Below are 144179 nucleotides of genomic sequence, written 5' to 3'. Positions count from 1 at the left end.
TAAGTGTATGAGCAAGCCTATCGCGATAGACTCAACATCTAGTCATTTTTACAAGTTTTTTGATGTTAGTTGACCACAATGGTGTTAGTAGGCTCTTCTAGAAACACACATTAAGTTTTAACCAATTTGGAAAAGTGTACTCCCTGTTTGCAGCACTTAGGTGTTTATGGAGTCAGAGTAGACCACTTAGGTGATGGTTGCTGTTCTTTTTGGTCATTGTATTACTCAGGATGACTTTCCTTTCCTTTTGACCTTCCGTCAAAGCAGTCGGTTGTTCTTTTGGTGCTTACATCACCAAGAACGACCATTTGGATGTCTTTCTGGCCTGTTGCTGGCGTTTACCCTCGTGGAAGAGATTTTTCTTGAGTGGCCACATTCCAACTCGTAGTTGACCTCTTTTGGATGTACCCTGTCAAATTTGGTGTCATTTGGTCACTTGGTCGGCCCATTAGAGTATCGTGACTCTTTGCGCAGTTTTCGTCAGATAGGGACTTTAGGCTCAATTTTGACTGAATTTTTCATGGTCTAACCATTCAGTTGGTTTGTCGAGGTTATTGGCTTGCTGCCTATGAGTTTTGGCTCATTTCCGATCACTTTGGGTCAGCTGCCCTTCTGCAGGCCCTGTGAAATTAGGGTTTTCTGGGAGGCTTTCTTCGTGCTTTCCGAGGTCATAGGCTTGATCCCTAAGCTGTAGGCATTGTGCCTTTCAATTTTGGTTCCATTTGGTGGCCTCTAGGTCTTCCTAACAACCGGTCTACAGTATGTGTGCACAGGTTGTGATGGTGGTGCTGGCCAGATTTTGCGACTAACTGAAGTAAACAACACTTAGAGTCAGTGTTGACGAGCATACCTCTCATATCTGATGTCGATCTAGTGACCATGCGCGATGGATGAGCTCCTGGAAGTCTCAAATGCTGTAGGGAGCTCTCTCTCTCTCACAATGGAAAATGACTCAAATGAGAGAATTCTAGCCTAGCCCCCCTATATGTAATCGAGACTCCGACACAAAATTTTTCCATCTTTTACCTGTGGCCATAACTTTTTGCGAGACGCGGTTTAGGCTCACAAATTTCCTGATTTGGACCTCGTTTGCTCCAGTTCTACAATTTTTGCAGATTTCTCCTTTTGGAGGTCCCATCATGACGGTGGTCATTTTTGCCCTGTCAAATTCGCACTCCATATTTTTTCTGTGTCTTCTTTACCTTGATCTGATCAGGTGTCTCTTCTGTTGTGTTTTTATCTGGATTATGGATTTTTTTCTAAATTTTTTGCTAGAAAATGGCTAAAATAAAGCAAATAAATCCCAACATAACCCCAAAATAGCAATTCTAACCTATAAAAATATCAATGAATAGAAAAACACTTTGTAGCTCACTTTTCTATCGTCTATGTACATTCTCGCTCTCAATCGTCAATCTTGGCCTATTTTCTGTTGTTTTTCGACGGTTTTTGGCCAATTTTGACTTGCTTTACAGTATATACACATCCCTAGGGGCTCATATATGATCATTTGGTCCCCAATTCTGATTAATTATGAAGGAATATTCTTTTCCCAAAAAGTACACAATAAAACGCAAAAATGGTTGAAAAATCAATAACAAACATTGCCCTCTAATATATGACGTGAGTTCGCATTTGGAATGCCTCCCTCCCTCCTGGTTGGAGTCCTCCCGTACGACAGGGTATCGTCAAGGGTATGTGCTATGCATGGGCATTAACTAGTGCTAATGCAGGCCTTGTAAAGTAGCTCTATATGCATGCACAGTCAATGCATTTAGAAAAAATTTATGCGGTGTAAGAGAAAGATATAAGCGATTCGCTTATTGGCATTCGTCGTTGAGGTTGCCTGTGGTAGCTTGAGTTGGCTGGCAGATTTTCTTGGCGATAAGAAGTTGTAATTCTGCCGCTCTTTGTTTGATGGTCTTCCAAGGTGTATGAACTTTTGGTTGTGCCTCCGCTGAAGTCAATATGGTTGTATTCTTTGTTGCATGTTCGGTTTGAACTATCTTTCGTTTCCATATCTTTGTGATGACTTTGGTTGTATAGATCCTCGTGGATGCTGCGTGTTTCCGCGTGATGGCTGTATGATCTAGCTTGTCATTGACAGTTGTAGACAACTGTTCGTTGGTCTTCTTCGGCATCCATACCTGTGTTGTTGGCTCGTTCTAAATTGGTAATTTTGGACGCCATACCAATATAGTCCGTTGCGGATTCGGCTTGTTAATAATTGTTCTTTGAAGCTTTGCTGGCTTTGGGTGTTTTGTCTTTTCTTCTGTCAACTCTTTTACAGGAATTAAGCTGTCTTTCTTGAGCCAAACTTGATATTTTCTCCCTTGATGAAATTGTGCCTCGGCTAGATCTGTACATCGTACCCAAACTTGCCTGGTTCCCTGCATGATTGTTGGTTTTTGATAATACATTTCTTGCCATCCAAACTTTAATTGTTGTTGATTAATGCGTTGCAGATGTTTTGACTCTTGTCTCCACATTGACATATATCTATCATCTGAAAAGTTTTGATTTCTGAACAGTGCTTCATTAGTATCCAAATCAATGAATACCCTGTTAGCTTTCATCCACGACACTGCTAAGATACACGGCGTTGCTGATTTAATTGGTGGCAGCACATGGAACTTATGAGTGTACTTGTGCCCCTGCACTGTGATTGGTAACATAATAGACCACAACGTGGTCACCTCATCACCTGATGCTACTTTCAACGAGTGTGTATCTGGTAATTTCATCATTGGTCCAAGTTTCTGAAAGAGCTCAATGCTGATGACACTCAACTTTGCCCCAGTGTCAAGCAATGCATAGATTTCGACTTGTTTTGTGCCTGCATATGCTTTTATGTAAGGACTACACCACATACTTTCTAAATTGTCAATGGTGCTCTCGTCGTGATCCATCAAGTCTGTGATTGTCTTTGCTAATTCTTCACTTTGTATATCTGCATCGATTGTTTGGAATGTTGAAAGAAGATATTCTTCAGTCATCATTGGTGTGACCATGTTTATTGTCCTTAGAAACTGCTTTCGCTTAGCAGTGCGTTCCTTGGCTTCTTGTTGTGCTTGGTCCTGAATTCGTTGTTGTTCTTGTCTATAGGCTTTGTTGTAATGCAATTGAAACAACATTCCAGGAGTTAGAGGTAGATGATACTTTTTCAAACGACACCCACTAATCCAATTCGGCATTTCTTTTCCATCTAGTGTCAACAGTTTTACTGCTCCGCTAGACGAGATTTCTTGGATCAAATAAGGCCCCATCCCTCTTTTCTTTAGCTTCTTGGCATGCTATTTAAGGGTGTATACCAAGACATAGTCACCCGTTTTAAAGTCCTTGTTTTTTACATGTTTGTCAAAAAACTCTTTCTGTTGTTTTTCTCTTGCATAAATAGCTGCTACTGCATTGAGTCGTAACTCATCTAATTTTTCTAGGTCATCTAACCTTTCTGAAAGCTCATGGCCCGTCCAGTCCAACCGTTTAGCTACCCTTAGCATTGGAATCAAAAATTCAATAGGCAGTATGGCATTTAACCCATACACCATATTAAACGGCGTAGGATTGAGTGTTGTTTTATATGCAACTCGATAAGCCCACAATGCTGAATATAGCATTTGATCCCAGTCCGTCCTTGTTTCACTAACCAGTTTCGTAAGAACTGTACACAGGATTTTGTTGGTCGCTTCCGCTTTGCCATTGGCTTGTGGATGGTAGGGTGCAGATTTGCGATGAATTACCATAAACTCAATCAAGAGATGTTTGATAACTTCATTTACAAAGTGTGTCCCTCTATCACTCACCAGTTCAATTGGAAGGCCATATCGTGTAAACACATATTCATATAAGAATTGTGCCGTGGTTCTAGCATCTGCTTTCGTTGTGTCTTTTGCTTCCACCCATTTGGTCATATAATCAGTGGGTACTATGATGTATTGTGCTTCTGAACGATAAGCTGGTGGAGTAATAGGACCAACAAAGTCCAATCCCCATTTAGCGAATGCTCGAGCACTCATCATTGGTCTTAAAGGCATGTCGTCTCTTTTAACTGGCACCTTAGTGCGTTGACATTCATCACACCTTTTCACGAATTCTGCTGCATCTTGAATCATGGTCGGCCACCATATGCCTGCAACCATAATGATTTTTACGGTTCTCTCCGCTGAAAAATGACCTCCTGCTATGCCTGCATGAGCTTGCTCCAATAATGGAAAGTAGTCATTTTCATGAGGAACTAACCTCAACTAGTCATCGGTTCCTCTTTTATACAATTGGTCATTAATGATGGTGTAACTATTTGCTTCGATTTGTAAAGCCTTTTGTCTGGCTTTAGACCAATCTCCTGATAACTCCTTATTAGTCACATATTCCACAATAGCATGACTCCATGCGGGTGTTATTGTCACTTGGTATAATGTGGCATAATCCACAATGGTATTGGATGTGCAAAAGTTTCATTTCTTGATGTAATTAGCTACATCGCCTACCATTCCAGGCCAATACACTCCAAGTCTTCTTAATCATTCATAGGTCATTTGATTTCCTTGATGGAATCCCCCTGTCTGTGTATGGGCCTCCTCTAGATACGCGTCGTACTCCTCTGGGCCTATACACAACCTTAGAATCCCATCGTTTCCATGATGATACATTCTTTCCGCAAGCATTGTGTAATTTTGTGCTTGTCTAACATCTTCCACCGTGTGTCTGTCAACAACGGAATAATCTGTTCTGACCATTTCGGTATAATCTCTATATTAAACAGGTATGCGTCTGGGAGATCATCATCTACACCAGTAGCGTTTTTGCCATGTAGTAATCGAGAAAGTTGGTCTGCTCTTTGATGAGTTTTTCCTTTCTTTACTACTACCGTACTCCAGCAACACAATGAAACATCTTACAATTCGTCCCGTGTTACAAGGTTTGTTTACTAAGTACAAGAGTGCCTGATGATCCACAAAAAATGTGAATTTGTTTGCAAGCAAATAATGATGAAATTTCTTTACCGCATATATCATACCCAATCCTTCTCTTTTAGTGGTGGTATAATTCTTCTCTGCAATGTTGAGTTGTCTACTACTGATGGGAAAATCTGTATTACCCTCCCCTGGTTGTGCTAATATACAGCCTATTGCAAATGCCGAAGCATCTACATGTACATGGAAAATCTTTGACCAATCTGGTGCTTTTAGAATTGGTGCAAATACCAGTGCCTCTTTTAATTTCTGGAATGAATCCTCACATTCATCGGTCCATATGAAAATCGTGATCAGACTATACAAGGATTTTTCTATTACAGCATACATGTAGATAAAACGTCGGTAGTATCCACAATGTCCATAAATGATTGTACCTCTCGTACAGTGTTTAGTCTTGGCAATTCTATGATCACCTTTACCTTGTCTTCATCAGTGGTAATTCCATTAGCCGATACTATGTGGCCTAGGATCTTACCTTGCCGTACCATGAATACACATTTTTCTGGGTTGAGGCAAATCCTATACGTTCTGCATTTTTCAAATACCTTTCTAAGATGATCTATATGGTCTTCTCTCAATAGAGAATAGACACACAAGTCATCCATGTAAATATCCAAGAATATTCGCAAGTATTCTTTAAAAGCATGTGTCATTAATCTTTGCAATGTGGCTGAATCATTGGTCAAACCAAATGGCATTACCCTAAACGCATATATGCCCCATTCTGTTGCAAACTCTCTTTTGTACTGATCTTCTAGTTTGACCCCCAATTGGTTATAACCAGAGAATCCGTCCATAAAGCTATAGGCCTGCTTGCCTGCTACTCATTCCAGGACGTGTTCCGTGATAAGTAGAGGATAATTGTCCCTTATTGTTACTGCATTTACCTTCTTGAGATTCACACATACTCGTAATTTCCCGTTTTTCTTAGGTACCACCACGATCGACGACACCCAGTCTGTGTACTCTATCTCATAAATAAATTCAGCCTCCATAAGTTTGTCTATCTCTTCCTTGATCCTTTTGGTGAATGTCTCACTGTACGTGTATGGGCGTTGTTTGCTTGGCTTTGCATCCGACTTCAGAGGGATTGAATGTTCACAAATGTTAGGATCCACCCCCTTCAGATCTTTGTATGACCAGGCAAATACATCACGAAATTCTATAAGCATTTTGATCAGTAAGTCCTCTTCTTCCTGGCTTAGATCAGTAGCAATGTAAGCAGGTCGAGGACTTTCTCCCGGCTCTGCTAGGTCTATTTTCTTGGCGTTCTCTGGCCCATCATAGGACTCATTGGATCTAGGCTCTCTCATCGGTTGCTGGACCACCAATTTTCTTTCCTGAATGGTGTACTTACAATAGTGAGGAGGTACATCTATCATTTTACTCCCATCACTAGCGTTCGATCCATCTCTACTTTCCATTTCAGTTGTCCATATATTTTTCAGCTTTTGTTTCAATTCATTGTATTTCTTTTTCCGCTCAACTTTCGTTATAATTGGATCTCCAAAGACATCCAATATTTCTGTTGCAACTCCTTTTTTTGCCTTGCTGGTTTTCTTAAGTTTCAACAGTCTTGCCTTAAAACCTAGGTCTTCAGCAACCTTAAGAAATCTTCCTGACACTTTATCCTTAGCACAATCAACAGCATGAATGTTCATAACGAAATGTGTTTTACTCCTGAACTCAGGCATAGGTCTAAGCCTAGTTGCTAGACTGTTATGGTGTCGCCTACTCTTGTATCTTTTTTGGCATCTCGCACTTTGGTTCGGGAAGTTGTAAAAGACGTCATTCTCTTGATCCTGATGGTTGTCTTCCTCCGTATTTTCCGACTTCTCGTCATGCGTATTATCTTCGTTTTCACATTGATCAGAAGAATCATAAAATTCTTCTCCGTCTTGCTCGATGTCTTTAGTGGGGATGTCCACATAGCCCACTATCTTAATCTCAAGTTTCGTTTCCGTTTGATTGATCCTTGTATTTTCGGTGTCTCTTTCGTTCTTGTCTTCCTCCACAATTTTTCTCAACATGTAGTATGGTACGATATCATAGCCATTCTCGTCACAAAATTTTGTGGGAGTGACTTCATTGACGCACACATCCAAAGTAGCCAACATTTGATACCATTCTAGGGGTTCGAGATTCTCTTCAAGAAAGGGCTCTCGTATATAGGCATCGTCTTCCAACACCCTCTCTAGTGTCCTTTCATTGTGGTCGAATTCACTACATTGAGATGCTCCACACATCCATATCTCCTTTTTCTTACAGAACCACGCCGGGACTTCTGATCCACTAATGGTGGCTGAGTCGAATTCTTCCACAGGTGTTCTCGCGACATCATGGTAGCTATGATTCCTCATATTTACACGTGTAGTGGTTTCAGCATGTCTTAAATACAAATAATCATACCCCCAGCCCTGCACCATCTTGAGTTGCCTCATGAACGGCCTACCAAGGATAATATCATAATTGTTTTTCTTGCCGAAATCTACTATGGCAAATGTTTGTTTGTACTCTATGCCACATGAAGATACCACGATTGCCTCAAGTAATCCTATAGTTCTTTCTACATGTCCATGCGCTAGTTGCAATTTCATTCTAGTTGTTCGTATTGCTGGTTTTCCCCATTTTTCCCATAGTAATCTGGTAGCAATAGCAATCCCAACTCCACTATCAAGTATGGCCTTAGTCTCTATGCCGTTATACTCGACTGGTAGAGTAGTGTTGACGTCTTCACCCTCACAATACTCTCCGACCTTGTTGAGAGGCACTGGTCTAGTGTTGACTCTCTTCGGTTCTGTGTCATAAGCTCAGTTTCGAAGAACTTAAGAGGCGTCCTTATACCAAATTTTTCAAGCCATTTCCCACTTTCGTTCGCTCACGTCTAGCTTTCATTTTTTCTCTTAGTTCTTTCCAAGGATTATCACGACTGAGGCTAGACTTGTTAGTCTTGATTTCCTCTTGATTTTCAAAATTACTCTTGGGCTGATTGTCATTTTTCCTTGTTTGGGCTCTCGTCAAGACCTTAACAGAAATCGTAGTTTCGTTTTCTGACCCTCCACTGGAAGGAAGTGCTCCCAGCATATTCAAAGTAGTCTTTGCTCGTTTGCTTAGGTTCTTAGGGAAATCAGGAATCAAGTGAGTAATTCCACACTCGGTGCAATATGCGTTGACCCTAATGATTTCATCATGAGGATAGTCCCTCAGCCAATGGTCTCCACCACACTTGTAGCATGGTCCCTTAGGCTGTTGAGGTGCTCCTTGAGCTCCTCTTTGTTGGTGTGCATGCCTCTACCCGCTCATGCCTCCGTTGGCTATGAACAACAATGTTCGTTCATCCAAGCTATATCTTCCTTCTCCCGCTGCCTGTGCAGCAGTTGGTGGTCCTATATTTCCTATCATGCTCCATGGTTCTGGTGTGGAGGGTTCTTCTGGTGGATAATAGACAGGATTTGCAGCATATCCATTGGGATCTTCGTAGTATGCATGCATAGGCACCAAAGCCTTCTCTTCTGATTCGGTTACTGTTGGTGTGTATCTTATGCCGATTGGTCGTAATCCTGGTAGGGGTGGTTGTTGTCCCAACACTGGTTGTGGTCTTTCTACACCTACAGGTCCTGGTAGGTTGCCTGCTTGATACCTAAGCATCGGTGGAACTTGAGGAGATGCCACCTGAGATTGGGGAGCGTAAGGTCTCTCTCTCACATATCCCTTATTATAATAACATTCCTCCGTCCGATGGTTTGTCCATTTTTGTTCAATAGCACACCACTTGGGTTGTTTAGCCTCGGATTTGGCGTACAAGTTAACCTTTTTTAGCACTTCCTCTACAAGCTGCTCCTGGTTTATAGCTACTTCACCTTTCGGTGCTGTCTTAGAAGACTTGCTTCCGCTCTATTGTGAAGATGAATCGATAAAGAGCCTCCTTAGTTAACTCATTTAACGTCGTGCTCCTCTTTATATGCAAGTCCTTCTGGAGGTCTGCATTCCTCAGCCCTTGGATAAATATAAGCATAAGTCTGGATTGAGTTGGCAGTTCTTCCACAGGACAGAACTTAACATATCTTTTTAGTCTTAGGGCTGCCTTTCGCACAGATTCTCCATCTTTCTATTTGAATTTATGGATTTGTGAGACTGTATTATGAGCTATTCCCCTTTCTGAGAATTCCTCGATAAACTCGTCAAACACTTCCTCCATAGACTCAAAGTCTCTTTGCTCCACAGAGTCAAACCAAGTAGCAGCATCATCCTCTAGGGTTAGTCCAAACCCTGCAAATTGGGTAGGGAAGTCTAACACCTCTTCAACTCTAATTACACACACAAAGGCTGCTACATGATCTCTTGGATCCCTGTTTCCCGTGTATTTCTTGTTTACCCATTTTTGCACTTGAGAAGGTCTAATTCTACGATGGTCTACAAATCTCATCATTGGATCTCCACGTCCTAGTCGATATACCTCCTCTGGTCTTCTGTAGTGGCCAGGTTCCTCTCCCAATGGTGCTCCTAAGCCATAATTTCTAACAGTTCTTGCAAGAGATGGTTCATCTCTCCGAACTCGTTCTAAGGGTGGTCTTCCAGGCTTTATTGACCCTTGAGTCTTTGGCTTACTCTCTCCTTGATACTGTGAATAGAGTGGTGGTTCTTGTAAATCCCTTAGCCCTCGTGCGGCTTGATAACCATATCATTTTCAGTCTTGTTCTAATGTAGCACTCTGTCGAAGCCATGCCTGCAATGATGGTTGGGTAGCTGGTTGGTCCTGGTAGTTGAACGTCGGTTGTCGGGTAGAATGTGAGGTCGCCTCATACTCTTCTGAAAAGGGATTTTTCAACTTGATAGGGGTGTAGGTGGCTCTTGGCACTTCGTCGGGGGCATATGTTGATGCTCCTGGAACTGTTGCCTTTTCTACCTCCTCTAGGAGAATACGTTGGTATTCCCGCCCATACCTATCAACAAAAACTATATCCTTCCCTATAGCAGTTTCATAAGAGAATAAGTAAAGAACCTTGTCTTTGATTAATTCGTTTAAGTAAGGTTCCTTGCTGTGAAAGTAAGCGACTATTCCCTCACTCTCATGCTTTTAGATTCCCACGTTCTCATTATAAGTTGAAACCCTGGTTGTTTTCTTATCATACATAAAAATTGCTCCAGGTGGTGGCGGTTCTTGAGCTTCTGAAACCATTTTCCCTTTCTCCATGTTATCTCCATATCTGTTGTAATCTTCAGGGTTACTAACTATCAGATAGGGGTTCCCCTTTTTGTCCTGGAATCTATCTCCATCATCATAGACTCGAATTAACTCCAATATTTGAGGCGGCCTTTCTTCAATACAAATGCACTTGCGTCCTCGATAGTCAGAATAGACTAGGGCTCCCCTCGAGTTTGTCCCTTCTAAGAAGATCACAGTGAACTTGGAATCATTCAAAGGATTTAGGGAGGTGCTTCCTCCTGGCATTGGTCCATCATAGGTGAAACCTCTTGGCTGTTGACTACCCATCATGAAGAAGGATTTGTTTGATGAAGTGTCAGTATCACTACCTTCCTCAATAATCGGTGCTAGTGGATTTAGCCTTGCCTGAGTTACACTCTCCTCAGTGGACGTGGTGCTTACTTGACTTTTGACACTTTTAGCTCCTGACTTAAAAAAGGCTCCTGACCTTAAATACATAAGACTCAAAGCTGTATTGCAAACTTAAAGCTTACCTGGACTCCTTCTTCCTGTGCAGCTCTGATCTCCTTCTGGGATCTACACAAGTATGGTTAGTCTGTTCACAAGGGTTTTCCTTGAACCAAGAAAAATCTTTCAATTATGTACAACAACCACTTTTTTCTTTTATGACAACTGGTCAGCCTTCTTGTGGTCCAATTTCAAATGTGAAATGATGCCTTGGATCTATGTGAAGAGTATGTCCTAGCAGTATAGTCACAATTTGCAAAAATTGTCTGAATCACCCCTTTCTGAATCTATCGCGATAGACTGACAGATTACTTAGCATAAGTCAATTTTAAATTGTGACTTTACCTTTGAGTTCCCCTTACTCTCTAGAGTCTATCCCTCAAGTTTTATCAAGTTTGGACACTTGGTTTGGGTTTTGGGCCAATTTTAGTGTTTTTGTCAGAGCCTGATTCTCTAACTGGGCCTTCGATTCACTTTCAATGATCTAAACACCTTGAAATTTGGTGTGTATGCTATTTAGGCTCTGTTTACGCTCTCCCTAGGAGGAATTTGAAAAATAAGGTCCTTAGCCCATACTTCTCGAGTCTATCGCGATAGACTCAGCAAGTTCTCCAGTGTTGGCCTTTTTCACAAGTTATCTCCACAGCTGGTTCCCCCACTTCCTGTATAGTGCATTGACAAGTTTGTGCACTATTTTTGGACATTTGGTCCAAGCCTTCTTGCCCCTGTCTCTGAATTCAGACTCTAAAACACTAGTTTTGAAGTTTTGTGGTCAAGATGGTGTTCAAATTCACTCAATTTTTGTGAGCACCCTTGTATTGATGTGGTTAACCTGTGGTATGAAGGGTTTTTTCTAGTTGTTGGTCTATCTCAAAATTCACAAGTCTATCGCGATAGACTCATCAAAGAGCAATTGGGATGTGATTTTTTTTTACTGTTTTTGGACAGTTGTGTTCCATGTGCCCATATAAGTCTATCCCTTGAGTTTCACTGAATTTGGACTTATTTTGACCCTGGACTCAAGCACTTGACAAATTTCACTTTTCTATGGCAATTCACAACTCAAATGCACTTAAAGTGTTGCAAATTTGTTGACACTTCATCTTAAGCTTGTGAATATCAGTTGTACCACATGACACAATCAGCTTACCCCAGGCTAGTGGTTATATCTCTTCTTGGCCTCTCTAGGTTCACTTAGTGTTTTCTTATAACAATCACTTGTTTCTTTTTGTTGGTTTTGGTTGCAATTTTAACATTTTCTCAAGCGTTGGATCATAAATTCAAATGTCTACTCTTTTGATCCCCTTAAAGAGTATATGGTGTGGGTTTTTCTTTCAAGGCAAGCAAACAGCCTTATTGTTTCTTCTTTTTGTTTGTTTTTCGTTTTAACAGCGTTTTTCTACACTATTTCTACACAACCATAACAAGCACTCAAAACCATAAAACCATAGCTCCACATTATCCTACCTAGCTAAATCTAACTAGTCATAGACCCTTGGCAAGACACAGGCTTCCTGGCTATCCACCAGACCTCAGGATACCCTATCCTGGATCTTGTTCTAAAAGTTTAAGCTCTCTCTAGTCGAAACTAAAGAAACCTAACCATCACACGAGTGACGTAGATCTCCCTACTTAAGGTCTTGTGTCCCCGGCAATGGCGCCAATGTTTTAGGGCAAACTACTCCCCTGTTCATGCTCACAAGCACGACACAGACAACATACTTATCATCCGATGACACGACTAACCCGTAGGTGCACAAAGGCAATCTCGTTAGCTTGTTAGGCTGAGACCAACTTACACATACGCACTTCTATGATGCATCAATCAATAACCCTTGTTGACTGCAACCCACTATATCCCTAAACGCTCATAACACTGTTTACACATCAAATGAACTCAGAATCGCTTCAAACTTGCTAGGCACCATCCTCTTACTAGGATATACTTACCTATAAGTCTAATCTCACCAGATTTTAACCCTAGTTATCTCGAATACAATCGCGATAGACTAATAGGTCATAATCTAAAAGTGTGCAAAACCTAATTCTATGAGTATCTATGCATAGCTAATCTCTCCCTCATTCCATAAAGTACTTGATTGTTGAAAACAGACACTGTTTGTGCTACTTACAAGCAAAACAAGCTCGTGGAAGGATAGCTTGCGAACAGCTCAAAGATGCGAATGCATGGCATGGGCGCGTAGCTCTCAGAGAGGCTACCACAATGGTGCGGTCACTTTGTGAATCCGGTGAGGGAGATGCGCGTAGCGAAAAGGATAAGATCACACTCTCTCTCCCTCCATCTCAGACTCGTACGACACAGGATTAATCATTCGAATGTTATTTAAAAAATGGTTCTAAGGTGGCCTTTATACTTTAGTCACCTTAGCTCAAAATGTACATGGGGTTTTAATTGAGTTCTACTCATCATAATTACAAAGTGGAAACGCATCTGGGTCTCGGCTGACTAATTAATGTTTACATAACCCAGACAAGTGGATCAAAATGATAAGACGTCTTCGACATAAAAATGGGATTTTGATAGGCTTTACAAAGTGGGCTCGTTACAAAAGTTGGACAAGTTGGGCTCCAACAACCATTTAGACTAAGAATTGGGAAATAGGTGCATCAAAGATTCACCACTTGGCCATTATAGTGAAGGCTTGAGATGTGGATCCATTGTTGGTGTGTCCTAGATCCACCACCTTGCAATCTCAAATAAAGTGTGTGAAATAGGTAGACCTTAGATTCCCTAGTGGGCCATTCTAAACAACTCTTAAAGGGTAAGTGCATCCAAGATCCAACAGTTGGCCATCAATCCAAGTTTTTGAAGGTGGGTGCAATGGTTGGTGTCTGGTAAATCCTCCAATTTACAACTTTCAACAAAGTGTGTAAGAGAGGTAGATTCTTAACCATTCTACCCAATTCTTAAAGGTGGGTGTATCCAAGATCCACCACTTGGACATTCTAAGGATATTTTTCAAGGTGGTCGCAACGGTTGGTTTCTTCTACATTTACCAAGCTTTCCATTTTAAACAAAGTGTGTGCAATATGGAGACCTTAGATCACCCGCCTGGAAATTCTAACCAAGCCTTGAAGGTGGCTAAAATTTAGATCCACCACATGGCCATTCTAACCTAATCTTGCAAGGTGGATGCAATGGTTGGTCTCTTCTACGTCCACCGTCTATCAATTTTAAATAGTGTTTGTAGGAAAGATAGATCTTAGATCTACCACTTGGCTATTCTAACCATGTCTTAAAGTAGGTGCATTCAACACTTGGCCATCATAAGAGTTGTAATTTTACAGAAATTTTTTGGGATGAGTATATCCTAGCTCCACCACTTGGCCATTCAGACTAAGATCTGAAAAGTTTGTGCATCAAAGATTCACCACTTTGCCATTCTAACCAAGGCTTGAAATGTGGATCCAATTGTTTGTGTCTCCTAGATCCACCACCTTACAATTTCAAATAAATTTCATGAAAAAGGTAGACCTTAAATTTCCTAGTGGTCCATTCTAAAAGTCCTGTAGAGTGAGTGCATCCAAGATCCAACACTTGGCCATTCTAGCAAGTTTTGGAAGGTGGGTGCAATGGTTGGTGTCTGCTAAATCCTATAATTACAACTTTTAACAAAGTGTGTGAGAAAGATAGACCTTAGATCCACCACTTATCCATTATAGCCAATTGTTGAAGGTGGGTGCATCCAAGATACACCACTCAGCCATTCTAACCGGATCTTGTAAGGTGGATGCAAAGGTTGGCTTCTCCTATATCCACCAACTTCTTATTTTAAACAAAGTTTGTGAAATATACAGACCTTAGATCCACCATGTGGCCATTCTAAACAAGGCTTGAAGGTGGGTGCAATTTAGATCCACCACTTGACCATTCTAACCAACTTTTGCAAGGTGGATGCAATGGTTGGTTTCTCCTATGTCCACCATCTATCAATTTTCAATAGTATTATAGGAAAGATACACCATAGATCCACCACTTGGCCATTCTAACCAAGTATTGGTAGGTGGGTGTAGACCGTAGATCCACCACATGGCCATTCTAACCATCATGTCTTAAAGTTAGGTGCATTCAACACTTGGCCATCATAACACTTGTAATTTTACACAATGTTTCTGGGATGAGTAGATCCTAGATCCACCACTTGACCATTTAAACTAAGAATTGGGAAGAAGGTGCATCAAAGATCCAACACTCGGCCATTATAACGCAGCCTTGAAATGTGGATCCAATTGTTGGTGTCTCCTAGATCCACCACCTTGCAATCTCAAATAAAGTGTGTGAAATAGGTAGACCTTAAATTCCCTAGTGGGCCATTCTAACCAACTCCTAAATGGTAAGTGCGTCCAAGATCCAACAATTGACCATTCAAGCCAAGTCTTGGAAGGTGGGTGCAATGGTTGGTGTCTTTTAAATCCTCCAATTTACAAATTTCCACAAAGTGTGTAGGAAATGTAGACCTTAGATCCTTAGCCGTTCTAGCCAATTCTTGAAGGTGGTTGCATCCAAGATCCACCACTTGGCCATTCTAACCAGATTTTTCAAGGTGTATGCAATGGTTGGTTTCTCCTACATCCACAAACTTCCTATTTTAAAAGGTTGGCCATTCTAACCAAGTATTGGTAGGTGGGTGTAGAACGTAGATCCACCACTTGACCATTCTTACCATGTCTTAAATTCAACACTTGGCTATCGTAACACTTGTAATTTTACACAATGTTTGTGGAATGAATAGATCCTAGATCCACCACTTGGCCATTATAACGAAGGCTTGAAATGTGGATCCAATTATTGGTGTCTCCTAGATCCACCACCTTGCAATCTCAAATAAAGTGTGTGAAATAGGTAGACCTTAGATTCCCTAGTTGGCCATTTAAAATAAGAAGTTGGTGGATGTAGGAGACACCAACCATTGCATCCACCTTGAAAATTTTGTTAGAATGGCCAAGTGGTGGATCTTGGATACACTCACCTTGAAAAATAGGAAGTTGGTGGATATAGGAGAAACCAAACATTGCATCCAAATTGAAAAATCTGGTAAGAATGACCAATTTGTGGATCTTGGATGCACCCACCTTCACGAATTGGACAAAATGGCTAAGGATCTAAAGCTAGTTTTCTTACACACTTTGTTGAAAGTTATAAATTGAGGATTTTGAACACACCCATAGTCAAAGCTCGGCTTTTTCGACTAGAAGCGAGTAAACTATATTCGGCTTAAGATATTTAAACCCAGTAGGTATTTTCATCTGCTATCCCAGCCTGAGTTTAAGTTTTAGTACTCCACTAGTGTAAAAAACCATTCTACACTGTGAGAGTATAATAAGTTTTGGGTAAACTTTCCTATTCCCAATTAGGCTTAGGAGTCAATAAACTGGCTTTATTCTAAATGGTTGGTCATCTATAAAACCCAAGTCCCGAGTATCATTTCCAGAGTAAGTGGTCTTCAACTATTTTGTTTAAGTTAAATGTAAAGCCTGGTCAGACAGCCTACATCACCACAAGGTAAAATTAAATAGCAACAATTCCCATAGTCACAGCCTGGTCTATAGACTCGTAGCTAGTAAGTTGTATTAGGCCTCGAGTATATATACACAGTAAGTATTTCCACCTGCTATCCCAGCACTATATTAAGCTTCAGCACTCCCAATAGTGTGAAAAAAGGGAGCCCTATCTACAATGTGAGAGTAAACTCAATTTCAGGCACACTTTCCTATTTCCAATTTGGTTTAGGAGTTTTTTTTTTTAAATGGTTTTATTAAAGATGGTTGGTCAAATATAAAACCCGAGTACATAGTATCATTTCCAGAGTTTAGCATTCTTCAACTATTTTTCATCCTTGGTGTATTATGGCCTACAGTCATGACCAGGTTTTTTTCATAGCAACTGCACATCTCTTTATGTCAAATGAATCTGTACGTCGAGCAACATTACTCCGTTATGAACTTCATCTATTCTCGCAGTTAGGAACCTCTGTTTCCCAAACAAAGTGGTGGACATATCAGGACCGAGTGACACTTTGGGGTCGTGAACATTTCAAGAACAATATCCAATTGGCAATGGTTACTGAAGCAGTGGGTCTAGGGCCAAAGTATTATTATATAGAGCATTCAATAAAGCCTGGTTTTTCAGATCGGCTATATCTGCTAGCCCAGTTTCTACCTCCTCAGAAGATTTTCTTATACCATAGTTATGGTCATCAGCTACGAGGATATTTTAACAGTACTCACCACACTCGGGAGTATGGGGTAGCCTTGGTGACTCGTATCGTACCTTTGGCTTAGAGTCCAAACACTTGCTTCTACTGTGATAGCTGTTTGTGTGATCATGTAATGGGCGGCATAATAGAGATGTAGATGTAAGGCTCCTGAAATAATCATTAGCTAAGTTTTTTTGTCCTGTGACAGCTTTTGTGTGTGTGTGTGTGTGTGTGTGTGTGTGTGTGTGTGTGTGTGTGTGTGTGTGTGTGTGTGTGTGTGTGTGTGTGTGTGTGTGTGTGTGTGTGTGTGTGTGTGTGCGCCCACCCTTTCCCAGGCACCTTATCCTATGAGGTAGTAGACCCCATAGAGTAGGGGCCTACCACCTCATGAAGTGTTTGTATTAGTTTGCAACAAGCTATGTTGTGGTTAGATTCATTCTGATTTAAGTAGACTTATCAGATTTTGTAAGTCAAACTTAAGGTAGGTCCATTTGTGTTTTTCTAGGGAGTTGCAGATGCATGCAACACGGTCTTTTTTTGTAAACCCATTCTTAATGAACTTGGTAATCAAAGTTTTGATCTCTTGATATGTGCTAAAACAGTCGGAAGAGGCATAGATTATAAGAAAAAGCATTCCTAGACAAGTGTGTAGAGAATTTTTGTACCGTCTATTGCTTTTTTTCTTCGTAAATTCAGAGGACACAAGCTTAAGCTTTTCTCTTTTCCAAAAAAAACGAGTATAAAAGTTTCCCAAAAATGGGGAAGTTAAAGTAAACTTAATATTCAGGAAGTGTGTTCTAGAAATGATCCATTTATCCTGCCATAGCACTCTCTCCGAGAATGTAGGTTCAATACTTAAGCAAGGTGGATATATATCTTTAAGAGTAATCTCAAACATGGGGTTGTTGAGGCTACATAGGTCATCCATAAATCTAAATGAATGTGCAAAGTGTGTGAGTAACGAATTACTTGCTGGGTTATTTAATATTTTTAGGAGCCATTGATATTCGAAGTAACAGAGATATAGATTACACATAATCGGAGAGCATGCAAAACCCATTGGGATCCCTAGAGTTTGTTTGTAGCAGATATTACCTAATTGGATACAACTGTTATTCAGTAGCCAACAGATATACTTATATAGATCTTCCTCTTTAAAGATGAAAGGTGCAGATTTATTCGATTTTTTTACCCATCCTTTATTCCCTTTTTGTGAGATGCATGTGTACCCAAGCTCCTTTCTGTGGGCAAAGGCAATCTTTATAAGACACGATAAGGTATAAACAAGCCCAAATGGTCCGTCTAAAGGGATATTTTCATAGCATTGAGTTATGTCTGCCGTGAAGATAGAGTAAATGCTTTCTGGGAGGTTGATAAACACCTCAGCTGCGTTTTTTATGACCCAAAAAGGGCAATAATCTATATTTTTGAATCTCTTTATATCTCTGTGTTTGATGGCACAGATATCTTCGATTTCTAGTAGAACAAAATTTAAGCAGTGGGTGATATCATTCGTAACACAAGAGAACAGGCTTTTGGAAGCGTCAGAAATCCATCTAAATTTATGCTTATGATTCTTATATGTTGGGAAGAGTACAGGAATTTTCAGAGAGTCGGGACTATAACCGAGTCTTGATAATTCATTGTTCACTATTGTAGCTACGCAAAGCGGAGAGTACTCAAGTTTAAGAAAGTCATTACTATTAAGTCTTGAATTGGCAGCCTCAAATGCCAATTTTTACATATAAAGGATCCCGTATTTGAGGCTTTATCTAGGCCAATAATGAGCCATTTCTTTTTAGTATCACAAATAGAGGTCTCTTTTTTTGGCATAAGCCAGGTAGTATCAGTGCTTAGCCATACTTGTGGCACAAGATTGATCTTTTTCCAAAAAATTCTTTTGAGTGTTGAAGTAAGTTGGAAGTGAACTTCCTCCTCCAATTGGAGTTTTAAGGCCAAGTCGGCCATGCATTCAAGTAGTGCCAATAAGGCACTTTGAGGATTTAGTGGAAAAGGAGGAATATGATTCAAGCCTTTACTCAAGAGACTCCTTACTTGAGGATCCGAAATGATTTCTAAGTTAGATGTACAAACATGTAAACCAAAGTCAGTGAAGTTTTTACAAAATTTTTGAAATAGATGACAAGAGCAGATAGGTATCTCATTATTATGGAGAAACTCATTGGAATAAAAAAGATTCTTAATAGGCGGGGAGTATTTCCAACCAATCATCACATCTTTTAGTAATAAATTCGATCCAAAAATGTGTCCAAAACATTCTGCAAAGATAGCTTGGGGAGTAAAGAAATCCAAAATCTTGCTTGTAAACAAGCAATGTGAGATAATCTTTTTACACACTTCTTCCTTTGGAGGTAGGTAACGTCTTCTGCAAGCAATCCTTCGATCCTGCATATTACATATCCAAAAGGTTTCTGATTGGTAGGTTTCTTCCCCTACCTCTCACATAACTTCTACCTCTCCCTCTTCCAAACACAGATTCACTCGAGGAGGGAGTTAAGAAAGAGGTGTAAGACACCACCGGAGAGACAAGAGTATTAGGAAGTTTGGAAACTTGAGATTCATCCTCTTCAATATTTGGTTTTATTTGGACAACTATACTTTTGATACCTTCAAAGCCGCCATAAGTGGTTAGCAGAGTCCCACACCCATCAGATCCAAGCTCTTCAAGTGTGTCACGCATAATTGATCTATATTGAATAAAGGCAATTTGAGCTAAGACCAGATCCTTCGCTTGTCCACCAAGCCAAGAGCAAAAGAGGGAAAGGTGAAATTCTTCTGCTTTATCAGGAAAGATACTAGGCAGATTGTTGAGGGCATACCAAATAGCATGGTCAAACCAAATTATGCTTGACTCGCAAGAAGCTTTGGGGTCTAAGAATCTGCAAGCACACTTAAGGTAAGGCCTGAACACATTCCACACTGTCTCGGTGTAGTAATCAGCATTGCTTTTACTAAAGGTCATCACTCCTTTAGTTCTTGCATATAAACCTGTATTCGAACTACATTTTTTATCATCAAGGAAACTCATATTGAAAGGAGCTTTAATCAGATCCCCTTTGTCCAAGAGCTGGATCCCTTTCAGAACTTTAAGTTTGCATTCCTCAATAGTAGCAGGGGCCAACTTGGCAAGGAAGACCCAGGTTTCCATGGATATGGGTACAAGAAATCCTTTATTCGGAAACATCCACAGTCTGTGCTCTACTCCCAAGGATTCTACCTCAACTTGTCCTGACTGTAAAAAAGGAAAGGCCCTAGAGACTTTCGGTACCATGTCCAAAATCAAAGCTTCACTGAGTGAACAAAGGTCTTTCTGAAATTCCTTTACTACTTCTAAAGCAGCTGCATCTCTACAGAAGAGGCTATTTGGTGGAGGGACAATAGGCGTAGAGGAAGCTGTAACAAAGATCAGACTCAGCCCGCAAAATTTTCTAAGAATATTGGACAGTTCAGAACCTTTGGAAGAGAAAGATGTTAAGTCCTGAATGTGTGCTTTGGAAAGTCCAGCCAGATTTGAAGTAAATTCCATCAAAAGGTTGATACCATCAGATTTATTTTTAACAAGGAGAGCTAGTACTTTAACCCATAGGTCAAATGAGATCAGTTGGACAAGAGATAGACTAGACTCCTTCGAAGCATCATAAATCTATCTTGTATACATTTTAGTACAAGAAGAGAGGCAAGGGAAAGGAGTTCCACAGGCAGAGATAGTCCTTGGGAAAGGGAAACAATCTGCAAAATTATCATTAGTTAGAATTCCATAGTCTTGGAAGAGGAGTATAGACCTGAAGATCTAACACAAAGAGTTACATCTTTTTGAATTTTACAGCCTATGAAGATAAGGCATAGTCCTAAGTGAGATACAAGCGAAGGTCTCTTCTATTTCTCTATCTAGTCGTAATTTCTCTGAAATCAGAGCTCTTTTTTCTGGGTCAGAGCAGACTTTTATTTTTGCAGTGAGCTTTCCCACGACCTGGTTAACAGAAGTAATAGATCATGTAAATGATAGTATTTAAAGTAAAGTGAGAAACATGAATATCAAGTGGAATGGTAGTGCTAGCAACCTTTCACCAGTCAGGTTAAAAAAAACCACAAAGACTGTGTGATAGCACCCCAGCCTATTAGAGTATAAACATTATACTATAATAGGCGAAAGTTTCTAGAGTCATTGTCTGAGAGAGAAAAACTATCAAGTCAATCTCTCTTTTGCGTTTATTGTCTGTGTAGCAATTCTAAATCTATATATATTTATATACGCAAACGAACACTAACTATTCACAGACCAACAATTCTAGAAAAGTACAGTGGATTTGTACAATAATTTATTTGCAAGTGAAAATAAATTTTGTACAAGGTAATGAAGATAACAGAATATAGCTCAAGAATCCTTAAACCCAAAGTCTGGGAAATTTTTGCATCACAATAAGAGATCCACCATTTGTTAAGAACTGGACGTTTTAATCAAGGAAGGTAGCCCTCACCTGCACCCATAGCCACAAGAAAACAGTTCGTTAGCACGTGACTATACGCAGGTGATGCTAGGCATCCCAAATGTTCTCCATGTCACCATAAAAAAAACATAGTTCTTAACTTGTAATTTGTTCTTTTAGATCAAAAGGTTTTTTTTTTTTAAATGAAGATCCTTGGCTCTTTTGCCAATCTGATACCGAAGGTACTCAACCCCATAGAGCAGCCATAAATTCTGATTTGATTGTTTTTTTTCATGAAAAGCATTTTTTTACCAATCTTAATATTTAAAGGAGTTAAGGAGAAAATCAAATTTTTACCAGAACTTCATCCCTAACTAGATAAGAGTGACATATATTCCATTGATTTATGTATAAGCAGTCTCAAGCCAGACCTGAACTTACCACTACCTTGTATATCAACAACATTTGTAATAGAACCTATTATTTGGAACTAGTTTTATAATCAAGCCGGGATATCCCCCAAAAAAATCAGTATTTACCACTTATTACCTACCTGAGATACCCCTTTCATAGAAAAATTCATAACCATTATTCCCAAATATCCTGACTATTATGTTATGTCAATCATACTGCTACCACATGTAAGCTAACAAATGTATACTACAATACATTGGACGACTCAGTCTCACAGAGAGCCCACACAGACTCAGTCCAAGAAATATAAAAAAGTCTCCAGCCGGGCTCAGATAAAGGGAACTATATGACATACTCATCTACCACATTCCAGTATTATGATGCATTCATTCCTATCAAATATCTGAAACTAGGGCAAGCACCCCGAAGTATTCAGTAAATTCATAGTATCCTTTTAGTTAAATCAGTAAATTAAATCGTCTATTCTAAAAAATTCAGAGTAACCAGCCAGGATCTGCTTAAGGACACTATATGATTTACCCTATAGTATCGAGATCCTTGAAAACCAATCCACTAGCAAGATGGTAGGTAAGGACAAGTGCCTATATACTTAAATGAGAATAAGAAGCCAACAGAAGATGGTAAGCAAACTAAATTGAGTAGCCAAGGTTCTACTTAACCTTGGCCATCAAAAATATGTCAACACATTGAATTAGTGATAGGTTTATCGGAAACTACCACTACTCTTCCTAGCATATGATGAAAAAAAACCAGTAAATAAGAAACCTGCTTTTATTCAACCTCAGTCCTGTATGTGCTATCACTTTATTTCTCAGTATATACAAAATAATCTTTTAGCCGATTCAGTACAATAGGCAATCGGTAAAAAAGATCAATCTTACTTGTAGGTGATGTATTATGGTAAAAATGGTCGAGTCAATTTGCAAAAACATTATTTACTCCTACAATCGGGTATGCGAAGCCTCACATAACCTACTGTAATATCAGAAGCCTGGCCAACATTTCCAAAACCTCTATTTAATGACCTCATAATAATCTTAAGTAGATTTAATAAAATAGGCCCCATAACTAGTAACCGATTTAGTCCCGGGTCAGTCCTTTTACCCAAAATACCTCAGCAAAGTCACAAAACTATCCAACAAATCATATACATCTCATTTTTTTGTGAGGGACAGGTTATTTTCAGATCTGCAGTACCCCTTTCATAAGTACATTCCCAATTGAGTAACAATATTACCAGAGTCAATCGTATATACACACCATGTCCTTTAAATACCCCACCATACTCTTTTTCATGCAGCCATAAGATAATAAATCATTCAAACCAGGCAATCTACCTTTTTTCAAAAAAGTGTAAAAGGCAAATTTTACTCAAAACAACCAGTTTTACAGCCCCTTTTTTTCAGAAACCAGATTTATTACTTTCATCAAACATTACTTGGTAGTTCCTCATTTTTTATGAGCTTTTCACATAACCAGGAAGAGCCAGGTTCCTGAGCCAGACTACCTATACTTTATACAGCAATATACATCATTAGTCGAAGCAAACCCCAATTCCAATCTGTCCCGAAGTCACCATACATTGCCACATACTTTTCTCCTCATAAACCTTTAAGAACAGTCTCCGGATCAAGTTAATAATAGAGAAAACATTCTATTAACTGGGTTTTTTTCCCAGTCTTTGAGTGCACGAAAAGATTTCCTTTTTATATATTCAAGAATAGAAAAAAAATAGAATTCTGTTAACTTGTAGATTAGGAGACCATGACGCTTCCACAATGGCTTTCTCCGATTTTTTCGGCATGTTGAGCCACAGCAACCAGTAGATAAATACACACAGTTTTGAAATAACACACGCAGAGGTGATAACAGAGCACGCAACTATGTGAGTATGATTACTTACCTTAGGAGCCTTATTTATACAGTTGATGCTCCTCTGCAGAAGACGCGACCTTTGAGTTGGACAGGTTAAGCCCACAACCGAGGATGTCAACACAGGCACATACCATGGGATCCCTCACAGCCCAAGATCCGCAGGATTACAGGCAAGATTCCACCATATCTGCATCTTATGCTCAAGGGAAAAAGGTGGGGAAGACAGACATAGTAGACCCACACCCCAAAACCTAAGTGGTGGCGTGCAGTAGAGGCAAGAAGGACTCCATACCACGCTTACAGAGTAAAGATTAGTACTATGACCAGAAAATGTAAAGCCCAGTCGGACAGTCCACCTAACCACATGGTAACTTAAGATAGCATTAATTCCCATAGTCAAAGCCCGTCTTTTTGGACTAGAAGCGAGTAAACTGTATTCGGCTTCCGATATTCAAACTCAGTAGGTATTTTCATCTGCTATCCCAACCCGACTTTAAGTTTTAGTACTCCACTAGTGTAAAAAACCATTCTACACTGTGAGAGTATAATAAATTTTGGGTAAACTTTCCTATTCCCAATTAGGCTTAGGAGTCAATAAACTGGTTTTATTCTAAATGGTTGGTCATATATAAAACCCAAGTCCCGAGTATCATTTCCAAAGTAAGTGGTCTTCAACTATTTTGTTTAAGTTAAATGTAAAGCCCGGTCAGACAGTCTACATCACCACAAGGTAAAATTAAATAGCAACAATTCCCATAGTCACAGCCTGGTCTATAGACTCGTAGCTAGTAAGCTGTATCAGGCCTTGGGTATATATACACAGTAGGTATTTCCACCTGCTATCCCAGCACTATATTAAGCTTCAGCACTCCCAATAGTGTGAAAAAAAGGGAGCCCTATCTACAATGTGAGAGTAAAATCAATTTCAGGCACACTTTCCTATTTCCAATTTGGTTCATGAGTTTTTTTTTTAAATGATTTTATTAAAGATGGTTGGTCAAATATAAAACCCGAGTACATAGTATCATTTCCAGAGTTTAGCATTCTTCAACTATTTTGCATCCTTGGTGTATTATGGCCTACAGTGATGACCAGGTTTTTTTCATAGCAACTGCACATCTCTTTATGTCAAATGAATCTATACATTGAGCAACATTACTCCGTTATGAACTTCATCTATTCCCGCAGTTAGGAACCTTTGTTTCCCAAACAAAGTGTTGGACATATCAAGACCGAGTGACATGAGTGACACTTTGGGGTCGTGAACATTTCAAGAACAATATCCGATTGGCGATGGCTACTGAAGCAGTGGGTCTAGGGCCAAAGTATTATTATATCGAGCATTAAATAAAGCCTGGTTTTTCAGATCGGCTATATCTGCTAGCCCAGTTTCTACCTCCTCAGAAGATTTTCTTATACCGTAGTTATGGTCATCAGCTACGAGGATATCTTAACAGTACTCACCGCACTCGGGATTATGGGGTAGCCTTGGCGACTCGTATCGTACCTTTGGTTGAGCGTCCAAACACTTTCTTCTACTATGATAGCTGTTTGTGTGATCATGTAATGGGCGGCATAATAGAGATGTAGATGTAAGGCTCCTTAAATAATCATCAGCTAAGCTTTTTTGTCCCGTGATAGCTTTTGTGTGTGTGTGTGTGTGTGTGAGTGAGAGAGAGAGAGAGAGAGAGAGAGAGAGAGAGGAAAAAACAAATTCTCAAATCTTGCTACAAGGTTATGTCCATTTTTGCCTACAATGTGGGGTTGTAGAAACTATTTTGCCATGGAATTTGCTAAAAATTAAGTGTTGTGTAACTTCTTCACCTTTTTGTATGGGTCTAGGCTGCATGGGAATCCCAAAAGGATTAAACAAAATTAACACCCACTAGCTACAAAAACTATATCTTGTAGGTGTTATTTGCCCACCAGTTTTAGGAAAGAAGGCTCGATTTTTCTCCCAACTTTTGAGATAAATTTAGTGAATGTATGGGTAAGTCTTTTTGTAAAAGAAACTTCTGTATGCCCTTGTTTTCTTAACCAAGCCATTTCGGTGTGCTTGATGGCTAGCAAGACTAAGGCTTTTTTTATATAAAAATAATAATAATCAAAAAATTTATATCTATAGTTAAAGGAACATGTTTATATATTTATATACACACACACACATATATATATACATATACATACATATATGTATACATATACATACATATATGTATATATATATATATATATATATATATCCTCTAAGCAAACTAGGACACCCTTGGAGCAATTGGTTGTCTTTATTGACATTTTTAGAGGTTAGAAGTCAAGGAAAATAATCAAGATCATGCGAAGAATAATCATTCTTCCCAGTAAAAAGAGCCAAACTTTCTTGATGTTGAGTTTGGCTTCCAATATTTATGTTGAGCATGCGATTAGTTTTGTTTGGCTTTGACAAAAGTACCCCTAGTAAATATGCATACCATTAAACTTTTATTCATGATTTCTTGACAAAGAACTGCTCCCCATGCTTCAAGAGATGTGTCTATATAAAAAATGAGTTGTTTGTTGTCAGGCAACTTGAGAGGGGATAGTTAATTGCAAATCATCTTTATCAGGTCTACAATTTTAGTATGAGAACCATTCCATTTTTTTGGACTAGTTTTTTGTAGAAGTTGTTGGAGTTTCTTTGTTAGATAGCCAAGGAATGTTCCAATATATCCAATTGAGACATCCTAGAAATTTTTGAATCTTTTTGACATTCTTGAGTTAATTAGGGATTTTTCAATTTTTGCTCACATTTTCCTACAATGTTATACACCCATTGCAAATCTTTATCCCCAAGAAATCAAATTCTTCTTGTGTGAAGCTACACTTGGCATAGGACAAGACTAATTATGTTTTTCTTAGAAACTTAAGGAATTCTTTCAAATGTTTGATATGTAATTCCATACTTTTGGAGTATATCAAGATGTCAGCTAGATATACTAAGAAAAATCTTTGATAGGGTCAAAGATCATTTCTACCCTTAGTTTACTTTCTGATGGAGCGTTCATTTAATCCATGGGCATAAATATCCATTCAAACATACCTTCAGGTACCATAAAGGTTGTCTTTTACAAGTCTTTTGGATGTATTTTAAATCGCAAGAATCCACTTTGCAAGTCATACTTTGAGAATACCTTGGCACCTTTGATCCTTTTAATTAGATCTTCTTGTAGAGGGATTGGAAATTTCTTTGCCACTAAGATTTTTTTAAGAGGTTTGATGTGTATGAATAGCCTCTTTTCTACTCACTGTGATTGTTAATGTAGAAAGCCCTACAAGCTCAAGTGGAATTGAAAGGTTCGATGATTCCCTTTTGCAGTAGCTCGTGGATTTCTTTCCTACAAAGCTCTGTATTTGGGTGAGAAGCTTGAGTAGAATTATCTAGGGATGGTTGGACGATTGGTCATATATTTCTCTTCATCCTAAAGTGCAAGTCTATTCAAGCACCAAGATAATATCTTCATGTTCCATTTTATTGATGTTGTAGAAGCTGATGTCACTAACACTCTTTATACCTTGCACAATTGAGGAAGTGGCGGTGCTTTGGTAGAGCTGGTTGATGCTTTTTCCATTGGCTCATCTTTCTTTATGTGCTATGGAACATAAGGTTCTTCAACTATTTTTTCCATTGGCTCATCTTTCTCTATGTGTAATGGAACATAAGGTTCTTCACATTGATCATTTTCATCATAATCAATGGAATTTTTGTGACAACGGACAATTGTATATAAAACTCTCTCCACCTCAAATTGAGAGGGAGGCAATCTGTTTTGAAACTTGGTCATAAGCCACTTCTCCACTTCCCAAGCTCCCCACCATGGTTCTTTGTCAGAAGAGCAAGATAATAGGTCGTCAAATTTCATAACATTGAAAGCAAATGTTTCTCAAAGTGACCAATTTTGGAATGTACAAAGGGCTTAATGAATGAGAAGTGCAGTAAATGTGCAAAGAATGATTAAGAAAGAACAAAATAATAATCATCAAAGAGGGAAGGGCTTCAATCAAATTTTGAATTTTCTTTTGCAAGATCATTAGTCGTTTGAGAAGACTCAAAAGCTAACTTGTGAAATTCAAGCAATTACCTTTCAAGAAAATGCAATCTCACAGTTTGGTAATAAATTTGAAGCACTTCAGGTTTAGGTTTTGTTTGATCAAGCATTGTAACATAAGGAGAAGAGTAGGTCAAGATGGTTGAGAATAAACCAATTGGCTTGATCAAACCACATGATGCAGGATACAAGAGGCTTTAGGGTCAAGAAATCTACAAGCACATTTTACATAAGGCCATAAAACATTCTAGATGGATTCAGTGTAGAAGTCCGGGTTACTTTTAGCAAATTCCATGTTTCCTTTAGTACGGATGTAGAGGTTAGTATTGGAAGGGCATTTGGAATGATCAATGAGATTGAGGTTGAATGGTGCTTTGATGAGCTCCCCTTTGTCAAGAAATTCTCCACCTTTTAAGATCTTGAGTCTAGAGTCTTCCATAGTAGAGGTAGGGAGGTTGGCAAGGTAAACCCATGTTTTGCTCAAAATGGGTGCTAAGAACGCCTTATTGGGCAGAACCCAAAGCTGCTGGTCAACCCCAAAAGATTCAATTTCAATATGTCTAACAGGTAAGATAGGAAAACCTTTAGAGATTTTTGGCACCATTTCCAAGAGGTTAGAGTCATTGAGGGAACAAAGATCACTCTGAAATTCCTTTACTGCTTCAAGAACTGCACTATCCCTACAAAAGATACCACTAATTTGAGGGATAGTTGGGGTAGCCGGTGTACAGACAAAAGATGGATTGAGGCCACATAGCTTCCTTAGAAAGTTAGACAGATCAGCACCTGAGGAAGATAATAGGGCAAGCTCTTGTTGGTATTGTGAAAAAAGTATGGGAAGTTGGGTTATGTATGGGGAATCAAATTAACCCTTTCCTTGGAGTCCTTGTCCAGGGTAGCCAAAATTTTAACCCAATCCTTAAAATATAGCATATGTAAGATAGACAATTTCTTTTCAGAGGTAAGAGTCGAGTCATATATTAGTTGAGAGGCATCCAAGCTATTAATACATTTGAGGACAAGAGATGTGGCTACTGAGAGGGGCTCATAGGGCTATTCCAATCCTTGTGAGAGAGCAAGAGTTTGCAATATTTCTAAAAAAGTGTACTGACGTTATTTTTTCTTACCGTAGTAAGTAATACAATCTTTGGCTTTCCTAGAAAGGAAGGGTCTAGTTCTAACTGCCAAAGCATTCTTTGGTTTATGGTCTTTAAGGTACAACTTAATATGTTTGAGAATCTTTGCATGATTCTTAGGGCTATGTTTAATACTCATGCGTGTTGTCTTTCTAAAGGGTATGTGGTCCTGAAAAGAAACAGTTTAGACATGAAAAAAATTAGTTGTTGTAGTTTGGGCCTGCAATCCTTATATCAACAAAGTCAAAGACTATAATAGCCATGAGCAGGAGACCCAAAAAAAATTCTATGAAGGACCACCTAACACCAGTCAACCAGTCAAGGGATTACAGACTGTGGGTCCATCCTAGAGCTAAATTTCGGAAATAGTTTCCAAAGCCAGCATCCGGATTTTTCAAAAAATAAAAACCTTATGTATAGGATGTGTGTGTAGCTGTTTAATCATAAATAATAAGACATAATTTAACTTCTACATTCAAAAAACAACCGGCTTTAGAAAAACAAAAAGATAAGTACAAAAACAACTCAGTCTTACAATTATTTTGTACAATGTGTGTAAGAATGGTCCCATTCCAGTAAACAGAAAGTAGATGAACTTCCCGAATAGTAAGTGAGTGTGTAATCCAATGTAGGACAGCTTGCCAAAGTGAAAAAAACCTTCCAAGATAAGATAGAGTCCTTACCTACATCCATCCAAACAAGACAACAATTCAGTTAGCTTGGATGTGTTTTACAGGTATCAATGGACTATACCAGTTGTTATTTATGTCCATCTTACAAACTTTTTTTTTAACTTTACAAGCTTAGTCCATAGTATTTTTTTTAAGTATTTTCTCCCATTTTCTTTAAAAGAATCCCAAAGTTTCTAGTAAAAGAGTATCATTTTGATTAGAAGGCCATCACCCCTTCTAATCCAAGTGTCTGAATCACCCCCCTTTTTAATTTTTTCAATAGTTTCATCAATTATTTATGAAAGCTACACTAAATGAAAAAGTTTCATTTACGGTCTTATATAAAGTATCAAGCTCATGTAAACTTGCTTTTAGGTTAGATACCCATCATTGTGAATGGACTCCAAATCATCACTCAATTTGTACATCATTTACCATATACTTCTCTTAAGCAATCCAAGTAACAAGAAGCGTTGCTAAAAGCTAGACCTTACTCCGAACCATGAAGTCTTTTAAGGAAAAAGATATATCATGTTTAAAGCGCTAGTATTATAACAATATCCAAAGCTATAACAGGAGCAACATCTACCCAAGTGAATGCAAAAACTATAATGTATATCCTAACCTTCCTAAAGTAAAGACCAAGAACTGCCATAGTGCGCAACTGGGTACGACACCTAATGACCTGTGTGTGTGTTTTTTTTTGAAACAGTGCGCAGTAAAAATATCATCACCAATGTATGTAACCACTCAATCACAGTTAGTGCGCTGGAAACACCTCCAACCCATGTAAGTACCCATAGTTATCCAGTATTCAAGGCCAGTCAAGGCATCTTATTGTTGGTGCTATAAAACTTCTGAAAAAAAGCAACAGTATCAAGTAAACCCCGCAACATTTTGATGCTCAGTGAGCCACCAAGGTAGGCTCGGTTACTGCCAACAGAATATTGCCAAGCTCAGTAAAGCCGTAGAAAAATCCCTTTCAAAAGCCAATGTAAACATAGGGCAGCCCCTCTCTTTTCTGCTCCCTTTTCCACATTTACCATCAACAAACAACCATGGTTTAACCAGTCATAGAGCCATAAACCAAGTAATAAGACACCAGTTAGCTAGCCAGCCTACAAACAAATTAGTGTGCATGTATGTTTGTACCAATAACCAAGATAAAAATCCATATTCAAACAAGTGGTCCAACTTCCAAATAGTAGTTAATAGGAAGGTTTATGATAGAAAAGCCATGTTTTAACCACAACAGTAGACAGTATGCTGTATCAAAAAGACCATCCAATACGGCATCCTCAACAAAAAAAATGCAACACAGATCAGAACCCCAATATTGGGATTAAATCATTGCGGAAAATATGACCCATTGTTACTTACTGTAATGCAAAAAAATATCCCCACAATGTACCATGCCTTCTGATGCAGCATAAACATATTGCCATATAGTAGGTGTGAAAAATAGATGCCGGCCTATGTTATTTGAGTTGAGAGCTCCATGCTTTGATGCAGTAGAGATACAGTCACACACTCACTTTCCTTTAAAAAATAGAGCACAAACAAAGCTAAGTGAGGGGAAGAGATGCACCCTCACCTTTAAATAGAGTAAGGAGGGCGGTCGCCATGTTGCGTGCAAATTTCCATGAGTGGGGAGATCCACAGCAGGGATGGTAAGGCCGCCTGCAAGGTGTAATGAAGAGGCAACCCAAATGCATTCACGGTCGGGTAAGCCCGAGGTAGTAACATGATGCATTATCTAAGTTATTACAAGGGCCATGCCCCATGGTGGAGACATTAGGCGGTAAATTTCAATAGAATCCCAAGAGTTTAAGTAATCTCGGGATTGTTAAAAAAAGGGCGGTTTTTAAAGTGTGTGTGTGTGTGTGTGTGTGTGTGTGTGTGTGTGTGTGTGTGTGTGTGTGTGTGTGTGTGTGTGATACTCATCACGGGCAGAAAAAAACCCTACCCCAATAGGTCCCTTTAGATGGGCTAAGTCCCATGTGTGGACTTTTTTGAAGTGAGGCAATTAAATTAAGCTAGGAGTTCTAAAGTACGAATGTGTGTGTGTGTGTGTGTGTGTGTGTGTGTGTGTGTGTGTGTGTGTGTGTGTGTGTGTGTGTGTGTGTAGCTATTTTAACTTATATATATATTCTTTGTACATGGCATATGAGAATAAAACCTCATTCTAGTATACAATGATAATGATCCAATAAAGAATTACTTCCCAAGTGGTAAGAGCAGATATACTATCTAAATGACAATAGCTTTAAGCCAAAAAAAAAAAAATCCAAGAAAGGATAGATTCCTAACCTGCATTCATCCAAACAAGACAACAGACTTGTTAGCCTTGGATGTGTATTATAGGTGTCAATGAACTATATCATTTATTATCCATGTCCAACTTATAACCCTTTTTGACTTAAAACCACTCTCAAAAAATGTTCATGTCTTTTAGTTCATTTCAAAAAAAAATTGTCAATAATTGTATGTTCTTTATAGCCCAATGTTTTAAAAGACCTTTAAATAAATATTTAACATATATATCATTTTGATCAAAAGGCCATTACCCCTTTTGATCCAAGTGTCTTATTTTAATCCATAGGTTAGTTTTTTTTTTCTAATTGTTACGCCAATTTGTTTAGGCCCAAATTCCCAAGTGTCATAAAGCATAAAGTACCCTAATTATCAGCTTGAAATATGTACCAATACTAGAACATCTTTGCCAATTTTGTCAGGCTCTTATTTCACTAGCTTAACTAATTATCATGAAGCCATAAAGTGTTTCTTAATACCAACTCTAGATACCTTCCAAAAAAAACCTCTCGGCTTTTATCAAGCCCACTTATTAATCTCATATTCATTTTCCAATGTCATGCTACCAGGGTTTGTATGAAAAAAAAAACCCCACCAAAAGAGCCAAAGTTAAGAAGATTAGTAAGGAGAAAAAACCCATATATGTTACCAGTATTGTCAACTTCATGCAATATAACTTACTATGCGGGATCCTTTGTAAGTGTAGCCCAAGTTAATAAGATTAGTAAGGAGAAAAAACCCATATATGTTACCAATATTGTTAACTTTATGCAATATAACTTACTGTGTGGGATCATTTGTAAGTGTACAAACCCAAACGTGGCACGAGGGAGGAAAACCCCCTTTACACTATGTAGTAGTATGCAAAAATTTCCTTGTATCTAATACAGAGTCTCAACAGCCCCGACCCCAGGCCAAAGAAACGACAATATCAAGTATAAGGTTCCCCATTTTTCATTGTCCGAGTAGTGCCACATTAAAGCACCAGTATATTGGTTGTGCACTGGTTACCATATCATCTAAAATGAGTTACAGGTGTTGTTCAAGCTGGAAAAAAAACAACCCCAACCTTTTGCTCAAAAGAAACCAATCCCCTTCACACTACACAGTAGTATGCAAAAATTACCATGTATGTAACACAAAGTCTTAACAACCCCAACTCTAGGCTAGAAAAATGATAGTATCAAGTATAAGTTCCCCATTTTTCATTGTCTGAGTATTGCCACATTAAATCACCACTATACTGGTTGTGCATTGGTTACCATACCATCTAAAAAGAGTTACAAGTGTTGTTCAAGCTTCAAAAACCCCAACCTTTTGCTCAAAAGAAACCAAGCCCCTTCACACTACGTAGTACTATGCAAAATTTTCCATGTATTCGATAAAGTGACGAATAGCCCCGACACTAGGCCAGTTGAATGACAGTATCTAGTTTAAGATTCCCCATTTCCTTTTCTGAATATTACCACAGCAAGCACCATTTATATGGTTTATCAAAAATACCTTTATCAAAAAATGATTTACACGCGCTGTACAAGCTAAAAAAAGCAAAAACTAATTCCTCTACCATGGCCGAAGAAACAAACAGTGCTCAGTATGATCATCAATGTATTTCGAGTCATCTTTAATTGCCTAGTTATGCAGTCACAGAAAAAATCAAAGGAAAAAGAACCATGTAACCGCTAGTTGTAACTACTCATTTTAGCCCAAAAAAAAACAACCATTAACATATCTCATCAAGGTATCAAGGTGAGTACAACCCTGAGATGGTAGCTCAACAACTTTTTTAGCTGCTTTGTATCAAAAAATATCCATCACACCTCTCCTTGAAAAACACACAGAGCAAAATAAACCCATAGACTAAGTGAGGGGCCAGAGCACCCTCACCTTATATAGAACCTCCGGGAAAGTTCAAGGTGAAGACGCCCACAATCAAGTACTCAATAGCTATTGCTTCCCAAGCCGCCTCTATGGCTACTCCTACTTACATACGAGGAGTTGAGAGGGAGAGACACCCTGTGTAGGGGGTATCATACTCATTGCAGTGTAGTTAAGTGAGACAGATAGAGCCAACGGGCGTGAGGTTTAAGGTAATCAAAGTAGATACCTCAAAAAATCCCCCAAGGGGTGAGTTCCCATTTGGTGTTTTGGAGGAATAAGGTTAACCCCCCATTTTTCACCTAATTCCTTTTACAAAAAGTATTACCACAATGGATTTTGTGTACAAAAATACATGCTTTTTTTTGTTTTTCTATATATATAACTAAACTACTATATAGGTAAACATGTGTGTGTGTGTGTGTGTGTGTGTGTGTGTGTGTGTGTGTGTGTGTACCCGCCCTGTCCCAGGCACCATACACAATGGGTTGATAGTAGGCCCATTGTGAATGGGCCTACTTCCTAATCAAAGAAATGAGGTTAGGTTGGTTGAAATGTAAACCAGGCCAGTCGTTATGAGAAAGGGATTTTGTGATTTTGCTATTTATGTCCTTTCTTTTGAAACCATTAAGGAAAAATTTATGAATAAGAATTCTAATATCTTCCCAAGCAAAGAAGCAGTTGGAAGAGTAGACTATAAGGTATAAGAGGCTTGTACACGTACCAAGAGAAGCTGTATATGGACGATTACTGTTCTTTTTTAACAATAAGTGGGATATCTAACAGGCCTCATTTCCAAGAGAACCTTTGGTCATAGACTCCTACACAAGGGCTATGTAGTTTAACAGAAAAGTTAAGGAATTGGATAGTAGTGGCAAAAAAGTCAAATGGTGAAGTAAAACCATGTTTAAAGGTTGGTTCAATCTTTAAGCAGTTGGGATAAACAAGATTAATCTCATCCGAGAAAAATCTATTGGTGAGACTCAATAAGTCATCCATGTATCTTTAAGTATGATTAAAAGTTGGAAGTTTATGATAGTTACTTTTGTCACTCATGGTTTTCAGAAACCATTTGTATTCAAAGAAGGCTAAGTAGGGGGTACCCAATTGGAGAAAATCAAAAATTTCTCTCATTAGTTTTAGATGTAAAAGGAAACCTTTGCACTAGAAGGAAAAGGGAAGGCATGTGGTGGGGAGTGGGTGGAGCCAAACGGTGCACAAGGCAGGCACGTTGCTCAGGTGATACAGGTCTCTCGACAACAAATGAACACAAAACTACTGAGCATAGTAAGTAGAGGAAAGCTATGATGGTGACGATGGTAGAAATGTTGAGTGCAGGAAGTAGAGGATTAAAGATAAGGACAACAAGACAGTTGGCGTAGAGTTTCCCAGGCCCATCACACACACACAACCACACACACACAAAGATAGAGAGAGAGAGAGAGAGAGAGAGAGGCGGAAGGGGGGGGGGGGGGGGGGGGGGGGGGGGGGGGGGGTTGTTAGTATTTTATGCAAGTGTAAAGGGCACCTCAACTGGCAGCATGGGCGTTTGTCTAGATGGCTTATCCCAGCACTGAAATGTCATCGTGATTTCATAATGGAGAGGGTTCAACTCTTGAATTGCCATTTTATGAGAGTAAGAGAAAGGGGAAGATAGAAATTTGAGGTAAGAGAAATGCGAGGGAATCTAGACAATGAATGAATATAATATAGTATGAGCTAGTAGTAAGACATTCTACATTACAAGTGAGCAGGAAAATCTCATAGGAATTCCCTGGCTTTGATTAAAACACTGTCCTCCGAGGAGAATGGTACAATTATCAAGTACCCAAGATATGTTACCGAATAGTCTAATATCATCGAAGTGAAGGAGATGAGGGGATTGTGTCTTTTTAATCCATCTAGGTTGTCTGGAAAGTGAAATGTAAGAGTAACCATTCTCCCTAGCATTTTTGAAGGCTAGTTAATCATTTGAGATAGAACATCTTTCGATCCTAAATCCCCTTCTTAGGGTATATTCTTATAGCATTGGGTAATATCAGTTGTGAAGAGATGAATATCGGTTGTAATATCAGTTGTGAAGAGATGAAAGATTTGTTTTGGTAGGTTAAGAGTAACCTCAGTGGAATTTTTAACTAACCAAAAAGGGTTGTAGTGAATTTGTAGAAAGTTAGAGTAGATTTTCTATAAGGCACATATATTTTCAAATTTAGCAGAATCAAATTAAGAAAAAGGGTAATATCTTTAGTAATATTAGAAAAAATACTATTTGAGGCATCTGATATCCATCTAAACTTATGTTTGTGTACCTTATAGGTGGGAAATAGTACAGAAAGTTAAGTAATATCTTTAGTAATATTAGAAAAAATACTATTCGAGGCATCTGATATCCATCTAAACTTATGTTTGTGTACCTTATAGGTGGGAAATAGTACATGAAGTTTGGTAATTTGATCAAAATAACCTATACTTTCAAGATGTTTTGAAATATCACGTGACTTTATAAGGGGAAGCTTTAAGTGGTGTGAATTCCTTCCCAAAAATCCTAGAGTGTGTTGCATTCCAGGCCAAGTTTTTGCATATAAGAGTGGGACAATTGGAGATTTTATCTAGTCCAACAATAAACCAGTTATGTATAAGTTTTTGAAAATCCTCAGCTAGTTGTGGTGTGATCCAAGAGCTGTTAGAAGAAAGCCATTGAAAAGGTATATGTGTGAACTAGTTATGTAAAAGTTTTTTGAAATTCTCAGCTAGTTAGTGTGTGATCCAAGAGCTGTTAGTGGAAAGCCATTGAAAAGGTATATGTGAGATCTTTTGAAAGAAGATTTTTTCAACCAGTTTTATTAAGTCCAATAGAACTGTCTTCTCTAGTTGGAGAGTACTGACAATGTCAATTAAACAGCTACGTAAAGCTGTTAGAGCAAGATATGGGTATTTTGGAAAAGTGGGTTTGTGATTAAGTCCTTTAGCAAGGATTTTTCTAATTGTGGTATTTTCAATGAGATCAAGATAACAAGTGTAGACATGTAATCCATAAGTGTCAAAATATTTATAGTATTAGATATATTTAGCACAATCACAAATAGGCATAGTGCTGTGTTTTAAGAAATCATTACTGTAGACCACATTCTTAATAGGTTGTTGATACTTCCAACCAACAAGAACATTATCAAGTAACTCATAATTTCCAAATAATAAGTCAAAACATTCACAAAAAAGTGTTTTAGGGTGTACCCAATCCAGAAGTACATTTTGAAAAAGAAAATGTTCATAGATAAACTTTTTGTCAGACGTCTTTTTTGTGAGGGATAGCCTTTCACAAGGACCAACAGCAACCTGCACAATCATAAGTGATCATAAGTCAAGAACGTGCCTGATGGGGGTATTCCTTCCTCTTCCCCTAGTAAAGCTACGAGATTTTCCTCTAGTAAAATGAGAGGAAGAACTGGGAGTCAGGAATGAAGTGAAAGAATTGGGAGTGGTAAGAGAGTTGGCTCTTTTCAGTGAGGGGGAAGCATCATTATCAATACAAGCTTTAAGAATATTGATGATAATCTTAACACCCTTGTAATTTGCATAGGTAGTAAGATAGGTCCCAGGTTCATCAGCTTTCAATTCCTTGAGGATACCAAGCATAAGCCCACAAAAAATGTTGAAAGCAATTTGAGCAACAACCAATTGTTTGGCCTGTGGCCACCAAGCCGAGAGCAGATGAGAGACAAATGAAAGTCCATCGATTTTTCAGAAAAGAGCTGGTCCAAATGGTTGAGGATAATGAGATAGCATGGTCAAACCACATAATGCTGGATTCACATGGGGCTTTAGGATCTAGAAATTTACAAGCACATTTAATATAATGTCAAAAGACATTCCAAATGGATTCTGTGTAGAAATCAAGATTACTTTTAGCAAACTCCATGTTCCCTTTCATCTGTATGTATAGACCTGTAGTAGATGAGCACTTGGATTGGTCTATCAAGTTGAGGTTGAAGGGGGCTTTTATGAGTTCTCCTTTGTCTAAGAACTAGCCGCCTTTCAAAATTTTGAGTCTATAGTCCTCAATAGTCGCAGCTAGAAGGTTAGCCAGATAAACCCAAGTCTCACTAAGAATAGGTGTCAAAAAAGCTTTGTTAGGACTTTGTTAGGAAGAACCCAAAGCTGATGATCCACACCAAAGAATTCAATTTCAATCTGTCTGGCAGGGAGGAAAGGAAAAACCTTGGATACCTTGGGAACCATTTCTAAAAGGTTAGAGTCACTTAGGGAACAAAGATTATTTTGAAATTCCTTGACAGCCTCAAGAGTTGCGTTATCTCTGCAAAATATTCCACCGGTTTGAGGAATATAAGGGGCAGCAGGGGCACTAATAAAAGATGGATTGAGCCCACATTGTTTTTTTGAAAAGTTAGATGGATCAGCTCCAGAAGACGAAAATAAGGCAACCTCCTACTAATATTGTAAAGAAAGAATAAGAAATTGAGCTATTTACTGAGAAATCATATACCTTGTCCAAGGTAGCTAGAATTTTGACCCAATCATTAAAGGATAGCATGTGTAAGATAGACAATTTTCTGTCTGAAGATAGAGCGAGTCATATATTAATTGAGAAGCATCCAGACTGCCAATACATCTGAGGACATGAGAGGTAGCCACAGAAAGGGGTTCAAAAGATAGTTCCAAGACTTGCAAGAGAGCAAGGGTCTGTAACAGACAAAATTAGTTAGTAAGTCATGGATTACTTGTGGTAGTACGTAATACAATGTTTTGCCCGTCTAGCCAAAAAAGGTCTAGTTCTAACAGGTAGGGAATTTTTAGGAGTCTGGTCCTTTAGGTAAAATCTAATTTGTTCTAAAATCCTCATATTTTTCTTCGGGTCATGGTTTACCCTCATGCGAGCTGTCAACTTAAAGTGTTTGTGATCATGAAAGAAAATATATATATGATTAGTCCAGTAGTTTGAGCTTGATATTCTTAAATCGGTAAGGTCAGAGACCATGAAAGCCATGAGCAAGAAACCATAATCTTAGCCTATGTAGGACCACCTAACACCATCCAACCAATCAAGGAATTAACGGTAGTGGGTCCAAGCATAGAACCAAGATTCAAGATACTCTATAAAGCCAACGTCCCGGTTTTTTTTCAAAAAAATGAAAAAAAACTTATGTATAGGACGTGTGTGTAGATGTTTCAACTTATATAATAAGACATAATTGAGCCTTTACATTCAAAAGACAGTTGGCTTCAGAGAAAAGGTAAAAATTAGTACAAAAATAACTCAATCTTAGAATTATCTTTGTACATGGCATATGAGAATGAAGCCTCATTCTAGTATACAATGATAGTGATTCAATAAAGGATTACTTCCCAAGTGGTAAGAGTAGGTATACTATCTGACTCACAATAGCTTTAAGCCAAAACAAAATCCAAGAAAGGATAGAGTCCTTACCTACATTCATCCAAACAAGACAACAGATTTGTTAGCTTTGGATGTGTATTACAGGTGTCAACGGACTATATCAGTTATTATCTGTGTCCAACTTACAACCCTTTTTAACTTAAAACCACTATCAAAATGTTCATGTCTTTTCGTTCTTTTCAAAAAAAAAAAAGTCAGTAATTGTATGTTTTTTTTTTAATAGCTTAATGTTTAACAAGACCTTTAACTAGATATTTAACATATATATCATTTTGATCAAAAGGCCATTACCCCTTTTGATCCAAGTGTCTTATTTTAACCCATAGGTTAGTTTTTTTTTGAAACTGTTACGCCTATTTGTTTAGGCCCGAATTCCCAAGTATCAGAAATCATAAAGTAACCTAACTATCAACTTGAGATCTGTACCAATACCAGAACATCTTTGCCAATTTTGTCGGGCTCCAATTTCACTAGATTAACTAATTATCATGAAGCCATAAAGTGTTTCTTAATACCAACTCTAGATACCTTCCAAAAAAAACCTCTCCAATTTTGTCTAGCCGACTTAACAATCTCATATTTATTTATGACTGTCATCCTACTAGGGTTTGTATGAAAAAAAAAAACCCACTAAAAGAGCCCATGTTAAGAAGATTAGTAAGGAGAAAAAACCCATATATGTTACCAGTATTGTCAACTTCATGCGATATAACTTACTATGCGGGATCCTTTGTAAGTGTAGCCCAAGTCAAGAAGATTAGTAAGGAGAAAAACCCCATATATGTTGCCAGTACTATCAACTTTATGCGATATAACTTACTACGCACGATCCTTTGTAAGTGTAACAAACCCAAACGTGGCCTGAGGGAGGAAAAACCCCTTTACACTACATAGTAGTATGCAAAAATTTCCTTGTATCTGATACAGAGTCTCAACAGCCCCGACTCCAGGCCAAAAAAACGACAGTATCAAGTATCAGGTCCCCCATTTTTCATTATCCGAGTATTGCCACATTAAAGCACAATTATACTAGTTGTGCATTGGTTACCATATCATCTAAAATCAGTTACAGGTGTTGTTCAAGCTAAAAAAAAACAACCCCAACCTTTTGCTCAAAAGAAACCAAGCCCCTTCACACTACACAGTAGTATGCAAAAATTACCATGTATCTGATACAAAGTCTTAACAGCCCGACTCTAGGCCAGAAAAATGACAATATCAAGTATAAGTTCCCCATTTTTCATTGTCTGAGTATTGCCACATTAAATCACCACTATATTGGTTGTGCATTGGTTACCATACCATCTAAAAAGAGTTACAAGTGTTGTTCAAGCTGAAAAACCCCAACCTTTTGCTCAAAAGAAACCAAGCCCCTTCACACTGCGCAGTAGTATGCAAAAATTTCCATGTATTCGATAAAGTGATGAATAGCCCCAACACTAGGCCAGTCGAACGACAGTATCTCGTATAAGATTCCCCATTTTCTTTTCCAAATATTGCCACAGAAAGCACCATTTATATGGTTTATCAAAAATACCTTTAACAAAAAATGATTTATAGGCGCTGTACAAGCTAAAAAAGGCAGAAACTAATTCCCCTACAATGGACAAAAAACCAAATAGTGCTCAGTATGATCATCAATGTATTTAAAATAATATTTAATTGCCTAGTTATGTAGTCGCAAAAAAAAAAATCAAAGGAAAAAAACCAGGTACCATTAGTTGGTAACTGCTCGTTTTGGCAGGAAAAAAAACCATTAACGTATCTCATCAAGGGATCAAGGTGAGTACCAACCTGAGATGGTAGCTTAAAAACTTCCATAGCTACTTAGTATCAAAAAAGCCCTCACACCTCTCCTTGAAGAATACATGCAGAGGAAAATAAACCCATAGACTAAGTGAGGGGCCAGAGCACCCTCACCTTGTATAGTGCCTTCAGGCAAGTTCAAGGAGAAGACGCCAACGATCAAGTCCTCATTAGCTTTTTTGCTTCCCAAGCCGCCTCTATGGCTACTCCTGCTTACATACGGGGAGTTGAGAGGGAGAGAGACCTCGTGTAGGGGGTATCATACTCATTGTAGTGTAGTTAAGTGACACAGATAGAGCCAACGGGCGTGCGTTTTAAGGTAATGAAAGTAGATACCTCAAACAATCCCCCAAGGGGTGGGTTCCCATCTGGTGTTTGGGAGGAAGATGGTTAACCCCCCATTTTTCACCTCGTTCCTTTTACAAAAATTATTACCACAATGGATTTTGTGTACAAAAATACATGCTTTTTTCTGTTTTTCTGTATATATAACCAAACTACTATATAGGTAAACATGTGTGTGTGTGTGTGTGTGTGTGTGTGTGTGTGTGTGTGTGTGTGTGTGTGTGTGTGTGTGTGTGTGTGTGTGTGTGTGTGTGTGTGTGTGTGTGTGTGTGTGTGTGTGTGTGCACGCACGGGTATGTAGAAACCTTAGAAGTTTTTGGGTCCTAGCATCTCATGCACGCACAAGTGCATGTGGAGTCCTACCATAGCCCGACTGAGATCATTTTTGAGCGACCAAAAGCCAAAGCAAATGCCTATATGGATAGGATCCATTTTATGCTATGTGTTGCACTTGATGTTGTGATTAGTGACGTGTTTGTTGCATTCTTGTTAGTAGGCCCATGCACTGAATCAATGAATTCAACATTGATGCTTCAATATTTGAAGACACCAAAGTGAAAATTAGCAATGCTCATGCACTTAGAACGTTTCCAAGAAAAATAAAGAAAGGAAACATTACATTGTTTATTTCAATGAGAGATTCATGCAAATTGTATCGCATGCATGCAGTATCAAGAAAAAGTAAACATTTGCATGCCAAGGAAGTTGAGTCACATTTGTCTTCATTTCAATTGCCAAAATCGTGTCATGTACGCCAACTTCCATGGTTAAGATGCTTCAAAGAAGAGGATTTTAAGGCCATGAGGAGAGCTTAGGAAGTAAGACTATAAAAAATGACATAGCATTGTCAAGTGGCGAGTGGTCCTTTAGAGGAGTGGAAAAAGTAAGCCCCTTTAAAGCTACTTGTAGCACCATGTGTTCGTATGTGGTGCTGCCAGAAGCTACTCCATAGGGGCTTAATTTTATAAGTGGAAACTCGATATGTGGTGCTACAAGAAGCAACACTACAGGGAAGAAAAAGATCCCCCAAAGCTAGGTGTCATAAAATCTAATTTTTAACCAACCCAAATGATTTTCTCATATTAAACTAATCATTTCATGTGGGAGAATAAAGAGGAACAAGGGTAAGAATATAGACATGTGCTTATGGATCTGTCTCAACACGGGGCCAAGGTTAAAGGGGTGCAAATGAGAGATGGTCTTTTAAAGAGCAATGCTACCTAATGGAGCTTAAAGACCTTATGGTTAGCTTCATCAAAGACCTCCAAAAGTTAGTGTTAAAAAGTCCTTTGACCTTAGGCAAGATAGGGCTGACCTTGAGGTGGGAATCCTACCCAAGCATGAGGTGCTTGTCGTGCTTGCTAACTGAGGTGCTTAAGGTGTTTGTGGGAACCTTGCCCAAGCTTGAGGTGCTTCTCATGCTTAAATGACTAAGGTTCTTGAAGTGTTCAACTCAAACATGATCTATCAAGAGGCATAAACAATTTTCATGCTTAAATGACTAAGGTGCTTGAAGTGTTCAATTCAAACAGAATATCTTAAGAAGCAGAAAAGACACATGTCAAGATCCTCTCCATTTGGGCCCTCATGATGTGCTTGAACCCTATTGGATAGGCTTTAAAGTGGTCCAATGAGAATTTAGATGCATAAAAATAAATAATTAAGTTCTTTCTCTCAAAGAGAAAATAGAGGACACATGTCCAAATGGTATAATTAAATAATATAAGAGAGAGAGAGAGAGAGAGAGAGAGAGAGAGAGAAAGGGGTGGACTAAGCATGAGAAGGGGTATACTCTCCCACACACACACGCACACGCACTCATTGTGTGAAGTGCAAAGTGCAAGAGCTCCATCTCCTTCTCCAAGCTTGTTGAGAAGTAGAGAGCCTACACCAACACTCTTGGCTATGGAATGTCAATCCAACCAAGAGCCATGCTTCAATGCTTAATCTTTCCATCTTCTTCATCTTCATTACTATGCTATTATGCTATGCTAAGCAAGAAGAGTGATGATAAGTGAGTAACTATTTCTTTCTCCTATGAATAATTCTTCTTCCTCTTCCCTACCCTCATTCCCCGCTAGCTCTCTCCACCTTTGAAGGTGTTTGAGGCCTCGGAACTGAGGCTTGGGATAGTTAATGTTTTTTGCAAAGTTGATGTTACGCTCGTGATGCATGAAGCTTTCCATCTTCATTGCATCACTAGGTCACAAGGAACACAAAGATTATATTGTACCAAGTCTCTCTTGATGGGAGAATCTATAATACAAATGCCTTTTGGAGGGGGGACCAACTCCAAGTAAATCCGGTCCTCAACTATTGACATGTTCTCTAATACTCTCTCTTGCAAAAGTATTGTTCATGCCAAATTAAGTAAGTACTATATTTATGTTGCTACCATCAATTAATTTCACCCTCTATGTTCTCAAAGTAATCTCACAAAAATGCTCACTCTAATTCTCTTAATTCTGCTATTCTAAAAGTTCATAGGCAATTTCCATTACATTCGTATCAAAGCCTTTGGTTTCTCTTTTCTTGCTTAAGAAGAGAGGTCCTTAAGTATCCTATTAATGGTTGATTTGTTAAATATATTAGGGTAAGTGGGACTGGGATCTATATCCGTTTTGTTGAGCCCACCATGTGGGATATGGTGCATACCTCGAGAGCTTTGGTCTTAAGAATGGGGTCTTTTTAGACTTGCCTACAGCTTTACCATTATTGAACCATAAGAAGTCCAAAAGGAGCTAGCCCTCAGCAATTCTGCAATATTAGACCCAGTCCACTACTCTCTATAATTAACCAATTCAAGCCGTGGGTGTAGATGCTGAAGTGCTGATTTTAAAAGGCTAAGAGGAGTAGCAACTAAGGTTTTGAATTGCCAAAGAATACACTAAGTAAACACATAAGTATAATTAGCATGGTTGACAATAACCAAGAGAGTAGAATGAACATTGATAACTTTGATTTTTCACATGGAGGTGCTAATGATGATGCCCCCATGCTTGTCAATTATCTTATTACTAAGTTGCTGCAAGCTATGGGAAACCTTGCTTTGCAAACCGAAGTTAGTCAACAGCTTCGTGATTATGGGATTTCCCTTCCTCTCCAAGAGGAGAGAGAGCTTAGGAGGCCTCTTGATGAGACCCCCAAAAGAAGACTCTCTCCCATACGAGAGAGGGAATCCAAAGAACAAGAAAGTAATGAATCCCTAAGTTCCTCTGCAGATGTGGCTCCACGAAGACGGCATTCTAGACCTCGCCAACTCCTCCCAACAGGAAACAGTCAACACATAGTCCTTCTCCTCGTCACTCCAAAAGGGAAGAGAGGAAACAAAGGAATAAAAGGTCAAGAAAGAGGTCACCTCTTCTCCTTATTCTTCACCTTCCTCCTCTTCTGACGAAAGCTATGGCTATTCTCCTAGAGAATACAAGAGGGGAGGACATCACAAATCATACCTTGCATGGCGAAGGTCACAAAAGCTCAAGAAGTTCAAAGAGGGAGGAAAGAGTATCTCTTTTCTCACCTATGATGGCACCTTTGGTGCCAACGACAAAGTATTGGCCTTCATCCAGCAATTTGATGCGGCCTTTGGATATGAGGACTTCATGGAGTCCTCCAGGCTAGGCCGTGTAGCTATGCACTTCCAAAAATTGGCTCGTCAATGGTGGGCTAGCCTTTGTGGCAACGGTGAAGCCCCAAAGACATGGAAAGCTCTACAAGTTTAAATCATGAAGCAACTCCTTGCAAGCGGTGCAAAGGACAAAATTCTTACTAAATGGCACAGTCTCCCATGAGTCTATTCACAAATATGTGGACAAGTTTTGGGATTTACATATGAAGGCTATTGGCTTTTAAAATATAGACTTTGCCAAGACAAGGCAACAATTTTGAGTGGGATTACCTGAAGAAATGGCCAAGTATGTCAACTCCCAACGGCCTAGTTCTATCATCGAAGTGATCCACCACACCATGGTTGCTTCTTGCATCAATTTCCAACAAGGGGCTAGACGGAATGTCAAGCCCATGGAAAACAAAGACAAAAGGGATGCAAAGGGAAAAACCAATGTCCAAAGTTCTTCCCAAGGCAATTCCAATAACAACAACAACAACAACAATCGGTCCAAGGAGAAGGGAGTTTACAAAGGTAAAAACAAACTCTCTCCAAAAGAGCTTCAAGCTTTTCGCAAGGACCATAAGTGTTTTAAGTGGGGAGCAAGGACATGGCTATCGTTCTTGCCCCAAGAGAAATGCCCGCAGTGAGACTCCTAGAGCTTCAACCATTGAAGCTCCAAAAGAGGATGCTCATTGCAAAGGATCACCTCTCCCCTATGCTTGGGTAAAGGTAAGGGAACATGATGCCTTCATCTTGTTTGACCCTGTCTCTACTCAAAACTTCTTACCAATGGAGTTGGCCACCTAGTTGGGCATTCAAGCTTTTGAGATGGAAGATATTGTAACTGCTGACACAACTCTCAAGGGACAGCAAGCCTTTGTTACTCCCTCATTGGGAATTTGAGGCTTCATGTCCAAAGCTATGTCAACAAAGAAGACTTTTTCATCTCTCCTCTCTAACATGAGAATGCTATCCTAGGGGAACCATGGTTCAACCGCATGGCCGTCAACATGAAGATCCCTAAGAAGAGAATCTACTCACCTACAGGGGAAAGAGCATGTATATAGATGTTAATGAGTCTGGTCGTAGTATACCACTTGTAAATTCATCGGCTTTTGATAAGTCAATGAAAAGCTCGGTTTCTACATACATGATTTTTGTCAAAGAATCCGCTAATGACGCTAATGATTTATAAATTAAAATAGTAGGAATCAAGAAGAGTTAGACTTACCTACTTTTCTAAATGGATTACAAGATGTTTTTATCGATGATATCCCTATGGACTTACCTCCAAAACGATGGGATGATGACCATCGAATTGATCTCCTACTAGGAAGCTCACCGCCTAACAAGCCTCCTTATCGAGTTTCGCAAGCTCAACAAGAGGAGATCATGAGGCAAGTACAAGAATTGGTAGACAAAGGGATGGTGAGGCCTAGCTCCTTTCCCTTTTGTTATCCAGTCCTTTTATTGCAAAAGAAAGATGGTACATGTCGTATTTGTGTGGACTATCGAGCACTAAACCATATCATTATCAATAACAGATTTCCCGTGCCTCGGGTAGAAGATCTATTTGATAAGCTACAAGGCCCTACCTAATTCATTAGGATTGACCTTAAAAGTAGCTATCATCAAATAAGGATAGTGGATGAAGATATCCTGAAGACCGTGTTTCGTACAATGTTTGATCTTTATGAATATCTAGTCATGCCTTTTGGCTTGACTAATGCACGAGCCACATTCAATTGTTTGATGGAGAAAATATTTAGACCCTGCCCCAATTTCACTGGAGTGTTCTTTGATGATATCATCATCTACTCCAAGTCCTTAGAGGAACACAAGCAACATCTCCAAGTGATTTTTCAAGCATTGAGGGAGAACAAGCTTTTTCTCAACCAAAAGGAAAGCCAATTTTTCCTTCAAGAGATTTAATACTTAGGTCATAAGATCTCTCAAGATGTTATCTGTATGGATCCATCAAAGTTAGAGGTAATAAAAAGCATCCTGATCCAAGGAATTTACATGAACTAAGAAGCTTTATTCGTATGTGTGCATACTATAGACGCTTCATAGCAAAATTTTCTCAAATAGCAAGACCAATACATGACTTAACAAAGAAGAATGATAAGTATTCATGGACTACTAAGGAGCAAAATGCTTTTGACAAGCTCAAAGAGAAGCTTACCTCTCAACCAGTCCTCATGCTTTCGGATCTCTCAAAGCCATTTGAGGTCCAATGTGATGCTTGTGGTGATTGCCTTAGAGCAGTCTTGCTTCAAGAAGGGCATGCCATAGCATATGAGAGCCGAAGGCTCAATACGGATGAACGGATCTTGGGTATTTATAAGAAAGAGCTTTTAGTTGTTCTGCATGCCCTAGACACATGGAAGCACTATTTATTGGGGACTCCATTCATTTTACAAACAGACAACCAAAGTCTCAAGTACTTCATGATGCAAATCAAGCTTTCCAACAAACAAATGAGGTGGGAAAATTTTCTTTCGCAATTTTATTTTCATATTGCTCACATTGCTAATAAGCACAATCAAGTGGCCGATGCACTTTCACGATGACCAAAAGTTAATGCGGTGTCTATAGCAACTCACAATGATCTATCTTCTATGATAGATGAGCATGCTATTGACCCTGACTTTAAAGATGTAATGTCAAACCTTGCTTTGGGGAAGAAAGAGGAACCATTCACCTTGCAGGATGGTTATATTCTCCATGGAAATTGGCTATGTGTTACCCACTCCCTTCATAAGAAAGTCATGTATGAATCCCATGCTCCTCCCTATGCGGGGCATAGAGGCATTCAACCTACTCTTCGAGGAGTAGAGACATACTTCTATTGGCCTACCATGAAAGTGGACATACAAGAGTATGTTTCACAATGTGTGGTATGCCAAAAGACAACGTATGATAGAGGAAAGAAACCTGGATTACTCCAGCTGTTGAAAATCCCTAATTCACCATGGGAGAGTATATCCATGGATTTTATCTTTGGATTACCCAAGTCTATCCATGGGAATATGGGAATATGGACAATAGTCGACAGAATTAGCAAGCAAGCACATTTTATTCTTGTTAAAAAGACTATTAAGGCACACCAAATGGTAACCCTCTTCATATCTCATATTTTCAAACACCATGGATTACCAACATTCATCGTAATCAGATAGAGATCCTAGAATGACCAGTAATTTTTGGAAGGTCTCTTTGAAAATCTAGGTACAACATTGAATTTCTCTTCGACCTATCACGCACAAACGGATGGCCAAAGTGAGATAGCCAATCTTACGATACTCGATCTACTAAAGACTTATGTTACAGAAATAGATCAACGATCACAATGCGAGAAGTACTTACCCCTTGTAGAGTATGCGTACAATAATACTATCCATACTACTACAAGAAAAGCACCTTCTGAGATCATAGAGGGAAGACCTAAAAGTCCTTTGCTACTTAAAGTACATGGAAAGATCTTCGTTGCTCATTAGTATAGCCCTGACCTACAAGAATCTTTTCAAAAGGTTAAGGAGGCTATATCCATCTCTCAACAAAGACAAAAAGCTACTATTGACAAGCACAGAAGGCCCTTAACATTCAAAGAAAATGATTTGGTCTTGCTTAAGTTTCCCAAGGCTCGATTGAGGCAAACGACGAGCAAAAATCCTATGGGCCATCAAAAGTATTATGTTAAACTAGCAAAAAGATACTATGGTCCTTTTCAAATCTTGAATCCAATCAATGAAATGGCTTATCAACTCAAGTTGCCCAACCATTGGCTCATACACAATGCTTTTCATGTGATCCTACTTAAGCCCTACAAAAGAGAGCCACCAAGAGAACCAATTATTGAAGACCCTCCAGATCCAAGACCAAGAAGAGGTGCTACAACCCGAAGCTATCCTTCCGCATGAATCCAAGGTACTACAACATGGCAAGATTATTGGACGGTATCTTATAAAGTTAAAAAATTATCCTTTTGAAGATGCTAGATGGATGCAAGGAATACAGCTTAAGGATAGTATGAACCTTGTCAAGGCTTACAATGCTACACTAAAGTAAGGAAATATAAATGCTTTCTAAAAGAACAATTTTTTTGTCTTATAAGACTAAATCTCTTTTGTGTACAAATTTAAATAGTATGCATGCTTAGAATCATGTTTATGACGATGACGTCACTCAAACACCAAGTAGAATTTTTCACTCTACTTTGGGAATATGATATGGACTAAAGAGCAGACATGCTTGCGGAAGCTACGTCTTCCAAGCACCAAATGGACTAGTCATCCATTCTAGAATGATGTCGTAGGGTGAAAAGGGATCCTCTACCCGCTAAGAAACATAGACTAATAACTAAGACTTCATCTCTTCTACCTCATAGTCCAAGACGACTATGATTTCAAGAGAGAGGTAATGTCATAAAATCTAATATCTGATCAACCCAAATCATTTTCTCATATTAAACTGATCATTTAATGTAGGAGAATAAATGGGAACAAGGGTTAGAATATAGACATGTGCTTATGGATATGTCTCAACACGGGGCCAAGGTTAAAGGGGTTCAAATGAGAAATGGTCTATTAAAGACTGATACTACCTAATGGAGCTTAAAGACATTAGGGTTAGCTTCATTAAAAACCTCCAAAAGTTAGTGTTAAAAAATCCTTTGACCTTAGGCAAGATAGGGTTGACCTTGAGGTGGGAATCCTGCCCAAGCATGAGGTGCTTGTCGTGCTTGCTAACTAAGGTGCTTAAGGTGTTTGTGGGAACCTTGCCCAAGCTTGAGGTGCTTCTCATGCTTAAATGACTAAAATTCTTGAAGTTTTCAATTCAAACACAATCTCTCAAGAGGCATAAACAAAGGTTCTTAAGGTGTTTGTGGGAACCTTGCCCAAGCTTGAGGTGCTTCTCATGCTTAAATGACTAAAATTCTTGAAGTTTTCAATTCAAACACAATCTCTCAAGAGGCATAAACAATTTTCATACTTAAATGACAAAGGTGCTTGAAGTGTTCAATTCACACATGATATATTAATAAGCATAAAAGACACATGTCAAGATCCTCCCCATTTGGGCCCTCATGATGTGCTTGAATCCTATTGGATAGGCTTTAAAAGGGTCCAATGAGAATTTAGATGCATAAAAATAAATAATTAAGTTCTTTCTCTCAAAGAGAAAAAAGAGGACACATGTGCAAATGATATAATTAAATAATACAAAAGAGAGAGAGAGAGAGAGAGAGAGAGAGAGAGAGAGAGAGAGGGGGGGGGGCGGGGGGGGGGTGGACTAAGCATGAGAAGGGGTATACTCTCCCACACACACACGCACACGCACTCATTGTGTGAAGTGCAAAGTGCAAGAGCTCCATCTCCTTCTCCACGCTTGTTGAGAAGTAGAGAGCCTACACCAACACTCTTGGCTATGTAATGAAAATCTAACCAAGAGCCATGCTTCAATGCTTAATCTTGTCATCTTTTTCATCTTCATTACTATGCTATTATTCTATGCTAAGCAAGAAGAGTGATGATAAGTGAGGAACTATTTCTTTCTCCTATGAATGATTCTTCTTCCTCTTCCCTACCCTCATTCCCCACTAGCTCTCTCCACCTTTGAAGGTGTTTGGGGCCTCAGAACTGAGGCTTGGGATAGTTAATGCTTTTTGCAAAGCTTATGTTATGCTCGTGATGCTTGAAGCTTTCCATCTTCATTGCATCACCTAGGTCACAAAGAACACAAAGATTGTATTGTACCAAGTCTCTCTTGATGGGAGAATCTATAATACAAATTCCTTTTGGAGGGGGGGCCGCCGGCTCCAAGTAAATTCGGTCCTCAACTATTGTCATGTTCTCTAATACTCTCTCCTGTAAAAGTATTTTTCATGCCAAGTTAATTAAGTACTATGTTTATGTTGCTACCATCAATTAAGTTCACCCTCTATGTTCTCAAAGTAATCCCACAAAAATGCTCACTCTAATTCTCTTAATTCCGTTATTCTCAAAGTTCATATGTCATTTTCATTACACTAGGTGTACCACCAGATGCCAGCATGTGGTGCCACAAGAAGCAACTATATAGTGGCTTCATTGGAAGAGCTTAGGAAGTATGAGTATTCACAATGGCATAGCATTGTCAAGGAGTAGAGAACTAGAAAACAAATTATCTTTCAAAGGTGCATGTAGAACCTCGTGTTGACATGTGATGCTACAAGCAGCTCTAGATGAGCTTGTTCCATTGTTCTTGTCTCATCCACAATGGCTCATGTGTCTAAGAAACAATAACAAGTCCTAGCAAAGATAGAGTTAAGCCCTTGCAAAGCTACATATAGCATCAGCTATTGACACATGTTGATAAATGAAAATACATAACAGTTTTTTTTTTTTTGCCCAATTTTTATCTGGTCCACAATGGATAAATGTCTTAGAAGACAAAATTAAGCTCTTACGGAGCTACTTGTAGCACTATGTGTCGACACGTGGTGTTATGGGAAGCTTCCTATAGGACCATGTGTTGCATATGGTGTTACAGGCACCCCACTAAAGATTCTTATAGCACACGTGCCAACATGTGGTGCTAAAGGTAGCTCCATAAAGTGTTTAAACTAAACCCTATGAAGCCTCCTATAATACCACGTGACATGTGGTACTACAGGCGACTCCACAAAGGGTTTAAAGCCCCTATGGATCTTCTTATAGCACCACCATGTGTTGACATGTGGTGCTACAATTAGCTTTGCAAAGCGTTTAAAGCCCCTATGAAGCTTCCTATAGCACCACATGCCGACACATGGTGCTACTACAAATAGCTCCACAAAGCGCTTAATTTTTTTTCTTAGGCATTTAGCCACTGCATCTAATGAAAATTGGATTAAAAAAGCTCCTTTGTAGATCCATGTACCACCATGAGTTGATATATGGTGCTATATATAGCCCCGCAAGGGCTTAACTTTATTTTTCTTCGACATTTAGCCATTGTGGGTAGGAAAGACACTAAGAAAAAACGTCCAAAGATTCTTGTGGTACCATATGGTGCTATAAGTATCTCTATAAATGCTTCCTTTTATTTCGTAACTAGTAGGTCATTGTGGACAAGAGAAGAACAGGAAAAAAGCATCATTCAAAGCTGCTTGTAGCACCAATGCCATCACATAGTGCTATAGGAATCTCTATAAGAGGTTAAGCATTTTTCTCTTAGACATTTATCTATTGTAAACAAGAGTAGAATTGAGAAAATAAAAGCTCATCCAAATCTACCCATGTCTTCAACATTTAGACCAATGCTTGAAAAAAACCTAGGAATAGTGTAATCGCACCTATAAATTTTGATATCTATCTCCAAATTTTAAATTAAGAGATAAGAAAATTTATAGAAATTAGAAAATTTTAGTATAACAACATTTCAATATAGCCACCATGAAGTTTTTCAAAGCTCTTTAGAATTGAAATTAAAAAAATCAAACACTCATTTAGCCATTGTGGGAAAAAGAAGAATTGGAACCTCCTCCTAACTTGCCCATTGGAGGTTAATAGATATCGATAACATTGATCAAGTTTAAATTTAAGATATTAAGTGCTAGTTGTCCCTTGTGTGGGAATATTTGTGGCTAAAGATTAATGGACTTACATGTTATGCTTAATACACAGAAATTTTCAATTTGACAAGCCACTATTCTCTATAATGTCCATTGCTCATTCAATGATTGTATTTAATTCGTCATCTTTTTTATCTTTGGACGCTCGATCTTACACTCGCTTGGAAATACTCGTTTGAAGATAGAGTGTAATGAAAATGGCCCATGAACTTTGAGAATAGAGGAATTAAGAGAATTAGAGTGAGCATTTTTATTAGACTACTTTGAGAACATAGAGGGTGAACTTAATAAGCGGTAGCAACATAACCATTATACTTAAGTAACTTCGCATGAACAATACTTTTGTGAGCGCGCGCGCGCGAGAGAGAGAGAGAGAGAGAGAGAACTTGACAAAACAATTGAGAACCGGATTTATGTGGAGCCGGTCCCCCCTCCAATAGGCTTTTGTATTATAGATTCTCACATAAAAGAGAGACTTGGTATTAAACAATCTTTGTGTTCCTTGTGACCTTGGTGATGCTATGAAGATGGAAAGCTTCATGCATCACGAGCATAACATAAACTTTGTAAAAGCATTAGCCATCCCCGGTCTCAGTCCCAAGGCCTCAAACACCTTCAAAGGTGGAGAGAGCTAGAAAGGAATGAGGGTACGGAAGAGGAAGAATAATCATTCATAGGAGAAAGAAATAGTTCCTCATTTATCATCACTCTTCTTGTTAGCATACATAATAGCACAGTAATGAAGATGGAGAAGATGGCAAGCTTAAGCATTGAAGCATGGCTCTTAGTTGGATTTGCATTCCATAGCCAAGAGTGTTGGTGTAGGCTTTCAACTTCTCAACAAGCTTGGAGAAGAAATAGAGTTCTTCCACTTTCACCAAGTGAGAATGAATGAAAACAATGAGTGTGTGAGAGGTGTATACCCCCAAGCATACCCTTTGCTTGCTTTCGAGGAGGCCTCCTTTTTGCTCAAGCATGAAGCTCATTGGACCCCTCTCGCCCTAGCCAATCACATGCACAAGGGTAGTCTTTGGACAAGTGTCCTCCTTACCCCTTTGAGAAAGAGAGAGACAGAGAGAGAGCTTGAAAATATCTAGATATTTGTTGAATTGAACTAGAAGCTCATTGGACCCCTCTTTAGCTCAGCTAATAGGATTCAAGCACACCATGTGGCTAAGCATATGGAGAGCTTGACATGTGTCCATGTGTCCCTTGAAAAGAGGGTGCCCTTTGGGTGAGAAAAAGGTTAAGTCAAAAATTTCTCTAACTTTGGGCCTTTCCCCCTCCTTTGTAGGGTCTCTTTTTGACTCAAGCACCTTATCCCCCATGCATGGAAGCTTCTCAAGCACCTTCCTCATCAAGCATGACAAGCACCTCAAGCACCTTACTCAACAAGCACAACAAGCACCTTACTCATCAAACATGACAAGCACCTCAAGCACATTAGTCACCAAGCATGACAAGCACCTCAAGCTAAAGCAGGGTTCCCACCTCAAGCACAACCCTAGCTTATCTAAGGTCTAAGGACTTTTAACACTAACCTTTAGAGGTCTTTAATGAAGTCAAACCTAAGGTCTTTTAAGCTCCATTCGATGCACATTGTCTTTGATAGACTACCTCCTTTTGGACCCCTTTTGAGATGTGACCATATCTCTTTTTGGTCCCCTGCTTAAATAAGTTGAGAAGCACTTATTGCACATTGCTCTTTGGTAGACCATCTCCTTTTGGACCCCTAGTGAAATGCAACCATCTCTCCTTTTGGACCCCTATTGAAATGCAACCATCTCTCTTTTTGGTCCTTTGCTGAGATAGGTTTAGAAGCACTTATTACACATTGCTCTTTGGTAGACCGTCTCCTTTTGGACCCCTATTGAGATGCAACCATCTCTCCTTTGGGTCCCTTGCTGAAATAGGTCTAGAAGCACTTGTCTCTATTCGAACTCTTGTTCCTGTTTATTGTCCCACATTAAATGATAAGTTTAATATGAGAAAATCATTTGGGTTAGCTAGATATTAGATTTTATGACATATAGATTCCTCAAGCATGTGTACACACACACACCCACACTGTATGACAGTTCTAAACCTCTAGTTGCGCAAAACTCCAACTCCATCTCCAAACACATTTTACATGTTTTCATCTCTCTAATTTTGTTTTATTTTTGTTTTAACGTGATTTTGATAGCCACATTCTCTTCTTCAAGTGCTAGGCTTTTCCATTCCATAAGCCACTAGTACTAGTTGAAAGTCTCCCTTTATGGCTTCAAAAAAAGTAAGTTCGGGACATACAAAGAGCAACACAACTTGACAAAGAAGAGGGAAGGTAAAGAAAAGAAACATGCTCACTCAACCACATCTTGACTTTCCTTGAGACTTTTCATTTCTTGCACTATTACCCTTCACTTTTCCAATTTACATGTTATCAAACAAACATTTTGGAGTCTTTTTCTCTAAACGACCAAGCTTCCTCTCTATAAAGAAGCCAACCGGAATTACTATTAGGATTTTGCAATTTAGCAAGATTTATTAACTAACTTCTTGTATGTTTAATTGGGCTTTTATTTCTTTTGCTATGATTTAGAGCCTAATTTGGATTTTCAATTGGCTTTAGGCTACATTGAGGCAAACCTTTTCTAAAGGAGGGAGGGAGGGAGGGAGGAGGAAGAGATTCTTACCATCATACAAACAATGTCAAGAGATGTCAAAAGATGTATCCAACAATGTTAAAATCAAAGGAAAAGGAGGGAGAGAGAGAGAGAGAGAGAGAGAGAGAGAGAGAGAGAAGAAAAAGAAGAGAATTTTAACATTGTAAGAAACTATCCCAAGAGACCTTAAAGATCTACTCGAAGAAAGTTGAACTCAAGACTTGTTGTGAGAGAGAGAGAGAGAGAGAGAGAGAGAGAGAGAGAGAGAGAGAGAGAGGTTTGTGTGCAAAAGCACATAGGGAAAAAGTATTTAGTACTCTTCCAATGAGTAATTTTCCTAGCCCAAATTAGTCTTTGTGAAATAGGCATGTCTGTAAGAATGTAGATGTCCTATTAATTTAGTGTAATTGCCTCTACAATTTTAAGCAGGTAGAAGACAATTTTAAAGCATCTTGAATTTGGAAAATACCGAAGCCAATATATCCATTGAGCATATTAAAATTAGCTTTGGTTTTAGAAACTTTCTAAGATATGATGAGGGCCCACAAGAACAGCGTTTCATTGCAAAAAATGAAACAATTGGAAGTCTTCTTAGGTTTCATAGAGCGAGTAAATTACTTCCTTAACCATGATGTACTCCAAACTCCGAGTGATACAAAATTTGTCGATCGTGTGCACAATTCTATCATCTATGGTGGTCTAAAGAGTTGTAAAGATTATTTTCATTCTTATCATCCAAAATGAATCCTCGAGCAAGGTTCTGCTCTTGGAACACTGCAATGCCGCGGGGGAGAGAGAGAGAGAGAGAAAAGAAGAAGAGAGTTTTAACGTCGTAGGAAACTATCCCGAGAGAGAGAGAGAGAGAGCCCAAAAAGGCCGTGGATCACAACAAAAGCCCATACAAGCAAGCAATGATGAGCACTCCACCAGGCCCTGCAACTTCACTGCCAGCCACCTTGAAACCTCGGAGGCTCCTGTTATGTACAAAATATGCGGAGGTTTGTCAGTTCATGTGCCTAGCTGAGCTGAGGTTGCTGCTGCCTCCTCAATAGAATGACCAGGCACTGCTAGCATATTGCAGCTCTTCACACACTACAAAAACGTGACTTCTCGCCTTCGAAGAAATCTCCTTTATCTGGCCCAACACTACGTTGTCGTCGATTTTCTTGGACTGGCTGGTCTCCTTGACCTTTGTTGCCTAGAGTGACCATTTGAAAAGCTTTCGGTCCATGATTTGTTGTATTGTGGTGAGTTATAATACCCAGCACCACTTGATCCTCTTCTGTCCTGCATAAGTAAAAGGGAAAAATGCATATAAGCTTAAGCACCAAAGAACCATTTTCCCTGTGGATCATTTGCACACCTCTCCAGACTCTGACACTACCGTAAACGTGCTGCAGACAGCTGAGGAGCAATGAGAAGAAAGTTGAGATTTAAAAATGGCTCAAAAGGCAAAAACAGTGAAAATTTTGTGCTCATCCCACTCTTGCAACATTCAAAAAGTCTCCTGCCTGAATGTAAAAGAGCTTAATTGGCAGTTTCAACCCTCATAGGAGCTCCATAGGAGCAAGAAACTCAAGGATTTGGTAGCCCTGAAAAACACAAACGAGTATTACCTTGTCATTTGTGAAAGCTTGCAAAGATGGACAATAATGAAGCCTCTTTTGTTGTCAAGGTCTTCAAACTTTCTCCAAACTCGAGCATTCAGGTATAGAAAGGTGCCAACCCATATGCTGGCTTGTGTACAACTAGATACTATTTCACGTGTTCAATGCTCTTGCAGGAGAGGTGAGGGGTACTCAAACCCCCTCCAGGCCTCTTTTGTTATGCCACAAGCCTTCGTAACAAACTACGGTCCTTTGGGACACCTTTTGCAATATAACCTTTAGTGACTATGTACTATACAACTAGCAAGGGGAAGGGGTGGGGGGGGGGGAGGGGCGGGGCGGCGGGGGCGCATTTTGCTGGTAAGACTGCTAATGCGTCAATATTGTGATGGCCATGGTCATAAAAAAACTTATTCTGTTAAAGATGCAAGCTCGCCTTGCAAATGCAACATTCCCAGGTACAGTCCAGACGCTCAGAGAGGAGCAAGCAGCGTAGCCGTGGGTGGTGCAAGTGGTCGGTCAGTGCTTGATTAGTTTCTGAGCTGATAAAGCATCTGTTTAATATATAGCTTGCTTGTGCAGCATCATGAAAGTGTCGCAATAACGGGATGTCACCCAGAGAATAAAGTGATAAGCAATCTTTAAGCTTACTGTAAATTTTCATCTTTAGAAACTGAGTTGGTCTCTTCTTCAAAAAAAACTACATTAGAAAAGTTTATACTCACAAAAGCAAAAATGCGTTCTGCAGAGAGCATGGGAAGAACTTGTGGTGGCATTCTGTTGGTTGGCAGATGCTCGCCAGGGAAAGGACTCAACTTTTCCACCATATGATCACAAGACCTGGTAAAAAGTATATCAAACGGTTTAAACAAAGAGTAGTTTTTGGCCTATTGACTATGTATTCAAATGCTTTGACTCTGAATTGCATACATAATCCACACTGCCTGTATGCATACATAAAAACATTGTTACTAATTATCGAGTAAAAATAAGTATGCAAACTTTCTTACATGCATTTGTATCCATACAGAGGTTTCGTGGTAAAAATAGCATTTTCAGGCCTTTGGAGCTGCTCTTTAACATAGCGAGCCAATCTCTGCATGTGATTAATACATTTGAACATTCATACGATCATATTCTTATATTTATTTGTCTATATTGAAACATGAATCTAGCAGGGAGATTAAATTTGGGTAAGGACTTTATCAATTGCAATTTGCAGTTTGAGCCTATTCAGCAAAACAGACTGGTAGAAGAAGAACACTTAAAACACACCTGCAGATCAACCTTTTCAGCTTTTAGTGATAAACCCTCCTTAAGAGCAATGGTAACAGAATCAAACTCATTGAATTTTGAAAGAAGATTAAAAACATCTTCCGACAGCTTTACAAGGGCTTTAACATTGCTCTTTGCCTCAAACTTGTTTGTCCTCAATGCTTCCTGAACACAATTTGACAAAAAAAACAATCAGCCACAAATTTCTGTCCAAAATTAAGGATTGTCATTTCAACACCACACTAGAAGCTCATATTTGACCCATACCAGTTGTTCATGCCTTTCCCAATCTACTATTACCCTATATTTTTCTCCATCAAAAGTTAGTTTAAGTGTTAACTTGATCGAAAGAAGCAAATAACTTTTCACCATCCCCTTGTCAACATTTTTAGCTGTAGAGTCTCAAGCACTCTCCACTCTCACAAAATGAGAGAAACACAGAGAGAGACACGGTACTCAAACAGGATCTATGACAGCTTTACATCAGAGAGACGTGGATCGCACCTAGACAGCCTCTTTCCTCGAAGATTCTTTATTACAGTGAGCACTTCTTGGCCATGCTAGACGAGGGGTCATCCAAAGACCACACCACATGGACACATATATGCCACATAGCTCACAAGTGACACGGTACTCAAACAGGATCTATGACAGCTTTACATCAGAGAGACGTGGATCGCACCTAGACAGCCTCTTTCCTCGAAGATTCTTTATTACAGTGAGCACTTCTTGACCATGCTAGACGAGGGGTCATCTAAAGACCACACCACATGGACACATACATGCCACAAAGCTCACAAGTGACACGGTACTCAAACAGGATCTATGACAGCTTTACATCAGAGAGACGTGGATTGCCCCTAGACAGCCTCTTTCCTCGAAGATTCTTTATTACAGTGAGCACTTCTTGACCATGCTAGACGAGGGGTCATCCAAAGACCAAACCACAAGGACACATACATGCCACATAGCTCACAAGTGGCAATTGCTCAGCTCAAAGTATCATCACACCGACTAAAGATAAGAGGAAGGAAGACCTGCTTATCAAAGTTACCCGGAACGTGGAATTGCAACAGCGACACAATCCCTGCGGAACAAGGGAGCACCCGAGGGATCCGGAACGGGAATGGCACAGAACGGGAGGCATAGAATACACGTAGTACGAGGCCATGGATTATGCGAGAGAGGGGGAAAGAAGGGGGGGGGGGGGGGGGGGGGAATGAAAGAAATGTTACATTAACGTCTTCAAAAGGCCAAAATGACCTATGAAACCAATCTATTACAAAATGGTGAATCTAATACCATGTTTGGGTACAAAAGAACTAGAACAAAGATACTACTTCTAGAATCCATCCTCATCTGCACTCTGGATGTCAAGAGAGTATGGCTCGAATCCTCTGTTGTAGTCTTCGTCGATGTTGTGTAGCCCCTCTCCTCAATTGTGGCCGTCTGGATCTCCGTAGCTCCAATGCCCGGTCGATGAGAATGCCGGTAGTGGTCGAATGAGTGTGGGTTGAGCTTTGCAGTGATGGCTGCTCCTCTGGCTGTCCCAATCTAGTGAAAAGAAATCTGCAATCTCTCTCTTGGACTGTCTCTCTCTATCTCTCCCCAGTAAAGTGTCTCTATATCTCTGTAACTCGAGTAGATATAGCCCAAGACATCTCTGATCCTCATAACTCATGACCCTAGAGAAAGGAACGAAACCCTCTTTAAATAAGCAGTGGAAACAGCCCCGTATCTCATAGTACATTGTGCAATGACATATGTAATGTAGCTCTGTCTCTGGCTCTAGCTCGAATAAGCGGCATATCCTGTTGTCTGCTGGTATCCCTCTGAATCTACCAGTCTCAATATCCAGCTGATGTGAGGATGTGTGTATCTGACCAATGGCACACCGCAAACATGAGACATATGTGTGTCCATGTAGCTGGGTCGAATCACAAACCCATCTCCTGTGAGGTGGAGAAGATGCTCTCTATAGAAAGCCATCTTCGTGCTCAACTCCTGTCGCGGCTCTATCCATGTCCTCCTGGTATCCAGTTGGATCAGGTCCTGACGAATGAGTCTAGTAATCTCCACCCGTGTGAGAGACATCGAGGGTGCCTGAAGAGAGCACTAGAAAGGGGACAGCCTATCCATGCTGAAGCCATGCGTCTGAAACCATGATGTCATCTGTGCATACCAGCATGAAGTGTCCCCCTCAAGAGCTAATTGTCTCGAAGACTCAAGGGCCAGTCTAGCATATCTATCTCTAGTAGTATCCCACAAGTTGTGCACAAAGGAGACTGATCTAACAAGCGCTTCAATCTCCATAGGAGGGGCAGCTAGCTCTGCTCGAACGATAGCGTGGGGTACGGAGGCCTTGGCTCTGATTACTCAAGAGATCATAGATACCAAGGGCCTCTTCATACGTCTCCAACCATCCTGGCCTATAGAAGGTCCCCATATTTGCACCCCATACCACATAGCTGAGGCTACTAAAGTATCAAAGAGCCATAACTTTGTCCGAGGTTCCTGGAACTGAACCTGCGAACACATCCTCTCCAAGCCTCCCAAGGACACAAAAGCTCTGGTCAGTCTAGTATCTGCTGCTCTCCCCAAAGAAAACCTCGGCCTAGTGAAGACAACCCCAAGGTAAGCTCCGACCCGGCTGAGTGTGTGGGTATGCCTGTGATGCTGCACCATGCAGTGTCTCAGTCAATAAAGTGGTGCACTCCTCCACTGAGAGGCCAAGACCAACTGTGCATAGACGGCTATAGATCTCCTCTGTATAAACCGAGTCAGTCTCTAGTGTAAATGTACAACGGGTATGTGATCTGCTGCTTGATGTCTGGGCTGTACTATACTGAAATGAAACAGACAATGTCAAAAGAGCATGATCCACTGCTACGCCTACTGGTCTGGCCCCCACTATGGAATAAAGCTCGGTTGTGCCATAACATAGTCCACTGTACTGGCCCCGTGTCTGTGTGGAAAGCATGTGAAACCGGCTCCTCCAGGAAATTGTTGTAAGCCATTAAGTATGGTTAACCAATGTGTAGTCTTCATCTCCGTGAGGTATTTCCCATACTCCGTCTGCTCTCTGTCATGTGAGAATCTGTCAAGCCCCAACTCACCCACATCCAGCTCTCTAAGCATCTCATCTGAAGTGTCATAGAAGATTGTCTGAGAGTTGCCCGTTCGAGCATTGAAGTCCCCTAGGAGGATGATATCACCATCCCTAGAAAACTCTCATATATCATCTAGTATAGAGAAAGGCGATTGTTCTCTGGATGCAACATATATTGACTTGACGTACTGGGGGGAAAGTAACATATGGCAATGTATAGAAATCGGCATGTGTCAACTCTCAGTCTCACCCACATGTATCTAGCATGATCATCTCTACGTACAATATGTAGTAGTGGATGTAACTCCTCCCTAAATAGCACTTCTACTCCTCCTATCCCATGCTCAGATCTCGCGATTGTCATGTGGGTTGTCTCCCATCTGTATCCCACCACATGTGGCATAAGTTGTCTAGGGGCCTGATGAGTCTCTGAGAAGAAAACAATGTCCCTGTCTCTGAAACTGTCCTAAAAGGCACCAACGTCCAACCTCATAGATCCATTACAATTTCAAGTAGCCATCTTCATTGTGGTCCCATAAGTCGCTTGAGCCTTGAGCCTTGTAGACTTGAGACGACTCGAGAGATTCTTGAATCTTCAATGGAAAATATGTTTCTTGTAGGCTTGACTCACAGAGAGAGAGAGAGAGAGAGAGAGAGAGAGAGAGAGAGAGAGAGATGAAATGAAATGAAACGTAATATTAACGTCTTCAAAAGGCCAAAATGACTCATGAGACCAAAAGGTTACATGTGGTGAATCTAATATCAGGTCTAGGTACAAAAAGTACAAAGAACTGAAAAGAAAATAGTGGGTATGGGTGGGGTGAAAGCTCATAGAAAGAGAAGACAATGGGTGAGTTGATAAAATGGAGCTCTCTGACAGTCGAGACATCATATACATATACATCAATATCCGGGACGGCTCCTATATCGCACCAATATGGTATGAATCCTTTGTCGCAGTCTGCGTCGATATCGAGAGGGCCCTCTCATCCGTGGGCGACGGGACCGCCCCAACTCTATCCCCCGGTCAAGTAGTATGCCTTTGGTACCTCTGGTGTTGTTATGTTGTGGGGACTGCTCGAACTCCTCTATCTGTGACTGAAAGCAATCTGTGACCTTCCGCTGTCACTAGATCTCTCTTATTGTGCCCCTCTTCAAGAGGTCCTCTCTGTGTTTGCGAATCTCCAATAAGTATAATCCGAGGCATCTCATGACTATAGAAAGTGGCCCAAAACCCTCTCTAAATAGATAGTGAAAGCGGCCTCGTATCTCATAGTATACTGGGCAGTGACATATGTAATGTAGCTTTGTCTCTGGTTCTATTTGGCACACCTGACAAATCCGGGACTCAACGGGTACTCCTCTAAATCTGCCCGTCTCGATCTCTAGCTGATGTGAGGATGTGTGTATCTGACCGATAGCACATTGTATCCCGTGGGATAGATGAGGATCCATGTATCCTGGCCTGATCACAAAACCATCCTCCGTGAGTTGGAGAAGATTCTCTCTATAGAAAGTCATCTTCGTACCTACCTCATGTGTAAGTTGTATCCATGTCCTCTTCGTATCCAACTGAATCAAGTCCTGTCTGATGAGCCTGGTAATCTCTACCCTTGTGAGGGGGATGGAGGGTGCATCCAGAGAGTACTGAAATGGGGGTAGCCGGTCCATACTAAAACCATGTAACTGAAACCAAGATGCCATCTTTGCATACCAACATGATCTATCTCCCTACAATGCCAGTTGTCGCGAAGACTTTAGTGCTAATCGAGCATATCTGTCTCTAAGGAGAGCCCAAGTGCTATGCATAAATGAAACTGATCGAGTGAGTGCCTCCACTACCAATGGAGGAGCAGCGAGCTCCACCCTAACAATGTCATGTGGTACTGAGGCCTTGGCCCTAATCATCCGAGAAATCATAGACACCAATGGCTTCTCCATACATCTCCATCCATCAATACTGCCAGCTCTGCTATGATGATCAACTAAGGGGCCCCATATCTCCACTCCGTATAGCATGGCCGAAGTGACCAAAGTGTCAAAGAGCCAAAGCTTTGTCCAAGGTTCCTGGAACTGAACCTGCAAACATATCCTCTCTTGTCTCCCCAATGCTGCATAGGCTCTGGTCAATCACGTATCTGTTGCACGCCTCAGGGAAAATATTGGACCACTGAAAACTGCCCCAAGATAAGTGTATGTATCTGCATACTCCACAGTCTCTTGACCATATGTAAAAGTGGGGGCGGACCTCCTTACCCACTGCGCCGTGGTATTAAACACCATTACCTTGGTCTTACCAAGGTTCACAGACAATCCACTATCCCGTGCAAATACATGCGATGCATCCAAATGACGTTGCATCCCTTCTGGAGAATCAGAGATCAGCACAATATCATTAGCATATAATAGCAACGGAATCCATGTCCCTGCAAGCTGAGCACCTTATCACCCTCTGTATGTACATAATCTGAAAACTCATCTACATATATCCCAAAGAGAGTCGGAGGTAGGTGACAACCCTGCTTCACCCCAATGGTGGAGTGAACCATGTCGGACATGCCCTGAGTAGTGCGTACCTGTCCTACCATTGTCTTGTATAAAGCTAAGATCCCCCATATCAGCTCGGTGGGCACCCCCATGTCTTGCAATCTGCATATTAGTTTGGCTCGTGGCATTGTATCAACGGCTTTGCGGAAATCCACAAAGCTACAATACATCCTCCTACCATGGTGTCTATCCTCCTCAATAATGGCTCTGAGTGTCAAAACCTGGTCAAGAGTGGAGAAACCTCTCCTGAACCCTGCCTATCCTGCTACCCGTATGCCCTCTCTCTCTGCCCATCCACTTAACTCATGCTCAAGAATTGATGCATATAGCCTAGCCAGAGTGTGACCAACCATGATGGTTCGGTAATTCCCAGGAAGCATAGGATCTCCCAGCTTGAAGATAGGCACAATAGTGGACATACTCCAAGTCTCAAGGAAACCCTCATACATGGCTCTATTAAACATCATAGCAAGAGGCTCTGCAAGCATATCTCTGTGTTACCATATATATTTGGTAGTGATGTGTGTGAACACACTAGGACTGTCGGGGCACTTTTTCCCTCTTTAGGAGGTTTTTTCCCCCATGCATTGTATATACACCCATCACTCTAGGGCTATCTATCTTTCCATTGCACACTAAGTAACACACTCTCCAAGCTGTGTGCGTTTCTTTGCACCCTAATTCCAACAATTGGTATCAGAGCAGGTTGCATCCTCTCGGGCTTAGTCGCCAACTACTCCAGCACACGCCTGCTCACTTTCTCCGATTTCAATGAGCTTTGGCAAGCGTTCGTCGCAGGTCGACAAAAATTTCAAGCGAGTTCGTAGAGCTCAGTCTGCTCAGATTTCTAATTCGGGCTAATTTCAACCTTCGTTTCCACTACAGGCAAGTCTGCACAGGCAATTTCGTCATTTTGTGCAGAATTTCTGTCAGTGCCGTTTTCTGCATAACAGGTGCCTTATAGTCTTCTACGGTTTGTGCTATATAGCACATGTTGTTCCCGCTCCGTTTCTCCTATTTTCGGGCAGTTTTCACATTAGGTGCAGCATTTACCATGGCTGACAACAACACAGATGTGTTCAAGATGTTTGCTGCTGAGGACAGGTTGGATGGGGACAACTACCCTATGTGGGTTTATATGATGCAACATGTTCTTGTGTCAAAGGGCGTCTGGAACATTGTGCAGGGCATTGATGTACGTCCTGGTTCTGAGGATGTAGGCGAGGTTGAGGATGTTGTAGGTCTTGCTGCAAGGATTGCAGCTATTAGAGTTGTTTTGCCTACGACAGAACAAGCTCATTGGGATGTAAAGGATGCGCAGGCTCATGCATTGATTGCGTTGTCTGTGAAGCGCACCATTGTTCCTCACATTCGTTCAGCAAAATCTGCAAAACAGGCTTGGATATTCTAGCAGCTCTTTATGCAAGTCGCAATGAGGCTAAAATTGCTTTGCTGCGTAAAGAGCTGGAGTCCAAGATTATGCATGAGGAAGATGATATGGACACTTTCCTTGCTAGTGTCAAGGATATCAATGCGCAGCTTATTTCTGCAGGTGAAGTCATTTCAGACAGTTCCCTTGTGCAAACTGTTCTTGATGCCTTACCAGACTTTTGCTAGTACTTGGAGACTTATGACCCAAGGAAATCCAGAAGTTGTCAAGTTTGATGCATTATGCACATTGTTGTTGCAAGAGTCACTTTCCAAAAAAAACAAGACTAGACAGCGTGCAATTGAACAGTCTTTTATTGCTTCTCAAAGAAAGGGTGGTAACAGCAATGCGGACACTTCTTATCGTTCTGCTGCAAGTGGCAAAACTTCTATTCCTAATGCTTCTGCTGGCACCAATTTGTCTGGAAATTCTGGTGATAAGTGCAAAAAGAAGATGTGTTGCCATTATTGTAAAGCTAATGATCACTTGATCAAGTCGTGTCCTAAGTTGAAGGCCAAAGAGGCTAAGAAGAAAGAGGGTGGTTCCATTGCAAATGCTAGTTCCACTACAAATGCAACCATTCTTGAATCTTCTGTGAAAAGAGACTATGTTGCTGATGTTGATGCAGAATGGGCTTTTAGCGCAGAGTGCACTTACAATCCTGCTGTCCATGATGCATGCTTGTCAGTTGCTGCAGATTCACATGTGTGGTATTTCGACAGTGGTGCTACAAAGCACATTACCTCACATCGTGAATTGTTTACCTCTCTCGAGTCTATCCCTCATGGGAATTCAGTCACTTGTGCCAACAATGCCTCTTATCCGGTTCAAGGAGTTATAAAGATTGTGCTTACTGCTGCAAATGGCAGTTCCTTCACACTTGTTGATGCATTTTATGTACCTGGGATCGAGAAGAATCTCTTGTCTGTATCCGTACTTGCTAGACTTGGACTTGTAGTCAAATTTGTGGATGACAGATGTACAGTTCATGATCTCCGTTTTGGTGATGAAATTGTTACATCTGGCCTTTTGTGCCGTGGGCTGTATAGGGTCACTTTGTATAACAAGTGTGGACAAAATTTTGCAAATGCTGTTGCAGATTCAAGGGCTATTTCAGATGCAAAACTTTGGCATGCACGTTTTGGTCATCTGAATTTTGTCAGTTTGCTGCGTTCGCAAAAATCTGATATGGTTGCTTCTTTGCCACTTCTTGAAGCACCTGTCATGTTTGTGAAGGTTGTATTTTGGGTAAGATGCGGCGTTCTAAGTTTCCAAAGGATAGTTAAGTTCCGGCCACATATAGGTTGCAGCTTGTGCATAGTGATGTTTGTGAGCCCATGCAAACTCCGTCCTTGGGCATTACCTTTACTTCGTGACTTTCATTGATGATTACTCCAGGCATGCATGGGTATTTCCGCTTAAAGCAAAGTCCGAAGTTTTCATGTGCTTCAAACAATTTCTGGCTATGACTGAAAATGTCTCGAAATGTACTATGGGCACCCTCCATTCCGATCGAGGGGGGGAGTATATGTCTCATGAATTTAATACATTTCTGGCTAGTCATGGGATAAAACACCAATGTACAGTGCCTTATACACCTCAACAAAATGGTGTTGCTGAGAGGAAAAGCAGGTCACTCACGGAAATGGCACGATGTATGGTCAAAAGTCAAGCTTTGCCGCATTCTTTTTGGCTTGAGGCCATCATGCGTGCCACTTATGTACTTAACAGGTGTCCTACGAAAGCTTTGCAGTCTATTACTCCATATGAAGCATGGCATGATAGAAAGCTTTCTATTGAGCACGTGCATGTTTCTGGCAGTTTGGCATATGCTTTGGTGCCACAAACACAGCGCAGAAAATTGGGTGATAAGGCTGTCAAATGTATTTATGTTGGTTATAGTGTTGAAAGCAAAGATTACAGGTTATATCATCCGCAAACAAAGCGTATTCTGGTTTCACGGGATGTAGTGTTTGTGGAAGATTCCGTTCAGCCCTTGCTGCCATGTACTAGAGACAGTAATGTAAGCTCACAGGACATTTATGACACTTTGTTGCCTCTTTTCAGTGGTGAAAATACGAATGTAAGTTCCAATGAGGCAAATGTACAGCCTATGGGGGTTTCTGAAAATGTTACAGATCAGCCTATTACTGATGCAGATGTACATGATGTATTAGATGAGGAAAGGGCTAAAAATGAGCAGGCTAAGGTATGCCAAAATGGCTGGTGCACACTTTGCGTGGTAAATTGGATGCACCTTTGTCTAGTCGTACTCGTTCAGGCTCTCGCCATGCATCTTATGCATCAGATCGTTATGCTTTGGTTGTGTCTAGCTTACATGATGTTGAGGAGCCTCTGTCTTTTGATGAAGCACAAAATTCAGAAAATTGGATGGCTGCCATGCAATCAGAATATGATGCACTTATAGAAAATGACACATGGACTTTATGTGATTTGCCTCCTGGCAAAAAGGCCATTGGTACGAAGTGGGTTTACAAGTTGAAACGCAAGCCGAATGGTGAGATCAATCGCCATAAGGCTCGACTTGTTGCAAATGGTTATGCACAGCAAAAAGGCATAGATTATGAAGAGACTTTTGCTCCCACTTGTCGTATGACTACTGTGCGTTTTCTATGTGCATTGGCAACTCATTTTGGTTGGGATGTACATCAATCAGACATTGTTACTGCTTTCTTGAATGGTGACATATTTGAGGAAGTTTATGTAACGCAGCCTCGCGGTTTTGTCATAAAAGGACAAGAGGACAAAGTGTGCAGATGTAAGAAGGCTTTGTATGGGTTGAAGCAATCTCCTCATGCTTGGTATGAGAAAGCTGACACTCATTTGCTTAAACGAGGCTTTCGTAATAGTCCAACAGAAAGCACATTGTATGTAAAGCGTGAGAGTGATGTACTTCTCATTGTGGTTCTTTATGTGGATGATTTGCTGATCACTGGACCAAATGAGAGACATATTGCTGAATTTAAGGCTGATTTGAATGCTACTTTCAAGATGAAAGATTTGGGGCTGTTGCATCATTACTTGGGTATACAGTTTAAGTTGTGTGATGGTGGTATTGCCTTGTGTCAGAAAAGTTACATAGAGACATTGCTATGTAAGTTTGGACTTGAGGATTGCAAACCTATTGCCACTCCCATGGAAACAGGTTTGAAGTTGAGTCTACATGATGCTGGCGATCCTGCTGATGTCACTCTTTACCAAACTGTTGTTGGCTGCCTCATTTATGTATGCAACACGAGGCCAAATATTCAGTTTGCAGTCTCACAGGTCAGCAGATTTATGCATAGCCCAATGTCTAAGCATTGGTAGGCTGTCAAGAGAATTTTCCGCTACCTTAGTGGCACTTTACATCTTGGCTTGTTTTATCCCAAGGGGGGATCATTACCGCCAGACTTACATGCTTTTTCGGACTCAGATTGGGCCGGTTGTTTTGACACGCGAGTGTCCACAAGTGGTTTTTGTTTCATGCTTGGTAGTTCATGTATATCATGGTTGAGCAAGAAGCAACCTACTGTGGCCACTTCGAGTTGTGAGGCTGAGTACAAGGCAGTCTTCACAGCTACGGTTGAGTGTGTATGGCTCAGACGCCTTATGGCTGATTTGGGTGTTGGACAAGACACTGCCAACACTACCTACACTGACAGTCAGAGCGCATTGGCAGTTGCAAGGAACCCAGTTTTTCATGCTCGCACAAAGGACATTGAGGTGCATTACCACTATGTCAGGGAGAGGCTCTCAGCAGGAGAGATCAGCTTGGCTTATGTGCCAACACAGGACAACCTTGCAGATTTTTTCACAAAGGCATTGTCTCGTGAGAAGCTTGAAGCTTTTCGCAAAGCTTTGGGCTTAGTCCCCTTTGTGGACTGATCGTGTCCTTAGGGCATGGCACTTCCCTTTACTCATGTGCCAGCTCTCGTTCACCGCATCACTCTAGGGGGGGATTTGTTACCATATACATGTGGTAGTGATGTGTGTGAACACACTAGGACCGCCGGGGCATTTTTTCCCTCTTTAGGAGGTTTTTTCCCCCGTGCATTGTATATACGCCCATCACTCTAGGGCTATCTATCTTTCCATTGCACACTAAGTAACACACTCTCTATTGTGTGCCTTGAGCTTTCTTCGTCTTCTCCAAGATGTGTGCGTTTCTCTGCAACCCTAATTCCAAGACTCTGGCATGGATAAAGTGCTCTGCTACCAGACCATCATGATCATGTGCTCTTCATGTCTTCATCTTGTCAATGGCTTTCCTTACCCTCTCAACAGTAAAGAAAGTACATGTTTTTGGGCATGCCTTTGGAGGGTCAAGCAAAGGTGGCTGCCCCGATGCTGTATAGAGAGATGTAGCATATTCCCCCCATGTCTTTGTGGAAGTGATGGCTGGCAGTGGAGAGTGCTCATTGAAAAGCCTCTACCTCACTAGAGTCCTGACTCATAAACAGCTGATACAGATCACGCTCTAATTGAGATACTCTTCTTTCATCACACTAGGCGACGGAAGATAATATGTGACTATCTATGTGTAGTAGTACCCATGTGAACCTCTCTTTGTAATCTGATCCTCGTCTCTCTACACTCCTCATCGTACCAACTGTTTTGAGGCATGCTCCCAGATCGTCTGCGTGTAGGCTGGTTGTGGGGATATGCCTCTGATGCTGCATCATGCAGCGTCTCTGTTAGAATCTGGGTGAGCTCATCTAGTGGTCGTCCTAGCTCCTGAGTGCATAGCTGCATGTATATCTCATCTGTGTACACGTGATCCGTCTCCCTCGTGAAGGTATACCGAGTATGTGTGGAGGCCTCTCCCAATGGAGTTGTGTTGAACTAGAACGATAGAGTGAAAGACGAGAGAGCATGATCGACTGCTACCCCAACCGGTCTAGTTCCCACCACGAAATCCTGAAAGGAAGAAATGAGTCCTGGCGGAGCCATAACGTAATCCATTGTACTAGCGCCATGCCAATGTGGAAAGCATGTAAAACCACCAGCTGCAGGGAATCTCTGTAGGCCATTCAAAATGGCCAATCCATGTACAGTCCCCATATCAATCAAGTATCTGCCATACTCAGTGTGCTCCTCATCCTGTGATAATCTAGACAGACCCATTTCTGAAATATCAAGCTCCCGCATCAACTCCTCTAAGGTATCATAAAATATTGTCTCGTGGTGGGCAGTCCTAGCATTGATCCCCCAAGATAATAATGTCGCCATCTCTGGAAAACTCCCATATATCATCATCTAAAATAGAGAAGGGGGATTGTCCTCTAGGTGATGCATATACTGACATACTAGGAGGAAAATAGCAAATAGCGATGTAGAGATATCTGCATGTCTCTGCCTTCAGTCTCACCCACATGTACCTCGCATGCTCATCCCTCCGAGCAATATGTATCAGAGACTGTAGCTCCTCCCTGAATAAGACTGCCACTCCTCCTGAACCTCGTCCTCTGCGCTCTGATCGAGTCTCCTGTCTGCAAGTTGTCTCCCATCTGTATCTGCTCACATGGGGCATGGACTGCCCCGGGGCTTGATGCATCTCAGAGTAGAAAATGATGTCTCTCCCTATGAAACTATCCTCAAAGGCCCCTACATCAAGGCGCAAAGATCCATTACAATTCCATGTAGCCACTCTGAGTGTGGTCCCACATGTCTCGCGCCGTCATGCGGGACGCTTCTCCAGAATAACTACTCGTCCATCCCTGTAGAAGGCCACTTCCCCCTTCTCTCGAGCTGTCATTATCTCGGGCATAACTTCTTTCATATGAGCAAGTTGTGTGAGTGTGAGGTCATCTCCAAGGAATATGCCCGTTTTCTTTAGTGTAGGACACTCCTTCAAGAAGTCCTCCTTTGCCTCCATGGATGGGAAGCGCGTGATTAGAGCTCTTTCTTTTGAAGTCTCCCCATTTCCTTGTGTCTTCTTCCCTACCCTCCATGCCTTTGCATGAGTAGCCTCACTACCCATCATGTGGAGAAGTTATTTGACTTCCCCTTCCACATCATCTCGGTCTTTTAGACCGGTTATTCGTATGTGCAAAGCTCTAGTCTTCCTTCGCTGCTCTTCTTCTAAAGTCATGTTGATGATTGTAGGACTGGGGATAGACGTGGTTTCTTTCCCTTTCCCTTTCTTAGCGACTTCTATCCATTTCTCGGCCTCATCCGCCTTCTTCTGTGTCTTCATGATTCCATCCACCCACGAAGACATCTTCGCTCCATTTTGTTTCTCTTCCTCTTTGAACATCCGTACCTGTTACTTGATGACCTTGATTTCCTCTATCACCGAGGGCTGGAATTCACCTTCCTCTAGTCCATTGCTTGCTCTATCGGCAAGCTCTCGCTTGAGGGCTGAGACCTCTTCTTTGAGTGCTTGTGAATCCGCCTTAAGTGCTTGTATCACTACGTGCAAGTCCTCTTTCTCCTTCTTTCATTGCGTGCTTTCGTTGAGGAACATTTGAAGAAGGTTGGCCTTCTCCTTCCACCATCCTTCCATCTCTACTTTCCAATCCTTCATCTCCCTTTCCACTTGTGTTATCCGCTTGTTTGTAAGCATGAAGGTCGCCTTCGTACGGGACTTGCAAACTGGTGAAGCGCTCATCACATTCATCGTAACGGCCCCTGTGCGCAGACTAGTAGGGTTGTGCGAACCAACAAACTGTTGTTGTGTGTCGCCTTATTACTGCCAATTGCCAGAGCAACGACAATCCCAGCTATGAGTCTCCAATCTGGCGATGGTCCCAAAGTATCACAAATACAAATACAAAGGAACAACAAACCTTTGATGTTAGTGTGAGCTTAAATAGGTGTGCTGCTCAACTTGACGGTTGCATCTCCCTCTTGCCAGATGAATCTTCAATTGCGTTCAGTTTAAGATGAAAGAGATGCGTTCCCTTCGTTCCCTCTCAATGAACGTCAGCGAACGATTGGTTTTCTGCGCACATCAAGAGTCAATCACTCGCAAGGTTGCTGACGTAGGCTGCAGGCTTTGGCAGAGCTTGTGCAAGGTAGTTGCACAGCACTCACAGCCTTTAGGACAGATTCCTGCCATAGTGAACGTCCTTCATCTTCATGGGCCTGAGGAATCGTTCGCTCGAAGGGGAGATGGAGAGAGCTTGAGATAGTAGATACATAATACTTAAGAGGCTAGAGCTTGTGGAAACCTTGTGCATTGTCACTTGTGAATGTAAGGGGTGGGGGGGGGCATTTTATAAGGAGGAGCTGAAAATTCTGCCCCCCAATTCTGCACGTTTATGACTTCCATGCGATCCCCCATCCCCGGAGCGCCGTTTCGGCGTTCCACCCCCCTAAAAACCCATTTCCTGGTAACTCTACTGCTCATACAAGCTGAGAGGTTCTGCCAGCTTTGCACAAAGAGGGTGATTGAGGATGAGGAGCACTCGGTCTACAAATGTAGAGCATATGAAAGTATCAGAGACAAATATGAGGCTCTTTTCATAGGACAGCCCACCCTACGACAGATCATGGAGTCTAGAGATCAGCACCAGTTTGGCCGTTTTCTAGTGGAGATACATAGACATAGAGAGACATTGTTGGCACTTGTAGCAGCACTAGGGGGGGGCAAACACTCAACTTATAGACTTCTTCAAGAGGACCACCACCCACCGCCACCCGTCACACAGACATGGCAGAGGGTCATCCTATAGCAAGCTGAGACAGTGAGAGCTAGGAGATATCCCCAAGCTTCGAGATACACAGCTATGAGACTCCATCGCATGCAGATTCAGGACATTCAAACTCGCCACCACCAAGCAGCCTAGGAGAGATTTGTTCTTATGCTAGCAGAGTCCAGACTCAACCGCGAGCATACGTGCAGCCCTTACAACACACCCACCCATATACAAGATATTACACCCTCAGTTTGACATAGGATGGAGCTAGTCAAGTCAGCTTGATGCACTTGATGATTGTACTTCCCTGAGCATATAGATGTGCAAGCATACCCCCTGGAGATAGAGATCCACCCCCCGTCATATACCATGTATGTTCTATCCTAGCCTCCCATGGATCACCCCCTCCCGTCTTACCATAGGACCAAATTTTGTTACTTTGTACTTGTGTCATTTCCTGATATATGGATGACACACACATGTATATTTGGCTTGTCTCATAGGCCGACTTCGGCCTCTAATAGAGGTTAAAAGATCTTTCTTTCTTTTCTCTATACGATACTCTTTTCACCTATAAGATGTCTCTCTATTGATCCATGAAGGCAAAGGAATATTCTCTAAGTAAAAGGAACCAAGTCAAGGAGATTGTGTTTGTCACATATACTATCATCTGCTGTGTATGACACACCAAGCCTATCATGAGATAGATAATTGGTGTGCCAAAGGCTCATTTAATTACATGCTTCAAGGTGTGTGGGGCTCTATCAGAACCAACAAGAAGATCCTATACGGTGCACCTTTGAAAAAAACTTGGGATATTACCGAAGCAACCAGAAGAACAATGCCCACTTCTAGACCATCAATCACCCTAGATCTAGACTTCCACCTATTTGTTTACTTAGCAGCTATTTGTGCACATCCGTTCTTGTGTATCTAGTGCAGCTGGTTTTCCTCATGCAACAACAAGCTTTACCCAGCATAAAGCAGTCAAAATAAAATTGAGCCTGAGAAAGTGGCATTTGTCTCCTGGCCAATCAAAAGAAAGAGTACACAATGACCGACCCAGTGTATCATATGATATCTAGCTGTTGTAAATGAAAAAGAATGAATTCTACATTTATATACCAAGGAAAATAGACTCACTGCTATAGCTTCAGAAATTGAAGTATCATCCATTTGATCCAAATTTCCCAGAAGAGTGTGCCTTGCCGAAAGACGTGTAACAGGAGGTGATTCCGAACTCCTATTTATTGCAGTATCGGACATGGTTCCTGAAAGTAACTTCGAACTTCGCTTATTATTATTTAGAGAATCTGCTGGCAAAACTATAGGAACATCCCCTCCAAGGCCTTCCAGGATTGTCCCTAGCTTTTCAGCAGGATCTTTGGTTGAAGCGACTCTTAAATATTCATGCTGATGACCTGATAATAATAGAATGCTCCTACCAAGCATACCAAAGTCCTTTTGAACCTGTAGATAACATGAAATTCAGAAAACAATATACAAAAGCCTTTGATAAACTTACAGATCGCTAATAATGTGGCAATATGCTGTAGTTGCTGCCAGTTCGAGATCTTTGAAGGCGTAAAGGCAAGAACCTTCAAGAGCTCCTTGTCATGCTTTTCAATAGCTAATTTGACGTCCTTGGTTAACTCATCCACAAGTCTAGGGCTTAATTCCTCTGCAGGTGCTGCTTTTACATCTGCAAAAGAAACCTACATAAAAAGGAGCATTCAGCCATGCACCTGCTGGCAAAACAACAAATAGTGACACTTAGTCTATTCAACAGCAGTGAGCACATACTCAGCTTAAGTTTCTAGCCCTCCTTTTCTCTGCTGATAAGAACGAACACTCTACACAGAAGACCTCAAGGGATCCAAGGTGGGTTCATAGATGAAAAGATTGCAACAGAGGCTTCCACCCAGAAAAACAGATCAGAAGATAAGAAAATCCGGGCTCGAGACTCTTGAAGTATACAACCATTCAGACACCAAAACAAACACCATCACTTCACACTTGATGGAGGTGAGGGACTTGGAGGCAGAGCTCCATAAACCTGGACAGCTCTGGGAATCTCCACCCTCCTAGAACTGCATCTCTTTGCTTCCCTTACGTAGCTTTCTTTGCCTCTACCCACCATGTAGCCTCCAGCCACTCCAGCAGATCTTCGTTTGACCCTTCAGGTGTAGTAGGTTGTTCTTGTTCAGGGTTGGTTTCCATTGACACAGAAACTTTCTACACCACTGGATCCATGCCTCCTTCTAAGAGGATGGGTTGCATCGGGGAGCCAGAAGGGGAGCCAGAAGTATGTATCCACATTGCATCGTTTCCCCAATCGTGGAGTGCTTTAGTGTGTCGCAGCCATGGTCTTCCAATAAGCAAGGGAAATCCGCCCTCAACCTGGGGAAGACAAACCACCACAAAATCCAAGTTAAAAGTAAAGTCTTGTACCTGCAGAGGGACATTATTCACTATGCCCACTGGGTAGACTGTCCGCTGGTCAGCCAATGTAACTGTGAAGGGAGCAGGGCGAGTAGGCTGTAGACCTAGAGCTAGCATAGTGAACTCGGGCATCAGGTTGATGCCAGATCCACCATCCACTATCACTCCTGAGAATTGCCGACCTAAAACGGACACTGTCAGGCGAGGGCTTCTATAATCAGTGAGTGGAGCAGCAGGATTGGATATCATATAGGACTCTGACTGTCGCACTGGGAGGTGCCCGCCACTAGGACCTGCTCCAGGGTAAAGTGACTGAATAACTGCAAGGGTGTCACTTCTCAAACTCGCATCTAGTCGAAGCATGTCATAGAGGGACACTTGTTGGAAAGTGTTCTTCAAGACTGTCTCTGCTGTATGCTTCTCTTTTTCTACCTGTTGTTGTTCCTCTGGTACTTTGATCTTTTGTAAGTCAGCAACTGCTTCTGAGAAAGCCCCATCAATATTGGAGAGCATAGTAAAAGATCCTTTCTTAGCACTGGGGGATGGCATGTCAGCTGCTGGAGGAGGTGTAGGCATTGGGGAGGAAAGGGCTGTACCTGCTGGAAGATTGAGGCCGAGGGCTGCCCTCTGAGCTCGTGTGACGACACCAGCTGGCTCCTCTACCAGCTGCAACTTGTCTTGAGAGGCAATCATATGGGCAGAAAGGGGTGGCTTGGGGTTGGTACTAACTGCTATCAAATTGATATGGGGAAAGGTGAATTCAGGTTGGCTCTGACTTGGGCTCGCAGAGGTAGAGGCGCGTTGTTTTGGACAATCCTTATTGTAGTCATCCTGAGCCTCAGGGCAAAGTTGGCACGGAGAAGAGCCTTCTGGCAGAGGGCATTTGCTCTGATAATGCCCATACTCTCCGCATCTGTAGCAGAGTATGGGCCGATTGGAAGGATGAAACGGGGGACGAGGTGGTTGCTGCATGGAGTTGGAGGCTGAAGTGTAGAAGCTCTGAGGAGTTGAGGTGGTATTAGCATTATAAAAACTTTGAGTCAGGAAAGTACTTGACATACCTTGGACAGCAGGGGTATTGAGCAAAGGTGGCATGTAGTTGGGATGGCCGTAGTGGGAACCCATGTTGGATGATGGTGCTAACCCTTGTTGGAGAGAAGGACCAAGACTGTGCTGTATTTTGTGCAATCCCTTTAGGTAGTAACAATCCTTGTCCTCATGTCCAGATTTTTCACAGAAGTGGCAGTAAACCCGAAGGGGGCATTCTTGCGGAGGGTGCCCTGGAGAGCGGCATGAGCTACACCAAACCGTAGCCTTAGTCTCTTGCTGACACTTGAGCTCTTCTAGCTCGCGCTTAATCTGTTCCAATGCCTCATGATTTGGAGGCTTCTCTTGTCTAAGAGAGAAGGACCTCTCCTCTTGAAGAGCTCGCTGTAACTTTAGGGCTTCCAATTCCCTGCGTAAAGAAGTTAAAGGATCAGCAGAACTACCTTCCGAGAACACAGAGGGAGTTTCTATGTGAGGAGAGTTGTTGAACAGCTTCCTAGCCCCCTCTATCCTAGTAGCAGCTGCGATGAACTCCTCGAGAGTGGCGTCGGGTCAGAGACTCTCTCGGAGTTTTTGTTGAGAAGTTTTGGGAAGCGCCTTCTCCACCCACTTTTTAACCATGAATTCACCGGGTTGTTGGGGGAGCTTGGCCACCAGCGACTTAGTTTTAGTCATAAGCTCTGCAAAAGTCTCCTCAGGCTTGAGCACCATGTTGGCCAACTCATCCAACACCTTCTCCTGGTAGTCACCCGGCCTGAAAGCTGCACAGAACTGCTGTCTTAAGGCTGCCCAAGTTGCAAAATGGTTCTCTACAAATTGACTGTACCATTTATCTGCTAGGCCATCCAGGGTGGATGGAAATAGTACCAAATAAGCATCTTCTCTGTTCAGACCACGTCCCCTACAGAGAGATACAAATCTTCTTGCATGGTCGTCAACATCTTCTGAAGAAAGCCCTTTGAAGGTAGGGAACTTGATGTTTACCTTGGCCAAAACACTAGCTAGTGGCTCCATGATTCCTTGCTGAGCCTGTTGCTCTATAGCTTGCTGTATCAGAATAGGAGAGAGCTTTACTGGAGAAGGTGATCGGGAAGATGGGGAACCTGATGAAGGAATGGGTGATGTGGTATGTGGAGGTATAGGTGATGAGGTTGAAGGATTTCTACAAGGTGTCAAAGGTCATCTTCTATGATAGTACTTCAGAGGGCTTAGTAGTGCGTTTTGACGCTCGACTGACCTCCTTGTATGTGTCATGCAGTGACCACCAGTCCAACCAAGCTTGGGGCAAGAAAACTTGTGACGGGTCTAGACTCCACCAGACCAGACCAGGTAAGTGACTAGACCTGACTGGACCAGGGACGAGACCAGGCACGAGGAGGACTAGACCAAGGTCGAGGAGGTCTAGACCAGGGACGAGGACAGGTTGGACCAGGGCGGAAGAGGACTAGAACAGTTGGACCAGGCGAGAGGGGACTAGACCAGTTGGACTAGGCGAGAGGAGAACAGTGCAAGGCAAGGTTGGCGAAGGTAGGCGAAGGTAGATAAACCTAACTAGCTTCAAGATTTGCACCTCACAGAGTGAGATTTCAGTTGAGGTCCCACCGTGATCGCCAAAATGAGAGCACCTGTAGCGCGGATAATGTGTCGTGCTCTCTCCAGTGTGGGTGCCCCTCAGTGCAATGTGCGTGACAATCTCACTCAAACAAATGAAAACTCTCTCAAACAGAATGAAACACAGAAACAATGGATAACAACAGAGATACAACAGTGAACCAGAACATGTGGACTCGACTAGCTCAAAGAACCATGTACAGACTCTGGCGTGGCAGCACACTCAGCTCCAGCCCAGAACTCACAGGTACAAGAGGGGTGTCGAGGCTCAGATGTGCAGGGATGGTGAAGCAGTGCTCTGTGTAAGACTCGCTACCTCGATGACGCCGGACCAAAGGCGAAGAAGATAATCCGATGACCAACCGCTACCACTCCTATGTACCACCATAAAGAGCCACCAACGGCTCATAAATGTCAGCCATGTGGTGACCTAGCCACGAGGTCCACTAGACCACCGTCGGTACCCTGCCACGTGTCACTCCTAGGCCAGAGGGTCCAGAGGGTCCGTCCAGTGTGAACCAGCCTGGACCAACTGTACTAACTGTGTCCTGTGAAAGTGACACTGTAGCCCGGCTACATGCACCAACATGAACAAAATCCTGAAAGCCACAAGGGGACTGTATATGGGCCAAAAGGCTAATAGTTGGCTAGCAGAAGGCTTTCAGGCTCAGGTCACCACTTGAATTCGCGAAATTTTCTTCGGTATTCTTCAAGACAGCTCAAAATCTGACTATTTACCAAAATCCTTCTATTTCTTTGTGGAGGATATTGTGAAGTCTTGTGATTGCCAATTGCAAAGAAGGATTTGAGTTGAACAATAAGGTGGTTTGCATGGGTAAAGCAATATCTGGATGGTCATTTTCTACTACCAAAGAGGGGATTATAAAAAGCCGTTCTCGAAGGAGCGATGGGATGAATAGAAGTTGTTTCTCTCATGTGAGGACTCGGAAGAAGGAGGGAAGGGGGTGGATAGGCCCTAGGGGCCGGGCAAAAGGGGGTGAGTAGGGGCTAGAGGGACTAGGTGGGGGCGAGGAGAGAGGAAGGGGGTGGGTAGGGGCGAGGGGTGAGGGTAGGGTATAAGGGATGGGTAGGGGTGAGTGAGGGTGGGTAGGGGTGAGTGAGTGTGAGGGGGTGGGTAGGGGCAGGTAAGGGGAGGGTAGGGGCAAGGGGAGTGAGGGGGTGGGTAGGGCCGAGATGGGGTGGGTAGGGGCGAGTAGGGGGAGGGTAGGGGCGAGTGAGTGTGAGGGGGTGGGTAGGGGCGAGTAAGGGGAGGGTAGGTACGAGGGGAGTGAGGGGGTGGGTAGGGCCGAGAGGGGGTGGGTAGGGGCGAGGGGAGTGCGGGGGTGGGTAAGGGCGAGTAAAGGGAGGGTAGGGGCGAGGGGAGTGAGGGGGTGGTAGAGGCGAACGGGGTGGGTAGGGGCGAGTGAGTGTGAGGGGGTGGGTAGGGGCGAGGGGGGTGTGAGGGGGAGGGTAGGGGCGAGGGGATAGGGGGTAGGGGCGAGGGCAAGAGAGAGGTGTATAGGGTGGGGTGTGGGGAGGTGGATAGGGACTGGGTAGGAAACAGCAGACAAAAGCAAGAGAAACAGACACAATGAAAACATAGCACATACCACTTGAGTTGTCATAATGGCAACAGTCCTCCTACAACGCTCCTTCGCGCACATACCACTTGAGTTGTCATAATGGCAGCAGTCCTACTGCACTCCTACGCGAGGGGGTGGGTAGGGACGAGAGGGGGAGGATAGGGGCGAGTGAGTGTGAGAGGGTGGGTAGGGGCGAGGGGGTGTGAGGGGGAGGGTAGGGGCGAGGGGATAGGGGGTAGGGGCGAGGGCAAGAGAGGTGTATAGGGTGGGGTGTGGGGAGGCGGATAGGGGCTGGGTAGGAAACAGCAGACAACAGACAAAAGCAAGAGACACAGACACAATGAAAACATAGCACATACCACTTGAGTTGTCATAATGGCAGCAGTCCTCCTACTACGCTCCTTCGCGAGCTTACCCAGTGTGAATGCTTTTAGTAAAGGGCCTACTGAGAAATCGACTTCTGTGACTTCTACGCTAGTTGTTGGTTATTGGGCTCAGTTACGGTAAGAACACAGAAAAGGGGTGTGACCTCAAGCAAAGGTTAAATAGATAGTCCATAACAAGGCTAGACTTGGTAGCTTCCAACCACTCTAACAGATCTTTGTCTGACCCTTCAGGTGTAGTAGGTTGTTCTTGTTCAGGGTTGGTTTCCATTGACAAGGAACTATACTACACCACAGGATCCATGCCTCCATGGCAAATGGGTTGCATTGGGGTGCTTTGTATCCACATGGCATCGTTTTCCCAATCATGAAGTGCTTTAGTGTGTCGCAGCCATGGTCTACCGATGAGCAAGGCAAATCCGCCCTCAACCTGGGAAAGACAAACCACAACAAAATCCAAGTTAAAAGTAAAGTCTTGTACCTGGAGAGGCACATTGTCCACTATGCCCACTAGGTAGACTGTCCTCTGGTCAGCCAATGTAACTGTGAAAGGAGCAAGGCGAGTAGGTTGTAGACCTAGAGCTAACATAGTGAACTCGGGCATCAGATTGATGCCAAATCCACCATCCACTATCACTCCTGAGAACTGCAGCCCCAAGACGGACACGGTGAGATGAGGGCTTCTATAATCAGTGAGGGGGGCAACGGGATGGGATATCATATAGGACTCTGATGGTTGCACTGGGAGGTGCCCGCCACTAGGAGCTGCTCCGGGGTAAAGTGATTGAATAACAGCAAGGGTGTCACTTCTAAAACTCGCATCTAGATGCAGCATGTCGTAGAGGGACACTTATTGGAAAGTGTTCTTCAAGATTGTCTCTGCTGTAAGCTTTTCTTTTTCTACCAGTGGTTTCTCTGATACCTTGATCTTCTGTAGATCGGAAACTGCTTCCAAGAAGGCTTCAGCAATATCGGAGAGCAAAGATTTGGATTCTTGCTTGTCACTGGGTGATGGCTTGTCAACAGCTGAAGGCAGGGTATCCACTGTTGTGAGAATGGGTGGGGGAGTTGAACATGCTGGAATGCTAGGATTGAGAGCGGCTCTCTAGGCCCGAGTGAGGACGCCCATTGTATCCTCTACCAGCTACAGCTTATCTTGAGGGGTAGCCACATGGGCAGAAGGGGGCGGCTGGGGAATGGTGCTAAATGCTATCAAATTGAGCTTGGGAAAGGTAAACTCATTCTAGCTTTGACTTGGGTTCGAAGCCGTGGATGCACGAAGTTTAGAGCAATCCTTACTGTAGTGATCCTTCGTTTCAGGGCAATGACGGCAAGGAGGGGACCCTAAAGGCAAGAGGCATTTGCTTTGATAATGACCATATTCCCCGCATCTGTAGCACAAAATGGGTCGATTCAATGGGCGAGTCGAAGGGCGAGGTGGTCCTTGCTCCTGGTGCATGGAGTTGGAGGTGGATGCATAGAAGCTTTGAGGTGATGAGGGAGCATGGGTATGATAAAAGCTCTGAGAGGAAAAAGTGGTCTGCATACCTTGCATAGGAGGTGCTGTCAGCAAAGGTGGCATGTGGTTTGGATGGCCATAGGGGGAAACCATGTTGGATGCAGGTGGTGGCCCTTGTTGAAGAGTAGGACCGAGACTTTGTTGTATCTACCGTAATCCCTTCATATAGTAGCAATCCTTGTCTTCATGCCCAAACTTTTCGCAGAAGTGGGAATAAGCGCGAAGGGGACAGTCCTGTGGAGGGTGTCCTTGAGAGTGGCATGAGCTGCACCATACCATAGCCTTAGTCTACTGCTGAGACCTAAGATCTTGTAGCTCCCTCTTGATTTGATCCAAAGCCTCGTGATGTGGGGGCTTCTCCTGTCTAAGAGAGATTGATTTCTCCTCTTGAAGAGCGCGTTGTAGTTTTAGGGCTTCAAATTCCCTACGTAAAGAAGTCAAAGGGTCAAATGGACTCTCCAACAGTACAGAGGCAGTCTCTACCTGAGAAGAGTCGGTAAACAGCTTCCTTGCCCCCTCTATCCTAGTAGCATCCGCAACAAACTCCTCCAAGGTGGCATCAGGTCGGAGATTCTCTCTGAGTTTTGGCCGAGAAGTCTTTGGAAGAGCCTTCTCTACCCATTTCTTGATCATGAACTCACCTGGTGGCTGAGGAAGCTTGGCGACCAGAGACTTTGTTCGGGTCATGAGTTCTGCAAAAGTCTCTTTGGGCTGAAGCAATAGGTTGGCCAACTCATCCAAAACCTTTTCTTGGAAATCGCCTAGTCTAAAAGCTTCACAAAATTGTTGTCGTAAAGTAGCCCAAGTAGTAAAGTGGTTCTCTGCAAACTGACTGTACCACTTGTCTGCTAATCCCATCCAGGGTAGATGGGAAGAGTACTAAGTAGGCATCTTCTCGGTTGAGGCCACGACCTCTGCAAAGAGAAACAAACCTCCGGGCATGGTCATTAGCATCCTCTGTGGAGAGACCTTTGAAAGTTAGAAACTTAATATTCACCTTAGCTAGAACACTTGTGAGCTCTTCCATGGTTGCTTGTGCAGGAGCTTGCTGTAACACAATGGATGAGAAGTTAATTGATGGGGGTGATTGGGGGGGTGTAGAACTGTTTGAGGGAGAATGGGGCTGGTGGACTTCTATTTGATAGAAAGAGTTGACGCTTCCTATGGTAGTACTTCAAGGGACTTAGTAGTGGGCTTTGTCGCTCTTTTGATTGCCTTGTATGTGTCATGTAGTAACCACAAGCCCACCCAAGCCTTGAGCACGAAGACCTTTACTTATTGCACCAGACTCCACTAGACCAGGGCAAGTGACTAGACCTCGACGAGAGAGGACTAGACCCAGCCTACTGTGGCTAGACCTGGACGAGAGAGGACTAGACCCAGCCTACTCTAGCTAGACTTGGACGAGAGAGGACTAGACCAACCTACTCTCGCTAGACCAAACCCTGGACGAGAGGGACTACACTAGGACGAGTGACTAGACTAGCTGGTCTAGTATTGAGCTGGATAGACCAAGTGGACTAAGCTAGTCCAGACCAACGTAGGCGAGAGATTAAACGAGCTAGCTCCTCAACCTGTAGGCACAGTGGAGTGAAACTTCAGTTGAGGTCCCACCGGGCGTGCCAAAAATGAGAGCACCTGAAACCGGCCTGTTCAATCCAAAAAGGACAGTAGACTTTACTTCAAACCTTGATTTAGCTTTCACCCATTATTAGTCGTCTATTATACCTGCGCTATAGTGACACAAGAGAGGGGAATGGGATACAGATGCTAGAATGCACCTGTATGAGAAGACCGACACCAGATTGGCCCCTAACTTAGGCGCCCCTTTCGGTATTTCTTTATTGTTTAAAAGAGGGAATAAACGCTGTGGTTCTTTCCAAGCTGCCCCGCACAAACTCGGCTGAATTTCCACTGTTCCAGCCCGATTTCGGCAACATAACTGTACTAGGACACTTCACAGTCAGTATTCCCACGCATTGATTGACTTTCCCGACGCATACGGGCACTTTGCAAAACCTGGCAAGAATCTGCAGCTCGCTGAATTCTCTGTTTTCAGCCCTGAAAATGCGCCAGATCGCCTATACAGCGCTCCCCTCGCGTCCCCGAACCTCCTAGGGGTATTAGGGTCCGTTTAGGGCCAAAACCCTAAACCTGCAAAAATACACAGCAGGCTGTAATTTACTGTTTCGGGCTCCGTTTCGCGTGTCGGTCGCATCCATAGCAAGTCCTCGAGCTCCCGCACCTGTAGGGCTACTTGCCCTTTGAATCGCACGAGATTTCTGGCGTGAAACCTCTCCGAATTCACCTGTACCTGCGGGGGGATTAGCCGCTAGCTAATCCAGTACCTGTGCAAGAGGCTCTTGCCTCGGCAATCGCGCATGAACCCACACAACTATACATTGGTCAAATGAAGAGCCCACTAGTGGGGCATAACATACTGCCAAAGGGGACAGAGAGGGCAGTGCGTAGCGTGCAGGGCATCACTCCTGGCACCGCACTGTACATAGGAGGGAAAGCAAGCACTCCATAGCTCTTAACCTGTGACAAAATCTGAAAATGAGCCTCTCCCAGCTTAAAATTCAGCGCCACTTCTTGTTGCATGAGGAAAGTGCACCAGAATGTGCCACTTGGCACATTTACAAGCATTTTCCCGTTTCGGGGTTGCCGCCTAAAAATCTCCCAACCGGTTGCCCAATTGACTTCACAGCAGAGTAAGAAAATGTTCCCTTTGTCATTCCGGAGGTAATGACGCCAACACATTTTCAGGTCCCAAAATAGCAGTTCCCTAAATTTTAGGAGATGCTGCCATTGTATCTTTCTAGGTCATCCGACCCTCTTTGTACACTGGCCACATCCAGAACTGAAATGTAGCCTCTGTAGCAAAGGATTCCACTTTGGCTAGTCAATGACGCCACTTGGCTAACCATAGTCCTTGTCCAACCTTAGTGCTCTCTTGCCCTCAGGCCCGGACTCCCTCTGGACAGTTCCACACTAGCTATGCAATGCAGGGCAGTTAGATTTCCCGAGGGGTGTTTCCAAAAAGTGAAAGTAAATAGATAATAAGAAAGAAATCAACAAAAAGGATAGATAGTAGTCACACGCTGGTGACATACCCCCCTCTTGAAATCTCAAACGTCCTCGTTTGCATCTATGTCGTTCATGCTCCTAGTCAACACTCATGTATTCAACACCTGTCGACACATGTACGACACATACATGCTTATTGTCAACCCTCGTGTATTCAACACCTCGTCGACTCATGTATTGCCTGCGTGTGAACCCTGCCCCAATGACATAGTGGTAGCTTCGCACTCTGCCATTGCTTTGAGTCACTAACTTTCCAATGACAAAATGGTAGCTGCACATTTTGCCATTGTCTTATAGTACGCGTTGGATCCCGTAACACTTTCGAGCATACCCAAACCGACAGTTTAAGAATGCAGTTACACATGTACTCTTTAATAGAATCAATTACTGTATCCTTGACAAACTGACAAGAAATACTCACTTCTATAGCACTAACCAAACTTTTGGACATTCCATAAGAGCAATTGCCAAACTGACAATCTGTACAGCTCTAACATTCATGTAACAGGTATTTCGTTTGAGCTCACTTTAAATACCATGTACATCATTTGTTTCAGAAGCCATTGTCAAACTGACAATCCATGTAGCTTTGAAACTCAAGGGGTCAAGGTAGGTTGCAAACCGAAGGCTTCAAGATAAAGTGATAACACAGTTGGTGACTCTGCAAGTTCACCTTCTTCCATCCACTTAGCATCCATTGGTGGATAGTTTCTGAACTTTACCAAGTAACGCCTAGCAACCTTGCCTTTCACTTTCCTTTCTTTGTGTGCCAAAATCTGTTCAGGGACCAAGATCTCATCAAGTTCCTCGACTTCCGGCTGATCTTCAGCTGGCATATCTTCTGGCACATCACCCACATAGGGTTTGAGAAGACTCACATGAAACGCATTGTGAATCTTCCAACTGTCAGGCAATTTCAGCCTATATGCAACATCATTGATTATGTCACATACTTGAAAAGGCCCATAGTAACGCATGCTGAGCTTTGGAAACAGTCTTTCCTTGCCCTTCATCTTCTTTAACCTTGCCTTTTCAAAGCGCAAAAGCACCCAATCACCAAGTGAATATACCACTTCACGACGGTGACGATCAACTGCTTTCTTGCTTTGCCTGAGTCTTTTCCAAGGCCACTTTGACCTTCTTGTACATTACATCCATGTCCTGAACATACTTATCTGCTTCAAATATCTTGTCCTTTGTATGCAGTATGGGAGGGACTTTCTTGCCACCTTCAACTATCTCAAAGGGTGCCTTGCCAGTTGATGAATGCACTGTATTATTGTATGCATACTCCACCAATGGCAAATACTGCTCCCACTTTCCTTTATGCTCTGACACATAACACTTCAGCAGATCTAGGACAGTAGAATTTGCCTCTTCTGACTGCCCATCTGTTTGAGGATAAAATGACGAAGAGAATTTGAGCGTGGTGCCCATATTCTCAAACAAGCCTCTCCGGAACAAACTTGTCATGCGTGGATCACGGTCGCTAACAATTGATTGTGGCATGCCATGATACTTGAAAATATTGCTCATAAACAAGCGTGCCATCTGATCTGGCTTTATCTTCTTCCTGACAAGAATAAAATGAGCCTGCTTGCTGAATCTGCAAATAATAGTCCAAATACCATCGTTTCCTGTCTGCGTTCTCGGAAGATCAAAGATAAAATCCATAGCAATACTTTCCCATGGTTTATCTGGAATAGGTAGTGGTTGCAATAACCCTAGCGCCTTTTGCCTGTCAAACTTGCCATTCTGGCAAATTAGGCATTCTCGCACAAAGGCATCCACATCTCTTCTCAATGTAGGCCAGTAGAAGAATGTCTCAACCGCTTTAATTGTAGCATCGATACCACGATGCCCTGCATACGGTGGGACATGACTCTCTTCCATAACTTTGCGTCGCAATGGCTTTGTGACACACAATCTGCCATGCATCATCATGAACCCATCTTTAAGAAGATAGTGTTCATGACGTTGTCCATCCATTAGCTGCTCGAAGACCCTTGCAAAATCTTCATCATTTGCATACTGTTCTCTCATATCATCAAGTTCATGATGATAAGGAATTCACACAGCTGAAATTTGTGGCTTCCTTGACAAGGCATCAGCCACAACATTCTTCTTGCCTTCCACCTGCACAATCTGAAAATGAAACATGGACAATATATTTGCCCATCGCATATGCTTCTCAGATAACTTTGTTTGTGTCAAGGTATCGCAAGGTCTGATGGTCCGTTTGGACAAGGAAATCTGCACCTAGCAGGTAGTGTTTCCAACTTAAGAGCGCATGAATCACAACCAGTAACTCTTTCTCATAGACCTGCATGGTCATCTCTGGCCCTTGCAAAATTCTGCTCTCATAGGCTACTACCCTGCCATCTTCCATTAGCACTGCACCAATGCTACTACCGCAGGCATCACACTGGACCACAAATGACTTCCTAAGATCTGGCAACACAATGACTGGATCTGAAGTCATCTTTTCCTTTAAGAGATTAAAAGCTGAAATCTCTGTCTGTGTCCATCTAAAGGTGGCTGCCTTCTTTTGAAGAGCATGTAAAGGTGAAGCAATCTCAGCGAAATTTCGGATAAACCTTCTGTAATAGGAGCATAGTCCCAAAAAGCTTCGGACATCATGCACTGTCTTCAAATTTGGCCATGACTTGATCGCTTCAACTTTTGCAGGATCCATTCTGACACCATCCTTTGAGACAATGTGTCCCAGAAAGTGAATCTCTTCCAGAAAAAATTCACTTTTCTTTGCATTGATGAGCAACCTATGACTGCGTAGCTCTTTGAACACAATGGCCAAGTGATGCCTATGCTCCTCTTCATTCTTTGAGTAGACTATCATGTCATCAAAGAATGTACCAACAAACTGCTGGTGCGGACGGAAAATTATGTCCATCATCCTATTGAACGTAGCAAGAGCATTCGTGAGACCAAAGGGCATCACTAAAAATTCGTAAAGGCCAAACGTCGTTCTAAAAGCAATCTTGTGCACATCCTCTGATCTAATGCGGATCTGATGGTACCCACTCTTTAGATCTATCCTGCTAAACATAGCTGCTCCTTCTAATTTGTCCATAATATCATCAATTCTAGGTATAGGGAACCTATTCTTGATGGTATTCTTGTTCAGTGCACGGTAGTCTATGCGCATACGCCATGAGCCATCCTTTTTCTGCACCAACAACACTGGAGAACAGAATGGAGATGAACTGGGCTGAATCAGCCCCTTTTCTAACAGCTCTTGTACTTGGCCCATTATCTCTTTCTGCTGAGCCGCACTAACCCTGTACGGAGGCTTATTTGGTGGGCTACTGCCTGGCACCAAATCTATCGCATGGTCCTCGGGTCTCTCTAGCGGTAATTGAGACGGTAATGAATCGGAAAAACAGTCACTATACTGTTGTAAAAACATTGACCTTTCTTTATCTAGCACAGATAAATTTGATTCATCACAATCTGACACTTCACGTGCAAAAACCAAGTACGCAGAAAGATGCTTTTTCATTACAGAAGTAATAGCAGAAGCTGATACAGTGGGAATAGACTCCCCTTTAAGCTTTACATCCAGAATGTGAGTCTTTCCCCTGCTCTGTACAGTGATCTTTTTGTTGTAGGCATCCATGATTCCCTGTACACGAAACAACCAAGGAATACCTAGCAACACATCACATCCGTCCAGTGGCATGATGTAAAATTCTTCAGCATCTACATAGGACTGGATATGTAGACGCAACTTTCCAATGATGGGTGTCACAGCCTCTGTATGGCCAGGACATGCCAAACTTACCTCTGCTGTATACCCCATCTCTTCAGGTCTGATTCCCAACTTTGAAGCCAATTCTGGGGAAATGAAGTTGGCTTTGGCACCTGGATCAAAGAAGATAAGCATTGTTTGATCCCTGACCTTTCCCCATGCTCTGCAAAGCTCAGTTGCATGTGAATTTGGCTTGTCGCCCACCATATCTGGCACTAGACCAGCCATGGGCTTCTTTCCTTTGTTGTCTTCCTTGTCATCAGAATCAGCTGGCCTTTTCTTTGTAGGACAATTGTAAGCAATGTGGCCAAGCTACTCACATATAAAGCATTTGTTCTCTGTCCTCAGGACCTTCTTTTGCTCTTCTGACTTGCGAGGAAAACGTCTTTTTCATTTCTTTGCTGGTCCCTTTTCTGATTCAGCCGTAGCCTTATCTTTCCCTACGTTGGCTGACTCCTGAGTCCCTTTAGGAGCCTCATTGGGAACGTGCTTCTTGGCTGAATTTTTCTTGCCTGATCCTGCCTTGACGGCAGTGTTAAATTCACAATCTTCTCCCTTGAGCAAACCATTGCCAGTGTTTGCTACCTCGATGAGCTGCATCAAAGTAGTGACTTTTGTTTTCGTACAGTACTTTCTCAATTCTTTAGGTAGGCCACAACACTATTTTTCAATCTGTTCTGTCAATGGCACAAACCTATAGGAAGTTACTGGAAGTAGAGCTTTCACAAACTTCCGATTGTAGTCATCCAGATTCTTGCAAGTAGCAGCATTAAGCTGGTGCCATTCTGTCATGACCTCTGCTTCAATGTCATCAGATAACCATGCTGCTACAAAAATCTGCTTGAAGTAAATCCATGTGGACGGAGCTTGCCCTTGAAGCAATAAAGTTGTCCACCATTGTCCCGCATTCCCTGTCAAGAAAGTGGCTGCCTTGCGGACCTTTGAAGCCTCTGTAAAGTTCCCCCCTGCATAGGCCTTGTCAAACTGCTGGAGGAATGAGAGAGCCTTCTTCCTGTCATCAAATGTAACAGACTTGGACACTCCAAGTCAAGAATCAACCGCAACAGCACCAAATAACCACATCAAAACAATTCACAGATCACAATAGATTTGCACTGGCCCGGCGGAGTTTCGTGCCTAGAGATATTGGCCCCAAACATTGGCGCCCCTTTCGGTATTTCTTTTTATATTAATCAATCATCAAAGTACAAGAGAGCGGTTAGGGTTTCACTCTCAGACTCTGCGTCCAGATGCTCTGAGAAGTGAGGCCCTCACCACTAATTTAAAGGTTACAAGGGATGCCCAAAAGCAGAGCCCCAAAAGCTTCAAATCAAAAGCAATTGCTCTCTCTCTCTCACAGAGAGTCAAAACATGAAAGCAAAAGCATTCTCTCTCTCTTTCTCATTTAAGTAGAGAAAAAGCGAAATTTGCGTCGCTCATCATTTTTCAAAAAAAAAAATTTAATAATTCGCCTCCGCAATTTCCGGAAATTAGGGTTTCTGGCAAAAATTAGGGTTTGCAGGAATTTTAGGGTTTCTGTTGTCCACCACGTCATCACTTTGTGACATACCCCCCTCTTGAAAGCATTGTAATCGACCGCGATTACGCCTGCAAAACCGACAAAAGCCATAAACCGTCTTAGCAGACACTGACTGTTAGTACCTACGTACTAGGAACACACATCTAGCACATGTACAAAATCGACAGTCACATCACACGACATCACAGGACATCACCAGACATCACAGGACATCACATGACATTCAACATTCATTCGGATCTTAGACCATGATTTATCGGCAATGTAGCTAGCAATCACATCTAGGTCCAATCGGGACCTCATCGATGTCCGATTGACTAACCCCTATTGCAACCATGTCTATTCGAGATCAATCAGACCAAAATGCTACAGTCATTTCGGCTATCAGTTCCTGCACTCACAAGAAGTCAAGAACAAATCAGTATCATAATCAGGAATTCCATTTCATAAAGTCATCCAGCAGAATACTGTCAACTCTCAGTATCCCTGAAGCTCAAAGAGCACCCAATCATCCTCCTTCAGTTTCCAGTCGCGACGATGGCGATCCGCTGCCTTTTTCTATCGTTCTTGAGACTCCTGCAAAGTCTCGCGAACCTTGGCAAAAGCCGTATCCAAATCTCGCGAATATTCATCCGCTTCAAATTTCTAATCTTTCGTGCTCAGGAAGGATGGAACCTTCGCAGCACTTTCAACAATCTCACATGGCGTCTTCCCTGTCGAAGAGTGTATCGTGTTATTGTAGGCAAATTCCACCAAAGGTAAGTTCTTTTCCCATTGAGTCTTCTGATGCGAGATACAAGACTTCAATAAATCTAAAATCACTGAATTGGCAATCTCAGATTGCCCGTCAGTTTGCAAGTGGAACAATGACGAGAACTGCAACCGCGTGCCAATGTTCTCCCAAATTGCCTTCCAAAACAAACTCCTAAATCTGGGGTCTCTGTCGGAGACAATCGTCTCAGGCGTGCCATGTAATCGGAAAATCATCGTGATCATTTTGTATTCTCGGGAGATTAAAAAAAATGAAATCCATTTCAATATTTTCCCAGGGGCGGGTGGGTATGGGTAAAGGCTCTAACAATCCCTGTGCCTTATGCCTGTCAAACTTGAACTTCTGGCATACCAAGCAACTGCGCACAAACTCTTCCACATCCTTCTTCAGTCTCCGCCGAAAGAAATCTCTCTCTACCTTTCATGGTGGTAGCAATGCCGCGGTGACCCGTAAAAGGTGGACAGTGGCAATCAGTCATAACCTTTTCCCTCAACGGCTCAGTAACGCACAACATAGTCTTTTTCATCAAGTAGCCTTCCCGAAGGGAGTATCCAGCTACTATCTCCCCATTCCGTATCCGTGTGAAAATATCTGCAAAATCTGTATCTGTGGCACACTGATTGACCATATCCTCGAAGCTCCTATGATGTATCGCAGAAATAGCTAGAACCAACGGTTTTCGAGACAAAGCATCTGCCACCACATTCTTCTGTCCCTGCACATGGACAATCTGGAAGTGGAACTGTGACAAGATGTTCACCCACCGCATCTGCTTTTCCGAAAGCTGCTTCTGTGACAAGAAGTAGCGCAAACTCTGATGGTCTGTAAAGACAGTAAAATCCGCTCCGAGTAGGTAATGCTGCCACTGAGTAAGAGCGTGGATAACCGCCAAAAGCTCTTTCCCATAGATCTGTGCTGTCATCTCCGGCCTAGAGAACAAACGGCTCTCGTAAGCTATGACATGGCCTTCTTGCATCAAGACCGCACCCAGACTACGACCACAAGCATCACAATATACTTCAAATGACTTCTGCAAGTCCGGCAAAGTCAAATCTGGTCCCGTAGTCAATTTCTCTTTCAATGTCCGAAAGGCAGTCACCTCTGTGGGTCCCCACGAAAAAGGTACTCCTTTCTGTGTCAAGGTATGCAAAGGGGAAGCAACCTCTGCAAACTTTCGTATGAACCGCCTGTAGTACGAACACAGTCCCAAGAAGCTTCTAGCTTCATGGACATTCCTCAAATCGGGCCAATCACGGATAGTCTCTATCTTGGCCGGGTTCATTTGCACTCCTGCTGTTGACACAATGTGTCCCAAAAAATGTATCTCTGGTAGGAAAAATTCACTTTTCATAGCATTAATCACTAATGTGTGATCTCGTAATTCCTGAAAGACTTGAAGCAGATGATCTCTGTGTTTTGCCTCATTCTTGGAGAAAACAATGATGTCGTCAAAGAAAGTGCCAACAAATAGCCTGTACTCTCGAAAAATCCTATCCATCATCCGGTTAAATGTCGCAGGAGCATTGGTTAAGCCAAAAGGCATCACCAAAAACTCAAATAACCCAAAAGTCGTCCGAAAAGCTATCTTGTAGACATCTCCTAGCGCTATTCTGATCTGATGATATCCACTCTTCAAGTCAATCCTGCTAAAGCACGAGGATCCCTGTAACATGTCGAGTATATCATCGATCCTAGGAATCGAAAATCTGTTCTTGATGGTGATTTCGTTGAGAGTGCTATAATCGATGCACATTCTCCAAGATCCGTCTTTCTTCAAAACCAACAACACTGGAGAGCAATACGGTGAAGTACTAGGCTGGACAAGACCCTTTTCCAAGAGGTCTTTCACTGAGTTCATAATCTTTTCATTCTGTACTCGGCTCACACGATAAGGTGGCCGATTCGGTGGCGTGCTTCCAGATATCAGATCAATGGTATGATCTTCAGGCCCTCTCAAAAGCAATCGGCATGAGCGTGGAGAAAAAAATCTTGGCGTTCTTTTCTTCAAGTCAAAACATATTCAACCTTTATCCATCGTTCAGTTCTCCCAAAAGAATGAGTAAGAAAACTGAAGTTCATCAAGTACAATCTCTAAGCCCTTCATTTATCAAAGTCGCTTTCTCGGCCCGGTAGTCAACCACGGCGTAGTTCTTGTGGTACCAAGGGATCCCGAGTAGAACGTCACTCGCGTGCACTGAACACCCTGTCATTGCAAACGAAGTTTGCCGATGCTCGGTGTAATGGCAACATCCCATCCGGGTGCCAGTCGAACTACCTCCGCCTGTGGCGGCAGTCTGTCGGGCGTAGTTCCAAATCGAGCCGCCAATTCCAAGTGAAAAGAAGTTGGCCTTGGCTCCTTCAAAAGAGCTACCTAATCCTTCACTTTGCCCCGAAAGCGGCAAAGTTTGTACTTTCATTCATTAGATTCAGTGCAAGTCCCACGCCATGTGGTACCAGTTCTGCTTTTCTATCTGCCTTTTCTGCCACATTCCTCAGTTGCTCTCGAACTCTCAGACCTGTCGTCGTCTTTATCATTCTGTTCTTTCTGTGCCTTATCAGGGCACTTTGCGGAACTATGTCCATGTTCCCCGCATCCAAAGCACTTCCCCTCTCTGATGAAGCGAGCTCTCTCCTCAGGAGTAAGCTAGGGTCGTGCATCCTTTTTTTTCTCTGGGTTGCTCTTTTTCATTCTACTTTCATTCCCAGAAGTCTGTTCGGCTCGTTGTGTCATGGCCTCATCTATGGGGTAGGTCAGACTGCCAGAGTGAATGGCAAAGCCCCGCTTCGCATGACTCATCAACTCCTGAACAGAAGCTGACTTCTGTTCCAAGCAGTGACTTCGGATTTTTGTAGGTAGACCCAAGGTAAACCGCTCAATCTGTTCTCTGAACGAGATCTTCTTGAATGAAGAGGCAGGTAGAAAAGAGCTCCAGAATCTTTCACAATAAGAATTCACTGTATCGCTCTTGGTCATCCGGAGATGGTTCCAAGCAGCTCGTATATCTCGCTCAAACTCTTGAGTCAACCAAGAAGAAATAAAAAGCCTCTTGAATTTCAACCATGTAACTGGCACAGTCTTGCTTAATAGAAGCGTGGACCACCAAGTACGAGCATTCCCCTTAAAGTAAGAGGCAGCTCTCCGAATCTTGGAGTGCTCTGAATAGCGTCCTCCCGCGAAAGCGATGTCAAACTGCTGTATAAAAGACAAAGCCTTCGAAGCATCTGAGTATCCTAAAAAGTATCAAACTTGATCGAGTGGCCACCTTCCTTAAACTCTCGGACTTTCTTGCTTTTATCTTCGAGAAAGTCATACTGGTTGGCTTTGTAAAAATTCTTCTTGTTCGCATAAAACTTTCCGTCATCGGAATCTGAGCTGTCTGTAGACGAGTCCTCAGTAGAACTGTCAATCTCTAGGCGAGATGTAGCCTTCTTCTTTACCTTTCCGAAGCTTTGTTTCTTGCTTCGCTTTTTACCTTTTCTGTCTTCTTCGCTCGAATCCGAGGAGCTATAAGAACTGTCAGAAGAAGAAGAAGAAGACCTGGGTAGGTCTTCAAACTTGACGCGCTTCTTCAATTTCTTTGCCTTGTCAAATGTCGACCGACGACCCAAATATCCCGGGAAGTCAGTGCCTTTCTTCTGCTTTTTGCCGTGCTTTTTGGCTTTCTTTTGCGTGTCAAAAAGCTGAGCAATCCGTGCATCAACCACGTTCTCCAGTTCCTTCTCCGTATATTTCTTGGAGGCAGAAGGTTTCTTGAGAGCGGGTTTCGGGAGTGGTGTTGTGGTTCTCTGCCACTCCATCTGTACCTCTTCCAAAGAGGTCTGGTTCATATATTTTGCCATCTTCGGGTCCTTGGCAAAATTGAGCATCATCTTTGTTGCATCGCCGATCAACTGGCGACGCTCTATCTCTCGCCGCTCCGCCTAAGTAGGCCAAGGCGGGCCGTACTCTCTGCCGGAATCTTCCTTGTGATCCCTACCTGCATCTCCAAATGCAAAGGGAGTCGACTGATCATTGCCTGAAGCCATAGGTGCCGCGGAAAAAGAAATTTGGGGATCGGATTTCCCGTAGAAGAGAAATCGGCTGTGCTCTGATACCACTGTAACAGACTTGGACACTCCAAGTCAAGAATCAACCGCGACAGCACCAAATAACCACTTCAAAACAATTCACAGATCACAATAGATTTGCACTGGCCCGGCGGAGTTCCGTGCCTAGAGATATTGGCCCCAAAGACTGGCGCCCCTTTCGGTATTTCTTTTTATATTAATCAATCATCAAAGTACAAGAAAGCGGTTAGGGTTTCACTCTCAGACTCTGCGTCCAGATGCTCTGAGAAGTGAGGCCCTCACCACTAATTTAAAGGTTACAAGGGATGCCCAAAAGCAGAGCCCCAAAAGCTTCAAATCAAGAGCAATTGCTCTCTCTCTCTCACAGAGAGTCAAAACATGAAAGCAAAAGCATTCTCTCTCTCTTTCTCATTTAAGTAGAGAAAAAGCGAAATTTGCATCACTCATAATTTTCCCCAAAAAAAATTAATTAATTAATTAATAATCCACCTCCGCGATTTCCGGAAATTAGGGTTTCTGGCAAAAATTAGGGTTTTTGTTGTCCGCCACGTCATCACTTTGTGACATCAAACCCTGTAAAGGTCGTGAAAGACACACCTTTGCCACCTTCTTTGTACAGAGTTGGCCTCTCCAGCGGCGTTAAATTGTCATATGGAAGTGACTGAAACATGGGAATACTATTAGGGTTCATCTGTGTTCCTTGGCCGCTATTAACTTGACCTGGAAATGCCATATTTGGCTGCTGATTTGTAATTCCAGCCATAGCAAAATTTGCTTGTGGCATCCCAAATTGGCCCTGAGTGCTCTGAAACCCTAGTAGCATGCCCGTGACACCATACATGGGGTTAGGCATCATCGTTTGAGCACTCCCGAACACTGTTCTTGGCGTGTAAAACTGATTTCGAGGTGCATGACCAGCCATGCTCTGGAATACCAATCCACCTCCAAAATAGCCAAGGTGTACTGAAGGTGGTGGGAAGACTTGTTGCATAGCCTGTAGGTTGCTTCCCTGCCCATTAGAACCAGCTATAGGCTGCTGAAAGGTGGCGGGCTGAACTGGTACAGCTTGAAAGACTGGCATCTCAGCCACCTGTTCTTGCACCTTAGGCACGGGTTGTGGAGACTGCATGTTCTCCGTCAAGTATACAGGTGTTTCCATTGACTGTGCAGTATGAATCACCTGTGCTCGAGCCTTAACAGGCTTTTGAATATGATCCAGTGACCCAACTTGCTGAGACGGAACAGTAGGTTGCAGAAAGGCTAAAAACCTCGGATTCTGCATTACTTGTGTGAACATAGCCACAGCAGTACCCAGCTGGGTCCTGAATATATCATCGTCCGTCTGTGGTGGTCTTGAGGACTCACCCACTTCATGTGTCTGTTGACCCTGTGAAGAGGAAACCTCTTCAGTCACATCATCTGGCCTGTCAGCCATAATTATAATTCCCTGTGTCTGGTCTATGATCCCCTGTTTCTTCAAGCCCAAACTGACCAAGGCTCACTTCTATGGGAAAAAGTGATTTAATCTCGTCGATGGAACCATAAAACCTGCCTGTTCGATCCAAACAGGGCGGTAGACTTTACTTCAAACCTTGATTTAGCTTTCACCCATTATTAGTCGTCTATTATACCTGTGCTATAGTGACACAAGAGAGGGGAATGGGATACAGATGCTAGAATGCACCTGTATGAAAAGACCGACACCAGATTGGCCCCTAACTTAGGCGCCCCTTTCGGTATTTCTTTATTGTTTAAAAGAGGGAATAAACGCTGTGGTTCTTTCCAAGCTGCCCCGCACAAACTCGGCTGAATTTCCACTGTTCCAGCCCGATTTCGGCAACATAACTATACAAGGACACTTCACAGTCAGTATTCCCACGCATTGACTGACTTTCCCGACGCATACGGGCACTTTGCAAAACCTGGCGAGAATCTGCAGCACGCTGAATTCTCTGTTTTCAGCCCTGAAAATGCGCCAGATCGCCTATACAACGGTCCCCTCGCATCCCCGAACCTCCTGGGGGTATTGGGGTCCGTTTAGGGCCGAAACCCTAAACCTGCAAAAATACACAGCAGGCTGTAATTTACTGTTTCGGGCTCCGTTTCGCGTGCCAGTCGCATCCGTAGCAAGTCCTCGAGCTCCCGCACCTATAGGGCTACTTGCCCATTGAATCGGACGAGATTTCTGGCGTGAAACCTCTCCAAATTCACCTGTACCTGCGGGGGATTAGCCGCTAGCTAATCCAGTACTTGTGCAAGAGGCTCTTGCCTCAGCAATCGCGCATGAACCCACACAACTGTACATTGGTCAATTGAAAAGCCCACTAGAGGGGCATAACATGCTGCCATAGGGGAGAGAGAGGGCAGTGCGTAGCGTGCAGGGCATCACTCCTGGCACCGCACTGTACATAGGAGGGAAAGGAAGCACTCCATAGCTCTTAACCTGTGACAAAATCTGCAAATGAGCCCTTTTCCTCTCTAAAATCAGCGCCACTTCTTGTTGCATGAGGAAAGTGCACCACAAGGTGCCACTTGGCACATTTACAAGCATTTTCCCGTTTCGGGGTTGTCGCCTAAAAATCTCCCAACCGGTTGCCCAGTTGACTTCACGGCAGAGTAAGAAAATGTTCCCCTTGTCATTCCGGAGGTAACGACGCAAATAAATTTTCAGGTCCCAAAATAGCAGTTCCCTAAATTTTAGGAGATGCTGCCATTGTATCTTTCTAGGTCATCTGACCCCCTTTGTACACTGCAGCCACACCCAAAACTGAAATGTAGCCTCTGTAGCAAAGGATTCCACTTTGGCTAGTCAATGACCCCACTTTGGCTAACCATAGTCCTTGTCCAACCTTAGTGCTCTCTTGTCCTCAGGCCTGGACTCCCTCTGGACAGTTCCACACTAGCTATGCAATGCAGGGCAGTTAGATTTTCCGAGGGGTGTTTCCAAAAAGTGAAAGTAAATAGATAATAAGAAAGAAATCAACAAAAAGGATAGATAGTAGTCACACGCTGGTGACAGCACCTATAGTGGAGATAATGTGTCGTGCCCTCTATAGTGGGTGCTCCTCAGTGCAATGTGCGTGATATCTCACTCCACAGAAGACCAAGAACAACAGAGCAACAACAGTACAACTCAGCAGAACCTGAACATGAGCAGCATGAACATCGACAAACTCAAAGAAACCGATACAGACTCTGGCATGGCAACCCACTCAGCTCTAGCCCAGATCTCATAGGTACAGTGGGGGTGTCAAGGCTCAATTGTGCAGGGATGGTACAGACATGTTGTGTACAACTCTAGATGAGAGAATGAGAGACTCTAGATAACTAACCACACAAAAGTAGCTGATGATCCGTCCCGACAACTGGAACCAACCACTCATATGTATCTCCTAAGAGTCACCAACAGCTAGCAGATATCCCAATCCAGCTGAGCCTATCTCCTAACTGAGGTGGTGGTGATCTGGCCACGGTGTCCACTAGACCACCATCGTAACACTTGCCACGTGTCACTGCCCAGGCAAGAGTCCGCCCAGTGTGAACTCAAGCCCAACTGCAACTACTGAACCAATTGTCTGTCCTGCACCCATGACATTGTAGCCCTGCTACAACCCTCTTGAATGAATGGTTTGTACAAGCGTTTTGACAAATGTTGTTACACTACGGTGGGCATCTGGCATGACATGCAGAGGAATCCAACGAGCTGTTCCCAGCATCAATCAGATTCCCAGGGTGGCAGATGTGCGACAGTTTCACTCAAAAACTTTGTCTAAGTCAAGGTCATAAATAAATTATTTTAATGAATTATTTTTCTAAATTTTTCTTCCAACTTTGCCCTACCTAAGTCCTAAGGGGTACTTATACAATATTCCTACCCTATATAAGGAGCATGAGCCAAGCGTTTTAGATCATTTAGAGCTAGCACTAGAGATCAGATAACGTTTTGGGTCATTCTCAGCCAACGCCAAATCCAGCTCTAGCATTTTCTACAGATCAGCCCTAGCGTTTTGCACCGAACAGCCCTGGCGTATTTGCTTCCCTCCGCGAGTTACAAGCCACATCAGCCCTAGCCGCCCAGGGTTTTCTGATGGCAAGGGTTGCCATCGCCAGAGAGTGGTGGATCTGTTGATGCTTTCTTCCTTGCTACAACCGGACCTTCGGCAACACCCATTGAGCCTCTTCTCAACCATTTCCTCGCCACATCGAGTACTCCCATTGTTGTCCATTATCGGTTATTGTCCATTATCGGCTCCATCATGATCCGTGTTTTTAGCCCTTCATTCCTCTCACGTCGGGAGAGCAAATCAACCCTGGATCTACCCCTTGGTGACCATCAGCTACCCCTCATCGCAACAAATCCAAAGGTGCATCAAATCAGCCCCAGAGGTGCTTCATTCTAAAGAGCTACCGCGATGACATTCCCCATTCGAGTCAATAGAGTCTGCATTGAGGTATTGCATGTGTGTACATTCCATTTACGCAATCAAAAGCAAATACCACATCGGCAAAGGTGTGGAGGGCCCTTGAGAGGGTTGGTTGGGACCCCATCGGGTCTCTCTCTCTCTCTCTCTCTCTCTCTCTCTCTCTCTCTCTCTCTCTATATATATATATATATATATATATATATATATATATATATATATATATATATATATATACACACACACACACACACAAGGAAACTGAAGGAACCATCATTCGTGCTATGTAGCACACATTCATGCAAGGAAAGAAGTAAATATTTGTGGAAGTGTGAAGTCTAGATCTTGTCACCATTCCCATTCCGTTGCACCTAACACGAAGTTAAAAGCACCTTGCATTTGGCAAGGAACTAGTTCCAAAGTTCATTGTCTTGAAATCTTAGTCTACAATTCCACTTTCTACGAGGCAACCAATGCTCAAGACGGCATTCTTTTCGGCAACAAGTTGGTGTGAGGTGTATCTAGTAGTAGATGTGTCCATGGCAGCTTCTTCATTGACTTGGTCTTCCTACTTATGTCCACTATGAGTTGTAGAGAGGATGTTAAAGTTTATGCATCTCAAGTGAATGCCTAGTGCAATCATATTTATTTATTTAACATGATATTGCATTCAAAAAATTGCTGAGGGGTACTTAAGGTCCCCCAACCTAGTATTTAAGTAGCATTCTAGCCTCATTGTATACTCATCTAATTCATTGCCATGGATGATTGAGTTTGAGCAAATCTCTCTCTCTCTCTCTCTCTCTCTCTCTCTCTCTCTCTCTCTCTCTCTCTCTCTCTCTCTCCGTCCGATGGAAGAAGAGGAAGTTTCTAGCTCGATTAGAGCAGGATTTATACCAGTTTTTTTTAAGCAAGGATTCAGGCGAGGCATGGCGACTCTTCCATGGGCATTCTCCCCCACCAATCATCACTTCTATGGAGGTATGGGGTCAGTATGCATCATCTCTCTACACAGTCTCGAGGTAGCCACCTCTCCGGATCCGCTAGAGCCATGCCCAAACACTTGCGCTTTCTTTACCGCCAAGATGGTTAAGAAGGCCATTGATAGAATGAGGAGCAAGAGAGCATATGATCACGATGGCCTAGTAGCATAGCATTTTATACATGCCAGAGATCTACTTGTAGTACTTCTAGAAATAATGTTCGACCATGCCATGTGCGAGGGTCTACCTAATACTTGGACTTTGTCTACTATCGTACCTATCTTCAAGTCAAGGGACCCTATGGAGCCTTGGAACTACCGCACTGTCATGACTAGACACACATTGGCACGGTTGTACGCATCCATCCTTGAGCAACAGTTGAGTAGATGGGCAGAGAGAGAGAGGGTGTACGAGCAACAGGACTGGCGGGTTTCATGAGAGGTTTCTCTACTCTTGATCATTTTCTGAACTCAAAGACATTATTGAGGAGGGGAGATGACATGGGGCATTGGCACGATTGTATGCATCCAGTCTCGAGCAGCAGTTGGGTAATTCGGCAGAGGGTGAGGGTATACGGGCAAAGGGCCAGGCCGGTTTCAGGAGGGGTTTCTCCACTCTTGATCATATTCTGACACTCAGAGAAATCATTGAGGAGGGCAGGTCACACGGGCGACGGATTTATTGTGGCTTTGTGGATTTCCGCAAAGCATTTGACATGGTATTGAGAGCTTGATTGATGCACAGACTGCAGGAGATGGGGGTGCCCATTGTATTGATTTGGGGGATTATGGCTTATACAGATCAGTGATGGGACATGTACACACCCGGGAGGGGATATCTGATTTAGTTCACTCCACCATTGGGGTGAAACAGGGTTGCCCATTGTCTCCTACTCTATTTGGTATGTATGTTGATGAGGTGTCTGATTACATTGACAAAGAGGGTGATAGAGATGCCCAGCTGGCAAGGACGTGGATCCCATTGTTGTTATATGCTGATGATATTCTGTTGATCTTTGACTCACTAGAGGGTATGCACCGACAGCTGGATGCATTACACAGTTTTGCAGAGGATAGTGGATTGTCTGTAAACCATGGTAAAACCAAGGTTATGGTGTTTAACACCACACCACAGTGGATCAAGAGATCAGCACCGATTTTCACATATGGTCAGGAGATTGTAGAGTATACAGATGCATACACTTACCTTGGGGTTGTCTTCACTGGGCCGAGGTTTTCTTTGGGGAGAGCAGCAGAGACTAGACTGACCAGAGCTTTTGCGGCCTTGGGAGGCTTGGAGAGGATGTGTTCGCAGGTTCAGTTCCAAGAACCTCGGACAAAGTTATGGCTCTTTGATACTTTAGTAGCCTCAGCTATGTTGTATGGGGTGCAAATATGGGGACCTTCTATAGGCCAGATTGGTTGGAGACGTATGAAGAGGCCCTTGGTATCTATGATCTCTCGACTGATAAGAGCCAAGGCCTCTGTACCCCACGCTATCATTTGAGCAGAGCTAGCTACCCCTCCTATGGAGATTGAGGCGCTTATCAGATCAATCTCCTTTGTGCACAACTTGTGGGATACTACTAGAGACAGATATGCTAAACTGTCCCTTGAGTCTTCGAGACAGTTAGCTCTTGAGGGGGACACTTCATGCTGGTATGCACAGATGACATCATGGTTTCAGACGCATGGCTTCACCATGGATAGGTTGCCCCCTTTCCAGTGCTCTCTTCAGGCACCCTCGATGTCTCTCACACGGGTGGAGATTACTAGACTCGTTCGTCAGGACCTGATCCAATTGGATACCAGGAGGACATGGATAGAGCCGCGACAGGAGTTGGCCACGAAGATGGCTTTCTATAGAGAGCATCTTCTCCACCTCACAAGAGATGGGTTTGTGATTCGACCCAGCTACATGGACACACATGTCTCATGGTTTGCGGTGTGCCATTGGTTAGATACGCACATCCTCACATCAGCTGGAGATTGAGACTGGTAGATTCAAAGGGATACCAGCAGCACATAGCAGGATATGCCACTTATGCCAGCTAGTGTACTATGAGATACGGGGCTGTTTCCACTGCTTATTCACAGAGGGTTTCGGTTCTTTCTCTAAGGTTATGAGTTATGAGGATCAGAGATGTCTTGGGCTATATGTACTTGAGCTACACAGATATAGAGACACTTTATTGGGGAGAGCTAGAGAGAGACAGTCCCAGAGACAGATTACACATTTCTTTTCACTAGATATGGGACAGCCAGAGGAGCAGCCATCACTGTAAAGCTCGGCCCACACTCATTCAACCACTACCAGCACTCTTATCGATCGAGCACCGGAGCTACGGAGATCCAGACGGCCACAATTGAGGAGAGGGGCTACATAGCATCGACAGAGACTACAACAGAGGATTCAAGCCATAATCTCTCGACATCCAAAGTGTAGATGAGGATGGATTCTAGTAGTAGTAGTAGTATTTTTGTTCTATTTCTTTTGTAACCAGATATGGTATCAGATTGACTATTTTGTAACAGATTGGTCTCATAGGTCATTTTGTCATAGTTACCCGGAACGCGGAACGGGAACGGCGACGGGATCCCCGCGGAACGGGGGAACGGCTAGGGGTCCAGAACGGGAACGGCGCGGAACAGGAGGTTAAAAAACACCCAAATAGTGCATTTTTTAGCTCCTTGTGTTTAAATACAAAGAGTATTAGAGTGCTTTGACTCTAATACTCACAAAAAAACTCATTTTGAAGACCATTCAACCTTGCTATGACTAGATGAAGATGAGAGAGAGAGAGAGAGCGAGAGAGCTTGAGAGAGTGAGAGGGAGAGACTCGAGAGAGTGAGAGGGAGAGGGAGAGATTTGAGAGAGTGGGAGGGAGAGGGAGAGAGCTTGAAGGCTTGAAGCCTTGAGCCTTGAGAGAGTGAGTCTTGAGAGGGAGAGATCTTGAGAGTGTGAGAGGGAGAGAGCTTGACCCTTGAGGATTAGCTTGTGGAGAGAAAGGGGGAGGGGGGTGCATTTTATGAGTCCTTGAGGCCTTGCACACTTCAAAAAGAAGCCCAAACATTTACTTCAATTTTTCCAATTTTTGCCAAATTTGTTTGTAGCCATTGGCCGTTTCAGGGGCATTCCGGAACATTCTGGGGGCGTTCCGGAACGGCCATTCCGGTTTGCACTGGCCACCTGGAACGTTCCGGGACGTTTCGGAACATTCGGGAAGGGAACTATCCCCCGAAACGCCGGAACGGGGGCTAGGGGGCATTCCCCGGTAACTCTGCATTTTGTCCTTTTGAAGACGTTAGTATAACATTTCATTTCATCTCTCTATCTCTCTCTCTCTCTCTCTCTCTCTCTCTCTCTCTCTCTCTCTCTCTCTCTCTCTCTCTCTCTCTCTCTCTCTCTCTAATATAACATTTCATTTCATTTCTCTCTCTCTCTCTCTCTCGGATTTCTGACATTGTTCATTCCACTATTGGAGTGAAGCAGGGATGTCCTTTGTCCCCTACACTATTTGGTATGTACGTAGATGAGGTCTCTGACTACATTGACAGAGAGGGTGACAGAGGCGCTCAGCTAGCAGGGACATGGATCCCTTTATTATTATATGTTGATGATATTGTGTTGATATCAGAGTCGCCAGAGGGCATGCAGAGACAGTTAGATGCATTGCACAACTTTGCAGAGGATAGTGGACTGTATGTGAACCTTGGTAAAACCAAGGTTATGGTGTTTAACACCACACCACAGTGGGTCAAGAGATCGGCACCTACACTCATATATGGTCAGGACACTGTGGAGTACACAAATAAATATACATATCTGGGGGTGGTATTCACGGGACCGAGGTTTACTCTGAGGAGAGCAGCAAAGACTAGACTGTCCAGAGCCTATGCGGCATTGGGAGGGCTAGAGAGGATGTGTTCGCAGGTTCAGTTTCAAGAACCACGAACAAAGCTGTGGTTCTTTGATACTTTGGTTGCTTCAGCTATGCTTTATGGGGTCCAAGTTTGGGGACCATCTGTGAATCATGACAGTTGGAGGAACATGGAGAGACCCTTGGTATTTATGATATCCCGGATGATTAGAGCCAAGGCCTCCGTACGACATGCGATTATTCGAGCGGAGGTAGCCGCCCCTCCTATTGAGATTGAGGCTCTTACTAGATCAGTGTCCTTTATGCACAGTCTATGGGATACACATAGAGGCAGATATACTAGATTGGCTCGAGTCTTCTAGAAAGTTAGCGATGCAAGGAGATGCATCATGTTGGTATGCGCAGATGACCTCATGGTTTTAGAGGCATGGTCTCAGCATGGATAGATTGCCTCCTTTTTAGTATTACCTAGATGCACCCTCCCTGCCAGTCACACGGACGGAGATCACTAGACTCATTTGTCAGGATCTAATACAGTTGGACACCAGGAGGACATGGGTAGAGCCGATGCAGGAGTTGGGCACGAAAATGGCTTTTTACAAAGAGCACCTTCTCCAATTTTCGGGAGATGGGTTTGTGACTCGTCCGAGCTACATGGACACTCATTTGTCTCATGGTCTGCGATGTGCTATTGGTCAGATTCGCACATCCTCACACCAGCTGGAGACTGAGACGGGTAGATTCAGAGGGATACCGCCGGAGTCTAGGATATGTCAACTATGCGGTAGAGAGCCAAAGACAGAGCTACACTACATATGCCACTGCACTATGTATTATGAGATACGCGGGCGCTTCCATTGCTTATTCAGGGAGGGTTTTGGACCCCTAGATAGAGTCATGAGGTATCAGGATCAGAGATGCCTTGGCTTATATCTACTTGAGCTACACCGACATAGAGATAGTTTGTTGAGGAGACATGGAGCACGACAGTCGCAGAGACAGATCACAGACTTCTTTGGATCGAGGGAGCCAAGAGACCAACCACCAGCACAGGGTTGTACCCGCATTCATACGAGAGGCCTTTCATTGACAGGGCGACTGAGCTCGGGAGATCGAGACGACCACGACCGAGACACAGGAGCACACTCCATCGACGGAGACTCCAACAGAGGATCAGAGGCATTCTAGCACGACACCCAGATTGTCATTGAGGGCCTATTCTACATTTTCACATTTCACATTTCACACTCCATTTTCAGTTTTCTTTTTTCTTCTTTTTTTCTTTTTTTTTTTTTTTACTTTCAGTACTTTTTGTACTTGTACTTCAGACATTGTATTAGATTCACCACTTTGTATCTGATGGTCTCATAGGTCATTTTGGCCTTTTGAAGACGTTAATATATCATTTCATTTCATTTCTCCCCCCGCTTCTGCATCATCGACTTTGACAAAGCTAGCCCATGAAGCTATAGAAGACATACTCCATACATCGTTATGGTCGACCCATCAATAAAGTCGTTTCCAAAAGAGCGACCACCGGTGATAAGCTGACAGTAGAGGAGGGATACTTCAGACAAACCGACCTTAAACAGCCTCCACTAACAGTTTAAGAAGACTACTGGCAGTGAGATCACTGCTAGAGCAACCAGAGATGCATATTGCAGACATGCCTAGGAACACTTCTACGGAATAAATTAAATGACACCCACTACCTATCAAGCTCACTGAGAGTAGCACTCATTGAAGCTTTTATATGACACTCGAGAATGATCCCTGGATTACCAAATGTTCAACTACCTTGTCCGTGGAGTACCAAATTGAGGCACAATCATTCTACTTTTGCCTGACAATGTGCAAGCCCATGTGCATGAAGCTAACAAAAATTAATGAGACTATCCAATTACACAGTCCTTACCTGGGTGTCTTGATAGCCAAGTCCAGCACTGAAAGAGACTCGAGAAGCTCGTCTAGAACCAGCTGAAAGCCTTTTAAGTTGTGACTGAAGCTCAATAACATTGGACTGCATTTTTTCGAATGCCTACATAGGGAAAACCTCGATTGATGCAACTACTAAGACATTTATTTTAAAACTTCTATATGTCAATTACAATTCTTACATCCTTGACAAATTGTGTAGACTGTGACATCTTCTCTACTTCATCTGCATCAGCCTTCTTTTGCATGCGGTTTTGAAGCTCAGCAACTGCTGCTTCTAATTTGGCTTTTGAAGATGGGGAGACCTCGCCATCTGCTGCTATTGGCAGTTTACCAACATCAACAAGAAACTTCAGTTCGAAGTCAGATCGCAGATTCTGGTCGAGCAAGAAATGAAGCCACAAAATCATAAGACAAAATCATGTCATATTCATATGCAGTTGCTGCATGAATCTATTGCATTAAGTAATCTGTGTGAACTATACAAAGTAGCCAGTCTTAACAAAATTCCAGCTTGAGTGATGAGGGCGTACTAATCGTGCTACCATGATTATCTAATGAAAATTTAGTCCAATGGCACTGCTATTTATAAAGTCAATCATTAAGCAGTCCCACGAAACCATTTGCTCCTATGCCAAATTGTTCATGAGACGTAGCTGAACAAGAGATGCCTTGCTCACCTCCGTATGAAGGCTAATCTATACAGTTATAAAGACAGACAATTTTGTTGTAGTTATATCAGATCCTTGAATAAAGAAATACGAGAATAAGCTCAATTGGTAGTGTTCTTGACCCCTTCATTCTCCTCTACCCCTTTCCAGCTAAGGCTGGCCATCATAAATCCTTACCTTGCTTGCAAGCTTTCTTCAAGAAGGAAGAAAAGAGAATGGCAGTAACATCTAAATCTTACACATAAAAATCCAAAAGTAGAAAAAACCACAAAAACCATGCACTAACTGAATAAAGTTGCGTGAGCAATTTAGAGTTAGGCAATGAGCAAGTGCTCTCTCTCTCTCTCTCTCTCTCTCTCTCTCTCTCTCTCTCTCTCTCTCTCTCTCTCTCTCTGATTATACTTACTGGAGATGCCTCAGATTATACTTACTGGAGATTCGCAAACACCGAGAGGACCTCTTGAAGAGGGGCACAATGAGAGAGATCCAGCAAGAGCGGAAGATTACAGATTTCTTTCAGTCACAGACAGAGGAATCCGAGCAGCCCCAACAGCATAACAACACCAGAGGCATACTGCTTGATCGGGCGATAGAGTTGGGGCGGTCCCGTCGCCCACGGATGGGGGGGCCCTCTCGACATCGGCGCATATTGCGATAGAGGATCCATACCATACTGACGCGACATAGGAGCCGTCCCGACAAAGTGCCTACCTTGGAGGACATTGAATCTCTATAGCCTTTTGGATACCGATGTATATGTATATGATGCCTCGACTGTCAGAGAGCTCCATTGTATCAGCTCACCCTTTGTATTCCCTTTGTATCAGCTTTCACCCCACCCCTACCCACTATTTTCTTTTCAGTTCTTTGTACTTTTTGTACCCAGACCTGGTATTAGATTCACCACATGTAACCTTTTGGTCTCATAGGTCATTTTGGCCTTTTGAAGACATTAATATTACATTTCATTTCATTTCTCTCTCTCTCTCTCTCACTAGATATGGGACAGCCAGAGGAGCAGCCACCACTGCAGAGCTCGTCCCACACTCATTCGACCACTACTGGCACTCTCATCGACCGAGCATTGGAGCTACAGAGATACAGACGACCGCGACTGAGGAGAGGAGCTACACAGCATCGACGGAGACTACAACAGAAGATTCGAGCCATACTCTCTCGACATCCAGAGTGCAGATGAGGATGGATCCTCACCATTTCTTCCATCTTTGTTTCACACACTGTTACATCCAGTTTACCGGGTACCTATTGTATCAGCTGCTACACCCACGTAGTTTTAGATTGTAGTAGTAGTAGTAGTATTTTGTTCCACTTCTAGTTCTTTTCTAGTTCTTTTGTACCCAGACATGGTATTAGATTCACTATTTTATAACTGATTGGTCTCATAGGTCATTTTGGCCTTTTGAAGACGTTAATATAACATTTCATTTCATTTCATTTCTCTCTCTCTCTCTCTCTCTCTCTCTCTCTCTCTCTCTCTCTCTCTCTCTCTCTCTCTCTCTCTCTCTCTCTCTCTCTCTCTCTCTCCCCCCCCCATTGTTTAGCCACTCTTTTTGCTATTTGTAGGGTTTCAAAACTGATTTTTGCTAATTTTAGGGTTTTGAAACTGTTTTTTAGGGTTTTGCCACTATTTTTTGCTGTTTTTTAGGGTTTCAAAATTGTTTTTTGTTGTTTCTTAGGGTTTGCTTGTGCTTTTTGCTGTTTTTAGGGTTTCTCACACACGCACGCACCAACACACAGCCACCATGGAGGCGCCCCCCTTGTAAGCCTTGTTGAGCCTCTTCAAGGCTTTCGGGTTGTTTTACAGGTCTTCATCTCCTCCCGGCTTTCGGGTTGTTTTACAGGTCTTCGTCTCCTCCCATGGCCTCCATGACAAGCGAGGTGGCCATCCAGGCAAAGCGACCACATTTGCGGCCACCAACAAGCGCCTCTATTTTCGAAGCGAAGATGAAAGAAAGGAGAAAGGAGATAAGAGGAATGGAGGAAGGAGAAAGCAACCTTGCTCAAAATGTGGATTAAGGATAAGGAAAAATGGAACAAGGAGAGAGACACATTAAAGGAAGAGATGGACATACTCAAGGTGGAGATCGCCTCTCTCCGAGGCCGCCCATCATGTGAAGAAGGGGATATTGTAGAGGCGAACAAAGAATCCATCAAAAAAAAGCTTACAAAAGCAATCACCGAGAGCATTGAGGGCAAGATGGAGGCCACCAAAGAAGTATGGGTGGAGGTGGTGGAGCAGAACATCAAGAAAGAGGTCAAAGAGGAGGTGGAGCAAGAGGCTAAAGTGGACGACAAGAAGAAGAAATCCCTACTCGTACACACTACCCTTGAGGAGGAGAAGATGTGGCATGCCCGCCGACTCAACGTTAGAGTCATTGGCATAGTGGAGAAGACAGACTCCACACCCGCCGACATGGATGGTAGAGAACTATATACCAAGCTTGGGTACAAAGAAGAAGAGCCACCCCCCTTCAACAAGATTTGGAGAGCCGCAAAGACCTAACCAAAGAGAGGGCCCTCATCCTCCTCCAATTCTCCTCCGAAGAGGCAAGGACCTCTTTCATTAGAAAAAGGGTGATTCTACGAGAACTCACAGGCCTCCCCATCTACCTAGACGATGACCACCAATACAAGTAGAATAAAGATGGGCATTCATGCCTAGGGTGCTCAAAGCATGCGAAGAAGGAAAGAAGGCATCATATCGCAATGGCCAAGTCATCATCGATAGCAAGGTCGTTGCATAGGGACTCGCAGCCTATGGGAAACAACAAGAGGAGATTCACCTTGCAGTTTGGAAATACAATGGTTCTCTATGGATACAACCACAGCGATTAGAGGAGGTGATGAGCAATCAAGACATTGTCCTACTCACAGAGACATGCGAGAGCCCAGAGAGGGACCTACTGAGGATCCACGAATTCCAATGGGACTGCGGAGTCTACCCACAGGAAGTGTACACACCAAAACACCTCCCGAGGATTGGAGAAGTGGTTGTTCTCTTTAGACAGGTGTGGCTAAGCCGGATACAGATTGTAGCACGAGATCCACATGCCAATTTCATTTAGATCTTCATAGGGATTAAACATGAGCATATTATATACATCGCCCTTTGTTACTTTGCACCCATAGGCTCCAAATTCACTACCACTAACTCATTCTTCAATTCTTTGGTCACCCCAGCTTTGATGTATGCTCCAGCAATAGCACTCAGACAGGATCTATGGCAGCTCTACATCAGAGAGACATGAATTTTATTACAATGAGCACTTCTTGCCCATGCTAGACAAGAGGTTCATTCAGAGACCGCGCTAAATGGACACATGCATGCCGCATAGTTCACGAGTGGCGATTGGTCAACTCCGAGTATCATCACACCGGCTAGAGATAGAGACGGGAAGAGCTGCTCATACCCCCCCAAGCTCAGAGGTTCGAACTTCAGCCAGCTTTGCAGAGAGAGGGTGACCGAGCACGAGGAGCACTTTGTCAGTAGATGTCACAAGTTGATGATGTGGAGCACCCAACTTGAGAAAATGGCCGAGAGGACACCAGGTTAGAGTTTAGAAACTCTAACCCAAAGATTTGAAACCTGAAGATGTGGTGGAGGGGCCTAAGGGGTTAGGGTTTAACCCCCTGCCAACTGAAGAGCACCGATCGAGGGGCCTAACCCTAAAACAAAGTCAAAAGCGTAAAGTCTGGACAAATTTCCGAGATTTGCATTGACATGCTGATGTGGCACAGCTGTACAGATTTCCGGAAATTACGTTGGCTGATTTTTGGCAGTTTTGCACAAGGCTTTTGGATTTTGGATTAGAAGCTTTGTGAACCTGATGCTGAGACGGTCAGAGCTAGGAGACGCCCACGAGCTCCAGAATACAGAGCTCCGAGACTCCATCACATACAAATCCAAGAGATCCGAATTGAGCAAACTCCCCACCACCGGGCAGCCCAAGGGCTAGGATAGATTTTCTCAATTGCTTGCAAACCCAGCCGCGATCATACGCACAGCCCTTACACCACACCCACCCATTTACCACACACTACACCCTCAGTTTGGCATGGGATGGAGCTAGTCATCTTGATGCACTTCGTGATTGTACTCCTTTGAACATAGAGATGTGCACCCAAACTCCCTAAAGAGAGAGCTCCACCCCCACCATACACTGTATGTGTTGTATCCTAGCCTCCCATGGATGACCCCCTACTTTGTACTTTTGTATTTTCTCGATAGATGGAGGACGCATACGTGTATTTGATTTGTCTCATAGGCGGACTTCCACCTTTAATAGACGTAAAAAGATCTCTCTCTCTCTCTCTCTCTCTCTCTCTCTCTCTCTCTCTCTCTCTCTCTCTCTCTCGTGTGTGTGTGTGTGTGTGTGTGTGTGTGTGTGTGCGCGCACGCATGCGCTAATAAGAAGAGGAAAATGGTATAACCTTTCTATCACCCAAGTGCGATAGATTGGTTATGCCATTTCCTTCTTGAATAACACGCCTTGAGATCAACTCTCCTCATCAGATAAATCTTTAACGTCTCTTGGGATAGTTTCCTACGACGTTAAAATTCTCTTCTTCTTCTTCTCATGGGGACACGCACCACGTGCCAACAGAAAAGAACATTCTGAACAGCTTTAAGCACTTCAAATAACAACTGAACTGAAAGAGATGCACGACACACGAGATGGGGAGTGGTGGAGTTCCACTCGAAGAGAACATTGGCCCCAAACGTTGGCGCCCCTTTCGGTATTTCTTTATACTGCTTGAACTTAGTACAATGCCCGTACTTGCGCTCTGCACCTTCACCGAAAGAGTGCCAGAGTATGAGCCCTCTGCACATATTTATAGGCCCTTGGCCTATGAAAAGCAATTACATAAAAAGCTTCAAACTCAAAAGCATCTGGCCCAAAAGCAACCAACGCGTTTTGCAGAAATCTGTACAATTGCCACGTCAACACTGTCAGTGCATTTTACGGGAATCCGTACAGCTACCACGGCAGCACAGTCACCCCAAAATCCGGGACTTTCGTTCAGACCTGCCATGTCATCAATTGGTTGCGCATCTTGTGTGTGTGTGTGTGTGTGTGTGTGTGTGTGCGCGCGCGCGCGCGCGTGAGAGAGGCGTGAATTTTCTGCTCTGTCACGAGCTTCCCCTGCGCGCTGCGGCGCTCATTGTGCATGCACCAGCGGCGGTGTGTGAGTGTGAGTGCGCGTGTGTGCCTTCGCTGTCAGGCCCTGCGCAATCCCTTCAGTGGACTCTCAGCAGCCCTGCGCGCGTTCTGCAATGCTGTATTGTCCCTGTTCTGCTGCGCGACTCACTGGTCTCCTCTGCACCCACTGCTGCGAGCAGCCCTCCTCCTGCGCCAGACAGCCTTCAGCCGCCAGCGTCCCTGGCCTCCTTCAATTTCTGTGCAATCTGATGTTCAGGCCCTGCCTCGACAATCAGTCTCTTGCGCAGATTCTATAAATTGTCGGGTGTTGCTATCAGGTTGCAAGGCAGTGTTCAGTTGATGTACTGGTGTTATGGTTTGGGGTGTATTTTTCTACGAAATCTATACAAAGATTTGTTTTCTAGACAATTGGTTTTGTTTGGCGAGGATTTTTTATTTATGTTCGACTCTCTATGCGTCTTCAAGCGTCGGAAGGCAATGGAACCGACGTCGGAGGCTGCTTCCGAGATCAAAGCATGCCTATATGAGGACTTTGAGGAGGCTCGACAGGCATGGAATGGTCAGGCGCCTGCTCTTGAGGTGCGCATTCCGGTGCAAGACCTCATGGGCCCAGTTGGTCAGTACGCTATGAACACGGTTATCCTCTTTTTCCCAGGGAAAATGCCTACTGCACAAGATGTCGAGCAATGGGTTGACTTTCTCCTTAAAAAACAAGTTGTTCGTGGTGTCTATTTTGGGGCGCGTGGATTTTATGAAGTTTTGCTCGCAGATATGGAAACTAGGAATCTTTTGCTAGAGATGTCTCCCCTCTTCATTAATACACAAATGACGCGTGTTCTCCCGTGGGCACTCACTAAAGACTACCAGAGTCTTATTCGTCACAAATGCCCGGTGTGGGTGGAAATTGTTGATTTCCCTCGCACGTGGAGACATTCTCTGCCTTTGTTGGCCGCGCAGCTTGGTAAAGTCATTTGTCCCCCAAAATTGGATGCGAATACAAACAGGTTTTGCATTCTCTGGGACACTGACAAGAATTATGGTTGATTCAGGAGATCCATGGGTAGGAAAGCGCCCCTTTAAATTTAAATGGGGTAAATTTGTGAATTCATGCTTTCGATGTGGCAAATTTGGCCATATGCAATCTGAATGTCCAGAGCCGGTCTTGCAACCTCCTCCTTCTGCTGTTCTTTCGTCCACCTCTATCCCTGCAAGAAAACCCACAGCGAAGTCAAGCAGACTGGAACCTCTACGATTAAGGTTGCTTTGAATGTGGATAAAGGGAAAGGCAAGGCACAGCAATTCACTGATCCTGGGAATGGAACTGCTGCAAAAGGCAAAAATGTTGGACCTGCTGATGTCAATTCTTGGGTGGTGTCAAAAAAATTAGTGAAGATTCGTACACCACTTCTTCTCGTAATTACATCCCTTCTGTTAATGCCAACAAGAATGCATCGTTTAAGCAACTTCCATGTAATGACAAATCCACACTAATTGATGCATGGGACAAAACGATGCACTCTTACAAAGATGTACTCCTCAGTGAGACTTCACCTCGCCTGTGAACCCTGTGGATACATTTCTTGCTTTGTCTCCGAGGCCGGGTCCTCGTATGGATGTAGTGGATGGAGATGTGCCTATGGGCACCTCCACTTGATCACCATGTTTCTTGCCTCTTGTACATAGGTTTCCGAATGCAAAGTCACATTAAATGCATCTCATACAATGTGCGGGGTTTATGTAACCTGGACAAATGGCGTCTGACCTGGCATTATGTACATACATGTAGAGCAAACATAGTTGTATTGCAAGAGCATAATCAGCACGAGTTTGCTGGTCAAAGTTCCTACTTTGCCGGTTATTGGATTGTGTACATAGGTTTGCATGATTTCTTGGGTTTATTGGTGCTAGTTCGCCATGAGCTTCAGCCTGTTCTGCTATACAATGATCCGCATAGCCGGTGGATGGTGTACAATGTTTGTTGAATGGTCGAGTTCACGAATTTGGAGGTACTTATGCATACACGGCCTCTGGGCAAAGAGCTGCTTTATGGCGAGAAATTTCATCTCATCCTTGGACTTCTAATGCATTTCTTTGTGGAGATTTCAATAATACCCCTGATTTAAATGACAACACCACAAGAAATTCGCATATGTTGCTTGCAGAGAAACATGAATGGGATCTTCTTTTTGCCTCTGCTCAAATGATTGATATATGGCGCTGTTTGCATCCTGATGCTTATGGTTTCACCTTCCAGCATGCCGCTCATTCATCTTATAGAGCACAATTGGATCGCTGGTACTTGCTTAATGGGCAACAGTATGAAGAATTTGTATGCGCCATGCAGATAGATTATGCCTTGCAGCTATCAAACCATTATCCTCTTCTGCTGTCTTTGTCTTTTGGACAATCTCTTTATGATCGGCCTCTTTACAGGAAACGCTTGTTGCATGTTAACAATGCCTCCTTACTCATGAAGCTTTCCGACACATGATTGCCGATATAATTCTCCCACTGTTGGCCCATATGCATATTGATTTGGATGTTGCTGGTATCGTTTATCGTGAGAGTACAAAGTGGTATTTGTGACTATGGTACGCAGTATATGCAACTCATTCAGGGGAATGTCGTTGATGCGAAACGGGTTAGTCAACGCCTACAACAGTTAGATGATTCACGGCCCTTGTCTAACTCTGAAATGATGGAGCTATGTGAAGCTACTCTATGTATTCAGCAAAATGATAAGCGGAAAATTGCTAAATGACAGATGCGTGCACGTCAACAAGCTTTTATGAATAAAGGTTGTGCTTCAAAGAAATTTTTTAAGCATCTGCATCATTCAAGGATCTCGCAATTAATTAAGCGGGTTATGCTTCCCTCGGGTGCTTGGACTTCTTCGAAGTGGGAACTTGCTGAGGTTATGGTTTCACATTATTGTCAACTGTTTGCAGCCCCATCTTAGCCATCTTCGGCAGCTTGTCGAGCGCGTCAATTGTTGCTTTCTTATGTTCGTCCGATCATGTCTTCGCGGGAGGCACAATGCCTTGAGGATCCTTTCTCAGCTTCTAAATTGCATGGTGCCCTGCTTGCATTGGGCTGTTGGAGATCTCCCGGTTCGGATGGACTTACTATGGAATTTTTCCTCTCCTTTTGGGATGCTCTTAAACAGCCCCTACTTTTCATGGTAAATGCGGCATGGGAAAAACATGATCTGCCAGTATCATGGAAAGAGGGTTTACTTGAATTGTTGCCCAAGCAAGCACTCTGCGAGCAATTCTCTCATTGGCGGCCCATAACTTTGATGCTGGTGGTTTACAAGTTATTGGCTGAAATGTTTTGTCCATCGCATTAAGGACTACTTGTTTACAGGACTTCATCAAGCTCAGTATGGTTTTATTCCTCGTCGCCAAATTGTGGACAATTTGGCAAATGTTATGATTGGCATGGAGTATGCCAAGTACACGCAACAAGACGTGCTGGTCATGCAAGTTGACATTGAAAAGGCCTTTGACATTGTGCAATGGGACTTCATTGCTTCCACAAGGAGGTGTCTAGGGTTTGGTCTTAAATTGGCCAATGTGGTTTATTTCTTGTATGCTTGCAACACGTCTTCGGGGATCCTGGAAGGGGAATTGACAGAATCGTGGCCACTTGGTTGTTCGGTTAGGCAAGGTTGCCCCCTTAGCGCTTTGATGTATGCTATTGCCACTCATCCTATGTTGATGTATCTTGATCACTTGACCTCTGTGCAGTGTCTTAATGGTTTGCAGTTACCATCGGGTCATTCATTTATTGGACAGGCTTATGCGGATGACTCGTTGTTTATGCCCCGCAATCAACAGAGCGATGTTCAAGTGATTATGAAAGCTTTCGAATTGTTTGCGATTGCGACTGGTCTTAAAGTCAACTTCCGTAAATCAAAGCTTTTACCACTCCGTTCTTGTGATTGGCATGCTCTGTTGTGGCCAGGAGAGATTGTTCCTCCAAATGTGATCACCAGGCATTTGGGTTATCCAATTGGATGGAACGTCACTCACGCAAAAAGTGGACTGGGTTATGCAACGCTTAAATGTTAAACTGCATTACTCGAAGCTTTCGACTTGGCCACTACATGTTTGCTTGAGAATCGTTCAAAGTATCCTCATGGCATATGTTCAGTTCTTTTTGCCACTGTTGCACTGACCTCGCCATTGTCTTATTTCTCTCATGTCGGCCATTTTGTCTCATTTGTGGCGAATTCATGCACACAAAAAAGGCATGTGTCTGATGTCAATGACAAAACTTTGTACACCAAAGCGCTTTGGTGGTCTAAATATTTTGGACCTGCGTCGGCATGTCCTAGCTAGGAAGGCTATGCTATTGCCTACACTTACGCAACAATCTCAGCCTTGGACTCTTATGTTTGCACACTTGAGCCAGCATGTGGTTACGTCCTCGTTTGGTCACTGGCAATCATCTATTTAAGAGGTGGTATTTGGTAAGATGGATGGCCATATTCATGAATGCTCGCTTGCTTCCACCTTGCTCTCTGCCTAGAAACAGGTTACGAATCATCTATCGTGGACTGCTCGAACGCAACAACTCCCTTCGCTTGGAGAGTCTTCATTGGAGCCGGGCCTTTTCTCTTACCTGCTCGCCTCGCCAAGCGTATTTCCTCTCCTACCGTGGCATTCAAGTGGTTGAGGATGTGGTGGATGCAGCTGGTTTCACTTTAGAGTTTCCATTTACCGCTCGCCGTTTTGGATTGGGCATGCATTATCGCCAGTACTGGAGAGAATTGCAGCGAATGTTCGTCGGTTTTTTACCCGTTTCACCCTTGGCTGATGGTGATCGCATGTCTGACTGGAATCTTCGGGAAATGCCCTTTCAAGATATTTATGCCGGCCGAGCATATGCTCTTCTTTTGCCTCAACCATGGCTTGCTAATCATTGCAACACTCTTTGGCACGTGCATAAATCGAATATTTGGTGGAGAAGGCTTCTATTTGCATTATGGGAAAGCCGTTTGCCGCTGAAGGAGCGTTTGTTTCTTTGGCGTTGTTTACTTGGTGTGCTCCCTGTGGGTACCTTTCTTAGGATGCGCCATATCCGCCATTCATGCTGTGTCCTTTGCTCATCTGCCAAGGAGGATGTTTGTCACCTCTTGTGGGATTGTTGTATTACTTGAGACTTTCTTCGTCGGGTATCTGCGTGTATGCGGCTCCGTTTTTCCACGACGGTCTTCCATAAACGGTTTTGGGCTTTTGGTATCTTCTCACCGGCGTTGCAGCACTTTGCAGTCTTCTTCATGTGGGTTAGGTTTTGGGCTTACTAGAGCCTGTGGCGACAGTGTAATGGCCATATGTTCCATCGCATTCATACAGATCCCCTGCCTTTCTTCAAACTTTCCCTTAGGCAGTCTTTACGGTTCGCCTTGGAAATTGGTGATATCACTGTAGAGATACATCAGCTTTCTTATGAATGCTTTTAGTTGTTTTGTATAGCCGAACACTTTTGTGTTCCTTCGCTTGTACTTCATCTTTTTGGTAGGTTTTCCTCTCTTTGAGGTTTCCCACATATAGATAAATCAAATTGATTTACCCAAAAAAAAAAAAAAATGTGTGTGCGTGTGTGTCCTGCTTTATTTATCTCTAGTCACTTCGGCCCCATCGAACAGGGTCCCATAAGTTGGTGAGAACTCCTCTTTAAAAATAGGCCACTCGGCAAGACTTTGTAAGTTGATAAAAACTTCTTATGTTGCTTCTGCACTTAGGGTTTAGGATCCTCGGCCGAGATCTGCATGTTGGATCTGTTCTTCAATGGCTTAACACGTCAGTAGTTTGTGACCTCTCTCTCTCTCTCTCTCTCTCTCTCTCTCTCTCTCTCTCTCTCTCTCTCTCTCTCTCTCTCTCTCTCTCTCTCTCTCTCTCTCTCTCTCTCTCCAACTGCGGATTGAGACTGGGAGATGCAACGGAGTACCAGCAGAGGCCAGGACATGCCCCTTGTGTGACATGGAGCCTGAGATAGAGCTGCATTATACATGCCACTGCCCCGTCTACTACGAGATACGAGGCCGCTTCCATTGCTTGTTCAAAGAGGGTTTTGGACCACTCTCAAGAGTCATGGGATACGAAGATCAGAGATGCCTGGGTTTGTTCTTGCTCGAGCTACGCAGACACAGAGATAGCTTGATGAATGACGAGGCTAGCCAGTCTCAAAGACGGATCACAGACTTCTTCAGAGCAGACACGGGACAGCCGCAAGAACAACTCCCACAGCAGAGCTCCCCCTAGTCTCACACCAGAGGCACACTGATCGACCGAGCGATTGAACTGGGGAAATCCAGGCGCCCACGACTGCGGAGGACTACACAGCATCGACGGAGGCTACGTCAGAAGATTCGGAGCACGCTGGCCAAGCATGCACAACGCCCGGTCAGACTACTAACCATGGAGGAGATTGATGAGATCTGCCAACGACCGATGCTATTGTGACTCAGCTATCCCAGCAAGCCGCCCATTTTTTGCTTAGTTCACATCGACCAATCTACGATCCCATAGTATAGATCTTTGTTTTGTACTGTTGTTATTTTGTTACTCTGACCTTGTATCAGATCCACCAACTTGTAACTTTCTGGTCTCATAGGTCACTATGGCCTTTTTGAAGACGTAAATATAACATTTCATTTCATTTCATTTCTCTCTCTCTCTCTCTCTCTCTCTCTCTCTCTCTCTCTCTCTCTCTCTCTCTCTCTCTCTCTCTCTCTCTCTCTCTCTCTCTCTCTCTCTCTCTCTCTCTCTCTCTCTCTCTCTCTCTCTCTCTCTCTCTCTCTCTCGTCTGCAAACAGAGGGCGCGCAGAGCAGAGGTGCCAAGCAGAGCGCAGGTCTCTCTCTCTCTCTCGTCTGCAAACAGTGAGTGACCTGGCTTGGGCTGCAGACCAGCACACAATTAGCGCATACAGCCGTTGTACAGTTTCACCCCAAGGGTGTGTGATCAAAAGGTAGCCATCGCCAAAGGAGGTCTCTCTCTCTCTCTCTCTCTCTCTCTCTCTCTCTCTCTCTCTCTCTCTCTCTCTCTCTCTCTCTCTCTCTCTCTCTCTCTCTCTCTCTCTCTCTCTCTCTCTCTCTCTCTCTCTCTCTCTCTCTCTCTCTCTCTCTCTCTCTCTCTCTCTCTCTCAGCAGGCAACGCGCGCGGTTTGGGGAGGGAGCAGTACAGCAAGACGTCCACGCAGGCAGCCCCATGGCGAGGAGCTGTTGCGGCCCCATCGCGAGGACTCTCACTCTCTCTCTCTCTCTCTCTCAGTGAGGCAGTGAGGCAGCGGGCTCACGCAGGAGACGCGGTACTCCGTGATTCCCTACGCGTAGAATGTCCTCGGCACCTCTCCTTTACCTACGCGTAGAAGGTCCTCGGCAGCCCTCCTTTACCTACGCGTAGAAGGTCTTACATTTTCTACATTAAAGTTTAAAGGTTTTCTAAACCTTGAAATAAACTCTTAAAGTTCAAAGGCTTTTAAGCTTTAAAATACACTTTTAAAGTTTGCCTTATTCTCGGTCCCTTACCTTAGTACCCTACCCCACATTTGCGGGGCGGGTTCGATGGATCCGCTTACCGAAAAGGAAGGGCCGGATGTAGATAGCTACACCACCCCCAAAAAAAAAAACAGCCACATTTAAGCGGAGAAACAGAGATACTGTACTATCACCAGGATCATTACGAGTGGGGAAAACGTCCAAGGTACGTGATGAACTAATGATGGAGAAGGTCCAGATGATGCTCAAATCAGAGCTAAACTACATGAGAGATGACATCAGGAAGGAAATGCACGCGAGCGCGGAGAGCTACAGGAATTCCATGTATGGAGACATGATGAGAGAACTAAGGGGAGAGACCCGGGGGATACAAAATGAGGAGATTCAGATCTTGAAAACAGAATTACGAAACCTAATCAAGGCCGAAGTAAATGTAACAGAATGCGTTATGCAAAAGAAACTCGCTGAGGCAGTAGCAAGCTTCGAAGCATGGAGAACAAATATGGAAAAGCACATGAGGGAAAAAGATGCAATAATTAAGGAGCTAAAAGGAGAACTTGCGGCCTGCAAATCTACAACTAAGGAGAAGGGAGACAACCAACCTTCGGTGCTCAAGGAGCTTGAGGACATGAAGGATCAAATGAAAGCTCTACGGGAAGGAGATGAACAAAAATCGAAAACGGCGGAACATCTCTTTAAGACACAAGAAAAGGTTGATGAAGCAGAGAAATGGATTGAGGATGCGAAGAAAGGGAAGACCCAGATGCCCGAGACCACACCTACCTCCACCATTATTAATATGACAATTGAGGAAGAGCAGAAAAGGAAGACTCGGGCTCTGCATGTGCGGGTAACAGGAGTCAAAGACAAAGAGAATGTAGATGAAGAAGTGAAGGAACTGCTACAACGCATGGGCATCACAGAGCCCACTCACACGAGTGCATGGAGAGTGGGCAAGAAAGGAATCGATGAGAAGGGAAACGTAAAGGATAGGGCACTTATTCTCCGCTTCCCGAATATAGAAATAAGGAAAGAATTTCTAAAGAAGAGGCCAACTCTTAAGAAAACCGGTATTTTCTTGGGAGATGACCTTACATTGGCACAAGTGGCACACATGAAAGAGTTGATGCCAGAGATCAGGGCTGCACGAGAAAAGGGGAAAATCGCCTTTTATAGAGGAGGGAAAGTAGTGGTTTTGGAAAAGCGCTCAACATGACGGTGCGAGACCTATGGGACGACGCTACAGATAGCGGCGTGGAATTGTAATGGATCATATAGGCTAGATGTAGGTGCCTTTGAAGACAGCTTTAGGGACAGAGACATAGTTTTCTACTCAGAGACACACCAGATACCGGGACAGCGTATGCCACATGTGAAGGGTTATTTATGGGAAACAGCTGGTCGACCAGACAAGAGATCTCTACAGGGTAGCCGGGGTTCAGGAGGAGTAGCAGTCTTATTTAAAGAGGAGCTGAAACCACTACTACAGATTATCAGGAAAGATGAGCAAGCAAGGTATATGTGGGTGAGAATGAGAGCCGAGACAGGTAGATTTCTATACATCGCTATATGCTACTTCCCTCCGAATACCTCAGTCTACTCCTCACCTAAAGGACAATCCCCTTTCTCCATATTGAATAATGACATATGGGAGTTCTCTAGAGATGGAGACATCGTTCTCTTAGGAGACTTTAATGCCAGAACGGCCAACTCTCAAGCAGTATTCTATGATACTTCTGAGGAAATGCTTGCAGAAGTGGATTTATCACAGAGGGGGCTTACTAGAAACTCACAGGATAAAGAACACACTGAATATGGGAGACATCTCATGGAGATGGCAACTATACATGGTTTGGCCATACTTAATGGTCTAGAGAATTTCCCGTTATCGGGGGGATTCACATGCTTCCCGCACAGGCATGGGGCCAGTACAGTGGATTATGTCATGACTTCACCAAGCTTTATTTCTAGTATCAAGGAATTTAAGGTGGGACCCAGACCGGTTGGGATTGCAGTGGATCATGCTCTATTGACCTTATCCATCTCCTTCCAATACAATGCCTCTCAAGTACAAAGGAAGAAGACACACACAAGATATATTTTCACGCCAGAAACTGATTCAGTCTATGTGGAAAAGATCTATAATAGGATGTGGACAGCCGAGCCAGTATATACTGTAGAGGAGATTACTTCTCAATTAACAGAGATACTACATGGAGCAGCACAAGAGGCATACCCACATACTCAACCTGATCAGAAGAGAGTAGCTGGGAACATGCCTCAAAACAGCTGGTATGACGAGGAATGCAGAGAGACGAGAACCCAGGTCCAGAAAGAGCTTACACTTGGGATCATCACATATAAGCAGTCTCGGATTGCTCTTCGGCGTATAGTACGTCGCAAGAAAAGGGCATTTTTAGCCAAACTGGAGAAGGAATTATATCAGCTCTTCTTGAGTCAGGACTCACATGAGGCATGGCGCTTATTTCACGAGGACTCACCGCCTCCGACGATTACTTCTCCTGAGATATGGGGTCAATATGTAACATCATTATATATGGTATCTGGACAGCCTCCATTACCAGATCCACTAGAGCCATGCCCTGCTACTAGTACTTTCTTTACTATGGAAATGGTGGAAAAAGCCATTGATAAGATGAAGACAAGAAGAGCATATGATCATGATGGTTTAGTAGCAGAACATTTGATCCATGCCAGGGATCTACTTTCAGAAGTCCTTGCTCGTCTGTTTAATCGGGTCATGTGTGAAGGATTCCCTGAATCTTGGAAATTATCTACTATTGTACCTATTTTCAAGTCAGGGGATCCTATGATACCCGGGAACTACCGTACCATTATGGTAGGTCACACTTTGACCCGACTGTACGCATCCATTCTTGAACAAAAATTGAGTAGATGGGCAGAGAATCAGGGCATAAGGGCAACGGGACAAGCTGGATTCAAAAGGGGTTATTCCACTTTAGATCATATTCTTACGCTCAGAGCCATTATTGAAGAAGGAAGAGCAAATGGGAGAAGAATGTATTGTTGCTTTGTGGATTTTCGAAAAGCTTTTGATACAGTACCGAGGGCCAGATTGATGCACAGGATGCAAGAGTTAGGGGTCCCCAAAGAGATTATTTGGGGGATCATGGCCTTATACGGATCAGTAACTGGTTATGTACGTACTCCAGAAGGGGATTCCGACATTGTTCACTCCACCGTTGGAGTAAAGCAAGGATGCCCACTGTCCCCAACTTTATTTGGTATGTACATAGATGAGGTATCAGATTACATTGATAGAGAAGGTGACAGAGGTGCTCAACTTGCAGGGTCATGGATCCCGTTGCTGTTGTATGCAGATGATATTGTATTGATAGCAGAATCACCAGATGGAATGCAGAGGCAGCTAGATGCTTTACATAAATTCGCGGAGGACAGTGGACTGTCGGTAAACTTGGGTAAAACCAAAGTTATGGTGTTTAACACCACACCGCAGTGGGTTAGGAGATCGGCACCTACATTTGCACATGGCCAGGATACAGTAGAGTACACAGATGCATACACATACCTTGGGGTGGTATTTGCAGGACCGAAGTTTACTCTTAAGAAAGCAGCGGATGCTAGATTATCCAGAGCCTCTGCAGCCCTGGGAGGGTTGGAGAGGATGTGTTCACAAGTGCAATTTCAGGAACCATGAACAAAACTTTGGCTCTTTGATACTGTGGTGGCTTCGACTATGCTTTATGGGGTCCAGATTTGGGGACCATCTGTGGATCAGGATAATTGGAAGTCAATGGAGAGACCTTTGGTATCTATGATTTCCCGAATGATTAGAGCCAAGGCCTCCGTACCACACGCGATTACCCGAGCGGAACTAGCGGCCCCTCCGATAGAAATTGAAGCTCTTACCAGATCAGTGTCCTTTATACATGGTTTGTGGGATACAAATAATGGCCGATATACTAGACTGGCCCTCGAATCCTCTCGACAATTGGCAATGAAAGGGGATACATCATGCTGGTATGCACAACTGTCCTCGTGGTTTCAGAGACACGGGTTCAGTATGGAAAGATTGCCCCCCTTCCAATACTCTCTTGAGGCTCCATCACTGGCAATTACACGAAAGGAGATTAATAAAATCATCCGACAGGGATCTTATACAGTTGGATACTAAGAGGACATGGGTAGACCCTACACAAGAATTGGGCACGAAGATGGCCGACTACAAAGAAAACTTCCTACAACTATCTGAAGATGGATTTGTGATTCGCCCGAGTTACATGGATACCCACCTGTCTCATGGGGTGAGATGTGCTATTGGTCAGATTCGTACATCCTCACACCAGTTGGAAATTGAATTTGGCAGATTTAGGGGAATCCCACCTGAGAGCAGAATTTGCAAGTTATGCGGAATGGAGCCGGAGACAGAATTACACTATATATGCCATTGCACAGTATACTACGAGATACATGGGTTTTTTCACTGCCTCTTTAAAGAGGGCTTTGGACCTCTAGATAGAATCATGCAATACCAAGATCAAAGATGCTTAGGCTTGTACCTACTGGAACTACATCGGCACAGGGATAATCTAATGAGAAGACAAAGAGCACTACAGCCTCAGAGGCAGATCACAGACTTCTTCGGATCGAGAGAAGCAGGAGTGGAAGGGGAAGCAAGAGGCCAGCAGCCAACACAAAGGAGTACCCACATTCTCCCCAAAGGCACCCTAATTGACAGAGCAATTGAGCTTAGGAAATCGAGACGACCACGACCAAGATGCAGAAGCACACTTCACCGGAGGAGACTACAACAAAGGATTAGAAGCATTCTAGCTAGACACCCAGAATGATCCTAAGAAGTTTATTTAATACTTTGTATTTAGTTTCACATTTAAATTTCACACTTAGTACTTCAGTACTAAGGTACCTAGACATTGTAACAGATTCACCACTTTTGTATCAGTTTGGTCTCATAGGTCATTCTGGCCTTTTGAAGACGTTAATATAACATTTCATTTCATTTCATTTTCTCTCTCTCTCTCTCTCTCTCTCTCTCTCTCTCTCTCTCTCTCTCTCTCTCTCTCTCTCTCTCTCTCTCTCTCTCTCTCTCTCTCTCTCTCTCTCTCTCTCTCTCTCTCTCTCTCTCTCTCTCTCTCTCTCTCTCTCTCTCAGGTTTCGCCAACGCGAGTTAAGATCTCTCTCCAACCCGAGCAGTCAGCCCATTACTCAGCGTGAGCAAGTTTCACTGGCATGAGCACGTTTTGTCAGGACACTAGTGCGCAGGAGGGACCAGTAGGCAATGACCAGTGCAGTCATAATAATCAATATCTAATTCTCCTATATGATTTTCTCATGTTAAACTGATCATTTAATATGGGGAAGTGCCAGGGGAGAAAAAGCTAGAATATTGGTTAAGCTAGCAGACTGGCCACAATAGGGATCCAAAAGAGGGAAAATAGGGATCCAAAGGGGGGGGCATCTGTAAAAGAGCCATGTGCAACAATGGGCTCAAAAGACCCTAAGGTTCAGCCCATTAAGACTTCCAAAATGCTAAGGTTCCAAAATTCAAAGGTTGTGTCCAAAGGCCAAACACTAGGGAAATTGGATGCTTAGTGTGTGTCACAAAAAGTCTTTATCAATCCCTACATAGGAGGGGGCGAGCCTTGCAAGTAGGGGATGAGAGAGAAACTCACACACACACACAAGCTCCCTTTGTACACAAGGGGACAGAGGGACACATGTCAGCTCCCTCTTTCCCCTTTGTACACAAGGGGAAAGAGGGACACATGTCAGCTCCCTAGCCGAGATGCCCACAAGGTGTACTCAAATCCTATAGGATGGCCTTGGAGGTGGACCAATGAGAATTAGGCTAGAGTAAATCTAGTTTAATTAATTTAAAAACACTTAATAAAAGAACCAATAAGAATTAAGCTCTCTAGAAGACTATTGGACAGTCTCCCAAGGGGACCAATGAGCATTCAACAGCCAAATGGCTTGCCGGATTCCTATTGGCCAAGAGGCAAAGGGGTCCAATGAGAGTTTAGTTGAATTAAATAATTACCTAAAGCTCTCACAAAAGGGGAAAGGGAGACACGTGTCAGAAGGCTATCACTTATGCTACTTAATTACCATTGGCTAAGCCTTGGGAGGTCCAATAGGATGCTAGCAAGAGCAAATAGCAAGAGGGGTCGACCAAGAGAGAGGGGGCTGATTTTTCAAAGGCATTATCACCTACACACTCACACTAGCTCATGTGTGAAGAAAAGAAGACTCTCTCCTTCTCAAGCGTTAATGGAAAGCTTATCACCTACTACAAGCTTGTGAGAAGGGAGGCCTACACCAACAACTCTTGGCTTTGTGATGCAAATCCAACCAAGAGCCAAGCTTCAATGCATGCTCATCTCCTCTACCATGCTAATTACTAAGCTAAGCTATGCTAATATGAGTGATTATGTGAGGAGACGTACATCTTTCTCGTAAGAATACTCCTTCTTCCTCTCAATCTACTCTCATACCCTGCTAGCTCTCACCATCTTCGAAGGTGTGTGAGGTCTTGGGTCTGAGACCGTGAGGGAATTGATGTTGTGTTTGATAAGTGTTTTGCGTAGTGCATGAAGTTTCCATCTTCATTGCACTAGCTAGTATTGAAGGAACACAAGAAATTGTATTGTAAAATGTCTCTCTTGATGGGAGAAACCATAATACAAAGCCTTTTGGAGGGGGGACCGGCTCCATGTAAATCCGGTCCTCAACTGTTGTCAATTGCTTAATTTCTCTCTCTTTTGAAGTATTATTCATGCTATCTAACTAGGTGTTATGCTTTTTGTTGCTTTCTCCACCAAGCACTCTTGTTATTATCATTAGGAATCTATTATAATGAAATGCTCACTATGTTCATGCTATTTTCCGCTACACACAAGTTACTAGGCCATTAAATGTTACATTCGTATCAGAGCACAAGGTTTCTCTTTTCTTGCTCAAGAAGGGAGGTCCTCAAGCTAGCTATAAATGGTTGGTACTATTAATTGCATGTGAGTAAGTAGAATAGGGATTTTTCAACCTTGCAGTGCACCTGCCTTTGTGCAATTAACGGAGCATCACCGTCGAGAGCTATGGTCTTAATAGTGGAGTCCTACGGGGCTTTCCTACGGCTTAACCACTATTGAGCTATTAGAAGCTTGACAGGAGCCGGTGCTGTTTTGGTGTTGAACGACCCTCTCTTCTATTCCTTGCAATGAATGGTATTCGAGCCACGGGTACAGTAGCTTGAGTGCTTTTTCTAAAGGGGTAAAGAGGAGTAGCAACTAGGGCTTGAAGTGCCAAAGCATAGGCGGGGGCGGCAATGGCGGGAGCGGCTGCAACAGGGGGTCGACAACGGAGGTAATGGCGGGCTGGGCTGTAGCAGCGGCAATGGCGCGAGCTGCTACAGCAGGGGTGGGCAGCGCGCGGACGAGCAGAGCAGCGAGGGCTAGCGGGTGGGCAAAGTGGGCGGGCCCCTAGGGGGGGCGGGAGGGGGCCAATGGCGCAGCGAAGGGAATACAACAGCAGCGAGCGCACTTAAGGAAGGCCTAGCAGCTTGCAAAAATACCCTTGCAAAAGAGGGAGAAAAATCAACCTCAATGATAAAGGAGCTTGAAAGCATTAAGGAGCAGGTAAAAACTCTACGGGAGGAGGAAGAGCAAAAGGCACGAACAACCTCTTCATGGCAAAGTACCTATTCAAACAAGAGAAGGTTGATAAAGCTAAAAAGTGGATGGAGGACGCAAAGAAAGGAAAAGATAAGATGCATGAAGCCACACCGACATCCACTATCATCAATATGCAGGTCTCAAAAATAATGGAAAAGTCGAAGAAGAAGTACAAGAGCTCTTGAAGCGCATGGGTGTTTCTGAACCCACACACAGAGGTGCTTGGAGAGTTGGCAAGAAGGGAAGGAATGAGAAAGGAAGTCCCAAGGAAAGAGCACTCATTATACATTTCCCTACGTTGGAAGCTAGGAAGAAATTCCGGAAGAAGAGACCAACACTCAAGCAAACTAGGATATTTTTGGGTGATGACCTCACTCTAACACAAGAAGCACACGTGCAAGAGCTGATGCGAGAGATCAAGGCGGCAAGAGAGTTGCTTTCTACAGGGGAGGGAGAGTAGTGGTGTTGAAAAAACGCACCGCATGACGATGAGAGACCTATAGGACCAACCTTAAATGGCAGCATGGAATTGTAATGGATCAATGAGGCTAGATGTAGGCACATTTGAGGATAGCTTTAAGGAAAGAGACATTATTTTTTACTCGGAGACGCATCACTCCTCCCGGCACATTACCTAGAGTGACGGGATACCATTGGGAGACTACTTGTAGGCGGATGTGAGATCAACGCATAGAGGACGTGAGTCAGGAGGTGTGGCAGTCCTATTCTAGGAGAAGCTTCAACCCCTCATTTGTATTGTTCAGAGAGATGAGCAAGCCAGATATATGTTGGCCAAAGTGAGAGCGGAGATAAGGAGGCCACTCTACATTGAAATATGCTCCATCACATCTCATTATGTATCGCGCAAGCCCCAAGGGGCAATCACCCTACATGATATTGCATGAGGACATATGGGAGTTCTCTAGGGATGGAGATGTCATTCTTCAAGGAGACTTTAATGCCAAGACAGGTCAATCTCAGACAGCTTTCTACGATACCTTACAGGAAATGTGGAGAGAATTGGATGTCAATGATATGGGATTGGCCAGGTGTTCGTAGGATGAGGAGCACACTAGATATGGGGAATATCTGACAGATATGGGGACTGCACATGGATTGGCCATCTTGAATGGCCTCCAGTGATTTCCAATGTCGAGTGGGTTCACTTGTTTTCCTCATAGACATGGGGCTAGTGCACGTGTGCACATGTGCGCAGCGTGAGAGAGAGAGAGAGAGAGAGAGAGAGAGAGAGAGAGAGAGAGAGGAAGAAGAAGAAGAAGAGAGTTTTAACTTCGTAGGAAACTATCCTGAGAGAGAGAGAGAGAGAGAGAGAGAGAGAGAGAGAGTAGACCACAAAGTTCCATAGTTACCCGAAACGCGGAACGGGAACAGCGACGGGGACCCTTGTGGAACGGGGGAATGGCCAGGGGTCCGGAATGGGAATAGGGCGGAACGGGAGGCATAAAAAACACCCAAATAATGCAATTTTTAGCTCTACATGTTTGAAGTTTGAATACAAGTAGTATTAGAGTCCTTTGACTCTTAACACTCACAGAAAACTCGATTGAAGACCCCTAGGCCATGGATGATGCGAGAGGGAGAGAGAGACTCGAGAGGGAGGGAGAGGGAGAGAGCTTGAGAGAGAGAGAGAGGGAGAGAGCTTAAGAGTGAGAGGGAGAGACTCAAGCGAGGGAGAAAGCTTGAGACTCAAGAGTCGAGAGAGCGTAAGGCTTAAGCCTTAGACCTTGCTTAAGGCTTAAGCCTTAGACCTTGAGGGCATGTGGATTTGCTTGAGAAGGAAATGGGTGTGAGGGGGTGCATTTTGAGTCCTTGCACACTTTGAAAAACACCTAATGCTCACTACAAATTTGCAAAAGATTGCCCATTTCTCACCATTTTTGAGATTTGGCCATTCCGGTATAAATTGGTCACCCGGAACGGTAAAATGTTCCGAGACGTTCCGGCCTGGCAGGGGGTGAGGGAACGGCGTTCCGGTGTTCCAGAGCCTAGGGAACGCGTTCCCCGATAACTATGCCACAAACGCAAGATATGGTGAAGAGGGGGTGATCAGCCCCTCATGACTACCATGAGCAGAAGACCCTCAGTACAATCAATATGATGGAAGTGGGTACCCCCTGGCCCTTTAAATAGTTGCCCAAGGGGAGGTAGGGCAATGCTTGGAAAAATCCCCCACAACCCAACAAGAAACTGATATATGGAAATATATGTGTGGACGCCCGGACAAAAGTGGGTGGCCGGCCTAGTGTGGGCGGCCGGACAATGATGCAGTCTAAATGCATATGCAAAGGGTGGCTAGCTCGGAGGCACACTAGCCGTACATGTATGCCCTAGACCTGTGAAGCAGCAGAGTGGTGTAAGTCAACACCCCCTCTCAGCACTTGATGTTGAACAAACCGTATGACGCCGAAGATGTGAGGCAAATGATAAAGATGTCTACTACGATGTCCACTGAAGGACAATACTCCATGAGTATAGCAACAGTCTAGGGTGTCCCAACCTCCGAGAGATCTCCATGGTAAAGTGTCGTCACGAGCAATGTAGCAAACTGCTGTACTCCGCCGATACAGGGTGAAGATATTGCGTGAAGGTCCCGAACTGAGTGTGAAAAACAACTCCTTGTCGTGAAAGAAGTGCCAATAGACCTGCAAGTGTCCTGCCCAATAGGATCTGTGGTGTCTGTAGTCAAAGCCTCTGGAGAAAATTGAGTAACAATCTAGCCTACACACACTCACACGTGCACACAATGTTTGTCTATCACCCACCTTAGCTAGCACGATCCCATTCCCATCCAGTGGTATCAGAGCCATGGTGTGCTAGCTAGGTTTGTTGTTATGCATTTGTGTGTTAGTGATTAGCATCTCCATTAGAGTGATTAGTATTTCTTAACCATCGTTCTGGTCCAGTGGCATTTTCCGTAACTAGTTGCATCTCTCACTAAATTAAGCCCTAATCTAGCTATGTGTGGCCATGTCCTTGGCACACCCAAGAGGCCACTACCCTCCATGGCTAGATAGGCTTGATTAGGAAGAGTATCCACTTTTGTGTATGCATTTAGGACACATTTTGCATCGATTTTCTAGTACTTTGCATCTTCAATTAATCCATTCCTTTGCTCATTATTGCAAATCATTGCTTGTGTGTGGGAAATGCTCGACGAGAGCTTTCCATAGACTCCTCCAGTGCCCTATTCCGACACTCCTACCCCATTCAATTTTATTTCTATATTTAGGTGTGTGGGCATTTATGTGTGTGCGCACCCCTGCCAAACTAAGGATAAGTATTCTTTTTCGGGTAAACTCTCACAAGCAAAACCACGAGGGCTCAATGTCTAGCACAGTATCTATAGTATGTTGACTTGTGTGGTCGTGGGTTCAAAGTGAGCTACCATTATCGGGCAAGTCTGACAGGGACGTGAGTTAGGCGGTAAATTACAACTTTTTTCGAGTTCGAGTCTGTTGGACTTGATTCCCACGCACACTCAGTCTTTTCGAGCCACCTATAGACGCCAAATGGCCTTCAATCAACCCTAAAAAAGGCAGCGTCGGATCTGTAAGCAGGTGCTCCCGCGGCCTTGCTTGTCCACAACTGCCAGCCGAGCTCCAGTTCCCGCGGCCAGTATCGCCCAAGAGGCTTAAGATTACCCCCTTACCGAGGGGCCCATCCCGCGACCTAGTATCTGCAACGCTCCAACAAGCAAGAGGACATTCCCGCGGCTACTTCCTGCAAACCTTCAAATTTCAAGAACCTCCAAGGCCAAGGCATTAGAGGTTGTTCTCACTATAGTAGCACCAAGTGCTCGTCCATCTAAGGGCATTTTCCTAGCAGCAAATCCAATTCAAGAACTTCAAAGAGCTCACCCAAAGGCTCTCTCCCACAAGCAAAAATCTACAAGCACGAGGCTTCAAAGGTAGTTTCTTGTGCATAGCTCTCAAGAGCTTTACGTCAGCAAAATTGCCTACTCTCCTCCAAGATATTCACGTAATCATGCCAGGCTTGCTGAAGGTTACAACGGGCTTCAAACCCCTTAGTCACATCCTCATGCAATCAGACCAATTGCAGACATTGACCATGATGTGCAAGTCAGCTTATCAGCTAAGCCAACAAGTTTAAATCGGCCAACCAAATTCCCATATAATCAGGAAATTTGCAGCAGCACAAACAACAACCAACTCAATTTTATCACCTGTGAAACTTGATGGAACAAATCATAAACACTTACTCTACAATATTGTTGAAGTGCTTCCAAATCGGAGGCATTAGACTTCCTCATCTGGTCCAATTGTAACTTCAACTTTTCATTCTGTGGAGATATAAAATATGAATGAATAGGTTAAATTTGTAAGGTTCACCTTCTGCACAGAGTATTTTTTAGGAGAATAAAGTGCAAGCGCACAGTCCCAAAGAATCAAAACACGCCTTAGAACTATTAAAACCTCTCTTTTGTCTGAGTTATCCTGCTCCAAATCTGATAATAACCTGCTCTTCTAGGGTGTGAAGCTTCTCACTGTGCTCTTCAAAATCAACAACTAGCTCTTCCAGCTTTTGGTTCAAGCTGTCGAGTGAGATTGGGTGAGAAGCCTGGATAGCTTCCAAGTGTTTAGTTGCTTCTTCTAAAGCATCCAGACGATCCAACTTCTTGTTTGCTTCTTCTAAAGCATCCAAGCGACCAAGAGTAGAGGGAACATCCAGGTCATCAAGCCGCTTCATGTTGTTTGCGTTCGCATTCAATCTGTAAGTATAGCAGAACCAGTCATTAGACTGAGGAGACTATGTCTCTCCAAAAACAAAACATACAAATTTTGTATGGAGAGGATGACGTGTTCAAACAGTTACCCCTGTTGAAGAGATTGTAAACGTTCTTCGACCATTTGCGACCAACGTTGCTGCTGCTCCATTTCAATCTCCTTGGCATCCTTCATCTCCTTCACAGCATTCTGGCTGCCATGTTCACTCATCTATAAGAAAAATGCACGCATGGTGATGCAATGAAAAGGGGACAAAGAGGAAACATGTTCATACCATAACTGGCCCAGCTCTTCCTTCAGACCCAGAAATTTTTTGCCTTGTTCCTCTGCTTTCTCAAGGCGCAAAGCCTGAAATGAGAAAATAATTGAGAGATCTGCATGGAAAAACACTCGTGTGTTTATGGATCCTCTGTGTGTATACTAAGGTACATGGGAGCAAGCAACGAGTGAGTGTGTGTGTGTGTGTGTGTGTGTGTGTGTGTGTGTGTGTGTGTGTGTGTGTGTGTGTGTTGTTGTTGGGGTTGGGGTTTGGGGGGTCGGAGTGTACGTCGGGTACACCTGGGTTGCAATTTTGTCACAGAGGGAGTGAAGAATGGAATGAAGCCTGTCCCAGTGCAGCGAGGCAACTACAGGAACGTGATGCACCGACAACACGTCCCGTATGATCTGCAGGTCGCCATCCTCCGCTTCCGCTTCCGCCATCTTTCTTCTTTTCTTGAGCTCTTTACTCTGAGAAGAGACGGAGCTAGTGTTTGGCCGTCCTATTGGATAGTTCCTGCTCCTCCTCCTCCCGGTGCGCCCGGTGGAAGAGCAGGCTTTGCGAATGAGAGCAGAGGGGGCGCGATTTTGAATTCTAATTCCACACTCTATGAACTTTTTGGCCTTTAAAGTTTAGGCCTACTCATAGGGCCAAAGGCTCAATTGTGGCAAGCTCTTAAACGTCCAATTCAATTCGCAGTTATTCATGGAATGCAAGTAACTAAAGACAACAGCACGCCTGAGTTTTGCTTTGTTAGTTAGTCCGATATTTGTATAAACTGTATTCAGTGTTTAAAGCTCTTAATATTGAAGAGATTAAGTATTAGGAAATATGGATAGCAATAAAATTTATGGAGGTCAAAGGTCATCATAAAATATATTATTTTGTTGAATTTGCAATATATGGAGAACAATTTACTACCTTCAAGTTTTTAAAAATGGTGGTATAAATATGTTCTTATCGCAAAGTGGTTTGGTAGCAATTGCCTATGGATTGGATCATCAACATACAAGCATACGTAACCACTTCAGTGCACCTTTAGTAGATCGCCCATACTTGAAAAACATTCTTGCCAAATATCAAAGCCAAGTTTGATTCTGGATTGAGACTCTTTGGAACAATGGATATCTGAATGTTTTTGCTTTCCATGGTGAGCTTGACATAAGACTCAACTAGTATGTGACCCACGCGTTGCTGCAACGAAGAAAAGCATGGCAGTTGGATCTCTCTCTCTCTCTCTCTCTCTCTCTCTCTCTCTCTCTCTCTCTCTCTCTCTCATGTGTGAGGAGAATGGAATTGTAGTCCTTGGAATCACTCTAAGAAGAAAACCCATGTACACTCATTACCTTGAGCACCTATTAGCTACTACCAAGTGCTCCCATGGAAGCAAGCGATGCTTGTCCGCTTTTCGCCACCACCTCACAATCGAGTTACTGTTGTTGAACATCGCGGCACCACCGCTTAGCCTATCGTACCTATGTGTAATCACCACCAACTACCCACCTCACTCTTTCTCTTCCTCTGTCTACTTGCTAGTGGGAGCTCGCTCTCTCTCTCTCTCTCTCTCTCTCTCTCTCTCTCTCTCTCTCTCTCTCTCTCTCACATACAGTGACGGTCACACACACACACACACACACACATAGAGTGTGTGTGAATATGTGTATACACACACGCAAGCTATCAAGCACACAATTTTGGCTATACAATATGTCCGTTGTTGGAAAAGGTTGGATTTGTGTAGTCTACCGGGTCTCTCTCTCTCTCTCTCTCTCTCTCTCTCTCTCTCTCTCTCTCTCACACACACACACACACACACACACGTGTTATCAAATGCACGATCATGACTATTGCAGCTCATTGGGAAAGAATGGAGTTGCGTAGAATCTAAACCACTTCATGCAATTTTTGAAGGCACTTTAATGTGTCTACAAAAAGGAGGATGACCCAGTAGGGACTCAACATCACAATTTTGACATTGATACAATAGGCCATGCAATTCAATTAGAAGGCAATGCTTGGAGGCCCTCTCCTTCCTCTAATTTTTCAAGCTCCATTATAATGGACTATTAAATAATAGAGAAAAATTATTGTGTATCGGAGTGTAGATAATGGACTATTGAAATAATAATGAGTATAGATAATTGACTATTGAATAATAGAGAAAAATTAGTGTGTATCAGAGTGCTCGAGAGAAACCTAGGTTTAGTGTAATCCCACCTACAAATTTTCTCAACTATATCTAATGCACCTTAGAGACCCCTGCCATGTGACATAAGGAAAGGGCTTGGACGGGACATGCGGGGGGGGGGGGGGGGGTTTGTGGGAGGGGTGGGAGACCAAGATAAAGAAAGAAAGAGAGTGGATTGGGCGCCAAGGAAAGGATCTCTCTCTCTCTCTCTCTCTCTCTCTCTCTCTCTCTCTCTCTCTCTCTCTCCACACATAGGATGGGCCACATACTCATAAGGTTTAATTTGAAGGTTAGGACACCCATAACAATTGGAGGAAAAAACCTAGTTTTAGTATAATCCCACCCATTAATTTTTTAATTTATCCCTATTTTTAAAAAAAAATGTTTTCAGCAACACTCACTTCACAAAGTGAACAACTCCATGCTCCAAAAGAGACATGGATGCAAAAAGAATAACAACTTTTTACTTCCAATCACACAAATCCCATGCAAGTCAAAGCAAACGTCCTTATGAGTGCATAGGTTCGCCTTGCTACACTCAAACCCATGACCCCAACCACAGAGGTCGAGCACTCAACCTTAAATTTTAAATTGAAGATGAGAATACTTCCAAAATTCAAAGAAACTACAAAGTTCACAAATAAAATTTAGAGAACCTACAAAGTGCAAAGAAGTTTAGTGCAAAAACCTTCAAATATAGTGAATTTGCCTCTAAAAATTTTGCAAAAAAGCTTAGTATAGCTGAATGCTCAAAAAAATCCTAGCTTTAGTGTAATCCCCCTTCCAAATTTTGAAATTTTTGTCTAAATTCTAAATTTGAAGGTGAGCAAACCTACAAAGTAGAGAGAAATTGAGTGTAAGCCTTCAAATATAGTAAAGTTGCCCTAAGAATCTCTATTATGTAAGTTTTCTAAGTTTTAAGGAGAAACCACTCTGCCTTGCCTCAACTCAATTTAGTATAACTCCCCTTACAAAATTTTGAGAATTGTCTCAAAAATTCTAATTTTCCTTTAAACACTCGAAAAAACCTAAGTTTATTGCAATACCACTATGAATTTTGAGTTCATTTTTAAATTTCAAAACAATTCGAAGGTGAGAGCACCCGTAAAGCTTAGAGAAATCTAGTTTCTACACCTTCAAAAACACCCGAGAGGTGTCAGAGCTGCCTCCCATTGTTTGCCTTTGCTATCTCTTGAGGTCCGTTGGGCTTGCATAACATGCCTTGGATTCGTCGGATCAAACTTTTCCAATTCCATTGATTCCTGATTCCATCGATTCTCCATTTCATAGATGTCGATGTCAATTGTCGATTCCTAATCCTCAATTGAGGCTTTCCTCGATCGTCACTTTGTCGATTTTTTATTATAATACCAATGCTTATTCTCCAAGCCCTCTCTCTCTCTCTCTCTCTCTCTCTCTCTCTCTCTCTCTCTCTTCCCTCCCCCCCTAGTGCAGCCGTTTTTTGACCTAGTAGACTGTAGTTCACTCTTTTGATAATAACTTCTTACCTCTCTCTCTCTCTCTCTCTCTCTCTCTCTCTCTCTCTCCACCCCCCCCTAGTGCAGCCGTTTTTTGACCTAGTAGATAGCACTTCACTCTTTTGATAATAACTTCTTCATCCAAACTCTGATTTGGGTGATCTATAGCCTTAATCAAAGAGCACAACGTCCTCTATGCATTAATGTAAAGACAAAAAAAATTAGAGTTATAGAAGGCATTTCTGTGGCATCATTTTTGAAGTGAACAAGTTCATAAAAGTTGACTCTCATCTCTTATTTTACATACAACATCGGAAACCATGATCATGGCATACTTGGTATCATTGCAAGAGACCGTAAACAAACACGGCGAAGACTTACGGGCACTTGCAAAGGAGAATGACACACTAAGGGTACTTGTCGTTGAGAATGAGAATCTCAAGAGGACACTTGAGATGCAAATAACACGTTTGATGCAACTTCAAGAGGAAGTCGAGGAATGTAAATGCTCTCTTGTAGGCTTCAATGCTTTGAAGGAGCACACGAGCAAAGTAGAGCATGACCATGTATTGAAAGAGGAGAAATTTGACACCCTGAGCCAGGATGTATGCGACATGGAAAATGTATGCACAAACAAGTCTTGGGTTGATGTATGTGGTAACAATGTGGTTCCTAATTCCTCACTCATGCAAGCTATGGTTCAAACAAAGAATGTTGAGAATGTGGATGTGGAGGAGTTGAAGGAACATGAGCGACGTTCCAAAAACATTGTTATTCGTGGAATTCTCGAAGAGAAGTTAGAGACGCCTCCTTCTCTTGACATTGTTATCGAAGATTTCTTCAAAACCCACTTTGGCATGTCCGGAGTTATGGTCTACGGAGCACATAGAGTGGGTAAGCAAGGAGCTCCTTGCTCGAGAGAACGGCCAATTGTATGCTCCATGCCGGATGAGACCAAACGAGAGATTATCCTTGATAATAGTTGGATCTATTTGCGGGATACAAATTATTTTGTATATGAAGATCACACTATTAAGCAACAAATATGTGTCACAAGGCATATGAGAAAAAGAATAAGGAAAACAAGGAGATGTCTCACGAAGAAATGTGCCCAAGGAGGAGGCAAGTCCCTCAAGCAAATAGAGATACGTGACCTATGAAACCGAGTTACAATTGAAAATATGCTTTTGGAATTGTAATGAATACCCATAGAATGTGGAGGTTGGCATTGATGAACTAACAAGCAAAGCCGATGGTGTACTTCTTGTTGAAACTTGGGAGCATGATACACAAAGGATTAACGGCTTGGAGAATTACAATGTTCATTCATTGATGTGGTCAAAGAATCTCAAGCAACGAAGAGAGCAAGGAGGGGTAGCATGCATGGTTAAGAAAGGATTGGAAGATTTTGTATCAATTGTGAAAGATGAAAAGTATAAACGTTATGTATGGCTAAAAATTATGACACCAAAAAGAGTACCCATTTTTGTAGCCGGTTGCTACATTTCTCATCATGATTCCCCCTTTTATACTTGCATGGATAGAGATCGGCCATTTTTTTATTTAGAAGAGGACATTGCTCATTTCCAAGGCGAAGGTGATGTTATTGTATTTGGGGATATGAATGCTTGTAGAAAAACATTGCAACATGATACTCAACAATTTGATATGCCATACATTTCAAGGGAGTTGGAAGAAGTTCACTTGTATGATCATACTTCAATGGATGAGAAAGAGCCGGATCACTATTATAAAGTTACTTTTACACATGTATAATAGTACTGGTATATGTCTTGCCAATGGTGTATCTTTGTGGACTGGAATCAATGAATTTACATGTAGAAAACATAATGTGGATGGTGTGATTGACTATATGCCACTCTTCGAAGCCATCATGTATCACATAAAGAGTTTTATGTTTGGCCAATGGACCCCAAAATCAGACCATCGGACCTCATGTATTGACCTTTCATGTGGAGAAGCAACTAAGCATGATAATCTCAACCAACTAAGCATGATAATCTCAGCCAAAGGGAAGAGAAATGATCACTTTGTATGGATTTCAAACGGGCACCAATGTACATTGAAATGGTTGAGCAAAACTTATGGATGACAAAGCTTCAATATGATGCACCATTGGAAACTAAATGAGAAGCTTTCAAGAAAGTTATTTGTTCTTGTACGGAAGAATGTTTTGCCATAAAGTATCTTCATGATATCAACAAAGATAAATCACGCAAAAGGTGGTTTGATAAACAATGTTAAGATGCTCGAAAGTGCATGATAAAGCTTGATGCAACTATGGACAAAGACAACTATCAAAGTCATTTGCATACATACAAGGCATTGATTCAAAAGAAGAGAAGAAGATGGGAAGTAAAGCAACGACTTTTTCAAGTCCAAGAAAATGCACATGTATGTGGAAGATTTTGAAGAAACTTGAGGGGCAAGCGGGTTGAGAATTTTGGTAACTTGAGTCTTGTGGATATGTACACACTTGTAGGTAATTATATGAGCAATAAAATGCTGAAAAAAATATCATTTTATGATTCACTCTCATGTATGCCCTCTTGTTTACTATTGAGGATGTATGCGATGGGCTTGAAAAGTTGGTCACTCACAAAGCGGGAGATCTTCAAGGTATCAAGTTGGAGATGATCAAATGGATGGGAAATTTTACCCATGAGTGGATATGTGATATGTTCAATCTTGCACTTCAACATGGTATGCCTTATGATTGGAGTACTAATTGGGTAAACCTTTGCATAAAGGAGGGGATGTAAAGAATATAAACAACTACTACCGGAGACTAGCGCCATAGCACCATTGATCATCTTGTTAATCTTCGTGTTCTCATGGAGGAAATTCGGTTGAAATGCAAGCGATTGTATTGTTATTTTGTGGACTTTAAGAAATCTTTTGATATGATTCTATGTAACAGTTTGTGGAGAAAGAAGGAAGAACTCCCAATGCCAAGTGAGTTTATGCTTGCGGTTTCTCGAACCTATGAGAAGGTGATTTGTCGATTGCGCATGGAAAGAGGAATTTCAAAAAAAATTGTAAGCACTATTGGGGTTAAACAAGGATGTCCGTTGTCACCAACTCTCTTTGGCCTATGCATCGATCAATTGGAACAAAGGGTACTTAACTTTATGCAAGAAGAAGGCACTGAAGAGGTCACTATTTGCAATGTGGTGATTATGCTTCTGTTGCATGCAGATGATGTAGTGCTTCTAACACACACTTTAGAAGATGCACAAAAGCTTATGGTTGTCCTTGAGAACTTTTGCTTGCATAGTGGATTGATTCTAAACGAATCTAAAACAAAGGTTATGCTTGTGAAAACCAACCACAAGGAGAAGCCATGGAATATGTACAACAATGAGACATTTGAAGTTGTTGAGAGCTTTAAGTACCTTGACCTTGAGGTTCCGTCCAATCACAAGTGGCATGAATGTGCTATGCGTCGTTTGGAAGCGTGAAAGAGAGCATATTATGCATTTGAGAATATGTGTAATGCGGGAAACATCAAGTGTTGGGTTCTCAAGAAGTAACTTTTTGATGCATTGGTAACAACGGTTCTTCTTTATGGAGTTGAAGTGTGGGGTGGGAGCATTTCAAAGTCTACTTGGAAAGAGTTTGAGAATGTCCAAAAGCGTTTTCTTACAAACTTTCTCCAAGTTAAGACACAAACACCATATATGATCCTACTTCCTGAGTCGGGATCTCTTCCAATTGAGGTTATGGGCAAGGAAAGGGTTGTGGAGCACATGATAAAGATGCCTCAAAACCCCTCACATCAACTTCCTACAATTGCATGGGAAGCAAGCAAAAAATTTCAAAAGACGCATAAAAGCAATTGCATGGGAAGCAAGCAAAAAATTTCAAAAGACTCCCAAGTGAATGAAGCTTTTCTAAAATGCCAATGTATTACGGCTTCGGAGAAATCCGGTGGGTCACGCTTCATACATTACACCACCCATATTGCCCCCAACTACAAAACCATGTTCTTCATTGAAAGAGGAAACTGTACTCACACTTACATGCTTGAGCCTATCCCCTTGTTGATGATACGCACTATCACAACCATTTGGCTTAGCTCCCATTTCCTTCGATGCAAGACAGGGCATTGGAGCAATGGAGAAGAGTCAAATCAACTGTGCATATTATGCTCACTGCAAGTTCGAGAGTTTGAGTACCACACACTACTAGAGTACTCAGCTTTTGGTCACATCCGAACTTGCTTCTCTCACATTTTCAGCCATGACTTAGACCTACACACTTTCCTCTCCCAACCATAGTGTGGGCTCTCCATTGTGACTCTCATCACCACAATTTTGGAGCATCGAGAGTCACTTATCAGTCATACACATGCTACATCACATTTAACTTTGGTCCCATAGGTCATATTTGACCTCCGAGGACAATAATAAAATCTGTGTGTGTGTGTGTGTGTGTGTTAGCAGCAAGCTAACACGGATACCATTTTTCGAAGTTATCATTGTAAAACACTTATTATTTTGATAAATCAAGAATATTGTAACTCCTATTTCTCTGATAAACTCTGTAATTAATGATCCAGGGCTACAAAATTCCAGATTGTATCAACCTGTCATTACCCATCTTTGGTAGAACTCCCAGATTATTAGTTTTGACCACCAAAAACCTTGGCTAAGGTATAAAAGCCAATTTTTGTAAGTTATTTTCAAGTTTTGGATAATGAAATACACAGTGGGAGCTAACGTCGCTCACTCCTCTCCTTCTCGCACTTCCTACTCCCTCCCCGGTTGTCACATTGCAGTTGCGTTTGTTGCATTGCAATTGTAGGTAAGAGCTCTACGCATTGACGTAAACACATCACAATATTTCGTAGCTTTTGGCATCGCCGAATCCGCAGTTTAATTTCATCATGACTATGAATTTACACTTTTAAATCAAAAACTAAGCATAGGTGGGGTATTGGAGCATCATTGCTAAGCATTTTAAAAAATCCACTGTTGTTAATAATCGCAATTTTGGAACTTGACCTACAGTGGGATTTGAGACCATAAGCATGTATGCTTAAGTCTTATAAACATGTCCTAGAAGTTTCATCACGTCTGGATGTCATTTGATGTTGTAACGGATGTAATTTGTTTGCCGATGAGGGATTGGCTTTTGGTTATTTCAGTCACTCGAGTGTAGCTTGAGTTAGATGCGAGTTGTTAGTTGTTTTCTGAGAGATTGACAACCTCTTGTAGCCTCTATGCACTAGTTGAGTCAGCTTCATCCCATGGATTGACAATTTAATCGTGGTTCTCGCTAATATTGCAATAAGATAGGATGGTGAGGTTAGACACGCGTTTCACATTTGGCGCCGTTGTCGGGATTGAAAAGACCTAAACTAGAAAAAACACGACCGTCTTGTGAAGTTATCCTTTAACTTCCTCTAGGATCGCCTAGAGTTCAAAACTTCCTTTTAAAAACCGCATAGCCTAAGATTGTCGTCTTTTGCTGTGTAGAGGTAGCTTGGAAGTAATCGTACTTGCTAAGTGCCTTTAAGATTTTAGGATTGTAGAAATAGATTAGGATTTTGAGGATGATTGGTAGACGAGACAAGTCTTAAGATCAATGCTCAGAAAACCATAAAAGACAAGAAAACGAGTATTTATGGACACTTTCCACAACCCCATTGCATGAGAATCTAGGAGTAGGGTAAGTAGGATCCGAAGTGGATTTAAGAACATTGCTCTCTCTGAAAGAATCAAGTGTGAGTTGTTATTGGAAGTTGCAGAATTTCAGGTCTACGGCTAGAAATAGCATGAAAAGACTCAAAACCACTCAATCCGACTGGAGAGTACGCTTAAAAGTTATCTGAACCAATTGGTAAGCTTTGAGGTAAAAATTTCAAGAGTTGGCCAAAACTCAGATTATTTACTTTTTCTTGACATTTTAGGTCAAATTAAGTTTTGACTTGATTCATAGGCTTAAAATAACTCATGTAAAGACCGTCTTTGAAAAAATTGCAAAAAAGTGTTCATTTCAAGCCTGAAGTTAATAATCACGATTATTAAGTTTTAACTCAGATTTGACCATGGTTCATACCATTGACTCATTGCATGTGTACAAAGAACTTTTGTAAAGGCCCAAAAGATTTGGATCACCAAACTGGCCAAAAACTGGGTAAAAACTAAAGTTTGTACTGACTTTTTGAAAGTTGAGTGTAAATTGGGGAAAAAATTGTCCAAACTTGTTGAAAATTGATTCATAGGCTTATATTGATGCAATAAACATGTTACATGCTCAGTTGATAAAAAAGATGCAAAAAGTTGTTAGTTGGAAATAATCGCAATTATTTACATCTGCCCCATTTTTTAACTTTTTTGACCAAGTCAGCATACCACTAGTTTTACCATGTTTTAATAAGCCCACAAACCAAATTTGGTGAGATTTGGATCACTGGAGTGGAAATTGTGACCAAATCTGTAAAGTTAGTCTGCGGACAAAAAATTGATGACCATTTGACCAAAAATTGTCCAAACTTAAAGAAACTTGGCTAGTGACCTTAACTTGAGGTGCTTAAGAGATCTGTGTCAAAGTTGGGACAAAGCTTTGCAAAAATTTAGTTGGAGTAAATAATCGCGATTATTTACATCTGCTTCAAAACTTGAAAATTTTGCAAATTTGAGTATACCACAAGGTCAAGCATATCAAGAAGACCCCACAAATCAATTTTGGTGAAGTTTAAATCACAAAAGTGAGACTTAAGCCAGATTCTTGAAATGAGATTTTGCGAACACAAAACAGTTGATAAACTTGATCAGATTTTGTCCAAACTTGTTGAAACTTGTCCAGGGACTTTAACAGGTTGTATACTTGCCAAACCAATCCAAAAAGTGCAAAAAACTAGCAAAAGTAAATTATCCCAATTATTTACTACTACTACCTAGGGACATCAGTTTTGACTTTTGAACTTGTAAAGTGTTAGACTAGCATAATACAAAGCCACCGGGCAATTTTGGATTCAATAGGATCCAAATTGGTACATGTTCACTCAGTTTCTAGGTTGCAGATTAAATCTTTGATTTTTTGTTAAAGTCGAATCTGAAAGTTAGTTTGACTCCCATAGCTCGATTTAAAGTGATACACATAGACCAATCACGAGAGTTAGCAAAAACTCTACTGTCTTCATAGAAGAATAGCTAACTTGATCAAATTTGTATAGGAATCAGGTTGCATATGAGGAATCAGTAGCTTGACAGAAGTTGCAATCGAATCAAGTGAAAATTGACAACAAGTCAATCCAAAGGTAAGTACTCTATCCAGTGCTTCATAAGTCTTTATGAACCTTAGATCTGATCATGTACCAAGAAATCAGGGCATACTCGGAGAAACCTCCAGTAGAGTATCCACCGAAGAAAGCATGAATCAAGGCAATTCCTTGCACACAATCTTTGAAGAAGTCTCAGACACTTTTTCAGATTCAACATTTGAAATGTCTTCTTACTCGACTCACTCGAAAATCGGAACGACAATGCGCTCTTTTTATAAGACTAACCACCATGGAGCTCAGGTTTACCTGGACCCTAACGAGGAGTATGCTATTCGCAATGATGACCATGGTATTGAGTTCAAAGAAGAAATTAAACAAACAAGGAAAAATGTACATGGACAGAAACAAAACTCAGTATGTACAAGTCAAAAACCCTGATGTGATAGACAAATGGAGGTTAGAAGTAAACACCATAATCCCATATATGTCAGCAAAAGAAGGACCACCAACTTCAGAATTCGAGGGATATGATCAAGTAGATTTGAAGCCTTTGAAGCGGCTTAGTACGGATAATCCTAGGATCAAAGTCTATTGTTGGGAGGATAGAAACATAAAAGATCTTTTGTGGACTATGCATGCCAAATCAGGACAACTAACGGCCATGAAGATCATTTATATCTTCAAGATCAAAGACAAGGGATCAACATACCTACCAACCTACCTATTTAGGGATTGTTATAACAACAACTTTGTTATGATGACTCTTGAGGAGGTAGAATAAACCAAATACCAAGGGTATTCCATAAGGGATTGGATATTGTAAAAAGGACCAGAAACAATTCCAAGAGATGAACACTGTGAGAGATCATTTGAGAGTAATGTTAAGAAGCCAGAAACCACTTCATTACGTAGAAAACCGGGTGACATTAAGGCCAGTCCAGGGCTACATGAGTCACTATTTCCAACCGACTGGTTTGAAGGATTCGGAATAGGACCAACTCCCAGTAGACCGGGAGTTGAACCAAACAGACGCGTCAGACCAGCTGATTTTCAAAAATGGATTAGAAAATACATTGGATCAGGGGATCCATACGACCACTTAGCAAGCTTTAAGCAAGTGCTAAGAGCAGAACGTATATTCGATTTCCATACTCAATTCGAGGGGTTTGGAATGACATTAGAAGAAAAAGCATTGACATGGTTCCAAAACATTCCACCAAGGTCAATCATGGACTTGAACACATTAGCTCAAGGATTTGTAGCCGCTTGTTCCAAAACGAGGATCAAACATAATATGGTAGCTCAAATCTACAGCATTAAATAGAAACATGGTGAGTCTGTTAGGGATTGTGCAACTCAAATGAAACAATAGATTGCCAGATGCCCAGGGCTAGAGATACCTGCAGAA

The 144179-nt window shown here is 42.7% G+C and overlaps 1 protein-coding gene across 3 annotated transcripts; it reads right to left on the bottom strand.

The window, feature by feature from the left end:
- Positions 1-55658: 55658 nt before the first annotated feature.
- Positions 55659-132428, bottom strand: LOC147421434 (uncharacterized). Of its 3 annotated transcripts, XM_086503538.1 has the most exons (14): positions 132153-132428; positions 131869-131942; positions 131683-131787; positions 131326-131578; positions 131069-131149; positions 105961-106155; positions 105759-105881; positions 74334-74450; positions 73879-74205; positions 58008-58172; positions 57743-57828; positions 57458-57572; positions 56315-56412; positions 55659-56099 (listed from the first exon to the last, which is right to left on the bottom strand). In XM_086503538.1, exons 1-14 carry the CDS (start codon positions 132294-132296, stop codon positions 56009-56011), a joined length of 1974 nt encoding a protein of 657 aa, XP_086359664.1. In that variant the 5' UTR covers positions 132297-132428; the 3' UTR covers positions 55659-56008. The 3 variants fall into 3 exon arrangements, 2 of the variants coding, with proteins under 2 accessions (XP_086359664.1, XP_086359663.1); XR_015186840.1 differs by lacking the exons at positions 55659-56099; positions 57743-57828 and having other exon boundaries at positions 56382-56412; XM_086503537.1 differs by lacking the exons at positions 55659-56099; positions 56315-56412; positions 57743-57828 and having other exon boundaries at positions 57432-57572.
- Positions 132429-144179: the final 11751 nt, after the last annotated feature.

Source organism: Adiantum capillus-veneris, chromosome 27 (genome assembly GCF_014529385.1).
Source record: "Adiantum capillus-veneris isolate H3 chromosome 27, ASM1452938v2, whole genome shotgun sequence".
Classification (NCBI taxonomy): Eukaryota; Viridiplantae; Streptophyta; class Polypodiopsida; order Polypodiales; family Pteridaceae; genus Adiantum; species Adiantum capillus-veneris.
This window is presented reverse-complemented; position numbering and strand designations above follow the sequence as displayed.

What these genes read in the sequence shown, in the direction of transcription:
- LOC147421434 (XM_086503538.1), bottom strand. Translation starts at nt 132,296, where the DNA reads ATGGCGGAAGCGGAAGCGGAGGATGGCGACCTGCAGATCATACGGGAC. An exon ending in TTCACACCCTAGAAGAGCAG is followed by an intron (nt 131,150 to 131,325) that starts GTTATTATCAGA and finishes ATATCTCCACAG; the next exon opens with AATGAAAAGTTGAAGTTACA. An exon ending in ATGACAAGGAGCTCTTGAAG is followed by an intron (nt 74,206 to 74,333) that starts GTTCTTGCCTTT and finishes TGTTATCTACAG; the next exon opens with GTTCAAAAGGACTTTGGTAT.